Here is a 144,179-nt window from a genome sequence, read left to right as displayed (position 1 = left end):
TGGTATCTTTACAATATTTTTATTTATATTAATTAAATTATTTTTTTTTAACTTATTTAATATTTATTTTAGTTGTTGAGACTAAATAATTTATCTACTTGTACCATAGTATTAATGTATTGTGAATATTTGTTGCTTGCATATGTAGTTTAAGGACCTGAATTGGATAAATTTACTGTTATAGCACGTATTAGGTATCAGCTATTTTTAAATAGTAAATGTTATTATTCTTTATATGGCTACTGTTTAAATATTTATTTGTTTATAGTTATATCTTGCCATATTTAAAATATATATTTATTAAATTAATTATTTAAACCTACTTTATATTATAGATTTTTGATGCTAAATAGTTTATAACATGTAATACATATTATCGCAGAGATAACTTGAAGAACTTTTGTGAGTTTTCTAAAACAATTTAGGTTAAGAAGTGCCTAAAGTAATTATAAGCTACAAATAGCTGGGACTGCAACACTACAAATTTGTAAAATGCATAATGTTTAAACACGAAAGAGTTCCCACACGCGCTCGTTTTAGTGGTGCATGGGATGTATATTGTAAAACTTGCATGTTTACTGAATAAAGATTTTTTTTTAACTGTTGTATGAAGATTTGCGAACAGACGTTGTAGCAGTGACTGAGAAAGGTTTCAATAACAAAAACAATAACCGTTGTCATATTCCAATTTTTATACTGGCCAACACTTACTGCCGACAACTAACCAAAGGAGGAGGACTGGCTATTTTTGCGAGACAACACTTTTTTGACTCTCCCAGCGGAACTGAAGAAAACTTTTTCCAAATTCGAAGCCGTATTGACTGATCTGACCAATCGTAAACAGGATTATATCCTGATGGGGTACTTTAACAAAGTTGTGGTGGACACCCATGACTCATCCACAAAACGATTAGTCAACTTGTTGGGGTCGTTTAGTCTGGAATTAATAGTCAAACACCAACGCGGGTGACGGCAGCATTACAGACAGCAATTGATAACATAATTACTAACCTCCCAAGTGTCGCAGTGGATGTTGTCAACACAGCCATTTCCAACCACTATGGCCAAGAGGCTATTATTAGTGGAGGAAACATCAAAAGGGAGGCTAAAACGATAAGGTACACACGGTCTCTCTCCTTAACGCTTCTCTTTATAAAGAAAATGAGAATTTTCTCAGATCATTTCAGCCAACAGAGCAGCAGTGTGAATCTTTTTAAAATTGTTTGAACTATCATTTTAGTTTATGTGTCCACAAAAAACAATGAAAGTTTGCTCCAACTAAAACTAAAATCTTCTTCAGAAATACAAGAAACCCGTAAATGAAGAATTCAAATCTTTTCCGAAATTACAAAAACATTTAAAGAAAAGAGGTCCAAGCCGCCAAAGCTTATGATGCCTAAATTAATTATGTCGTCAAAAAATGTGTCAAAACTGTGTGGGGCATCATAAATAATAAAACTAATTTACAGAAACAAACCAGAGTCAAAGTTAGGGATACACTAGTGGATGCTGAGAGTGAGGTTTCGAATGAGTTTAATAGTTTTTCGCATCCGTTACTTGTGAGCAAGGTCCTTGTCCATTACCTCCTCAAGCAAATCCCATACGGAAGCAGAGTCCGGTTACCTCATTGGCACTGGCTCCTGTACTTGAGGGTGAACTCGAGAAAACAATCTAGCTGCTCCCAGCCAAAATATCAAACGATATTAATTTGATGACAATATAGATCATTAAAAAAATTCTTAAAGCATATAGTGAGACCATTAATCAAATTAATTAATCCGTCTTTTGAACAAAGAGTTTTTCCCTCGCTCCTTTAAATCGCGAAAGTAACGCCAATCTTTAAGGAAGACGATCGATTCTCCACAAATAATCATAGGCCTGTTTAAATTTTGCCGGTTCTTAGCAAAATATTCGAAAAATAGTTTTTGACCAGAATGCTTATACTTCTAAACAGATACAACCTGCTTTCTGAGAACCAATTGGGATTTAGAAAGCGTGAGTCGAGCATAAACATAGTAGTAAGTCTAGTGGACATGGTTGTAGAAGGGATGGAAGGTCGAAAATCCATATTGAGTGTGTTTCTCGACCTATCCAAAGCATTCGAATGTGTTGGCCACGCCAAACTGCTTGGCAAACTTAAATGTTATGGCATCAGAGGTGTACCACTGCAGTGGATTAGCTCAATCATAAGCCATAGAACACAAATTGTCCAGATCTGAAATACATTCTCTGAACCGATTCACCAAGATTTGGACTCCCTCAGGGATCAATACCCAGACCTATTCTTTTTCTAATCTATGTCAATGACATAGGGTCATCATTACTGCAGGGAAAACTTGTACAGTACGCTGATGACACACCACTCTGTTTTAGCAACAAAAAAAAAACAATCTTGGAACAAAAATCTTTTGTGGACTTTAACAATTGTGCTCAAAATTTTAATAACCTCAATCTCTCAGTATACTCTTCAAAATAAATTCCCGATTTTCGCATTGTGATCAGGAGGATCCAAAGACGAGTCAGTCGTCTTATTGGATGATACTATGATATATGAGGTGGATTTGTTTCCGTAATCCTTGGAATATTCCTAGATCGGGGATTGGCTGAATACTCATATTGATCATGTTTGCTCCAGACTGTCCTCGAGCATCTATGTCTTGAGGTCATTGGCCAAATACTGCCCAATTCGGGTTCTGAGGACGGCATATTACGGCTTGATTTACCCACACCTTACCTACGGGGCAGCGCAAATCGTCAGTTCTTAAGATTGCAATGTTCTTTTAAATATGGAAACGTGAGAAATTTGTATAATTGCACAAGTAAATTTCATAGGATCTTGCAATGGAGCCTTCAAAAAGTTACTATTGACTCTGTCTAGTCTGCACGTTTTAGAGAAAACCTTATTTGTACGTTAAAATGTGCCCTAATAAGGGGAAGAGACATATATGGATATGGACGAGGCAGAAACGCTTAGGCCCCCCATCCACTTACAGTTCTAACTGCAGTCCTGGACTGAGACAGTCCGGGACTGCAGTTAGAACTGTAAGTGGATGGGGAATCCGGCAGGCGAATCGTTGGACTGTCAACTGTCGCACGGTGCGACAGTTCAACGATCGGACTGCAGGCGGAACTGCTAGTTAGTGGAGGCTCCCGTGACAGGCCACAGTCGACAGTCCAAGCTGCGAGATATGCGCATGCGCTAGCTCAGCTGCTCCGTGTCGGCCTCATGCGTCATTGAGTGGTGAGCGTTTGGTGGTTGCGCATTGTTTTGTTTGTGACGCGGCAATCATGGCCAGTTGGTCGAAGGATAATCTTTTACAGTTTATAGAGGAGTTTAGGAAACATGAATGTGTATGGAAGGTTAAGTCAAAAGACTATCACAATAGGGAAAAGAAGGAAGCAGCCCACCGTAGTTTACTATTAGTAGTGAAAGGGTTTGACAGTACTGCAACAAAAAGCGATGTGTTGAAGAAGATAAACAATATCAGAAGTGCATTTCGTAAGGAACAAAGAAAGGTAACAGCCTCTCAACGTTCTGGCAGTGGTACAGACGATATATATGTACCAAAGCTGTGGTACTACAGAGAACTTTTGTTTCTTATTGACCAGGAAGAATGTCTAGGAGGGACTTCCAACTTAGGAGAAGGAAGAGTCAGTGAAGACGAGGTAAGAGAATTAAATTACTAGTTTTGCGGTTAAATAATGTATTCACAATGCTACAACTAACTTACAGTTTGTCATCGGAGGTATTTTGTTTTCAAATAATCATTATAAACTAAGAGATGTATCTGTCTTGCCATTCCACTTTTCCTTTGTTGCTAAAATAATGAACAAATTTATTTCTTACTTCTTTTGCACTAGCCATTGGGCGATCGGTTTGTCTTACTTGTAATGCCATGTGATCGCTGGTTCTTGGTCCAGGCTTAGACACACCAACTTCGTCGTCATCTAAATCCAACCAGTCTTTAGGTGAGTACCTTTGAGGGATTGTCCTACGCAAATAGTTGTGCAGGTAGCAGCACGCAACAACAACACTATTCACTTTCTTCAAGTCAATGAAGGTGATTGGTTTTTGTAGAACCTGAAATCTCTCAGCGAGAATCCCAAAAACACTTTCGACCATTCGGCGTGCTCTTGAGAGTCGGTAGTTATATACCTTTCTAGGTTTGTTTGCAACCCTATAGGAAAAGGGTTTTCATTATGACCTCAGTTAGGGGGAAGGCGTCATCTGCAATGAATACGTATGGAAGAGCTTCGCCGTCTACAATGCCCTCTTCAGGTAAATTGAGGCTTTTATCTGTTAGTTTCTTGTTGAAGTCTGTCTCTTTCAGAACTCCTCCATCAGATACCCGGCCATTAACACCAAAATGAAAATAAATTATTTCATAGTTTGCACTAGCAATGCAGAAAAGTACCTGACTATGGAAACCCTTATAGTTATAGAAGTAAGAACCACTTCCAGGTGGTGGTGTTATGGCTATATGCTTTCCATCCATGCTGCCTAGGCAGTTGGGGAAATTCCATTTTTTCCCCGTACTCCTGTGCAATTTGTTTCCACTCCTCGGCTGTATTCGGTACCTGAAAACAATTCATAAACTGTCAGCTGTCATATTTCAGACCAGCGTTTTGTACGGAACAAATTTTAATGAAATCAAACCCATCGAGAACCGTATCACCCCTCGTTTTCCGTTCGCCACCCCCTCTGTAATTTTTTCAATATAATATTTTGAGAAAGTAATAAATAAGTAGTTAAGAATGTACTGTGGTGATAACTGAATCATTATTGATATTGTGGTTCATTATTAAGTAATGACAGGGTGTCTACCGGGCACGGAAATAAAGGAAATCCGCGAAAAGTCACGGATTTTGACATTTTTTTCAAACATTTTTTTTTTACAGGAGATGCTGGAACGATTCACAAAAAGAACCATTAGATGCTGAGGAAAATGTACCAGCGCCCCAATCTCTACAGAATCCTCCTCAAGTTGCTCGAACCGCTTCCAATATTACCTCTGCAACACCTGAACCTAAAGATTCTTTTAAACGGCAAAAAAAATTGTCCCCGTGTGATCAAGTCTTGGTTAATATTGGACAACGACTGGCAACAACAAAAGAAGAAGATCACTACGACGCCTTTGGGAAGAACGTTGCTCAAAAGCTGAGATTGCTGAACAATGAGCAAAGGATTTATGCGCAGAAAATCATTAATGATGCCCTGTTTGAAGCAGAACTAGGTGGACTAACACGATTTGCTACAGTTAACCCAGGTATTCTTTACTCAAGTTCCACAACACCATCGGCAGCTAGTGTTACCCCAAGTTCAGGAGGTAGATCAACCTATGAACCAATGTATGATGATACAGCAATGTCTGGCTTCAGTGTCAACTATACAAATCTAAATTAAGTGTTCTATTATTAACAAGTAGGCTTAAACCTGTAAACTTTTCACAACCCAAGCTGTGCGGTTTTTTAGTAGGCCTACTCCAGTAGTTGAGTACATTGAGAGTTATATGTTGAACAAATTACATTTATTATTTTTTTTTTGTTTGTGGTGAAAATATTTTGCACTCAATTAAAATTACACTTTAATCTTTATTCATATGCGGTACTGTTGTGAGCTGCCATGTGTTTGTAATACTAGATTGCAATGTTATGTTTGACAGTGTCATAGTTTTTATAATTATTACTTTACTCATTTGTGGTTAAACATACACCATAGGTACGTATTACTTTTTATCTTTATACTTACATTAATTAAATTGATTTTTTACTTTTTCTTCCTTAGTTATAAAAAGTAAATGTGTTGTTTGTACAACGCAACAAATACAAGTATGGATAATATAATGTTTACAATAATTTTGTATGAGTTTCATTACCTTTTACTACTTTATAAAAATGGTTAAATGTTGTGTGCACACAGAAATGAACTCGTAATCGTTAGAGATACTGGAGTTGTAATTTAAAATTAGCAAAAAGTAGTGACATAATACAATGTGTAGGCTATGTACCTTAACAAATCCATAAGCAGATTAAAAATATTGTAATTTCTTAACAGTATGTTGGCATTCGAAAACAACAAAGACCTACTTTATTTCTTTTTCTAACTTTTATCTGGTTTCATATTTTGGATTTTTCAAAACTACTTGAAACACACATTAGGCTACTAACCTTGCAATAGTCATTCAAGGCCTTGACAATAGCTGAGCAGGTCTCTGGAATTATTCTTCCTAATGTTTGGGGGGAAATTCTCGTTGAAAACTTTAAATCTTCCATTGTTCTGCCAGTGCTTAGATACCGCAATGTCGCAGTCAGTTTTTCATGTGGTGTAATGGCTTCCCTCATTTTTGTATCTTGTTTGGTAATCAATGGTGTTACTATACGTAATAAATCAAAGTACGTTTTCTCGTCCATTCTTAAGTAGTTTTTCCAGTCTCTAGGATATGCTTCAAGCTCCCTAAGAAGGTGAACGTGGTTAAATCTCTTCCTCTGAAGCCATTCTTTTTTCCACATTTGATGCCTTCGTTTCTTGCGTTTTTTAATAGCTACCGCTATTACAGCGTATGCTGCCAAATCTTCAAACGTAGACATTGCACTTTAACTTCACATACGATAAGAACTTAGAATGCACTTTTCCTACAGCCACAAAACGAATAATATAACTAAAAATATAATAAATAATATAACGAATAATAACTACAAAGTACACACCTACGGCAAAACACCGGAAAGACTGACCACGACAACCACGCCACCGAACGGACTGCGGTCCGCGACTGCAGTCCGTACTGACGTGAACATTTTTCAACAGTCCACAGTCCACCGTTCACAGTTCTGACTGCAGTCAAGAACTGCAGTTCGAACTGTAAGTGGATGGGGGGCCTTACCGAGCTGACAGCACAGGTCGGGGATTTACAAACACTTACCCTCACAGACAGGGGTTCGTTTTATGAAGTTGTGGAATTCAATAAAGTATGCTCCAACGCCCAAGGCGTTAAAAACTCGTTAGAAACGCGTTTTAGCGTCCCAAGCATTTTATAGTGCTGACAAGTTTATCGCATACGACTGGGTGACCGTTCAATCACTAGTCTGACAACCAGTGGTGTAAGTGGGAATGTTGGCAGGAATGAGTGGAGTATGAGAGTATATAATGTATGTTTGAGTGGTGCTTTAATGTTGTGCGTCAAAACATTTTAAACTGACAATGCCATACATTTTGTAATGTATATGGCAATAAATAAAGTTGAATTTGAATTATCTTAAACTCGCCATTTTCCAAATTCAGAAGAAATTAAGGTATCAATTTACAAAATCGTGACCATGGAAAGGTATGTTAATTTTTTTTCCTGAAAACTACAATTTTTCCTGAAAACAATAGTGAAGAAAAAATTCGTCGGCAACGAAAATCAAAGGAGTTACGATTTTTTGAAATCCTCTGAAAACTCTGTTTTTGACAGTACCTCTGGCAATTTTACTGAAATGATGACGTTAAATCCTGTCAACGATGCCTGCCCGCTGCGCAGTGCTGCGCACTGCTTGCTCTTTTAGAAAAAAAATTAACTCGAGCTTGCAAAAGTCGAATCCCAGATCACGTGATGCCCCTGATCCTTAATCCTCCAAGTATTGTTCGACAAAATTTAGTCGGTTATTTTCCATCCTTAATGCAGTAATGGCCGAAAGGCATCAATATAATACAATGATATACTTTCCCCCAGTTTATATGCACCTGTGATAATAATACTTGGCTATAAATGCCCAACCCATGAAAAAAGTCCATTTTTCATGGTCACGGTATTGTAAATAAATACCGAAATTAATTACATGTACGTTTAAGTTCCTACAGCAAGTTTTGTTTCTTGTGTATACTGTTCAAACCATTCATGTATACCCAGGTAATTGTTATTGTATAGAATTTACCAATAATTAGAACACCTCTTAAAACGTATTGGCTTATAATAAAACGACTTTTTTTAGATATTTTTGGTGCGTCATTTACAACGGAGTCTTCCATATCCCTCAAACCCCAATGGCCTTCGTCCAAACGAAATTCCTGGCTGCGTCCTTGCAGGAAGCCATGCGGTTGTTAATTATCGCCGCAGATGAAAAATAAAATAATATTCAGATACAATCTCGCAGGATCGACTAAACTGTACTAGGTTGGCATCATACTGACATTTCAGATGTATGTTCCAAAGATACTTATACTCATACATAATACTTATATGTATATAGGTACTTATATATAATAGTGTTTATATCATTATTAGTATTACGTATACGATACTCTATGGAGACGATGAGTCATGAAGTTCAACGATAACAATGATTAGAATTTTCTTAACAATATTCGACAAGGCGAAAAGGCCCTACAAAGTAGATTGTTGGTCTCTGAAAGGGTGCGAAATGTTCAATGTTTCGTAAAATAAGGGCTTGGCTACTGTTTGGTTAATTACGGATATTGGTTCGCTGTAAAAACGACAAATACAAGTTTCCACATTGTATCTGCTAATAAGGTGTAATCTCTGTCATTCTGGTGAGTTAGAATCTATTAATCTATCAGATATACTCGCAAGGTCACGGTGTTATCAGCAATTATCACTGACGTAGGACACTTCGATGAGCGAGCATTTATTTATAGAACCGCTTCTAGGGTCAAACAAAAGGGTTAATTAAACGGTCCAGCAAATTCCAGTCCCTCTCTTTTGAGCCCAGGGATTGAAATCCGAACAGTTGTCCGGCCCTCGAACACCCTATCATTGCATTTTTACACTCGCAGAGGAAAATCAGTATTGCCCTATTCCGCTCTGATGGATGACTCTGAGAACTTTATTGTGTCATGTAATCATTGTTGGTTCTTAATGCGATAACGATTGTTTTGTTCTTGCTAAGGATTAGCTTATGAATATAATTTTAAAATACAGTTGAAATCCGCATCTTTCAGATTTGATCAAAATAAGCTATATAACTAACTCATTCACAACAATCGAAAACGATAACGTCGTTTCGTCGATGTTGCTTATGCTAATTTTCAAGGTTCATAAATCCACAGGTATTTCATTTTCAATCAACTTTCATAATAGGCAGTAAGCACACTTATTAATTGCCATGTTAGCTGATTTTAAACGTGTATAAATAAACAGTTTTGCCCCGAGCTCTGACAGCTTTAAGTTTTTATTTCTGATTAATGAAGGAACCCCCAACCAGGTTAATGGTAATCTTAGTGGCCCTTTATTTTTCTCCATTTTTCGTATTATTATTTTTATTTAGTACATATCTAATAATGGGTTTAAAAATTAAATTAGTTATACAGGTCAGCCTGGGTGAAAATGTACATTTTTCAAAGTATTAATTTCTTACTTGTTGTACATAACATTGTTTTATAATGTGTTCTTGAGAAGAATAAAGAATTTGTTTTCAAATTACTCAATGCACTCAATTGACTTGTTAAAAGTAAAAAGTGACATCAATTAATTAAATTAACGTAAACGCTTCAATTTGTTGATTAATGCCGCTCATCCTTACTCTTCTTGGACCTTGAAAGCCGACATTTGCTAATCTTAAGCAGTGAAATTCTTAAGCGGTCAGAAACTGTCACAAAAGTACAAGTGCCAAAGCCTGAACTTGTGGAATGAGCACGTACCTTCAAGGACGGACTGGGCGTGCTGTACGGATAGCTGTGCAAATGAATGTGCAAGAAATTCTGCGCTGTGCTCCGAATTATCGATACCTCGTGACACGAAATGATGACGAAGCGAGCGCTCAGCGAGTGACGCATAAGTTCAACGTCCGGAAGTTCGCAGGTATTCTGCCGCTGCTGCCACATTGAACGAGCAGATTGCGCAATCCTCGCAGGACACCAGGAAACCTGTCGGCGGCGTGTTCCAGGTGGACGAGTAGAAATCCAAATTACGCTATTATTAAAACTGAAAAGCTGAATTTAAGTCCGTGTATTTTTGGAAAAATTGGTAATTTTGAGGTACATTTCCAGGCATCAGTGTGTTGCCAAAGAAGCTGCGTAATGTTATGCGTTGCCATTAGAAACATACCTGATTTTGGTTTGCAAAAGCTATTTGTACCACACAAGAGATATATAACTCATCCAGTAACCTACTCATCATAAAATATCTGGTTCTGTTGAAAATTAGTGCAAAGGCATGGCTTACCCTATTGGTGCTTCTAAATAAAAATACCTTTTCAATTGTGTAATAAATGGATAAATCTGTGTAAACCCGCGAACTCTCTAGAATTGATGTCTCTGTAAGTATGTTGAATTGAGGCTTGAACGTTTGAACTCTCAAGCATAACTGCTTGCGTAAAAAGTGTTTTAAAGTCTTACATTCTAACCGTGGAACTCGAGAAGATTACAGAAATAAAAAACTGAATAGGAAATATCAGAAACTAATGCGACCTCGAAATACTCACTGGGAAATCGCCTGTGACTCAGTACTCCAGCCACTGGTATTAAATTATTAAACATTTTTATGTTAGCTTCCTTAAGTTAAACAATAATCTTAATGATGTGATTCGGCAATTAGAATCCCCGTTCTTCACTGTTCACGGTGACCATGTATGTCTTCATTGCATATGTTTCCCAAGAAATGGTTTGTGACAATGTCTCAAGTTTCCTGGTCTGTTGGGATAATACAGGATAGGATGAGAAAATTAGGGTCTCTTCAAATTACCATTGATTCAGGGAAATTTACGTACATCTCGTCGTATATACTGTGTGATATAACTGCTGGAGGAAATGTACATTTTGTTGCAGTGAGATAGAATTGGATGGGAATGGGAGGATATCTTCAAAATGTCATCATTGATTTAGGGAAAGTAGAGTACATCTATAATGCAGATTGTCATCATTGATTTAGGGAAATTAGAGTGCATCTATAAGACAGATTGTCATCATTGATTTAGGGAATTAGAGTACACCAATAAGACAGATTGTCATCATTGGTTTAGGGAAATTAGAGTACATCTATAATACAGATTGTTATGATCCCTGCTGGAGCCCACTTGCAGGTCTCTTCCATTATCCTTCATCGTCAATAAAATTATAGATAACATTTTAATCAGATTATCTTTAACTACGACATATGTCATTGTAAAATCGTACACGTAAATTTATGAGATACAATAAGTGGATGGGAGAGTTTTCTTAAAACCCTTGATGGCAATCTTGTAAAATATTCCACAGCTTCTCTAAATGCCGAACAATATTTTGGTGTCATTATTTGGTATCCATTTCAAAACATGGAGTTAAAGTTAAAAATGTCAAGAAATTTGAATATTCATTCATCCTCGTTGAAGGAAGCTAGTGTTGTGTCTAATCAGTTTGGCGGTTTCACATTCAGAGAATAATCGTTCTATTCCCACTGACCGGAAGACATGTGGGTTGAAAGTTCCAGAGTGACTGGTCATGCATTGATAGTGTTATCACACATGACACCGTCGCGTCATAACCCAGCTATCAGAATAGGAGACATTGGCCAGGGTGACTTTGTTTCGACGTTGAGAATTTTCTCACAAACATTTATTAGTAAGTTAGTAGACAGTTTATCAACTCTAATGATTTATTTTTCTTTTTAAATCTGGGGTTAGTTTAAGATCAGTTATTAAGATTCCATTTTAACTGCTAAAAGTAGCAACTAAGTGAAAACCTTACGGAGGATGATTTTTGGAGTGGGTGGTGCTACCTTAGTGTTAACGGTTTTTGCAAGCCTAAACCACGTGGAGATCCATCCCCTACCCGCGTTGACTGGTAGAAGTTGAACCAGAGCTATCCGCATCTTCCAAGGCGGCATGCCAGATTATCCACAATTCTTCCTGATCGGGTCTCGATAGGGGATGTCCCCAATCCTCCACCCTTACAGATCCCGAATTCCGGAGGCCTTGTAGGACTAAGTGCTGTTAGAGTATTCCTCAGGTTCTTGCCCTTCTAAGTGAACAAGAAAAACAAAAATCATCATCTGAGGCATAGGAGGAGCTGCACGAAGAAAGCCATGACAGACCTATACGTCTGCAAAAAAGTTATATATGTGTCACTTACATTCAGAAGGTAAGAGAATCACTATGGCTAGCTCTGTCTCAAAGTATCATGTCGAGCCAATGACGAATTCCCACCGCGCACAATCACTTCTTGGCTCAAGATATTTTGTCTCAGAGCACTGAGTTCGTGACGGATTTGAACCTAAAACCTCAACTCTTTGAGGGAACCACGACCTACGATCTCTGAGACAGGCATATGAACTTCACTTGGGACAGGGTCACCAGACGCTAATTCATAAAAGGAGGACTCATGGGCGAGAAAAAGGAAATTAAAGCAAAAAAGAGGACATAATAAATATTCTTATAAACTTAGCGAAAAACATTGAGTTACACATTACCAAAAACTCACATTACCAATTATTAATGTATTGCTTATAATGCAAATACAACATTAAAATTGTATTTCTTTAGCCATATAAATCGAAAAATAAAATTACTCCATATTATTAAAGTGTATATTGATGAATAATAGTATTGTTTGAGGCTATTATTTAGTATGTGACATAAGATTGAATGAATTAATTATTATTAGAATGTTTCTATTTAAACTTTATAACTAATTGAACCTCAATTTTTAGAGTGATATTGAAAATAAATGTTATGAAATAATTGGAATTAATTCTATGTTTTGATTTATTATATTATTAGTAAACTTTACTAACAGACATATCTCAGAAATTATTACTATAACAGAAATATATGTAGTGTATTATAACAAAATTAACCTATAATTCATAATAAATAGGAGATCAAGGGGTAGCAGCGTCAGTGCAGCTGATAGAAGCAACAGTGAGTCAGCGACAATACAGACAACACTCAACATACAATTATTGAATCTAACAGTTTACATTCCGTGGTATTACGTGTGCGCTGTAATAATTTTTCATAGCCTATTTTTGGAACTTTTTGCTACAGTAATATTTTTTAACATTTAAGCATTTGCCAAAAAGCCGACATTTTAGGTAATTTTCAAAAGCCTGGAGGATAAACATTAGAAAGGGGGACATTTCCCCCTAAATCCAGATATCTGGTTACCCTGGTTGGGGGAATAACTAACACCAGAGCTGTAGAAAGTGTGCTGAAACAGGTAAACCTCTTTTAAGGTGGGAGTCAATTGAGTTGATCTTACGTCTCAGGGATTTTCTACTACACCTTTTTATAGAGCAAAGTAACTTTGTACACACAGTAAATGGATCAAACTGTTCAATTTCGTAAGGTACATCGAGCTTCATCAATAAATCAATTACCCAGGAGTATCTGTACATCAGTTCCCTACTTGCTTACAGATTTTAAATTCAAACAAAGGCCCTGCTGTACTTGAAAGTAATAATAAAAATACCAATTCGTGTATTTACTCAATTTGTAAAAGATTGCTGTACGCAGCAATAAAGTAAAATACAGAATGTTGAAAAAGAACCTACAAATAAATTTGTGACTTTCCAAGATTAAAATATAACAAAAACATTACTTTGCTCAATAATAATCTACTAATAATGAATACTTACTGAAGAAATTATGTTTAAATGTTATGAAGTTTGAATGACGATTTCTGATGATTTCATATTTGGAAAGTACTAAGGTTAATCAGTAATGTTGAAGTTTATGTCGGTTATAAATCACTTAAAATTAGGTAATTACCTTAGTCGAGGGAGCAAGAAGCTTATATGTCGTCAAACGATGACACGTTTGGAATGTTTCTTTCAAGCAATTCCTTTATATTCGGAACTGCTTTGCCGTGAAGATGAAATTAAATTGGCATTAAGTAAATTAATCGACACGTGAACGCACAAGCACAGAGAAACAACACTGTAAATGCTTTGTCCGTGACACAAGTAACACAAAAGCTGTAGTTGAAGATAAGAGCACTGCACTGTATTTCGTAGGCTTGACAACTCCAACTGAACTAAGACAGGTTGTGGGCTAGAGTGACGCGACTTCCGGACCTGTGCTGTGTTATCGCTGCAAACATCTGTTCTGACTAGATCAGACCTGTGCGGTGTTATCGCTGCAACCATCTGTTCTGAGGAGGGTATTTTCATTTTCGAGAACAACACTGGAGATAAAGTCAGATTTACAGCAATGACTCAGTAAATTATTATTGCCATCACTCTTCATGTTGCATAAATTTCATATTTCCCCAAAATTGATAAAAATTGCCCTTTTGACCTCGATGTATTATTTCAAAAAGCTATTGGGTAGGGTACGATAAGCGGACCCGGTTTTTTATATCGAAGAATGTAATCATCGAAACCTAATATTCGCATCTCAAATCCTAGACTATCAATCGATATTAAAGTATCTGTAGTCCGCAACAACAAACATATGTTTTAAATTAAAATGTGAATTTAATATTAACAGTGATCAAACAAATTATTATAACCATAATTAGGAAAACTGAAGACGACCATATTTGCTCCTCTCACAGTTACATTTGTTTCTTTCCCACAAATTTCACATAATGGGTTTGTCGGTAAGAGTCCTACATGTTGAAGCCACGAAAAACATGTCTTATCATCTTTTAAAGCAATGTTGTGTAGTTTTCTAAAATTGACTGCCATTGTTAATAATCAAATGTTTCTTATGTAAAATTGAAATATTACCTTACGTGAAATATTTGAAACTGTTTACAACTGTTGATATAGATTATTTAAGTTAATTGTTCAAAATAATTAATTAGTATCGATTGATTATATCGATGGTTATGATTGAGTAATATCGTTTGCCAATTTCGATATAATAAACCGGGTTTGCTTACCGACCCTACCCAAACTATTTTACACCACTCATGATGTGTTTTTCAACAGACAAAACTAAACCTATATTTGTGTATTTTTTGTAGAGACGGAGGTCCCTGTATGCTTTTTTTATTTAACAGTTTGTCCTATGTGTTAGTGTTGTACGGGCAAGTTTTGAAGGGTAATAACTACCTTAATTATTTGTTTCGGCATTTTTTTCAGCTAATATTTTGTTACAAAAGCGATTGTGACACCAATATTCTACTTCTTTTTCTACTAAGAATTTTGTACGGATTGTATGTATTCATATGTATGGATAGTTTATTTGTTTATACATGTTTAATATGTTTCTTTAATCCTTGTTTTTCATTTGTTTGTAATTATGCAAGTAACACTTGGATTAGAAATGTATTTTACTATGTTAAGTTCCATGGCATAACTCACAGCCTCATTTAATAGCCTAAGTATGTAAGTGATTTTTTTTTAAATAAAGGCTTTTAATAGGTTTGGATAGTCCTATAAATTTAATAATGTCTTGAAAATCATCATATTTCGTCCATGTTGATTCCAAAAAGGTGATGTAATAGATTTTTGGTCGGGAATGTTTTAATTTTTAAAGCCCTTTAAGAAAACACCTTAAGGACAGAAAAGTATAAATTTTTTTATCACTCAACGAGGAATTATGCTCATTTAAAGTATGAAATTTAGACATAAGTTGTAGTTTTTGAGAGAAGCACGTTTCTAAATGACTAATTCTTTAAAGAAATTATACTTTTAAATCGAAGTTAATTAAGAGAATTCCATGTTTTAACAACAATTTTCTTAAGTATTCTCTTATAGAAAGAAAAAAACATGTACTGTAGTCATAATTCAAGTGCATACTGTCAAACTTCACATCCTTATTTTAAAAATTTTTTCTTAGGGCCGGATTATAAGATTCTCCTAAATTCTGCTTAACATTTTGTGGAATGAAAACATTTTTTTTTTTCAGAAAGGGCACCTTAGATGGCTCTAAAATGTTGTTCAGACATTAAAAAATTATTTTAACCAAATATTGATTCCACCACCTTAACGCTTGGATCTGGTGTATACTCCCGGGAACTTTTGAAGCGTTGTTACAGCGCCGTGAGGGTTAGCTGACGGGATTGGCGGTTTTGAAGGCTTTGGTCCAATGTTCTAATCTTATAAAGTGGACACAATAGTTATTGGCCGCTTACAGTTATTGGCACTAAAGCATTCTCAAATTGATGTAACAATGAGAATTTGAATTCTAATTTTCCTGCTCTCATAACAGCCGATTGTACAATTTTTTACCATATGCAAACCCCTGTACTGTTGTAATGATCTTTTTAATATTACAAATTTAGTCTGGTAAACAGCTGTCTTTTATCTATTTGGTTTCATATTTTCAAATTACATAAATCTAGTGACGATGAAGTAACAAAAGAGTTGTTTTTCGAGTACACTATTGAAAACCTGTTTCTAACAATAAAATGTATAAACAATACAACCAAGCCATCTACACATTTGTGTTATACAATACGAAAACGCTACTTTCAGTTAAAAACGCTCTTTAAATACTACGAAACCATTAAGAACTTTTAACATAAACTAGATCTTACAAACTTCAAACCCTTGTAATACACAACTTGCAATATTTCTTAGCATTGAGTGTGTGAGTGTACACAATGTTCTTCACAAACTTTTCTTCACAAACGTTCCAACTTTCTTCGAAAGACAAGTTTAGCTTAGGATATTTTCCTTCAATTCCTTTCAAAATTAAACTCAAGTATCTTGATTATTACATTTGCACTTCTGCAACAAACTTAAAGCTTGCTCTCTTGGATAAGGTTTACATATTAATACGAGTATTATAGTGCTAACATTTTACAAAATCGGACTTTAAATCCCTATCCAGTTTCTTACTTCGACGAAAGACACGTTTGGGTTCTCTGTACGCGCCTTAATAAACAGAAATCCTTAAAGCTTGTTCTGGTCCATAGCTCTCCTTGGGTACACTTAAAGCCTTTAACACTTCCATTGCGGCCTCCTCATTTTGACAACTTTCTTACACTTCTGCCCGTTTTATTGTTTTTATAAATAAGTATAATGTTTCAATCCATTATGACAAAACCACGGGACGAACATTTTTTCAAAGCTGAGTTCTTCCTCTTTTTACACAAATACTCATGCACAAATAATTTCATAATCATAATTTTAAAACATAAAAATATATAATGTTGTTTGTAAAAAATAAAAAGTTGACCATAAAAACATCATTATGTACCTGTCTATAACATAAATATATCTCTCATTATTAATTCCTGTACTCAGTATTTTAATTACTGTCACTATAGCTATAAATATTTACAATTGAAATCCACTTATGTTTTCCAAAATCCAAATTTATTGTGGGGCCCTAACCCAGTTGTTCCAGTGCCATCATCAAAATCTTCATCAGAAGCTGGAAATAAAGAAAAAACTGTAAAATTCCGTAATAAACCATTTATTTATAAAAACACAAGGATACAAGTTTCTAATACTTTTATGTTGATATTTGTTTTTTTTTTTTAGTAGGAAACAATTTCAACAAGTCCATCAGGTAGTAAAATCAGGATCATTATCTGTGTCATCTTGGAATAAATCACCACTTTCACTGTCACTTGAAAATCTGAATTACCACTCTACCACTTGATTGTCTTTAATAAGGTCACGATTTATTGTATTTACTCACAAAACAATCATTGTAAACTAAAGTAATAGCAAGAAATCAATAAAAATGCAGACGACGAATTAGCAGAACGACAACAAACGGCTGCCGCGACCGCGATGCGACGACGAGTTCGTAACAAACCACATGTTTCCGATATTTCAGGTTACTGCCAAAAACATTTCATAGATCCATAGAGTAAGAAATAAAAATATGGAAATAGCGAATGACTATCAATGCCAAAGTCTAAATACGTTTAAATACATTTTTATTACTGTAAAAGTTGGTGCCGTCAAAAGATGTTGTCGGCAGTTTCAAGATCCCATGTGCGACGTCAAATGACGTCGGCAGTGAAAATGTTAAAACCATCGTCAACGTAAAGCAAGGTACGGGCAGCATTTCATAATTGTTAACTCATAATAACTCCACAAAATCGATGTGCAGCTATCACTGCAATCTTGTATGATAGTTCCTCTAAAGCATCAAGAAGATTGAAAGACTTTTTCAGATATCAGTCTATCAAATATTTTTAGGATGTTTTTATCCAACAATGAGAGACGCTTTTGTTCTTTAAGCATTTCCTGCTGCTTTCTCTTCCTGCCAAGAACACAGTGTTCCTTGAAAGCTAGAAAATTGCGACATCTCCAGCACTTCCACTAATCTCCTGTTCTAAAGAGGTTCCGACTCCCTTTAAACATCAGAAATGAAACGTTGAGTAATATTTTTACACTATTTTAAGGAGACTCGTACAATTCTTAATATAGTCTTATATTTGCGTAATGTTTGTCATATTTCGCTTCCCTTAGCTCCTTATGTTTGAGTTTTTGTATTGAATTTCGCAAACCAATTACAGTTTGAATTACAGCATTGTAGTCGTGCATCAGTATTATTATAACTGCAAACCAATATAGTGACTTATTTTTAAAGGGGCGTTTCTACAAAAATGTTGATGCCGAATCAGACAAAAGCTAAAAAAGTAGCCAAATTCGTCAGAAAACATAACCAATAGTTCAAAATAGATCAATTAATTTAACTCGTTTTTGTTAGTATAAAATAAAAAAATATATGATAATATAATTTGAAATTAGGTATTCGATGAATGTAGTTCAATAAATATATAAATAAAATGGTATTGTTCAGGAATTGATATTACTTATGTATGTTTTATCATAAGGTAAATATTATTCTTTGTAAAACTTTTTACCAATACAGCACGATGAATGTATGCAACAATAGGAATTTTCTCAAAAATAAGTAATTTCTGCCGAACCCTATATATAAAAGGAGCGCCTATTTGAAAACAGACAATCTTCAACTTGAAGAGACAATCGTCAGCTGATAAGCGGATAAACAGGGCACTGACTATCTCTTCAGCTACTGATAAGGCCGTGGATATCAAAATAACATCGCTCAGTCCAGTAGTCTGGTCACAACTGTCGTTTGAACTGTAACGAGCGAAAATCGTTTGCCGGGAAAAAAGATCAGCGCATAGATTGAGCCGTGTGTTGTGGTTAAGTTTCCGGTTAAACTTGAAATAAAATCAGGTACCAAGTGTTTGAATATGTTGGATGAAATGTTTGGTGACATCACTATGTCGCGGGCGCATTTTTGAAGCGAAAAAAGTCAAGTGAAAGCCACGTTAATCTTTTTTTCGATATTAATGGCATTGTGGTGGTTGAAAGGGTTCCTGAGAGTCAGAAGGTGAATCAAGTGTACTACCTTGAGGCCTTGATTGTAGATCCTTCCCATCAGAAGGATCTACAATCAAGGCTTGAGGTTCCTAGAGGTCAAAGCTCAGAGAGCGAGGTAGGAAAAAACGTTCGGAACTGTAAAACTTGGAATGCAACACAGACAAGACAATGCACCAGCCCATTGCACCTTTTCCGTTTAGCAATGTTTAGCTGACGAGAAGATCCCAGTGTTGAAGCATCCAGCCTAACCTCCTCAGTTAGCACCACGTAACTTTCGACTGTTCCCTGAAGGGAACTTATTTTCAAACCGTTGAGGAGGTGAAACTGATTGCGGCACAAGTCTTGAAGGCGCTCTCAAGAGATGACTTCCAGCACTGCTTCAACCAGTGGACAATACGAATGCAGCGATGTATCGAAATATGAGGAGAGTACATTGAAAAGGATAAATAGAAGGTAAGTAAATCTTCACCAATTTCTCGATTTCAATTAGCCACGCCTCATACATACAAATACACTCAGTAGTAGATATATGCTTGGCTTTTCATTCTGAAAGTTAATTCTTTTATTCAAAACAGACTAATTTTGATGTAAGGTCTCATACTAGAGTATGATTTTTTATGGTTTCGATTTCAGAAACCATTTCGTTTTTAAACACACATACACACTATTCCCATTTCCCCTCTTAGTCTTTACGATCCCCATCGTCAAGGGTAGAAAGCTACATATGTCCGACTTTCGAGTGAGATCTATAGAAATTCCACCGAAAACTCTTTGTATACTATTCCACTCAATCTGTGGTTTAAATGGACACAACCTATTATAGCAAGCTCCATAGTAAGTGTATAGCCAAACGGTTCCACCCCTACCCATCAAAGTTGCCGTACACCCTCCCTTATAGATCGCTTTTGCAAGATTTTCATTTACAGCGCATAACTTTGTAAATATTCATTTTAGAAGTATAATTTTTAAGGTGCATTTTCCTCGTTAAGTTTGCTACTCATTTTGCTAGACTTGACTGTTTAAACGTATAATTACCTTTTTTCACGTGTTTATGGAACACACTGGTCAGTTAATGTATACAACCCGACCATACTACTACTGGTCTGAATCAGTCCAGGTTAAGTGTCAGAAAGGGCTTCTTAGTTCTAACTTCAGCTGATAAAGTAAAACACATTTTTTTACTTTTCCTAAAGCCCCAGTCTGTTCGATCAGCCAAATATTTGATAAGAAGTATTCAAGTGTCCTCATATGATCTCTGCTAAGCGACTTCCGTGAATGAGCAGAAGTTATCATTTCACACCAGAGTTTCTATGGCGGTGGATGTACTCAGAATTATAAGAATCGTCTTAGCTGTTGATCTGGCTGATGGTCCAGTATCCCACTTGTGGGAATTGGACGATTACAAGGGTTCAGCATTGTGGGTACAGCGCTCACCCAATCATCCTTTTCCTCTCATACTATTGTCAAATTCCACGTTTGTTTCCATATATGTTGCTGGATATATTTAGTAAACATTGATTCAAGCGGAAGGATAACGATTGTGGGGTGGGTGGCGGGGTAGCCACGCGTCACCATTTACACGCGATAGTTACCCCCATCCTTACCGGCCTTACAATGTTCATATTGTTGGGGATAAGGATATTATACGAGTTCAATAAATTGCAACACTATACAATATAAACAGTGTGTCTTTTGTGAATACACTTTGGCAGTGACGTAACTAAAGGGGGTGATGAGGGAGTTAAAACTCCCCTTTAAAAAAATCCGAAATATTAAAAAATATTCACATAACAGCCATCCACATTGTTTGAAACAATAGATAAATCTTTAAATTTGAAGTAAGGTCATATAATCTCATGGGCTTCTTGAAAAAAAAACACTCGATTCAAAACCGCGTCCCGCATTTTGTAAGATTTCAAGTATGATGATGTAGGAGGCGTTTTCGATCTTTGTTCTTAATTCATCGAGATGTTCGGGTTTATGTCATTCACTTTAGTTTTAAGAAACCTTCAAAAGAAAAAAAAATAGAGAGGTGAAAAGTTACGTGAACTTGCCGGAAACTCTACCATAGCAGCACGTCCGGAAACATTTTATCTAAGAATATTCAGACAAGCACATTGTCATGTGGTGGAGCACCGTCCTGTTGAATAGAGGTTCGTAAGCACCTTGTGTTTGACTTTAACATTTTTCAACAGACGCCATTTTGTTAATATTACAGAAAATAACACAAATATATTTTTTAATTTTCTTCTTGCCTATGTGCCAAATTTGATTTCTTTAGCTATACTAGTTTTAGAGATAATCATTTGTTAATCAAAAATATAAAATGGTGGCTAGCGGCAAAACAAAAAAAGAAATTTGAAAACAGTTGTTCTTCATTTTTAGCTTAGAATTACACATAAAATCTGAAATGCATAGCCAGCCAACCCTTGTGTTACACCCTGTATTTAATTGTTGTGATTGTTGCATATGGGCTTCGACATCCAGTGGTGGTTAACGATATTCAATTATTATTCTCGTCAATTTTCTGCAACATTTCCTCACAAAACTGAAGTTTTGGGTCAGAATCGTCTTCAGTTAATTCCTGATTCGGTTGTACCCTTGATTATGGATTCTTTTGAAGGATCCATAATCAAGGGTTGTACTTTGTATGGGCGGACCTTGTGACGCTTTTACACTTTATGTACAGTATCTTTGAAATTCCAACATCAAGCGCAGAGAGTCGTGTTTGTGCCACACTTTGCTAAAACTTTGCTGAATTTGAACCTTTTCTGTCGTGATGGCAGGGCGCTCTGGTCATGGAGCATCTTCGACAATGAAAGTTGTTGAGAATTTTTTAACTAAACGCCCGATGTAAGCCTTGTCTACTGGTCTTTCCGGATAGGCAGCATTGAATAAACGAACTGCTTCATGAACATTTCTGCCAGCTTCCTTATAAAACAATATCATCTCTATGTTATCCCCATTTCATCGAGCCATGTTTATTACATATAACTTCGACATCCAGTGGTGGTTAACTATATTCAATTATTATTCTCGTCAATCTTCTGCAACATTTCCTCACAAAACTGAAGTCTTGGGTCAGGATCGTCTTCAGTTAATTCCTGATTCGGTTGTACCCTTGATTATGGATCCTTCTGAAGGATTGTACTTTGTATGGGCGGACCTTGTGACGCTTTTACACATTATGTACAGTATCTTTGAATACCTTGTCTACTGGTCTTTCCGGGTAGGCAGCATTGAATAAACGAACTGCTTCATGAACATTTCTGCCAGTTTCATCATTAAACAATATCATCTCTATGTTATCCCCATTTGACCAAGCCATGTTCATTACATGTAAAATAACAATGAACGCAACACAGTTATTGGACTGAATGTGTCTCACATACTTGTTACTAACTGGTAATCAATAAGAGAACATGGAAAACCAGCGATTGGTATTCCCAGGACATCCTACTGCACTTCGCTCGGACAAACAAAACGTAATAAATGCTATGTTACTCATGGTTGTTGATGACGTCGATTCTTGTAATAACTTGTATTACGATTTGATGTCCTGAGTTCTCAAAGGAGAGTAAATGTTTATCTGCCTTACAAAAACTTTAAATGTAACTTCAATTGCGGTGGTTTTACAAAACAATTCAAACTATAATTATCCACCGAATTTGAAGAGTAACATTAGAGACCTCTCTACTTTGTGCCATTATTCTTATTTTTTAATACTTCAAAAATCAGGTTCTTGTTTTAAAATCAGGTTCACTTGCTATGGGTTCCTTTTTTAAAAATAATTTGACCTACCCCAAAGTACCCCATTTTTGTAGGTAGGAGGGGTGTCCAGATTTTCCATATCTGAAAAAAATCCTCAGTTTATTGCACGTTTATAAAACTCCTCAGGTATTATAAACGTGCCCCAAATTAAATCACTCTATCTCTAATTATGACTTTTAAGACAACCGGTATAGTAAGTTCAAAGTTGAAGGAAGGCTATAGTAAAATCAAAATAATTTGCGATTTTCGCAATTTTTGTATTTTTTATGTAGACAACTTTAAATGTTTTCTGTTTTGTTTGCACAGTCCATAATGTTGTTTAAATTACTTTATGACAGAACACCTGTTACCGCTTGGTTCTCGAAAGTCTTTTTTTATTGTATTTTAAGACATCCTAATTTTAAAACTAATCATTATTAAAAAGTTTAGAATTTTTCGTTTTTTATCGCCGCCACTTCTAAAACCCCACATGAAGAAAGAAGCTAGATGGATAAAAGTTGAATACCATGCTTTAATCTTACACTAATCCATTTGTTTTATGCAAGAACTTACACATCCTTACACACGCACACACACCCTCACACACAAACACGCACACACTACCACAAGTTCCGCGCTTCCTTTCATCTATTCTGTAACATAATGTACGATTGGCTTGACCAGCTCCGATTATTGTGACAGTAACTTATGTATACTGTCTCTTAGTTTTTGGATTAATTCTCTTTAGTTTTAATTATTACTATGATATAGTAGAATACCGCAAAAGTTTACATTTTTTACATATATATGCTGGACGTATACAATTTTTAGTTTATATTTTTATCACACTAAACAGTTTATTTATTTATTATTAATGTATGCTAACAATGTTCAAATAATGAAGTTTATTAGTGCTGCTGGACTGACTAAAGAACTCCAATCCTGCACACAGACGTGGAGTCTCTGCAGGATTCATTCCAATTTTATTTTTACAATTTTTGTAAGTCAAATGTTTATGTATTGTTTGGAAATAAATAAATGAAATAAAATGCTAAATTGAGGGAATCAACTCAATTATGTCCGGAAAATAATTACTAACGCGTAATCCAATTTGCTTTTAAATTTCTGATCCGCTGATGAGTTCTGATTTTTTTTTATCTTGTAATACACGGCCGGTTTTTGTTGGTGTTTTCTTTAGAGGTAAAACTTTTTGTTTGTTTGTTACTACCGGCCCTGGACACACGCGTAGGTCTGGCCCCCAACTGCGGACTGCACGTGGGGGGCTCCAGATCCGCCGGGCGCCGAGACGAGTGGCGCTGCATTGGACTACATTGTAGAAATCGCTAGTGCCTATTGATCCAGGTCGGAACGAGCGCGTGACTGTCATATGACTGTGACGTCAGTTGCTGAGTCACGCCAGGCTTGCCACTTCAAGGTACTGAATTCCCCCGCATTTCCCTCACAATTCCCGCACATTCCCCTGACACTCTACCTTACTAGTACTTCAGTACGACCTTGAGTTGTACTCCATAATAACAATGTGTAACGACTGTTTTGTTGCAGAATTATGTAATATGTCTCGTTTTAAGTGATTAGAAGTACGAATTGAGACGTGTTTCCTCGTAAAGTGCTAAAGTACAAGCAATTTTCTGTTTCTTTCACTGGAAAAAAGGTGATGTTCACGACTAAAAACTAATTTCTTATGAGGTTAAATATCATGATTGCCAACATAACTACTACGTGTAGAAAGTTTTCACTCGTATCCTCTATTACTATTTATTTATTCAATAAAGTTTTAGAATTTTTGCAATACACCGTACGTATTATAAATATGCATAGTATATCCATATATGTACTACCCAAATTTTTCTGTCAAGACTTAACAAACAAAGATTTTGTGAGAGTGGATAAGATCATGCCCCAACGAAAATAGTTTCTTTATAATCTCTTTCATGACTGCATTGTTTTTTTTTCTACCCAACGTTTGTGTTTTTAAGCACATAGATGTGGTACTAATCAGGGAGGTTAGAACTAATATACATTGTAGAGAACCAAAACCTAGTTTTTGAAATGGAGGAAGAGGTTTCCCCGAGAAAGGAATACATTGTCAACTGCAGGCTAGCAAATGGGTTAAAAATACCAGAATAAAATTTTCTCACTCCTAAATACTCCTAAAAAACCAACCGTCAGGCATATAAATAATAATCACTTCAGCGCCAGGCAACGAATAAAGAGACAGTCTGTTTTCCCTCTATTTATCTCATAGAGGTGGTCAGTTTAAAACATATGGCCTGTGAAAATGCAACTGGCTCTCTGTTTATAGACTATACAGCAGCTGCGGTTACAACCCTGACCACGGCTAATGCATGTAGTGTTGCCACATAAACCCACCTGCCCAGGGACGTAGCCAGCGAAGTGTCCAGACCCCCCCCCCCCAAATTTCAATCTTTTCAATTACTTTTTTAGTAAACTTTTATTATTATTTTAATAATTCAGTATTACTGACATGCACTGCGATATATCGTTCTCAACAAAGAAACGGGTCAAGAACTTTTTAAGGAACAAAACGGGACGTTACTCTCTGTCCACTACGTGAAAATATCTGTCTGGCCCCCACCACTAAATGTTTCCTGGCTACGTTCATACACCTGCCCATGCCATCCACAATTTTATGTTTTAGTCGCTGCAGGTAATACATCAAGCAACCACTGACAATAGACGAGTAAAATAAACGAAGTGCAGGCCTAGGCCGTAAAACTGTCTGGACCATTTCTTAGCAATTTCTTGAGAGAGCACTTTAGTTAGCTGGCGGCTAACTAAATCAGAGAATACAATTGTAATAAAATATGAAGTACCATCAACTGGGGTTACTTTACTCCAAGTTTAGCAGTTTATAATGAAAATTCTAGTTTTAAATTAGAAAAACATACAATAACATAGCAATTTCTATAATATGTTTGAAGATCTAATATTTTATGAGTTTTATTTCTTTATGTATAATATTATCACTTTACTGTTTATCTATCAGTTATATAAGTATATATATAAGTAAGCCAAATCATTGTAATGGGGTAAAGTAACACTGATAGGTGATAAAATGCTCCAAGCTAGTTATAAATAACTTAAAGGTTTTTTTTTGGAAATATCTTTTTTCTGTCTTTTGCTTCTTCTTTTGAGGTCTCTTACCTGATTTATCTGTCACTTCATTTAAACCTACCAAGTGCTCGAAACCGATGCTCTTCCCCGGAGCTACATCCATCTTCCTTTTCCTTCCCTTGTTACTTCTACCTGTAATTGGGGTAATTGTGTTTTTCTTTACTTGAGTCGTTTCGTAACAAGAGATTTTTGAAACTGTGAGAGAAAAAGAAATTTACACTGAGGACGGTGTATGTTAATTTAGAATTTTATCGTCTTAAGTACCCAGAATTAGAATATTCCGACCAACAAATAATTAATTATGTTTTTTTCCAAGTGCCAAATGTTTGAAAATATATATATTTTTTAAGGAGAAGTCGATCCACTTTTAAGCCTTAATCTGCCCGTCCTCATGGGCCACTGGCCTGTGCGAGGATCTTATCAAATAGAATAAGGGGGAGAGTAGATACAGTACAAGGTCGATGGTACTGATAAAAAGTGCAACAGTCACAGACAGGATTCGAACCTGCGCTATCTGTAACTCAGACCCTAAGGCCAACGACTTAGACCGCTCGGTCATCGGCACTCCCTCTATTATTGGAGAGATAGTGGTTTTAATTACTGATAAGAGGAAAGGATAGCTCGCCAGGTAAGTGATACCTGTAGTTCGATTATCTTCTGGAGGCAGGCCCAAAACAACGTTTTATATGTCAGGTTGTATGGCCTGGAAAAGGAATACCATTGTATGTCTATAACAGACCATCATACTTTACAGAAGTCCTCGGATAACGTGACAGTAGAGATACGGGGAATGTTCGTTGTCTCACCCAAAAAGGATAAAAAATCATAATGATTTGAGCATTTTAAATTTGAAGGTTATGTTTGTTGATTATGTTTTGTAAGTGTGATACTATGCTGTTATTTTATAAATACTATGTTAACAAAGTATAAGACAAGAGAAAATTAATTATGTTCTTTAACATAATCGTGCCTGTTCATTATTTCCCCAATCGTGTTCTCTTAGGAAAAGAAGCTTAAAAATTGCACCTAATTCTAAAAAGATTTTTGTACTGCTTCCGGAATGACATGATATTCAGGATGGGTAAGGTGATATTCAGGTAGGGGCCGCCTCCTGTCAATATCCACGAGGAAGACTTTAGGGCATTTATCTCGGTCATGTCTCCTATGAAGAATGTGAGCCTCTCCAGCAGGCAGAGGTGGCACGCCCTTATGGCTAGGCTATCCACAGTCCTTAACACTTAGGGAGCCCCACCAACTCCAACAGTCATCTCCCGCAGTAGACTAGACTTATCTATCTACCTTTGCATCCCAGAATCTCGAAATTTGCTGTTAGCGACGTGCTGCTCCTGGACATCCATAAGGTTGTCCAGATTTAAGTGACACATCGGTTTTTGCTGTGCCCAGTGATAGGTTGAACTGGAAGGTATAAGTCAGTCAGAACTGAACCCCCCCCCCCACCCCAGGAATAAAGAACTACTATTTACAGATAAACATATGTCTTATAATACATCACCATTGAGATACACAATGTAAGTTTTATACTGCAAAACTTATGGATTTCAAACGTATATTTGTATAACGCAGACTAAGCTCCACGTTAAAAGCGAAGCTTCAGATACGCTGATAGCAGCAAGCGATCCAGCTGAATCCACGGCAACAGCCTCAGACTTGCTGTTAGTCTTCCGGGTTTCTTTTCTTTGAGATTGAAAATGGATCGTCCTCACATTGCAGTACTTCGAAGGATGTTTTGGTATCTAAGTATAGTTGTTAGAGAATATTATAATAGCCTAATAGTACAGTCAATCTGTCACGAAAAAAGGCTGTTTTACAACAAAACGGACCACCCTAATTTTTTTTTGCATAAATCGTTAAAGTTGCCTTAGAAAAGCTTAAGTCCGAGTTTTTGAGAATGTACGGTTAAGGGTTTTTGAGAAAACTCAAAAAGTTTTTGGATTCGATTTATCTCGAGAACGGTACGTTGTAAGGAAATTTTGAAAATCACATAATTTCAAGGACATTATTATCTACAACTTTTGTCATTGGGTGGATGCGCTAAAATAAAAATTGCATGAAATAGATGGCGCCAAAGTCACCAAAAAACGGTTTTTTCACTTTTTCACCGCCCAACAATTTTTTTCGCTCGCACTTTTAAATGCAAAAGTTATTCATCATAAAAAAAACCTACAAAAAACATATAAACTTCTTTTACATGCGATCGATAGTTTTCGTGTTGTAGCGCGACAAAGAGCGATTTTCGTATCTAGCGTGACCGTTACAATAGGGGAGTTAGAAAACCGGTTCTCCCCAAAAGGTGTATATCCTGCACACCTGTTCGTGCCTGTACGTGCCAGTCGAAATGCGAGTTTTGAGCAGTTAACATTCTTTTCAGTGTCATTAATGTACCCAATAATTTCAACTTATAAAAGCATTTAAAATCACCAAAATTTATTGCACACTTACAAAAACGTACGGCTTTATATGCTTTCAAAATATGACTGGGCCTGTCCCATAAATTCGTCTTCAAATGCAGAACGTGTAAACAAGTAAGTATATACAAATAATAATAAAAGTCTCATTTAAAGAAATTATTATTAAAATATTTAATTTTCCAATGATTTTTGTTTTTCATGAGCATTTTTCATTACTACGGGACAATTCTAGTTGACTTTTACAATTATGACAATATTAAACATTATTTGCACTGAAACTTGAAAATATTTTTTTGCACAACAAAAAAGTGTATATGTTTTTTGTAGGTCTTTTTATGACGAATAACTTTCTCATTTGAAATTGTGAGCAAAAAAATTTTTTTCACAGTGAAAAAGTGAAAAAACCGTTTTTTGGTGACTTTGGCGCCATCTATTTCATGCAATTTTTATTTTAGCGCATCCACCCAATGACAAAAGTTGTAGATAATAATGTCCTTGAAATTATGTGATTTTCAAAATTTCCTTACAACGTACCGTTCTCGAGATAAATCGAATCCAAAAACTTTTTGAGTTTTCTCAAAAACCCTTAACCGTACATTCTCAAAAAACTCGGACTTAAGCTTTTCTAAGGCAACTTTAACGATTTATGCAAAAAAAATTAGGGTGGTCCGTTTTGTAGTAAATTCGATACAGATTGACTGTACTATAAATTTTCATATTTAAATGAAATACTTGAGTAATGTCTAATATGATATCACTAATATGATGCATAGGAAGTTGTCACCGAAGTTCTTGCAAAAAGGACTCTTGTGCCAGTGGGAATTTGGAAATTTATTTTCTGTAGCAGGTCTGGGCAATCGATGATTCCGTTAACCAGCTTGTACAAAAACGTCTTGGATGGAGCGTCTTGTTTCAAGTGAAGGTAAGTTAAGATAAGACGAAATCTCTTCAATAAGACTTCAATTTAATGGTTATAATCTCAAATATTGCATGCTCTGAAGGCTGGTGACAAATTTAAGAAGTTTGACTTTACTGTTCTTATTGCGTATGAAAATGAACTGAATTGAAATTTTATAAACCGCAATGTTTTTTGTGTTAAGTCTACCTTTCACTTATCTGGAAATGTGCATTGATCGTATATTGAAAATTTAAAGCCACGAATCAATACCAAGATTGAATGAGCTAGCCCAGCAGTCTGATCAAATTATGAGAGGAGATCAATGTTCCACTGGATGTCTCCAAGGCGATTCATGGTGCTCATGTCGAGCTCAGATAAACTGATGTAAGTACTCTTTATCCTATGTTAATCTCACTCTTGTGCTGTATATACATTTGTGAATAAATTGATCTAAAAGTGTGACATGACTTTGTGTACACACTGTATGTAGGACAATTAGTGAAATTTCCTATCAACTACAATTCGTACGTTCAAAAAGGCCAAACCTGCAGGACACACAGTTTTCACCATCAGTTCGAAAAAATCCGAAAACTTCCAGTCCACGTAGCTCCTGAACCATTAGAGATATAAAAAACTTTCAGAAGCAAAAATGTCTTATTTTGTAGAGTAGAATCTAAAAACAACATAAAATACAGGGTCCATAAAAGATTTTAAAGTTGGGCGCCATATTGGAAAAAATTATGAAAACTTCCAGTCCACGTAGCTCCTGAACCATTAGAGATATGGAAAAACTCTCAAGTACAAAAAGGTTTTATTTTTTAGAGTAGAATCTAAAAACAACATAAAATATAGGGTGTTCCATAAAAGATTTTAAAGTTGGCCACCATATTGGAAAATGGCGGCCATCTTCAAAACATTTGAAAGTGTATTCCTGAGTGAAACTTAAAATTGAGCAAGTTCCAAATTTAAAATGTGGTGCTAAGTCATGTAATTAAAAAGTTAGCTATTGGATCACTTTAAAAAACTCACCCTGTATAAATAATATAAATAAAATATATAAATAATAACAATATACAAAATAAGTAATTTAAAATGAAAATAAAATAAAGTGTGAAATAATTAGGAATATACTCTAAGCACAAAGGCCCGTTTGGGAAACACCTTCACACACAAAAAAGAAAAAGCCAAACGTCTACTCGGAACTGAAAGAAAGACAAAAGTTGCTCCACTATCATGAACTGACTTGTAGTATTTCAATAATTAAAGTAAAAATACAGTGTGTCCACAAAGTCATGTCACACTTTTAATTGTTTATAGCTACTCAATTATTGGTCGTAGGTCTATCTACGAAACAAGTGTAAATTAAACAGCTGTTTATAAAGTTTAATTTTTATTGGTGGAGTTACCTTTGTTGTCAGTAATTTGTGATTAGTGAAAAAGCATGATGGTAACTTTGCAAAGAAAATTGAGTGTGTTTTGTGGCTAGCAAAGTTTAATTCTGTGATTTCAGTGTGACGTAAGTATCGTCGAGTATTTCAAGAAAAGTCCTGTGACAAACGCCGCGTTTTTCGATGGGAAAAGAATTTTGAAGAAACAGGGTTATTGGCCTTATTAATAACCGGGTATTGGATGAAACGTGGACAGGTAGGTTAAAAAAGGAAAGGAAACAGCGGAGAAAATAAAAACATTTTTGTAAGAAATCCAAAATCATTTGTGCGGGAACGCAAACGTGAATTGAATGTCCCTAAGTCTACAGTGCTCAATGTTTTATTTATTTATTTTTTTATTTCCAACGGATCAACCATTACAAAAGCGCATAATAATAAGTTAGCAACAATGACTAACACAAAACTAAAAAATAAATAAGGTTTATGGATAGTTGCCTTGTAGTACTATATATTATGCCTGTATATATATTTTTAATAGTGTTTAGATGTTAATAAAGCGAGTTTATTTTTGTAAATACCATGTCATGTATGTAAAAATGTGTGTTAAATCAATTTCGTTTTGAATTTAATTGAATTTATTAAATTGAATTGATGCTAATAAATACTCATAAGTACGTACGTCACTCAAAAGTACAATGATATTACACTGTTGGTATTTAGGCTAATGTTTTTTGGAGTTTGGTTTAATGAATTAGTATTCCATTTAATATTTAAAACCCACATTTATTTTGACTGATGTTCAAAATCTTTAATATCAGTAGTACGCTGGGCGGATGCAGTGAAAGTAACACAATTGACTTCGACAGTGAAAAGTTTATTTCAGCTATTCAAGAAAAGACACAATCGAGGTGGTTTGTGTATCTGAGGTCGGGTTTGTGCATACAGATATGTCAGATATTGACTTCGACAGTGAAAAGTTTATTTCAGCTATTCAAGATAAGACACACTCTAGGTGGTTTGTGTATCTGAGGTCGAGTTTGTGTATACAGATATGTCAGATATTGACTTCGACAATGAAAAGTTTATTTCAGCTATTCAAAAAAAGACACACTCTAGGTGGTTTGTGTATCTGAGGTCGAGTTTGTGTATACAGATATGTCAGATATTGACTTCGACAATGAAAAGTTTATTTCAGCTATTCAAGATAAGACACACTCAAAGTGGTTTGTGTATCAGAGGTCGAGTTTGTGTATACAGATATGTCAGATATTGACTTCGACAGTGAAAAGTTTATTTCAGCTATTCAAAAAAAGACACACTCTAGGTGGTTTGTGTATCTGAGGTCGAGTTTGTGTATACAGATATGTCAGATATTGATTTCGACAGTGAAAAGTTTATTTCAGCTATTCAAAAAAAAGACACGCTCATGGTGGTTTGTGTAACTGAGGTAGAGTTTGTGTTATTGATATGTCAGATATTGACTTCGACAAAGAAAAGTTTATTTCAGCTATTCAAGAAGAGACACGCTAATGGTGGTTTGTGTAACTGAGGTAGAGTTTGTGTTATTGATATGTCAGATATTGACTTCGACAAAGAAAAGTTTATTTCAGCTATTCAAGATAAGGTGGTTTGTGTAACTGAGGTAGAGTTTGTGTTATTGATATGTCAGATATTGACTTTGACAGAGAAACGTTTATTTCAGCTATTCAAGAAAAGAACCACTCGATGTGGTTTGTGTATCTGAGGTCGAGTTTGTGTATACAGATATGTTAGATATTGACTTCGACAGTGAAAAGTTTATTTCAGCTATTCAAGAAAAGACACACTCAAAGTGGTTTGTGTATCAGAGGTCGAGTTTGTGTATACAGATATGTCAGATATTGATTTCGACAGTGAAAAGTTTATTTCAGCTATTCAAAAAAAGACACGCTCATGGTGGTTTGTGTAACTGAGGTAGAGTTTGTGTTATTGATATGTCAGATATTGACTTCGACAAAGAAAAGTTTATTTCAGCTATTCAAGAAGAGACACGCTAATGGTGGTTTGTATAGCTGAGGTCGAGTTTGTGTTATTGATATGTCAGATATTGACTTCGACAGTGAAAAGTTTATTTCAGCTATTCAAGAAAAGACACACTCTAGGTGGTTTGTGTATCTGAGGTCGAGTTTGTGTATACAGATATGTCAGATATTGACTTCGACAATGAAAAGTTTATTTCAGCTATTCAAGATAAGACACACTCAAAGTGGTTTGTGTATCAGAGGTCGAGTTTGTGTATACAGATATATCAGATATTGACTTCGACAGTGAAAAGTTTATTTCAGCTATTCAAAAAAAGACACACTCTAGGTGGTTTGTGTATCTGAGGTCGAGTTTGTGTATACAGATATGTCAGATATTGATTTCGACAGTGAAAAGTTTATTTCAGCTATTCAAAAAAAGACACGCTCATGGTGGTTTGTGTAACTGAGGTAGAGTTTGTGTTATTGATATGTCAGATATTGACTTCGACAAAGAAAAGTTTATTTCAGCTATTCAAGAAGAGACACGGTAATGGTGGTTTGTGTAACTGAGGTAGAGTTTGTGTTATTGATATGTCAGATATTGACTTCGACAAAGAAAAGTTTATTTCAGCTATTCAAGATAAGGTGGTTTGTGTAACTGAGGTAGAGTTTGTGTTATTGATATGTCAGATATTGACTTTGACAGAGAAACGTTTATTTCAGCTATTCAAGAAAAGAACCACTCGATGTGGTTTGTGTATCTGAGGTCGAGTTTGTGTATACAGATATGTTAGATATTGACTTCGACAGTGAAAAGTTTATTTCAGCTATTCAAGAAAAGACACACTCGATGTGGTTTGTATAGCTGAGGTCGAGTTTGTGTTATTGATATGTCAGATATTGACTTCGACAGTGAAAAGTTTATTTCAGCTATTCAAGAAAAGACACACTAGAAGTGTTTTGTAACATAATACAGGAAATGCTGAAAAAACAACACTCTGTTTGGAGGCACTGATTGCACCAATGCATGAAAAACTGAGAAAAAACTTTTAAATTACGAACACGTTTTTGCGTTGAGTCTAGTTCTTGTCAAAGATGTTTTTTTCATGGAACTGCCTCTTGTTTAAGTCAGTTTTTCTCGTTTTGGAATTGTATTGAGGTGTGCTTGTACAGTTGTAGTCATTACGCTGGAATCCACACAACGTGTTAAGAAACATCCTACCATTCCTACTTCGTACACGATTGTGCAAAATCTAACACGTTCTTCCAATTCCTGTAGCATAACCAACATTCATATTCAAAGCTTAATGAAATATTCATCATCGCCGGCTCAACACATCGCCTAACTCGGTAGTTATAGTAATTCAAGGTTCTGTTACTCGCTGAGCTGATTTCCAAGAAAATAGCAAATAATTCTGCGACACGTTGGGAAGGCGTCTCCGGTAAGTACAAAAGGAATGTTTGAGGATATTTTACACTATCCTTCAATAGATTAATACGGCTCCTGCAGTACTGGAGGACATCTTGATTTTAGTCCACATGAACATCGTCAAACCTCATATAATTTTGAGCCCTTTTGTTTATTTGTAGAATTACGGCAGGTGTCTCATTTTAAATGCGTGAACTCTTAATAAGCTTCATTTAAGGGGTTGGGTAACCTGGAATACAAAATGAACTCGAGAGATATGGCTGGAATAAGGGGAGGGAGGTACTAGCTGTGCTTCCTCTTTGTTATACATTCTACTTCTACAGCTGATGAGTTGAGCCTCATAATATATAAGCTGAGAGTTGTGTTTTTACTATCATCAATACATTACTAAGCAGTTCCTGAAATGGTTCAAAACTTACACATCTCTTTCTTAATTTTTCTAATTTTATTGAGTACCCATTTCATATGTTTTGTATATTTACCTGTTGACACATTTCTTCAGTACAATAAATATTAAACTACTACTCAAAGTCACAGAAAGCATTCTGAATATCAGTCATATGCATTATTTAGGGATATTCCCCCTTTTCATGTGTATACTTGGACAATTCATGGGTGTATGCATATATGGGAGTTCAGAAGACTCAAGCCCTCCCCTCAAGTTTGAAGAACAAACCCAGGAACTTTTTAAGGGGACTTTTACCGCCTATCTTAGTCCATATAAACTTAATGCAGGTTTCTAAAATAATGAGTCATGATAGAGCTTTGATTTTTTTGTATTTTAAAGCACACCTTTATATAGTTCATGACCAACAAAGATTACAATTTATTATCTTTTAGTATTAAAAAAACTAATTAAAAAAAATCACCTTTTTAAAACTAAAAAAATCACAAAAAATTTTTATTTCTAAGATAATACTTTTTATTTAGTAAAACCCTTTGGTCAGGATTAAAGTACAAAGTACAAGTGGTAAAAATTTGAGAGGTCTAAGTTCATAAATGGCTGAGAAAACTTGCATCTAAATAGAAAAAAAACCAACTTACGGGAATCGAAGAAAATGTCTTTAACTACAATAGTCTAGTAGTTTCCTGAGCTGTAGAATGGATTATCTGGGTCTTCACTTTGTGTAAACATGTCGTCAAGGCGTTTTCTTTTCAAAGCTCTCTTGTTCCTTATTTTCTTTTCTAGATCTTGAACTTTCTTGTCCGCTTCCTTCACTCGCACTATTTCTAGGCGCTGCATCGCTTTTACAAAATTTTTCCCTGGACGTAGGTTTAATGCTTCCAAAACTTGTAATTTACTAGAAAAGCCGTCATTAAAGCTACAAACTGCAGAGTAAACACCAAATTTAAGGGTAGGCAGAGTTACAAAAGTTCTTTTTGGTATTAGGGACCAAATGACACTATTCAATGACTCATTTTGGTTTTGAGTTTTCCCTTTCAAACAACGCTCCAACAGTTTGGTTTCTGAAAGATCTTTGAATATGGGTTTTATAAAACTCATAACACACTCAGGGATGTGAAAATGTTTATCATGGTCATACATTTCATTGGTCAGTAAACTCAGGTTATATTTACACCATGTCTCATTGTCTTTAGGGCATAGCTGATGAGTAGGTTTATCATTTGATGACATCGTGTGAAAGTACACTGCCCATATTGCTTTTCTCATCTCTTCAACACTCTGCACATTTCGCCTTATGGCGAGGCCATAATAGGTCTGCAGTTTTTGAATATTAGGCTCACTTATTACCTGCCCACCTAATCTCTTACCATCCTCAAGTTTTACTTTACCCGAGACAGATTTTAATTTTAAAAGCCGCTTTCCCATCCTTTTTTGTACATGTCCAATGCACTCTAATTTTTTAAATTGGACATCATCACCATACACTTTAGTCCCCTTGAACAGTATCAAAAGTTTTGGAGTCGCCGTCTCCCAAAAAGTTCACGTATCTTGCTTTGACTGATGTTCAGTTAGTGTCGAAAAATGACATGCAAGGGTTTCAATAATATTTTTTTTTTACCAACTTATAGTAATCATAGGAAAAAACAAATTACTGCAATGAAATCAGTACATTCCAAAGAAAAATAAGGAAAAATAAAAAAAAATTATTATTTTATTTATTATTTGGGTAACAGTCCCCTTAAGATAAAACACATTTATCATGCCTAAAAGCTCGACAATTTCCTGGGGGAAGATTCCAGAGCCCATATTTTCGAATTTTATTGTATACTTCCTACACCATCCATTCTGTCATCCTCCCGAAATAATTCCCTATATACGCTACTATTGACATTACTAGATGATAAATTGATGCATTTAGTTAAACATATTTTTATCATTGCCCGCTTCCTGTGACTCTTGTCACAACTCGCAGTATACATTGAACCTCCAAACCATACTCAGAGTCTCGCTTTATACAGTACAGATTTGGCCTAGTTTAACATTGAACCTCCAAACCATACTCAGAGTCTCGCTTTATACAGTACAGATTTGGCCTAGTTTAACATTGAACCTCCAAACCATACTCAGAGTCTCGCTTTATACAGTACAGATTTGGCCTAGTTTAACATTGAACCTCCAAACCATACTCAGAGTCTCGCTTTATACAGTACAGATTTGGCCTAGTTTAACATTGAACCTCCAAACCATACTCAGAGTCTCGCTTTATACAGTACAGATTTGGCCTAGTTTAACATTGAACCTCCAAACCATACTCAGAGTCTCGCTTTATACAGTACAGATTTGGCCTAGTTTAACATTGAACCTCCAAACCATACTCAGAGTCTCGCTTTATACAGTACAGATTTGGCCTAGTTTTAACATTGAACCTCCAAACCATACTCAGAGTCTCGCTTTATACAGTACAGATTTGGCCCAGTTTAACATTGAAACCTCTACACCATACTCAGAGTCTCATAGTTTACATTAACATTCTTCTTCTCATAGTTGGTTAATATCTTGGCAACGCAATTTTGGAACTATCTTATTTTGAAAAATATAAAATTTGAAATGTGACAAATTATTTGGAACCTTTTGTGCTTAACACGTTGGCATAACCTGTTTACGTTATTCATTTTCCTTTCGCAAGAAGTTAAAAATAAATATTGATTTTGAAAATCCACTTTGAAATCGACGTATTCAACACCGATATAGCAGCTCATAAATTATAGATAATAGTGTTAAAATACCATTGTGTGACGTATATTAACAAATGCAGTAAACAGTGATGAAGCTAGAATATATGACCGTCAAACTGTTTTTTTTTTTTTTTTTTTTTTTTTTTTGCAAATGATTTAGGTGCAAGTTGAATGTTAAGTGTAATGCCTGCAAATAAAATGTATAGAATCATTGTTAAAATATGAGCATACATGTTAGTGCAACAAAACTATAAAATCAAATTTGTAAAAATATTTAATAAGTAATAATATACGAAGTAGAGTTTGTTTCCAAAATCCCCTAGCTCGATAAGAGAAAAAGAGACGGACAATTTGTAAACGATAAACATGTACCGACTCCGTAATGCGTTACAACGGTATATTTAAATCTGAAGAGATTAAAAAAACTCGGCGACGAAGAAGCTCAAAATGAACACAGGCACACAACTGATGAGACCACATGATGAGACAATGAGAACACCACTTCATCTTGATTACATTTGTTTGTAGTCTAGGGGTCTCTGATGTCGAAACGATGTAGAGAGTTCATTCTTCATCGCCGACGGTTTTGGATCTAGTCAGATGGATTTTGATTACAGATTCCAGGAGTCAAATAGCTCAAGTTCACCTTCCTCTTAGTGCAACGTCTGGAATCTGATGTTGTTTACAGACTTGACTCCTGGAACCTAGAGCCTTGTTTATCTGAAGAGATCGAAAAACGTCGACGACGAAGAGGCTCAAAGTGTACAACCTACATAATTCAGAGACACCTACATTACAAAGTATAAAATATAGTGTAATACCGATGACTGTTTTATTTCGTAATCTAGATGTCTCTGATGTCGAAACGATATAAACTTCAGACGAACATGACTCCAGATTCCAGGAGTCAAGTTTGTAACAGCATCAGTTTCAGACGCTGGATTAAGAGGAAGGTGGACTGGAGCTAAACTCAACATTCATACTACATCAACACATCCCACCATGGTTACGTTGTGTGTAGATTCATCTTGTCGTTAATTAATGTTTAGGTGTCTGGCCAGAAACGTTTCGTGCAATAGGGGGTTTACAGGATAATGTATAATGCATTTTCTCTTAAACACATTTTTGCCAGTGTCTCATCTATCACATATATGAATATTTGTGCCCTAGTCTGGCGGAGCTTGGTGCACATATAATTAGAACAAACTCACCCCTTCAGTGGAATATTGGTAAATTATAGTCGGAATGTTCCAGTCTTGGGTGCCAGAATGTAAAAATGATAAGTTGAGCAGCATTCCGCATTATGCAGTGTTACTATATTTTATTTTGAAGTACCTATTTAAAACGTAGCTTTCACACATTATTCAATAAACAGTGGAAAGTAATAAATAACTTGATTGGCGGACCTTCAAAGAAATTAATTTTTGCTGTACAGATTTTATATTTTTAGATTTTATGAGAAGCTTTCTACTCGTAATAGACTTGACATTATTATGACTTTTATTAAGTTTGACAAGGGACAGTGATCTGCTTATTTGAATAAAATATCGAATAATTAAATTAATTATGAAGGTTTTGTCCGTATGAAAAGCTTTTATACGAAGTTCCGAGGGAATTTTTCATTTCGTTCCTATAATAATAAAAAAATACTACCTTCAATATTTAGATCTATTCTACAATTTATTTTAGTAACATTAGGCTTTCCTTATTTCCTCCATTTTACCAATTCTGGTCTTTAATTTTCACTTAACTTTATGCAAAACATTCGATTTTTATTCAGCCATGACATTGTTTCCGAAAAAGCTTTTCGCTCGCTTGTTGCGTGGGTTGAAATAAAATTTTGCTTCCAATGAAAATGTATCGCAAACGTTTATTTTCGAAACTGAAGTGTAGTTATACGTAACAGGTATCATAGAAAAACCAATTTCAGAAACTTCGTTTCACAAACAAAAATAATTACAGAAACTTACACAATTTGGTAATTTTAGATTATATTTATGAAAAATATATCTAGTATCAAAACCTTTGAATCCTCTTTTAAGCATATCGAGCATTACTCAAACTGACAAGTAACTGCCACGAAGACCGTAAATGTTCAGAGAAGAAACTATCATTAAAAGTGTAAAAAACTTTTATTAAGGGTTTGGCCATTTATTCAGTTGTGACGCGACAAACACAGTTACTGGGGATTTTCAAGTGGTAAACCAATAGGGGGTGGGAGGGAGGGAGGGAGATGTAGAGGGAGGGTGCGTAGGTTGTGGATAACAATTATATCTACAGAGTAACAATATTATATCTACCGTTTCAGCTATCACCTTTCCATACTAGAACTCAATTAATATGACACCGATATCAATTAGTAAGTAACTAATAATAATAATAAAAAATTATTTATTGCGTAGAACATAAAAACAATGTTATAGCAATCGTCACGTATATCGAGCTAAATTTTCCATTCGTTCTACCATCGAAGTCCCTTCCATACATACAATTTTTGCGTTCACTCTCTCTCACTCATTCGAATTGATCCACCACTTCCCCGGTCAGTCAGCCAATTGAGAGGTCTCCCAATTGTGTGCCATAAACTCGTCTATACTGTAGAACGCATGTGTAATCAATGTTGTTTTTAGACGAGCTTTGAATGCCTTCAGCATGGGGACACATTTAATCGAGTTCGGCAAGTTGTTGACAATTCGAACTCCTGCCTGAGAAGGCAAACGCTCGTGAGCTACCGTCCTGTGTCTTCCAGTTCGGTAGTCATCCCTGCCTCTAGTTGCATAAGAGTGTAAATCACTACCTCTTGTGTGTTCGCATTTGGATTTGAAAAAAGACACGTTTCCAAGACGTAGAGGCAAGGTAATGTCAACAATTTTAGATTTTTGAAAGCTGGCCTGCACGACTCTCTCCATTGCAGTTTTGCAATTGTTCGAACTGCTTTTTTTTGAAGGATGAAAATTCTGGAAAAGTTTGCAGTTGTGCAACCTCCCCACAATGCCAATCCGTAAGAAAGGTGTGGGTAGATCAGTCCATAATATGCCGTCATCAGTACCTGCGTTGGGCAGTATTCGGACAGTTTCCTCAAGACATAAATGCCTGAGGATAACTTTGAACAAACATAGTCTACATGACAATCCCAAGTCAAACCTCGATCTAGGTGTATTCCAAGGAATTTCATTGAGTACACTTCAGTGATTTCAGATTCGTCTAACATGACTGTAGGACTATAATCTGAATCTGTTTGTCGCAAACTAAATTGAATGAATTTTGATTTCAAAGGATTTGTTTTGAGATTGAGCTCATTGAAATGTTGAACTGCACTGTTGAGCTCAATGAACGTAATTTTTTCAAGTTCTTCTTGTGATTTTGAGTTGAGACAGAGAGTCGTGTCATCTGCGTACTGGACGAGTCGCACCGAGTCGCACCGGTTGTTGTACCGATGAACCAACATCATTTACGTAGATCAAGAAGAGTAAAGGGCTAAGTATGGAGCCCTGAGGAACACCATAGCTCAGACCCTCCTCTCCCGATTTGACGCCTGAAATGCCTACAAATTGTGTTCGATCACTGAGATACGATTTGAGCCACTTGAGCGACACTCCTCGCATCCCGTAATACTCCAGTTTGCGAATGAGGATTTGATGGTCGACACAGTCAAACGCTTTTGATAAGTCAAGGAAAATACTCAAAGTATCTCCTCGACCTTCAATTCCCTCTACTATCGCATCGACTAGACGCACGACTGCGTCTACCGTCGATCTACCACTTCGGAATCCGAACTGGTTTACAGACAGCAGATGGTGTTTGTCCAGAAAATTCACACAACGGGAAAGAAAGAGCTTCTCAAAGATTTTGCTGAAGACGGCAATATCGATATGGGGCGGTAATTTTGAGTTGAAAGAGGGTCACCCTTCTTAAAAATTGGAGTGACTTTAGCGATTTTGAGAGAGGAAGGAAACGCTCCCGAGTGAAAAGAGAGGTTGATAAGGTGTTCGAGCGGGCCCAATAAATGCTTAGAGCATTGCTTTAGGAGCCACGTTGACACATAATTTGAGTCATTAGACCGTTTTGATGGGAAGCCTCGTATCACTCTAGCAATTTCCTCCTCTGATACCGGGACCAGAGCCAATGAAGCTATTGGACTCGGCACTGACATGTGAACCGGCTGGCTATATGGAGGACGATGTCCTAGTTCAGCTCCAACCGAGGAAAAGAATTTATTGAACTCCTCAGCTACCCTTAAAGGATCATTGATGAGTTTATCTTTGATCTGTAGTTCAATCGGTTTATCAATTAATAAATTTTTATTGTTGATGAAGGCCCATGCAGTTTTTGATACGTTTTTCGACGTGAGCAACGCTTTGTTTACATCATAGGCTTTCGCAGCTTTGATGACTTTTCTATAAATTTGTATGTACTTTTGAAAAAATCTTTTGAACTTATCTTTTTATCTTTTATCTTTTATCTTTTTAACTAATCTTCGTTAACTGTGTGCTTGTTTATTTCCGAGAAAAATAGAAATTTTTCTCTAGAAACCAGGATACCTTTGGTAATCCATGTGCACTTTCGTTTCTTAGGTCTTTGTTTGGTTTTCCTTAGAGGACAGCTCACGTCTAGATGAAAATTGAATGTTTGTTCGAATTTTTGAAATTGCAACTCAAGAGGATCCCTAGAATTCAGAAAGTTCCAACTTTCTTTTGCCAGCTGAAAGTTGAGCAATGCTATGTTTGTGGGCCTTGTATCTCTGAATGTTTTCTCTGAGATGGGACCCCTTGGTGCCTCGTGACCATTGATGATGGCCTGTTGGCCATAGTGGTCTGAAATGGCTGTGTCGACCACCAAGACCTCAACGTCTGTCAAATCTGTGATGACGTTGTCAATCGCGGTCGCTGAGTTGGCCGTCACTCTTGGTGGAGAGTTAACCGACCAGTTCAGGCCAAACGACCCCAGCAAGTCAGCTAATCTCCTTGTCATGGGACTATCGACATCTAAGACGTCAATGTTGAAGTCTCCCATGACTATGAAACCGCGAGTTTTATTTGCAACGTCAGTCAAGATTTGATCGAATTTTGAAAAAAAAAACAATTCCTCGTTTCCGTTGGGAGACCTATATAGACCAATCACATCAATATGAGAGTGTTTGGTTTTGAGTTTTACACCTGTATGTTCACAGTGTTTGTCTGTAGGTTTGAAAAGAGTGAGAGGGGTAAAGGAGAGCTCATTTTTCAGAAATATTGCTACACCTCCTCCTTTGAAGGAGTTGCGGCAGTAAAAATTTGCCAATTGGTAATTTGGAATTTTAAAGTGTTCGATATTGTTGTTGTTAAAACCGTGTTCGGTCACAACTAACAAGTCTGGATTGAGCTCCTCGCACATGAGAGTAAGCTCATCCACCTTATTCGTAGCCATTTGTGCATTTTGATGCACAAATGACACTGTTTTAGAAATGTGTTTCTTTAAATTGGAATTTTTTATTTTATTTTTGTCAGTCAAATTTTTATGGGGATCAGAGGTGGAGCTTCTACTAAAAAAGACTGAGTGCTGGTTGTTTCTGCAATTGAATTGGGCTTAGATGTCCCAGCGACAACTTCAGCAAAGGTGATATGCGGCAGAGTGAGAGGAGTGGACGTTGATGGAGACGACGGTGAAGACGCTGGCCCCAAAAGTGTCAGAGAAGGCGTTGGAGATGAGGGTAATGGAGGGGACGTCGGTACCGGTGGTGGTGCTACCGGAGGAACCGCTCTGCTGGTGCACGGTTGAGGCGTAGGAGCGTTAGCTGACAGTCTGCTATCTGTGCAAACGGGGCGAGTTTTGGGCGTAGTCAAGCACCTCATCAACATCTCGGCCAGCAGTCTTTTGCCACGCATCGACAGGTGTAGACCATGTCTCGTGAAATACTTCCGGCTAATGGTGTCAAGACGAAGCACTTGGATGTCGTGTCTGGCAGCCAGTTCTTCAATAAAAGCATTCACGAGCATGGTCTCGTCATGGATGGGATTGTCAGGATCTTGCAGGTCGTGGCGATGTGGCATAGTGGCGACTACTAGTTGAGTGTCGGCCGGTCTGTTGGTGATGTACTGCTCCAAATGCTGGTAGATCGTGTGCTGGGCGCCGGTAGCCAGGTCGTTTGTTCCGGCAATCAGCACCTCGCAATGACGCCTAGGTCCAGGTGGAGACGCGGGCTGGTCCAGGCCGACAGTGCTCGCAGGTGGAGGTGTGAGCTGAGGCAGGCTGACAATGTGTAGTAGGCGGGCGCCGGGTTTGCAAACACCGGTGATCGAAGTAGAGGAGTCGACCAGTCCTCTTGTAAGACCTGCGATGTGCCGAGTGTGACTATCGCCTCTTATTAAAATAGATTGCAGGTTGAGAGTATGTTTTGCGAGCGGCAGCCGGTGCTTTTGAGCTTTATACTTTTTATTTTGTCTGCTGTTTGATGTCAAGCTGTAGTCGGTGTTTTTTGTATTTTTTGTTTGCAATAATTCAGATTTATTTTGAGTTGTTACTGGAGGAGATGTATCTGAATTGCTGCGAATCACAGTCAATGGTTGGCGAGACTGTTCAGCACACTTGCAGGACTTTAGTTGGAGCTTTAAACAATGGTTTTCTGCTTCCAAAACTTCCACTGCTCCTCTTAAACTACGCACCGATTCTTCCAATTCCATCCACGCTGCCCGCTGGTCTGTTAGGTCACACTGCGCAGACACGTCTGTGTATGTACGTGTTGCAATAGGTTCAGACGAGCTTTCGTTCACAGGAAGATCACACTGTATACTGCAGTCTTGAGTCGCTGGCCTATTTTCCTTATTATCGGAGATTGATGCGTCTGATACAAAGATTTGGTCAGTAAATTTTAGCAAGCGCATATCCGACTCGATGGCGTGGTCTAGAAGACCCCGCATTTCGTTATTTAAACGAGTTATTTCATTTTTTAATGTTGAGATTTCTTCCCGATGAGTCTTCTGCTTTGTGTGATGAAGTGGCTGGAGTATTGCTGGAATGGAGTGGCGAAGCGGGTGCGGGAGCAGGCGGAATATCAGTCGAGGATGCGGACTCGGGTGTGCTGGAAGATGTGGTCGTAAAAGGTGAAGATCCCGCAGGTCTTGGAGTCGTGACGAGGGGAAGACGTCTCTGTGTAGGTGGAGATGGTGTCAGGACCCTCATGGTTATTGGGTGTGGTCCACTATGAGTCTCATTAGCGGTGTAAATGATAGTTTTTTTATTATCAGTCCTAACATTCGCTTTACAGTTCCTTCCCAAACAGCGCCAGACGATGTCTCCACATTTAACCACGTAACTCTCCCGGTATTTATTCTGATTATATAATATCAAGTCTTTGCCATTTTTTACTGTTTCTAAAACAAAAGACATAATGTTCTGTGGGACCATGTACAGTTACTCGACCAAAACTAGCAAATGTGTCAAAGACAAAAGACTAGTAAATAAATAGGCTAATTAACAATTCACAGGAAAACAAATAATAAATAAACGAGCAGACAATAAATAAACGAGCAGAAAATAAATAAAACAGCGGATAATATATAAATAGACGAGCAGACAATAAATAAACTATGCACATAAAATAAATAAAATAGATTTTTTTTTATCACAGGCAGTGTAAAGATTTTAATAAAAAGTATATTGTTGACTAGAGTTCGAATAAAAAGTTGACGGTTAGAAGTGGATCCGATCCGGCGATCTCCAGGTCAGTGGGTAGGAGCGTTATCTATTGAGCCACGCCGGATGATAAGAACGGCGTTAGATATTTGTACAAGTAGTGCGGCGCTGGAAGTTTTGATAAACAAGGCAGGTGAGTAGAACGGTTTATTCATGTGTAATCTAACCATAAATTCAAGTATGTCGAAGCCGTTATTTACTCACGTTCTAGGTCGAATTAAGCCAAGTTAACTTTTTCAAAACACAATTTAGTCAATTCAATAAGTCAGTTCACTGTTAAAATAAATGTCTATAGATAAAATCCGGCCTAAAACTACATTTAATTCAGGAGCGTACCGTCGCACGTCAACATGTGTAGGACCAGGCCTACCAACCTCTAACTAATTAGAATAGCCTTAACTAATATGTTAACTGTATTTACGTGTTTGTTTACGTACTGATATATAAAGTTTGTATATAAATGATGGAAATACAAAATAAAGAGCTTATTTTAAAGCTATAATGATATTTGGAAATTTTCGCAGTTCTTGGATAGAATTTCCTTATAAATAGGTTGCCAGAGAGCAGTCGTCTGATAAATTGAATAAATGAAACATATCAAATAATGTACTTTTAACAAAACATGTTTGAGTCGCTTTAAAAGTACTAATTTTTAGACCAACCTTGTTTTTGGATAGAGGTCCAGATGTATTATCAATAAATAATAAATAAGCAACAACCATCTTTATTTTTAGCGTTGCTTAGTACAGCAGCTGTTCAGATCAACTCATATCATACATGTTAATTAACCACGATTAATATTAAACTATAACTGCAATCACTAAAACTAAATTAACAACGAGGAACGCTAAACTAATTAAACTTAATCTCACGAAAGAGTTGTTAACTACTAGTTTAAGTATTTTAAATATTAAAAATTTGGAATGATTCCTGCAGATTTCATCATTTAGACTTAAATTAATATATATAAAATTGCACAAAAACTAGACAATCCATGTGGTCCATATTTACTCTTAATTTCAGCCCTTAATATTATTAATTCAACCGTTAATTCGTCCAATCATTCATAATTTTTAACATGACGAAGTTTTTACTATTATATTAAGAATAATACAGGGTGGTTCACGAAGATACGCAGAAAATGTGGGGGAGCTTATTCTACATATAAAAATAATTTTAAAAAGTTAATATAAACATGGGTCCGGAAATGCTTCGTTAGCGAGTTACGGCTAGCGAAAGATTTCGCTCGGATTTCAGCTCACAATGTAGAACGAGGCCTTCCTGATATTCTGGTAAGGTAGATTAAGGGGCGAATTCAATCGATTTTTATTGTTTTTGCCCGATAAATTTAATAAAACAGGTCCCAGAAATGTAAGTTAAGTAGTTTTTGAGAAGTTATTAAAGTAATAAAAAGTAAAGCAGGCAAAGCTAGGGCTGAGAAGCCCTCTCTAACACAGCCTGGAGACCAATAAATGGCTTAAAGGTGACTTCCGAAACACCACCAATGGCCGGGCAGGCGGGCTGCTTGCAAGGACAGGATCGCTCAGCGGTCACTCATCCAAGCAGCAGCCACGCTCGGTGTTACTTGATCCGGTTATCTTGCGATAACCATTGTACCCGCTACACTACGCCATTGGCAATACTGTTTTAGAAAACCCGTATCAAATGTTAAAATTAAGTGATAATAACAATAACCTTATTATTTCACGGAGAAACAGATAAGAATGTTTAATAAACTTGTACAAAATTTTATTCTGAACAAAACTGTGTAAATGAAATACACAGAAAGTGAATAACGTATAAAGTGGGCTATACTTAATTTAAATATGATGAAAGTTAATATAATTTATTTTTGCCCTTGTTTTAATACAAATGTGGGCAGAGTCTGTCTGTCCGTTGGCCACACGCGAAGCTCATTTAACGCAATTAGTGCTGAACTTCCGGCCATCAACTAACCGGTCTAAATGGACACCACTCTTGGGAAAACTCAATATCGCGTAGTGCGTTGTTTGCCTTTATTAATAAAGAGGGTCAAGTTTAAAAGCAACTTTTAATTAACGAGTTTAATAGTTACAGAATCAAATTATGTTACTAATACTTTCATAATAATTTAATCCGTGGTCAGTTGCTCCATTTGTTTCTTTAGGCGAATTTGAAAGTAAACCTCCATATAAAACTAATAAATTAGTATGTTACTATGCTTATGCTGTGAAGGAATCAGGATTTTTCTGGACATTTGCCGTCGTTAAGTGATACGAAAAATCATTAACACTACGTTTCGAGATCTGACTTACGCGTGTAACAACGCTCTAGCATGATTTGTTTATTTTAACCTAGTTTGTAATTATGTGTTAGGTTAGTTGTGTACTTGAAGAAGAGATCAGATTGCAGATCTCGAAACGTGGTGTTACTGATTTTTTGTATCACTGGACGATGGCAAATGTCCGGAAAATCCTGTTTCCTTCACAACCCTTCCATCGTCAAAAACAAACTTCAACCAGAAAACTTAAATAAACCACTTTAGAACATAGAGATAATCTTATACAGCAGGTTCCTGTAATTGTAATTCATAAAAACTTTACCTTAATTAAAACGTAAAATTTTAATCAGGAAATCAATATTAATAAGTAGTGCCACCGTACTTTAGATTAAAAAATACATTTGTATTTTACGTTTGGGTATAACAGATTATATGTCTACCGTTACAAAGTGACAACTGACATTTAATATAATTCTTAATATATTAATAACACTAGAAATTGAAATTGTTTTAAATAAGAATAGTTGTGAAACAAGTTAGAAATATGTAGTCAGTGTAGAAATATTAAATTTAAGAATGTATTTGGAGAGTAAAAACATTATTCATCTATTCCAAAATAACATTTATTTTGTTATGCTTGGTTTTTTAAACTCAATACAATTTTCAGCGATAATCATCCATTCGGGTGAAAAATATCCGTTTTATTTTAGTTTTCATGACAAAATTAGATAACATTAATGTTGGTTTAAATAATTCATATATTAAATACAGAACATTGTTTGCATATGAAAATAAAAAATACAAAAAAATGAAGACAGAAAAATGTCCAGTACTGTGTTAACGATTTTATACGTTATGAGTTATCTGGTCTGTTTTGTTAACTCTATAGTTTTTCCTTCCAGGTTGATGTTCCAATTTCGATCTTCGTGAAGGTGTCGTATTAGAGTTTGAAACAGTAACTATTAGAATCTCTGCCAGTTGTAGTTGATTAGGGATTTTGATTCATAGCAATTACTGCCTATTAAATATAATCATTCAGTACAAAATTAAATAAATTATTTGCATTAGAGTTAGAGTAATCATACAGCGTAATAATCTATTAAAAATATAATTTTATTTGATTTTGTCATGTATTTTAACTGTACATAAAGGTTTCTGAATACTTAAGGTGACGGAATCAATTTTGGGGTTGTAAAAGTGTTTTTTTAAATTCACAGCTCTTTCAGATAATTCTCCTGAATACAGTCCACATTACATTGCATTCATTTTAAGTAGACAATTCGGGTAATTTTGTAATCAAACCAAATAAAAACGGCGGAAGACATGATGGTATCTCTTTTGATAAGTCCATGCAAAAATAAAAACTGCTTATTTTTTAATACGTTTTTTTTATTTTTAGTCTCCTTGTAAGCTTATACATTTCGCCCAACACTGTTCTAGCTTGTTGATCCCATCCGAATAATAGGATTTGCCCAAGTCTGCAAAATAGCCATTTGTTTCTGCTATCACCTCCTCGTTTGAATAAAATCTTCTTTGCGCCAGTCATTTCTTCATATTAGGGAACATAACTTTCATTATAAATAAAAGTCATGCCAATTCCTGACGTTATTAGTCATGGAGGTACATGTTATAAAAGCTTCCCCTTTTTATCTTTAGCCACTTTTATTTGGGCACGTTTATATTGAATTTAACGTTAAGCATTTGTTGGGAGTGCGGATGGCCGAGAGGTTTAAGACGTTGGACTTTGAGTCTGAGTTAGAGATAGCGCAGGTTCGAATCCTGTCTGTGACCGGTGCACATTTTATCAGTACCATCGATCTTGTACTGTATCTACTCTCTCCCTTAATCTGTTTGATAAGATCCTCGCACAGACGGGTGGCCCATGAGAACGCGCAGGATAAGGCTTAAAAAGGAAAAAAATTCCTTTAATTTAAAAAAGAAAAAAAGAATGCCCTACTTAGAATGCCTGCAATTAGACGTGGAACGATAAAAATTCTGCTTTTTCTGTATACAATTGAATGATCTTAAAGAGCTAAGAATTTAGTAAAACAAATATTTTCCGAACACAAAATATATTGCACTAATGATTGCGTGTATTTTTATCGGTGTAAATAATGAGAAATTCCAATTGGTTTAGTGGTGTAAAGTGAACCAGTAGCTTTACACCGAATAGCATTGAGATGGCCCTCGACCAGATACCTCCAGATAATTGATTGCCTGTATTGAGCTTGCTCCTGAGTGGGACTTTACTCCTCTGCGTTGGTTGCGGCTGTCTCGGTTATTACGTTAAGGCGCCGGGCACTGGCAATCCAATTACTACAGGCCTGCATGTCTCCTAAAAGGCATCGACTTCATAAAACAGTTTATGACACTTTTAAGTTTATAGGTTTATTTAGATTACTTTTGTGGCCAACAGACAGCACAGGTGCCACTATAAAACATAACATAAATTGAAATATAAAATTAAACTACTTAGTTGTTTTACACTAAATTTAATCTAGTTAATCTTACAAAACTGCTATATTTTTCTTGTAATTTGGGTAGTTCTGATTTTTTATATATGTAAACATGTATAACACGTTAAGAATTATCACGGTTGAAATCGGATGTTTGCACTAAAAGAGTTAAAAGTAAAAGTAGGAATTTTGAGCAATTATTCAGTCCCTCCCCCCGGCTCGAAAACACCAACGTCGTATTAGTATATTTAATTATACACTCCAAAGTACAAAACATACCCATTTTCAAAGCTATGACGGTTAAGATAGCACCTGCACTTAGTTGTGATACTTTTATACATTGGTCAGCTTATTTTAAACGTGCACACTTAATAACTATTCAAATTTAGATTACTTATAACAATTTTCAGCGCCAGGTGTCTAATTTACACTACATTCCATTGTACACTACATTCCATTTTACACTACAGTCCATTTTACACGGTCAATTTTACACTACATTCCATTTTACACTACATTCCATTTTACACTACAATCCATTTTACACTGCAGTCCGTTTTAAACTTTAGTCCATTTTACACGGTCCATTTTACACTACATTCCATTTTACACTGCAGTTCCATTTTACACTACAGTCCATTTTACACTACATTCCATTTTACACTACATTCCATTTTACACTACATTCCATTTTACACTACATTCCATTTTACACTACAGTCCATTTTACACTGCAGTCCATTTTACACGGTCCATTTTACACTACAGCCCATTTTACACTACAGTTCATTTTAAACTTTAGTCCATTTTACATAACAGTCCATTTTACATAATAGTCCATTTTACATCACAGTACATTTTACACTACAGTCAATTTTACATTACAGTCCATTTTAAACTTTAGTCCATTTTTCATAAAAGTTAATTTTAAACTCCAGTCCATTTTACATAACAGTCCATTTAACACCACAGTCCATTTTACATCACAGGCCATTTTACACTACTGTCCATTTTACCTTGCAGTCCATTTTACACTACAGTTGATTTTACACTACAGTCCATTTTACTCTACAGTCCATTTTACACTACAGCCCATTTTAATCTCCAGTCCATTTTACATCACAGTCCATTTTAAACTTTAGTCCATTTTACACAATAGTCCATTTATATCACAATCCAATTTACACTACAGTTCATTTCACACCACAGTCCATTTTACACTACAGTAAGTGTAAATATCGTCACTACGAACTTCATGTATGGCTGAGACTGTTGACAAAGACTAGTTTTAAATTTATCACATATTCATCTCTGTTTGGGTATATCTATCATATGATAGACAATACAAATTTATAGCGGAGAGGCATTTAATAAAAACATGTTTAATAGCAAAACAGAATATTTCAGTGTATTACTTTATCTAGAGCAAAAATATACTTACAGAGAGAAATGAACTATGAATAATGAATATTGTATTCATAACTTAGCTATGGTAGGAAGGGTTGAGTTTTGAGTCAAATCCGTGTTCGGATGGGATAATTTTTTAAAGGATTTCAAAATATTTTTAGAGACAGCTCATTAACATACTTTTCTTGGATACAAGAAAAAACACTTGGTAAGTTTTATCAAACACGTGTCATTAAGAAAACAATATTTCATTTCCTTAAGTAATAAATCATTAAGAACACGTGTTTCTGCGAAGTTATCAGTCACAATGTAAAACAATAACATTATCTTCGCTAGCTGTTTTCTTTGAGCTTGATTACATAACTTTGCAAAATTCACCCACCGATAATAAATGGTGGTGCAACAGATTTTGTTTGTGGAAAATAGTTTGTACGTTAAATTCTTAGCTCCACAGAAAAGACTATACACTTTTTCATCACTGTACGCGAAATTACAGGCATTTAAACTAACAAATGTAGGCATTTTGTAATCAAGCATTCTGAAAACAAAGAAAATTGCTGAAGATAAAAACTTGAACTGTGTATAGTACGAGTCCCGAGTTATGGCTTCCCTGGCACGTTTTTTCATACAAACTAATTTCGTGAAGAAAAATGTATTTAAAATAAGTAATTTTCTTAAGTAATATGTAATTTAAAAAGTTTAATTTCCTTAAATGTTGAAGATAGAGCTTGTATTGGGTTTTCTTAATTCGATAAATAAATTGAAAATCACAAGAAACCATATTGATAACTTGTTTGTATCGTGAGGCCTTTTGATAACAAGGCTATCTTCTTCAGAGACAACATGTGATCGAAACCGCACAACACAAAAAGTTATCAGTATTGGTTCTCGTTATTTTCAATTTAGTGGTTGAATTAATCTCTTTTAGCCATAAATAGAATTAATCCCCCCTTCTTCGCTGTCACGTACGGTCAGCATCGAACCTCCTTAACATGAATACAAACATGAATCAAATTATTGGCTCACAGAATCATTCGAATATGTGTTGTAGGAATTTCTCAGACTCTCTAATATTCTGGCCCCTCTCTTAACGTAGAGAGCGTTGGCGTTTCTAAAATAAGATATCCGATTGTTTATTAGGTAAATCCAAGCCCATAGCTTAGTATAGAAATTCTCCAAACAACAAAGCAAATCAGCAAAGCCCTTTGACAATCAAATGATTAAAATCTTATATTAACAAGCGGTTTTACCCAAAGCTTATTCATCAAGAGTAGCAGCATTCATAAAAACTTTGATTTATTATTATGTTCAATACTAATTAAAGAAATAATGTTTCATGTTCTGTTTACTTACTGGAAATATGCATATTTATTTTGTACAACTCATAATTCATCCAACTGTATTAAACAGACTGAGAATGGCAAATGTGGTGAATGAGTGCGTGGCTCTTGCGAGGGTGGCTGCTGCAAAGGCACTGATACACTCGCAATACATCTTGTTAGCACAGACTGAGAATGGCAAATGTGGTGAATGAGTGCGTGGCTCTTGCGGGGGTGGCTGCTGCAAAGGCACTGATGCACTCGTAATACATCTTGTTGGCACAAACTGAGAATGGCAAATGTGGTGAATGAGTGGGTGACTCTTGCGAGGGTGGCTCCTGCAAAGGCACTGATACACTCGTAATACATCTTGTTAGCACAGACTGAGAATGGCAAATGTGGTGAATGAGTGGGTGACTCTTGCGAGGGTGGCTCCTGCAACGACACTGATACACTCGCAATACATCTGATTAGCAGAGACTGAGAATGGCAAATGTGGTGAATGAGTGGGTGGCTCGATCGGGGGTGGCTGCTGCAAAGGCACTGATACACTCGTAATACATCTGATTAGCACAGACTGAGAATAGCTTACGTGGTGAATGAGTGGGTGACTCTTGCGAGGGTGGCTCCTGCAAAGACACCGATACACTCGCAATACATCTAATGAGCACAGACTGAGAATGGCAAATGTGGTGAATGAGTGGGTGGTTCTTGCGAGGGTGGCTCCTGCAAAGGCACTGATGCACTCGTAATACATCTTGTTAGCACAGACTGAGAATGGCAAATGTGGTGAATGAGTGCGTGGCTCTTGCGGGGGTGGCTGCTGCAAAGGCACTGATGCACTCGTAATACATCTTGTTGGCACAGACTGAGAATGGCAAATGTGGTGAATGAGTGGGTGACTCTTGCGAGGGTGGCTCCTGCAAAGACACTGATACACTCGCAATACATCTAATGAGCACAGACTGAGAATGGCAAATTTGGTGAATGAGTGGGTGGCTCTTGCGGGGGTGGCTCCTGCAACGACACTGATACACTCGCAATACATCTGATTAGCAGAGACTGAGAATGGCAAATGTGGTGAATGAGTGGGTGGCTCGGTCGGGAGTGGCTGGTGCAAAGGCACTGATACACTCGTAATACATCTGATGAGCACAGATTGAGAATGGCAAATGTGGTGAATGAGTGGGTGGCTCGATCGGGGGTGGCTGCTGCAAAGGCACTGATACACTCGTAATACATCTGATTAGCACAGACTGAGAATAGCTTACGTGGTGAATGAGTGGGTGACTCTTGCGAGGGTGGCTCCTGCAAAGACACTGATGTACTCAGAATCAGAAATAATTTATTTCGTTAATAACATAAAGTTACATGAAATAATTCATAGATAAAATAGTAGATAAATATAATAATAAATTAATTAAATTCAACAATCAAATAGTCAACATAGGTTATTTCACATGTTTGTGCAATCTGACAGGAATTGTCGAACAGAATACGGACATTTTTCAAGCAAAATATTTTTAAAGTTTTTTAGAAAACTTTCTGAGCTGGTTATGTATTTCAGGTGCCGAGGCAGCGCGTTATAGAGCCGTAGAGCTGAATAGTGCATGCCCTTTCAAAAATTGTCAATTTATGGATCGGGTAGACCATATTACCCCTGTGGCGAGTATTGTACTGATGATTAAAAGTGTTCTCTGCAAAAAGATGTGGGTTATTTTTGAAGAAAGTCAAAACTTCAAGTATATAGATACTTGGAAGAGTGAGGAGATTCAGTTGGTGAAAAAAAGGCTTACAGTGAGCACGATTACCCGCTGCAGACATAATGCGAACAATTATTTTTTGGAATCTAAATACCCTTAAAATTTCACTAGAAGATCCCTAAAATCTAATAGCGTATTTCAGTCTACTGTATACATAAGCATAGTAAATTTGAACGATAGTTTCTTTACCAACTGCAGGCATTAAAACTCGAAAAGCAAAGCTAATATTGAAGACAGCTTTGAGCATAGCGTATCTATATGTTTAGACCAGTTGAGCTTGTAATCAATGACAACACCAAAAAGAGAGGCAGCCTCTGATGGGTTGATACCATTTACGCTGAAACCCGCTATATCACGAAAAGTTGGTGAGAAAACCATGATTTTAGTTTTTTCTTCATTCAATAGGAGACCATTTGACTCAAACCACTTATTCAAGCTGACATACGACTGATTCATAATAATTTCGAGGCTGTGAATATCACGACAAGAAGATAGAACAGTTGTGTCATACGCATAGCAAACAATGTCTGATTTAATATTGGAAGGAAGGTCGTTTATATATATATATATATATATATATATATATATATATATATATATATATATAGAAAATAAAAAAGACCAAGTACGGAGCCTTGAGGTACTCCTGAGCTGGTCCTCAACCAACCTCTTTGAAGTTGTCCTTTTATTTGTTACAGAAACTGTCTGCTTTCTCTCAGAGAGATATGAGGAAAGGAGTGAGAGATATGAGGAAGAGTTTAAGCCATATCTTTCAAGTTTACCCAAAAGAACAGAATGGTTGACACAGTCGAAAGCCTTGGACAGATCACGGTATATCGTACCGACACACTGCGACCCATCCAAGGCTCCCAACACGGCACCAATGACATCATTGACAGCGCTAGAAGTTGAAAACCCTTTTCTGAAACTAAACTGAGATGCAGTCAAGAGAGTATTAGAGTCAAAGTAACATTGAAGTCTTGCCAGAATGATCATCTCAAACACCTTAGCAAAAGAAGAGAGCAGACTGATTGACCTGTAATTGGAAATCTCAGTTTTTTGGCCTTTTTTATGGATTGGGCGTAGGACAGACAGCTTTAGACTTTCTGGAAAAATTCCCTCAGAAAAAGATCGGTTAATTACGTGTACCAGAGGAAAAGCTATAAGATATGCGCACTTCTTAAGAACTTCAGATGTAACCCCATCCCACCCACTCGACTTCGTTTCCCAGCTTTGAAATCGAGCTTAGAACCTCAGCCATAGTGGTTGGTTCAAACAAAAAAAGAGAAGGTTTATCTAATTGTTGAAGAGCTGGGACATTTGCAACATACTCTAGAGCCGAATAAAAAGAAGCCAGCTGTGATAGTTGATTACCAGCTGAAACAAAATATTCGTTAAACTTTCTTTCTACATCAGTTAGGGTTCTGATAGCTACATCACCATCGGTGAGGATAATAGGGTTGTTTGAAGATTTTGAATTACCAAGCTCATCATTCACAACTTTCCAAGTTGCCCTACTCAGATTACTGCTTTTTTTAATGTAATCAATGTTGAAATTCTTTTTCGCCTGAAGTATTACCCTACGAAGAATAGATTTATACCTTCTAAAATAAGACAAGAAATCTGTGGAAAAATTGATCTTACTTACAACATAAAGCTCCCGTTTTCGCGCACAAGAGCTTCTTATTCATGTCGTTATCCAAGGCTTTTTCCCAGGACCTTCAAGATTTTTTGAGCGTTCAGGACAAGCATGGTTAAACAAACGAAGGAAGGTATTTAAAAATGACTTAAATGCCGTATTACAATCAGGAGCTTCAATGACATCCACCCAATTTTCATGCTGGATACAGAAATTAAGATTGTGAATGTTTTCATTATTTATCATTCGAAACTTCATTTCAATGATAAATACATCTCGTAATACATCTGATTAGCACAGACTGAGAATAGCTTATGTGGTGAATGAATGGGTGACTCTTGCGAGGGTGGCTCCTGCAACGACACTGATACACTCGCAATACATCTAATGAGCACAGACTGAGAATGGCAAATTTGGTGAATGAGTGGGTGGCTCTTGCGGGGGTGGCTCCTGCAACGACACTGATACACTCGCAACACTTCTAATGAGCACAGACTGAGAATAGCTTATGTGGTGAATGAGTGGGTGGTTCTTGCGGGGGTGGCTCCTGCAAAGGCACTGATACACTCGCAATACATCTGATTAGCACAGACTGAGAATGGCAAATGTGGTGAATGAGTGGGTGGCTCGATCGGGGGTGGCTGCTGCAAAGGCACTGATACACTCGTAATACATCTGATTAGCACAGACTGAGAATAGCTTACGTGGTGAATGAGTGGGTGGCTCGATCGGGGGTGGCTGCTGCAAAGGCACTGATACACTCGCAATACATCTGATTAGCACAGACTGAGAATGGCAAATGTGGTGAATGAGTGGGTGGCTCGATCGGGGGTGGCTGCTGCAAAGGCACTGATACACTCGTAATACATCTGATTAGCACAGACTGAGAATAGCTTATGTGGTGAATGAGTGGGTGGTTCTTGCGGGGGTGGCTCCTGCAAAGGCACTGATACACTCGCAATACATCTGATTAGCACAGACTGAGAATGGCAAATGTGGTGAATGAGTAGGTGGCTCGATCGGGGGTGGCTGCTGCAAAGGCACTGATACACTCGCAATACATCTGATTAGCACAGACTGAGAATGGCAAATGTGGTGAATGAGTGGGTGGCTCGATCGGGGGTGGCTGCTGCAAAGGCACTGATACACTCGTAATACATCTGATTAGCACAGACTGAGAATAGCTTATGTGGTGAATGAGTGGGTGGTTCTTGCGGGGGTGGCTCCTGCAAAGGCACTGATACACTCGCAATACATCTGATTAGCACAGACTGAGAATGGCAAATGTGGTGAATGAGTAGGTGGCTCGATCGGGGGTGGCTGCTGCAAAGGCACTGATACACTCGCAATACATCTGATTAGCACAGACTGAGAATGGCAAATGTGGTGAATGAGTGGGTGGCTCGATCGGGGGTGGCTGCTGCAAAGGCACTGATACACTCGCAATACATATGATTAGTATAGACTGAAATTGGCTTATGTGGTGAATGAGTGAGTGGCTCTTGCGGGGGTGGCTCCTGCAACGACACTGATACACTCGCAATATATCTGATGGGCACAGACTGAGACTGGTAAATGTGGTGAATGAGTGGGTGGCTCGATCTGGGGTGGTTGCTGCAAAGGCACTGACACTCGTAATACATCTGATTAGCACAGACTGACGTTCGTCACATTTACACACTTACACACATACCAATATACAGTATATATATATATATATATATATATATATATATATATATATATATATATATATATATATATATATATATATATATATATACACACACCAATAAATTTTTAAAAGTTATGTGCATGTCTTTCACCCAGAAATACAAATATAGTATTATACAAATAAAAGTGTACAAATTGAGAATTAATGTAACAATTTCTAACCTAACCCAGATTGATATACTATATGTCATGGAGAATTATCCTTCATATGTCTCATTAATTTACGGATTCCCTGAACAACATGTTGATCCAGAAGTCACAACTTCACATAATATTTCAATATATTCACAGGAAGATTGTTATCCACCAGCAGACAATCACCAAAACTACATCGAATCACCGACAAATTGGTTTAAATCTTTGAAAATATTCAATGAATCTTGTTGTTTAACTTAACATCTCTATATTATGTTTCATTTTAATTTCCCAATTCATGAAACTAACCCAATTACGTAATTCGACGGAAGACGCATCGAATAACTGACACTTCAAATTCTTTCAACATTTTTCGCCACATACCGTGATGACTAAAAAATTTAACTCTTTCAGTTATTTAAAACTCAAAACATATAATATTAAATTTTCGTATGCTGAACACATTTGCTTCAAAACATATGATCGTTCATAATACAAGATATATTTATAGTTATTGTCAAACAATTTTACTTGTACTGATATCTTGTTTGAGCTATTTATTTGCATTTCCAAAAGTTTTGGAAACTCGTATAATGTCTATCTAATTACCGTTCATAATTACTTGTATCATTACCGACCAATCCATGAAGTCTTAGAATCACACTTCCTTTAAATTATAATTATCGATGAGCCATCTGACTAAAATTGTTCAAAATTTTGAGTTATAGTCTTCTCTATTACCTTCCCAAACAGTAACTTTTAATAGTAATCCTTCTTTGAGGAAATGTGAGGAAAGTTTACAAACTAGGACTTTTTATTGGAGCTTCAATACACCATGGTTCGGTCTAACAGAAACAATTCTACGGCATCGCCTTCTCCTAGAACTACCAGATTCAACCAAACATATCATCCTCCTTGGATTTTACTATCCCGAAAAATCTCAGCCGTTCTTTAATCTTCGAGCTACTCTTTTCTACATCTTCACAAACTATGAGCACGTTCCTATATTAATATCCTTAATTTATCTCTTGTTTACAAATTATAACATTACTTCAGCTTTATTTAAATTTCACAATTAATTATTTTGTAAAAGCCCGATACCCACGATTCTGAGATTACATTCATATTCAATCATATAATTTTCATAATTTCTTTATAAATATTTATTGAAAAATTTAATTTCAATACATTATGTTCTCACGTGTAATTATTTCAAAAAGAGACCATCATATTTCAAGAAAATCATTTCAGGAATTCTATAAACAACGTGTATCATGATTTAACACCAAACTCGTAAATCTGGTATTTAACTTATACCACAGCCTGTCCATTGACACACCCATTGGTTAATAGAATACGGTCGCTCTTATATATTTTTCTTTTTTACAGAATGAATCGTTATATAAACTGTAAAATCGCAAAAAAAACTACCAGCCTCAGATTTCGAGTTCGCAAGATTTAGATAAATATATTACGAATTAAATCTGCAAATGAAGGTCGCCTCTATGATTTTACTTACTGTATTGTTTTGTTTTCTATTAGGACAAGAAGCTTAGAAAATGCATTTAGTCCTATAAGGACCTTTGCGCTGTTTCGGAGTAACAGGATATTTTGGATGGGTAAGGTCGGGGTAGGGGCCGCCTCCTATCGAGATTCATGAGGAAGAATTTAGGGCATTAATCTCAAGTCATATCGCCTCGGATGAAGGGGAAGCCAGATTTGAACCAGCCTCTCCAGTCAAAGCAGACACGGGGTGGCACACCCTTATGTCTAGGCTAGCAAGAACCTTTGACTCTTAATGAAGGAACCACACCAACTCCAACAGTAATCTCCCGCAGTAGGCTATAATAGATATCGAATTACCCTTGCACCCCAAAATCTCGACATTTGCGGTTAGTGATTTGCCGCTCCTGTACATCCACAAGGTTGCCTAGATTTAAGTGACACATCGGTTTTTACTATGTCCAGTGTGGACTCAACTGGAAAGGTATAAACCAGCCAGAAGTGAAGTAAAATTCTTAATACACCTTTAGGTCCGTATTCCTCCTTCTTATTTTCAGAAATATTATCTATGATGTAATTACGAGTATTATCTAATCTCAACACCTCCATTCGGATTTTTAAGAAATAAATTGACTAACAACACCACCGATGACTAACTTCCTTATTGTTACAGAAACAATACCAGATCAATATGGTTGCACGGTTGGGGGATTATGCAATCTGAGTCTAGATTTTATTCCATTGGAGTGAGATGATTCTTATCTTTACGATTTTGTAGGGCCCAATGGGTTAGTGTCATGGATGTTGAGGTCATAAATGAGTTTCGTGGGAAAATATTGTTCTAATTTTCTTTAAATAACTTCAGGTGTTCCCCAAAGCTCTGTTGTAGGCCATGTTTGTTCCTGTTAAACACGCATGTTCGGTAAAATACAATGATAACACCAATACCAGTGGTTTACTCGAACAAAGTCCACATAATCACTTGAGACCAGTGGCAAAGCCAGACTATATGTTTGCAGGTGTTAAATATCGAAGATGTTTAAGAAAGGGATATCCCTAGGAAAATTTTGGAATTTATTACTAAGAAGTGTAGTTTAAGACTAATTTTACTTTTGTAGCATTTGCATGCTTGAATAAATCATATAGGAAATAAATGTAAAATAAAAATGACCAAGTTTTCATAATTAATAAAATTTATGTTCTTAACGTATGAGTTACAAATGTTCCCTGACACCACTACAGTAGATCAAACGACCCAAACGGATTAAAAAATCTGTTCCATGTTTGGACGTAATGTGTGTTTATTCGTCTTTATAAGCGGTTTATTACTTTTATCAGAAGTCATGGTCAAGTAACTGTAACTTGTAGGTAGTTATAATTTATTCACTACCGGTAGTTTATTTATGTATTTAACCAATGGCAATGCCTTTTTAAATAATACAAATACATACAGGGAAACAACACATTTTTATCTTAAATAAAAGACTAGACAAAAATGCTAAACAAAAAACAGGAGATTCCTCACATTTATCAACCATTAATAAATCATTTGTAAAGAATCTAACAAATATTAGAGAAACGTTAATACACATACCCAATTCCACACATAATGTAGCTATGATGGGAAGAGTAGATCTAATGTGGATGTTGATTTTAGCTCCACTTACCTTCCTCTTAGTACAGCATCTGGAATCTGATGCTGTCACAGACTTGACTCCTGGAATCTGATGCTGTCACAGACTTGACTCTTGGAATCTGATGCTGTCACAGACTTGACTCCTAGAATTTGATGCTGTCACAGACGTGAATCCTGGAGTTCACCTGAAGAAATTCTAGGTAGGCGATGAAGAAGTTCAAAATTAATCTTTATATCATTACGTCTTCAGCACTAAAAGGAACGTGTATTGGAACTAAGTTTACTATTTAATTGAATTCAAAGGATGGAATTGAAAAAGTCAAATATTTTCAAATACGTGACTTTATTGTATGTTCTGAACTTTGTTTTGTTTTGTTTTTTTTTTGTACTAAACTAACTAGATGATACAATTCTTTTTGTTTTAAACTTAAAATTCATTCACACACCAAAAAAAACTAAGTATAGAGTCTGGATACCTTCCAAATTAAATGTTTTCTTGTATTAAAAATTCAACTACAAATCCTTCAGAAATACTACTCAATCTTCTTTACAAATCTAGGTCAAAGATTGTAACTACACATTAACTTTACTTTAGAGGGGTGTATATTAAAACTAAAAATTGCTAGAAAATTAAATACTTGTGAAATTGCAACAATTATTCAAATATAACAAAATTATAAAATTTTCCGAAATTCAAATTTTAAAAGGTTCAAAACTGTTATCTAAAAATCCAAGAACTAAAATATTCTTTAAATTAAAATTCCAAAAGTTAAAATTACTGCGAAGTATCCTGAAACCAAACAGTTATGTTAAACATTGACCAACATTAAAGAGGAAACTTCTTACTTTAATATCTAAAATTTTCAAAACTCTCAAATTCCCAGAAAAATATTTTAAATTTAAGTTACAATGCAAATAGTGAAATAAAATTATGGAATCAAACCGCGACTTGCAATTAATGACTGTTGCGCATGCGCGGAGCCCCATGTATAAGCAGTTTCTGAGAGATCTCCTCTTGGTGTCTCGATGTAGTTAAATTCGAATGTAAATGTTTTTAAATGAACTTCTGAAATGATTTTTGTATTCTAATTTTTTTTAATGATGAATAAGTGAGAAACACTCACCAATTGCCAATATATAGAACGCAAATTAACATTGTTGCCTTTGTCTTCTTTGGCAATGTGAGTTATTTTTATATCCTATCCAGGTTCTTCACGAAGATATGCTATTGCGGCGCAGTGAGGACTCAACTGTTAAACGTTAGGGTCACTTACACCTTATCAGCTGTAGACTATTTTTCGCCCCCCCCCCCTAGTGGAATTACAATTTGCATCGATTTTATCGACTCTAGGTTTATTGAATCGAGGGTGGATAAAAAAACTAAGCAAACTAATACTCCCGTTGCTCAATTTACATCTGCGACTGTTTTGTTATACGTGCTCAATTACATCTGCGGCTGTTTTGTTATACGTGCTCAATTGCATCTACGGCTGTTTTGTTATTCGTGCTCAATTACATCTGCAGCTGTTTTGTTGGATTGTAGGACTGTAGGTCCACGCCTAGTTTGACGAGGTTGGCTGACGTCACTTTTCTGCAGGGTAGGACAGTTAGTCCACACCGACACCTGTGGACTAACTGTCCTACTTTTCAAAACTGACCTGGCCGTGCATTAGTTTTTCTACCTGCACTTATTCTTTATTCTGGTCAGTGATGCTTCCACTACATTCGCACAGCGTACTGCTAAAGCAGCAAATATTAACAACAGTTTACTCAAGCTATCACATATGAAGTGGATTACTAATAGGGATTATATCTTAACGAATTCCATATAGCATTATATTTCTATCTGATTAATTTGGCATTGTCCTAATGAATCATAAACATCTACAGTAAGTTTGTATTAGTTATTCCTTATATTGGACCATCGTTTGTATAATACTGTATATACCAGTAGACACGTTACTTGTAGTACACGATAATTGACATTGATGGTTTTATTGTTTTATTAACATTGTTAATAGTTAAAAATAACCATTTAGTTTATATTTAATATATCATTTTTAAAGTTGTACCAAATTAAGTTAAATAGGTACGAAGACAAAATATTTTATTACCTTAAATAGTGGCTCTTGGCATATAATCCAAACAGTAAACAAAACATCTGCCTACACAGACATACTAACTTATTATACTACTATTTTATACTAACTATTATACATAATAGAGACCTTATGCCGCTAACGATACGTTGTAAATATCACTCAAACAGGAATTCGATGAACGGCTAAAAAATTTTGTCTAGTTTCATTCAAACTTCCAATTGCTATTCATCGCTATATCTCGCTGCGAAAAAATTTAACGTTATTTCAAATAGTGATCCCGGAGCGACAGGAGATAACATGTTTAATTACTAGCAGTTATAAGGACTTCGAACGCTCCAAATTCTTAAATTTATTCTTAAACCCTATTAGTTTTATTCCCCTTTAAAATAAATCGTTAACCGTTAAAAGTTTTAAAATTTGGTGTTTAGTTAATAAAAAAGCCCTAGTTAATATTGCTTTGTTTTCTCGAACAAGGTACATACAAACTTCTGAGAAGCCTACTTCTGTCAAAAGTCAAATAAACTATGCGTTTTATAACTATATAAAAGTTATATAGTACATTCCTTCGATGTCTGCATACAGTACTCATCATGCATACTCAATATTTACTAAAGTGTACAGTTAAAAGTAGACTTTTAATAAAACTTTTAGTTTTCTTATCTAAATATTTGTCTTACTTGTGCTCACCAGTGGTCGCAAACAAGTTTGAAATAAGAAGTGTTGTTATTATCAAGCTTACTCTATGCTTTCACGACTAAATGTAAGGTAATTTATGATTGTGCCACTATAAAACAATGTTTACACAGAACAATTGACTAATGTTAACAGGCTCTTATACTATTACATAAATGACTTGTTCTCTTTACCTGATTTTTCTGTGCATTCTTACGATATTTTAATCGTTGTTCTCCTAGTCGGAGCGAAAACGTATCCAATAAAGCAAAGACCACTATGATCGTTACAGACATTCTTAAGTTAGAAATGGCGTAATTAACCTGACTTTATTTTACGTATATAATTTAGTTTCATTCTTTTTGCAGCTGTCTTATGTAGTGTACTGAAAACTATTTAGCAGATATAGAGTTTAGATCTCGAAACATCCATTCAAGTGCTGCAGTGTGAGTACGACGATCCCTTGTCAACCCTTCGTCAAAAGAAACCCGTGAGTCGGACAGTGGGTCCCGTGTTCCTCAACTTCAAAAGTTATATTGTCTCGATGTGTGCTTTTCAATTTGGGGGTAAAAACTACACATGATGAAAAATTTCAATCAATGCAGATTTACGAATTTTAGAGATTTAATGTTCAAATTAGTTGGATAAAGTGCCTTTCAAGTTTTTTAAGTGCCTTTCGTCTTTATGTCTGAAAAGGTAGGGGAAAAATATTTTAGTAGTGTAAAATGAACTTTTGGTCCATTCACAATATATTATACCTCTTTTATTATTTATCAGAAACCTTATCACCCATTAAACAGTTGCAACAGTTAAAATTAATTATTAGCCCATTGTGACATTATGTGTTAAAATGTCCATTTGTGATCTCTGGGAAATGGAATGCGATACAATGCGTAGTCAAATCTTCTTCTAAAGACCTAGACTACGAATAAACATTTATTTTGAATGTACTGCTGAAAGTGGGAAATCGCTCAAAGCCAAAACTCAATTTCTTTGAGAATTTCAATTATAGTCGGAATTATGTTAGGCCGTTGAATTCTTAACCAATCCCCGTCATTATTTTGGTTCTGCCCAGTCACTAACATTACAACAGTAACATTTTAAAAACTTACAATTAATAACTTTTATAACATTTACATTATGACATTATCAGTCTATACTGACAATATTTCAATTATAATAGTTACATTTCTCTACAAAATGTAACAAAAAAAATAAACTACTTTCTATAAACTTTTAGACCTAATCGCACTTACTTCAGATCTCCCAGCGGCTCATTGTGAATTTGCCAAAAGAGTAAAACTCATTGGAAATCAAAAGGATCGAGGTCCAGTGCGAGTTGTGCTTAATAGGTTTCCCTTATTTGGTTTATTTATAATACAGTTGTTTTAAACCCAATAAGAGCTTAGACTATCTACAGCAGTAGAACAAGACTAGTAACTTATGTTTCAAAATATTCTTTTAATAACACTTTTAGGATAAAAGGAGTGCCGATGCCGCGAGGTCTTAGTCGTTGGACTTTGGGTCTAAATTAGAGATAGCGCAGGTTCAAATCCTGTCTGTGACCGTTGCACTTTTTATCAGTACCATCGACCTTGTACTGTATCGACTCTCCCCCTTATTCTGTTTGATAAGATCTTCGCACAGGCCAGTGGCCCATGAGGACGGGCAGAATAATGCTTAAAATTGGTTCGGCCTCTCAGTTTATTAAAAAAAGTCTTGAGAAATAGTGAAAATTAATTACTGTGTGTTGTTAGCGAAAGATTATAGCTGTAGGCTATCTAACGCATTGGTTCGTAACATTTATGTTACTAATTAGTACACTTAAAGCCAGTAATAAGTCAAAAATTAACTATCGAGCACAACGTAATAACAGTACCACCTCCTTTTAGATGCGTGGTAGCAGTATATACCTTCCGTAGCGGATTCCCGACAATTTAGAGTTATCTGCAATTAATTAAGCCTTGATAGACATGATTGGGTTATTTAAGATTTGGCTCTATCTATTAACTAACTAAACTATTAATTACTATTGCTGAAATATAATTCATCGCATACTTGTTCAACTGTTTAAGGTGATTTATTTGTGGCTTATTGACATTCTACTGTTCTTAATATACCTTTCTTCCAACATTTTGGGGGGTGGACACATCCTGATATCCCCCCCTTGACTACGCTACTGTTTGAGGCTTCATTATAGTAAGTAATGCGGAATCTTACTAAGTGGTTTAAAAACGGTCAGATAATTGTTCCATAGCACAGAAATTCGCATTGATGTTACCAATTTGCTTAATATATTAAAATGTTTTATTCTAATCCGTTCGTTTCTTAGAGTTGTACATAGATCCTACTTTTATTTGGAAAAAATTGAAATTGAACAGCCGTACATAAAATTGAAACCTGTTTTAAGATCCAGTACTTCGGATAATCACGTTAAACAATCTAAAATAATTATGTAACTGTAAAATTCTAGTTTTAAAAAAAGTCGGTTGATTTAATTTTTTACTATGAACCCACATTTTAATTTTAAAGGTACACCACTTTAGGTACATCGGCTTTCACGGACTTCTCTAAAACAGGTCTATCACTCGCAGCAAAATATACGGGATGTATATTTTTCTTTATGAACAAATGATTACTGGTATAATATGTTCAGACACCTTGCCTACTTCTACATAAAAACAAGACCCTGTGAGCTACGTGCAGAGCTGTAACATGAGGTCCTCCTGCGGAAGATGACAATCCCCTACAAATATGTCAAAGATATAGCGCATATATGACGTATATGACGTATGGCATATATGACGTCTGCAACAGCGTCTGATTTCAGTTCCTGCACTAAGAGGAAGATGACGATCCCTTGAAAATATGCCAAGAGGTAACGTAGCTATGGTGGGAAGGGTTGATTCAGACGTCTTCAACAGAGTCAGATTTCAAATGCTCACTAAGAGGAAGATTACAATCCCTTGCAAATACGCCGAGGTAACTTAGCTATGTTGGGAAGGGTTGATTCAGACGTCTTCAACAGAGTCAGATTTCACATGCTGCACTAAGAGGAAGATGAACTGAAGTTCCTACAATAACAAAATTCACTCAAAATTCACATACATAATGTGCTCAGTAGATTCCGCTTACTTTCATCAAAAATTATATCCATTTTCCTTGCTTTTTTCATATACCATTGCCCTGCAACGAGGCTTATTGGCCCACAGCCCATCTTTTCAGTTGCATGGTATCTGACACAATCTCACTTGCAAAGGAATAAAGGCGAGTCTTTCCTATTTATATGGAGAGCCACAACCAGACTATAACAGTTCCTGGGATTCTCCATGAAGGACATAGACACTATTGGATGCTATAAGAATAATATTAAATAGACGATGCCACAAATTATTCTTTATTAAAGGTAATGCCAAGGTTTCAAGAAATAAATTTACAAAAATTATGTTTGTACAATTCTGGTAAAAAGGTAACTCTCATAACTGTTGTAAAACTTTTGCAATACACATGTCATTATAATAATATATATATATATATATATATATATATCCGTAACAAAATAGTTGTTAGTTATATACATAAAATTAAGCCTGCAATTTACGGGGATATTTAGTTACGTTAGTAAAATTAAAGGGAAGCAAACAGTTTAGAAAATAGAATTCGTGCAGTTGACAACTTTGATGGAAGATTTTAGAAGACTTGGATATTTTTATTTCCAATAAACCTCTTACAATTATTATTTCTGCGATAAGGTGAAATTTAGGTCTAACAAAGAATATTTACGAAATGCTCTGTAGTGTGTTATTTTGATAGGGGTTTTAGCCTACTTCATATTTACTCCATACTGTGAATCTATGGGTTTTCAGTTGGCTGGGTTAGCCCTTCGTGCGGTCTAACAGGGGCAGATGATTTTGTCAGTAGGCTGGTAGTATTTCGTGCTGTCTAATGTAAGGACAGATGAAGAATGTATCAATGGTTACATGGTAGCAATAGGCATACGGTAAAGCAAATATTCTAAGTTTTCCTTGACAGTAGATCCCTTGGGGGCTCCGTGCCCTGGGCGGCCCCAAAATCCTCCCCAGGTCTCGAAGTGACGTTTGCTCTCTAATATGTCATCTGAGCGAGCTTCCTGAAAATAAAAAAAAACATACTTTTATATTAATAACAACATAGAGTCTGAAAAAAAACTACTTACTATTATTCTTAAGGATTTAGTGGGGGAGTGTGGGAATGATGTAAAGAGGTAAAGATTGGAACCGATAGCAATAATTTTGTAAATTCTAAAATTTTGGAAGCATTTCCACATTATACGACACTACTACATCGCAAATGTTCAGGTCTGGAATAGTTTTATTCATGTAATAGGCTTTGACAGTAATGTTATTTGCTTGTTACCCTGTGGAGCAGAATAATCGTATTAAATATACAACATGAAGGATAGAGAGGCCCAGGTTAGGGTTCTTATTGCATATTAATATACGATTAAAATACTTCTAATATGTGTATATTTAGCTGTTTTTAACGTTTAGATATTTATTAATGTTCTTCAAAACGTGAAACTTATTATATAAAATATAAATAATAATAATACTACGCAAGAACACTGAAGTTCACTTAAAACTTTTATTACCTGCATTTTCATTTCCTTATCGATGATCTGAGTTGAAAGCTCGTGGAGGTAGTTTCGTTCGTTTACTGCTGGTTTCCATATTGGTTTTCTGAGGACAAAAGTAATTATCATAAATAATGATCTTACATATATGTTAAGACTTTCTGTGTACTAAAAACGTAAAGTAGAAAGTGATCGATTACTTTTATGAGGAAATTCTGCAGACAAGGAGGCTTTGGAAAGTTTTTTTAGTACATGCTAATTAATTGATTAAGGTAAAACATATCGGCTGTTCGGTTTTTATTAATTATTATTATACTAGATTTTGCCATAAATTTTAAACAACTAGAAAATGATATAAATGAATGTGATGTTAGACCTGAGAATACAATCTCTTGTTGATTTTATGCGTAAATAATGGGGTCCTGGTCCTTTACGAGGCACTTCTTTTACGTTATTGTTATTGCTCCGAATTCCATAACAAAGAATGACAGGTTATCTTTAATAGTAAGATTAACTTTCAACGTTTTTCCCCCAGGTTCGGGTCATGTTTTTTTTATTTCAGTACACCGAAAATAGGAATGAAGAGCTATGAATGCTAATCTTTCCAGCGCTAGGTGCCTTAATTTTTCCAGGGTAAAGTTGGACAACACAATTAAGGGGGAAGTGTCATTGATTGAAAAAACAAAGGGCCCAAACTGGAGCTTTGGGGAACTCCTGAATTTGCGCTCTTAATTGGACAACTTAACACTCAGAATCTACTAAGTTGCACTATAAATGTTCTTTCTAAAAACAGAATTTCATTCAGCGAATGAAATCAAGAGACGGTACAAAAGCCGGAAGTTCATCCAAAATAGGGGATGGGGAGCTCGTCATACGCTCTTCGTGAGAGTCAAACTTCATGGTATCAAAGTGATCCTGCGATCAACTCCAGTATCAACCTAAACATTAAGTTAAATTTGCCGAGAGACGAAAGGTCCCCCATGAGTAGAGATAAGTTGCAACGTTCTCTGATACAGAGAACTATATTCTACCTTTTCGAATATCTAGGCATAGTTCTTATAACAGAAGATGGTATTCCAACGTTACAGGGATGGAAAGATATTCCCCATCATTAATCCCCAAAAACATAGAAGACAATATAAGAGCAGCAAAATTTTACGAAGAACAAATCGTATTTTAAATGGGTGAGCTTTCAGGATCACGCATGTAAGATTTCCCTGAACTTTTTATTTAGGCATGTTAGGGCCGTACGTTATGAAAGTCAAACAATGTTACACTTTCTACCCATATGTATTTAAATGGTATTCCCCTTCCAAAAGAATATACTTTTAAGATCCCTATCCATTTTATAAATATCGTACAAACCAATTTAAATCCACAAAGGAAGACAACGGAGTTATACCTAATATTTTTTTTCAAAGAGAAGCCGATCTCCTTTTATGCCTGATTCTGCCTGTCCTCATGGGCCACTGGCCTGTGCGAGGATCTTATCAAACAGAATAAGGGGGAGAGTGGATACAGTACAAGGTCGATGGTACTGATAAAAAGTGCAACGGTCACAGACAGGATTCGAATCTGCGCTATCTCTAACTCAGACTCAAAGTCCAACGTCTTAGACCACTCGGCCATCGGCACTCCCACATTGTTATTGCTTTAGCACCAGAGGAAAAATTACAGGAATAATTATGAATTATTCATAAGCAAAGTCTTACGTAGCACCTCCGCCGTTGGTGAGCCTTGTGACGTCAGTGCTGGACAGGTCCTTGCGCTTGTATCCAGCTCTGCGACGTGCAAGCAGTGGTACCAGTTCCACTCCACCGGTCATAACTTCCTGTGGAATAAGGTTAGTTATAAAAGAACTGGAAAAAATATTGTAAATGGTAAGGCAGAATCAGATTTCGGGATACAGGACGGAAAAAGGTCGAAGATAAGCTATAGGAGTGCGAAAATGATGGAACTAGAAATCCTATTGATCTATAAAACCCTTTTTTCATGAAAACACTAGTTTTACCTAATTCTTGCAGTCCTATCTCTTCCTCAGATGAATAACTGGCCTAACACATAATTACAATCTAAGTTAAAATAAGCAAATCATACTAGAGCGTTGTACAGGAATCGTGGTGCTATTTGTATCACTGAACGATGGTAAATGTCCGGAAACCCTGATTCCCTTCTTTAGGTTCCTCACTCAACCGATATTTGGTTACTGAAAAAACTCTTTCTGGATAGAAAGTGCAATGCATACATAAAATTTACCGTCGGTTTATTGGCCAATTTAAGATAAAAGAAAGACATATTGTTTCATTTTCTTACAAGCAGCTGTCTGGGCTTAAGATAAAGAGCCTTATAGAATCTTCCTTTTAACTTTGAACATTGAGCTCTCACACTGGATTATTGCTGCGCTCCAAATCTTAAACTGAATTCAGTAAAAACTCCAGGAATGTTACTTTATTAATTATAGAGATGAAGAGATACCGAGATGAGATCATTCGTATGGTAGGTCTTGTAACTCAGAGGATTTCGATCAGAGTAAATGGGGTGTACCCAGTGCCATGGATCTGCAGGACTGCCTTTCCTGCCCGATCTCTGACTCGAACGCTGATATCCTTCACTTGACTGAACTGGTTTTCTAATCGATAACGATAATGATGGAAGCATAAAATTAAATTTTATATCAAGACATTTGCTAGTTTTCTTCAAAAGTAACTGGACAGATCTGGTAAGTTTAGTGCAGTCATATGGGCAGACAGGCCGAGGACTAGGTCTACCATGTGAGGCAGGTTAGTGACAGAACAGCTGATTCGAATGTCTGCATTGTAGAATTACGATTGACACATGTACTTCCTGTCACATGTGTCCTGCCCACCCCCCTCTTACACCTAATTCCCTCGCTTAGTAGTTTTTTGTTCAGATCAGTTCAGTTGCTCAATGTCTGCCTTTTAGTGCGCAATAGAGGTCGAGACCTCTTGCTTATTCCAATCTGATATCTTATTCCGTAAGACATTTACCCCAATTTTGACCAACTATTTGCAGGTTTCATTTAGACATTTTTATTTTTATTTTTATTGGATATAAAATATAAGCCTCATTCAGACGTTCGAGTTAAAAATTTCCTCAGTAAAAGTTTGATTTTCTGGTATCTTACTTTTCTGTTATTGGTTGGTGTTGTGGAGTGATATACAAGATATTTAGAAATTAAAAGGATTTTTTACAATTTAAGATTAAAGGTTTCGTTATAAAATTCTTAATGTATGAGTGTGAGTTAAAACGGCTACACTCTGTTTAGTTTTTGGTGCATACAGATATAGGAATGAAACTCGGGACACCTTTCTAGAAAATAGAAGTTAACCTTTTAGTCACTGTTATAACTTTGCCCATTTCCCCAAAATGGTGATTGTGGGGGGAGGGCTCAAACTGTTTAAATGTAAAGATGGGCTTTTATATATGAAACACCCTGTATATATGAGATAGTAAAGACTTTTAAACAGTTTGTGATGTAATGTAATTTGTTTGATGTTAAAATGTTGAGCCTTGGAAGACACGTTTTTACTCAAATTCTTTGTAAGTATTAAAATTCAATCTAATTAGTTTTGTTGAAAGACGCGTAAGTAACTCATTTTAAGCTTATTTCATTTCTTGGAATAACTTTTGTTGAGGCAACTTTTATTTTGATTTGCCATTTAATTTTCAGACCAGATTTTGAATTATTTAGTTCAGTGGTATGTGGTAAGAACTAAAACCAAGATTATTAATCAATTAATTAACAACAATCCCTGCCACAGTTTCTTCGAGGAGTTTTTCCTCATTTCACCATCTGACGTGAATATCCTGGCACTTCAGGATTTACCCATACTTTCTTTTATAAGGATGCTATTTTCAAGACTTCAAGACGCTATGGTATCGTATATGTTTGTTGTATCCCTGTTGTTACCATGTCATAATCTTTTAACAATAAAATCTATACTTTTCGTCTTCATTGACTATTATCTTAAAGAAATTTACAAAATTGCAAACGAGCTCCATCTTGAAACTGTGTATCGAATGCAGTTGGTTAACCAACTCATTCCAGGAACGTATAAATTGTATTCCCATATTATGTGTGATTTGCATTAGTTTTTAAATCAGTTATCGTGATGACAAGTCCTCGTTATAATATTATATTACTCCGTATATCTTAAACACATGTCTAACACAGCGTTACTACAAAATGTAAACATTTCAGAAAATCATAAATATCACAAAGTATTTCATTTTCAAAAATTTTATTTCTTAGTACTTTTATTGGTAACTAATAAGACTCATTAGTCTTCTACGACAATCTGTAACTACTTTTACCTACATAAAAGTACAAGGAGATGCTTATTATTGAGTATTATTATTTTACTAGTTTATTATTATATTAACATCATATACCGCGGTATTTCTCAATTGATACAGCAATTTGTATTGCTCATAGTTAAAAGTAAGGCGTCAAGCACACGAATAGCGAAAATAGTGTACAGTGAATATTGTACAGTGCACGCATACTGTTGATTTGTGTATTGGTTATTTTGAATACTTGACATTATTTTCAGTTTTACGAGAAAACAGTGATGATGAAGTAACTAATATGAATTTATTTCAGGAAAATTCTTTCAGAAATTCTTATTTTATCAAATATTGAGCATCAAATATTTCAATATGGAATCTGTGACAGCGTCGGATTCTAGACGCTACGTTAATAGGCAGGGGAACTGGAGCTGAACTAACATTCTTATTGTATCGCTTAGTTTAACTTTAACTCAAGTTATCGACGGATTTAAAGTTATCGAGGCATAGTGTACATTGTGATTAATCTCAGTGTTGTTTATAACATATCGATTGTTGTTGGTAGTTAGTTATTTTCAAATCACCTAAAAAGAATTCCATTGTTGCTGGTGGTTATCTTCATACCACCCGAAAAGAATTTCATTGCTGTTGGTGGTTATCTTCATACCACCCGAAAAGAATTCCATTGTTGTTGGTGGTTATCTTCATACCACCCGAAAAGAATTCCATTGTTGGTGTTGGTTATCTTCATACCACCCGAAAAGAATTCCATTGTTGTTGGTGGTTATCTTCATACCACCCGAAAAGAATTCCATTGTTGTTGGTGGTTATCTTCATACCACCCGAAAAGAATTACATTGTTGTTGGTGGTTATATTCATACCACCAGAAAAGAATTCCATTGTTGTCGGTGGTTATCTTCATACCACTCGAAAAGAATTCCATTGTTGTCGGTGGTATCTTCATACCACCCGAAAAGAATTTCATTGTTGGTGGTGGTTATCTTCATACCACCCGAAAAGAATTCCATTGTTGTTGGTGGTTATCTTCATACCACCCGAAAAGAATTACATCGTTGTTGGTGGTTATCTTCATACCACCCGAAAAGAATTCCATTGTTGGTGGTGGTTATCTTCATACCACCAGAAAAGAATTCCATTGTTGTCGGTGGTTATCTTCATACCACCCGAAAAGAATTCCATTGTTGTCGGTGGTTATCTTCATACCACCCGAAAAGAATTCCATTGTTGTCGGTGGTTATCTTCATACCACCCGAAAAGAATTCCATTGTTGTCGGTGGTTATCTTCATACCACCCGAAAAGAATTCCATTGTTGTCGGTGGTTATCTTCATACCACCAGAAAAGAATTCCGTTGTTGTTGGTGGTTATCTTCATACCACCCGAAAAGAATTCCATTCTAATCCGCAATCACTTGGTATGAAATACTTTTTCAGATAGGCGTCGTGTCGAAACTTTTTCAGCTATTGTTAGTTCGCAATATTTGCAGCTTATGAGCCAAAATATGTTTTACCGTATATTTTACAAACTCTTCAATACGACTTCATATACCGGTTGGTTACCTCATCTAAAGAATTTCCAAGCCTTCCAAGTGCCTCTATCATATCTACATAAAAACAGATTTTGTCTAAAACCGGTGATATAGGATTGATAAATATTGAGAAGTATTGAGTATTTCACACCACATAACACCTCATACGTATGTTCGATTGCCGTATTCGTAAGATCATAAATTAAAATACAATTTGTATTTACAAGAAGGGGAGCCACATTACTATCAATTCCAATTCATCCAATTTATAATAAGTCCTTTACTGTCCAGGCTTGTCGCCTTTGGAACGCTCTCCCCGATAATATTATATGTATTGAGGACCGTGCACGCTTCGAGGCGGGGGTTTGGGGCTTGCTGCTGGGGGGCCTGTGGGGGTGACGGGTGGTGCTGCTTGTTGCGGTCATGAGGTTAATCGGTGTGTTAGAGTGATTGAATGTTTCTTGTTTCTTGCTCTTCATTTTGAATTATCTTGTATCCATGATAAAATGTAAGTTTTTCTTTTATATTTTAAGTATTCATTTAAATATACAGATTTTTGCTTTAAAATAATTTAATTTTGTATAGTTTAAGCATTTTTGTTTTTTATATTTAAAGAATAAGTTAATAATTTATCACAATTGTATTAAACTATTGTAAATCTACTGTATACAATATGAGGTTGAGTGGTAGAGAGGGCTTAGTAGCCCTAACTCCGCTTCATTAAAGGCATTTTTCATTCATTCATTTTTTTCATTCATTATTTGTAGTTGTAAATGCGTGAGGCAGACCACGCAATGTATAGCGGCTGGACCAAAATATTCTGAAAAAATAATTTTAACTCCCAAAAATACTCCAAAATGCCACTTTGGGATGGGGTAAACGTAATTGTTCAAAGATTTTCAAATGCAAAGGTAGTTCAAGCTATACCTTATTTTAAAGTTCTCTCTCTATTCAATGATCATTTTGAAAAAAAGAATTAATTCATTTCGTTTCTGGTATACAGGATGGTTTGTAAATGCTAGTGTGGTACCGAGCGCCCCGATGCTGATTCTTCCACACCAATGGTTTATATTTTTATTATAATTTTATTAATTTCGTACGAAATGTGTGAAAGTAAAATCATAAAAATTAAATTAAAATTTGCTTCGTTAGAGGCGAAGTTAGGAAAAAGTCCTAAGTTAAAGTGAAGTCCTCTCTTCCATTTAACCTGTAATTTTATTCATCTTTAACCCTTTAGCTGACGTCAGAACTCGCCATCAAGTAACCAAATAGTTGATACCAAATAAGGCTCCATCCATTTATGACTGGGTTGCGAGCACTTGAAGTTCACTAGATAAATAGTCCGGGTAAACTTTGGAGACAAAAATAAAACGCAGTTTACAAAGGTTTTATTCCATAACATAGTAAACTTAGTTAAGCTATTTCCTATAAATTCTTTTCAAGGACAGTGACTCTGATGAAAACTCATAATATTTTTATTTTCCAAATGAAAGCTCATTTGGAAAATCGTGGAAGATGGGTCGAGTTGCAATGACTGAGATGATCTTAATATTGTAGCAGTCAATTTTTACAACATACTCCTCTGTCGTTTTAACGTGGCTGATGCGTGTTATTTGTTGCGTCGGGAGAATTTTAAAATGTTTAGTGGTTGTACTAAGAAATTCAACCTCTAAGATCACACTGAATGGTCAATAAAAATCCAGTAATACAATTTGAAATTTATAGCCGGGATTAATAACTACAGGACCAAGTTAGTGATCCGCGACACTAAACTTCGACGTCTGGAAGAGGATAAATCGACTACTCACCTCAGGTGGGTGAATCTCCCTCCGCTTCAGAGAGTCTTGGGAGGGCGGTCCCATCAACATGGGATATTTGGGTGACTGATTCCGCCTCTCGTCTTGAACCACGTGTTGGTACTACTCCATTCTCTGGAATGCTGGTTCCCCTGTCCAGCCCTAGAGCGGTGTGGATTTCCCAAATAGAAACACAATTTTAGTACTTGGAATTGACTGTTCTTGTAAATGGGCGAGCCAGTAAGAAATTGTGACTATACTGACAAGATCATCCTACTGTGAAGGAAACAGGATTTTCCGGACATTTTCCATCGTTCAGTGAAACAAAATCAGTAACACTACGTTTCGAGATCTGCAACCTGATCTCTTCTTCAGGTAATAAATAAATAACCTAATACATAATTACAAACTAGGTTAAAATAATTATTGGGTATTAATAACGTATTAGCTTAGTTATTTACCTGAAGAAGCGATCAGATTGCAGATCTCGAAACGTAGTGTTACTGATTTTTTGTTTCACTGAACGATGGCAAATGTCCGGAAAATCCTGTTTTCTTCACAATCCTTCCATCGTCAAAAATGAACTTCAAATAAAGAATTGATTCATCCTATTGATGTACAGACTTGTGCTACGTGTGCAGCGACCAACACGTGTGTTGTTTACTAGCCTTGAAATGTATGTCAACCAGACACACAGTCGTATTTGGTAATTCCACGTTCACCATATTTTAAAGATATTCCACATTTATTTTCAATAAACTATTTTATCAATCGCATTTTGTGTCATCCGGGGCCATGAACCCAACTCCAACATAGTTTCATAATTTTTTTTCAAAAACTACGCATTTTATATAAAAATTCAGTTTATAGTTATAATCGATTTCAGATTAATTGTGGAGGGGGTTGGGGCCCAAGGTTGCAGTCATGGCCGCCACTACGGTGAGCAGGAAACGACACTGCTGCGACCTAGCGGTAAGTTTGCGTTACCAACGTTGTGATAACCTTAACTTACAAATACGATGCAATTTTCAATACGGACAGTTGCCATATCGTATTGGAATAGTCAGGCGTGTGTTTGCTTGGTTCAGCTGTTAGCTTGCTATAATCGCAGAACTGTATGCACTAGGCAAGGGCATTGTCTATAGTAATGACTAATTTAAGCATAATACAGGGTGGCGCATATGTCAGTTTCCCCATAAATTCGGATATTTTGTTTCGATAGGTCGGTAACAATGTTAAGTTAGCAGCAACACGGAGTAGTAAGTTCATTGTTGTCTGTTCCAGTGGCTATTGTAAAGTGACGCTCTTTGCAACTGTTATTTGTTTGTGAGTGTTTAAAAATGTTTACAACCCAACAGCGAGTTTACATCCTTCAGTTGTAGTGGAAGCATAATAAAAATACTGCTATAATAATTGAAGAATTTAGTGGTACATATCCAGGTGTCGCGATACCCACTCGACAGTATATGCGGAAGTTAAATAAGAAATTTGAAAACACAGAAAGCGTTTTGAATGCCCCGAAGTGTGGTCGTTCACGATCAGTTTGCAACGAAGACAACCTGCAGACAGTTGCTCAAGCTTTTGTAGCTAGTCCCGGTAAATCAACTCGTAAGGCATCTGCTGAACTAGAAATATCAAAAAGAAGAGTGCAAATAATATTAAAGCAATTAAATTTTAAGCCGTACCGTCCATCTTTACATCAAGCGTTTTACCAGGATGATTCCGATAAGCGATTGGAATTCTGTGAGACGATAATTATCCGCTCAGAGGCTGATCCAAATTTCTCACGATCAATTTTGTGGTGTGATGAGGCATGTTTCAAACTAAATGGACGCGTTAAACAGCATAGCTGCGTGTATTGATCGGATGTAAATCCTCATACCGTAATCCAAGCAGATCTCAATGTGTCTGGTGTTATGATATGGAGAGATATTTCAAGTACTGCACTGGTCCTTATTTTCTTCAAGGAAATGTTAACTCAGAAAGTTACTTACGATTGCTGCAAGAAGTAGTAGTTACAGAGCTCAGAACAATCCTGTTTTCAATATTAATTCGCTCATCTGGCAACAAGATGGTGCCCCAGCACATTTCGGTATCCAAGTTCGAGAATGTTTAAACAACACATTTAATGAATGGATTGGTCGCCGTGGTACAATCGATTGGCCTGCGCGCTCGCCAGACCTGACCCCATGTGATTTTTCACTGTGGGGTATTATAAAGGAGACTGTGTATGCTTCTAAACCGCAAAATCTTGACGAACTCAGAAACCTAATTAGAAATGCATTTGAACTTGTTAATAATAATAAACCTTTATTGCTAAAAAATTGTGATTCTGTTCTCAGTCGTTGTATGAAGTGTATACAAAATCAAGGTGGACATTTCGAACAACTGCTTTAACATTGTATGGTAATATGTAAGTAATTGCATAAAATGAATTTGTTTTCTTGCTTAAAAGTGTTTTATTCAATTAACCTATAACGCCTTTAAATGTCTCTTCTGGGGAAACTGACATATGCGCCACCCTGTATATGGCCAACAAAATATTAAAAATTGAATCATCGGCAAAGACACATTGAAAAAGTTGTACAATATTGATTCCAGTTTTTTTTTTGTTTATAAGAATGATTATTTTCAATTTCAGATAAACTGTAACCTGCATGATTTCAGAACTTGTAGAGGAAACCCGAGGAAATATGCCAACTTAAACTCCAGTAATACGAATGTGTATTCTTGAATGTTTAGTAAACACGAATACAATACTTAATTAATCGTTACTTCGTACTTCATGCTCTTACACGCAACGTCTAAAATAAGACCTTAAAAGTACTTTAATGCAAATATATAAGTTAATTGAAACGTCAAAGAGAAAGAAAGTATTAAACTACAATCATCTAAATATAATCTAATATTAAATAAAGCAAGCAAGGGTTTATTAAAGACTAAGTTGTTATTAAATATTTCAACAAGAGTAGAAAAATAACACCATTATTAAAAACAGAACCTTCACCACCTGATTTCCTTATGTTTACACAATTTATGATATTAATACAGCCTATTGGGAGATAACTTGATGAAAAACGTAAGAAAGTATACGTAATGCTTTTTATTAATTTTGTTGCTATAATATTCATAAAAATACTCAACTCCTAGTTTGTGCGGAATTTAAAAATATAATTTATTCTTGTCTGTAATATAAATTTAAACACCAGTGATATTTCTATTACATACTAACCCACAGTGGTTTATTACTTTTTAAATATTTCATCTTTTAAAACTGAAGCATTTGTTTTACCTCTTAAATCTCACATTATTGTTGTATTTTTGTTCCCTTTTATTAATTTAGCTACCAAGTATATGCTTTAGATTTTAAATTTAAAGTATTAGTATTGTGGATGAAGTGTTTCTTGAAGTTCTTAATTTTGCCTTAAAGCTACACTCAGGCTATTGAACTTGCCGTAGTACTCCTTCCTATTTTTTTGTAAATTTTTAGTTTTTTAATTTTTATTATTTGTTCAAATTAGTGTAATAATTCACAGTGTGTGCCGAAACTGCAAAGGAATAAAACTCCGTTCGAGTAAATCTGCAGTGATCCCTCTTATAACAGGATATAATCAAGTATCGTGTTATTTGCCTTGCCATATAAATTTCGTAACGCTCAAATTGCTTGCAATTTATTACCTATAAATTAATAAGTACAGTAATGTATCACCCTACCACAATTTATGAATGACGGTAAATGAAAAAAACCAACGGGTAAAACGAGAATGTATCAGTTTTGTGTCCAGAAAGGGGCGTGATAATTCGTTAACGTTAGTCTTAGTAAAATTAGGTTTATTATAACACGTTTTAGGAGATTTTGAGCTTCAATTTGATTAATTACGTGATATTATAAGGAAAAATTATAAGTAACTTTATACGGCAACGACGAGGTACCCTTACACGGTTAGGTTAAGGGTAGCGTTACACGGCGAGATTAGATGTAATTTTACAAGGGTTGTCAGAGATAGCTTTACATGGTAAAATTGAGGTAGTATTGCACAGCGAGTTTAAGGTTAACGTCACAAGGAGAGTTAGAGATAACTTTATACAGTACAATTGAAGGAACCTTTTAACAGCGAGTTTAAGGTTAACGTTACAAGGAGAGTTAGAGATAACTTTATACAGTACAATTGAAGGAACCTTTTAACAGCGAGTTTAAGGTTAACGTTACAAGGAGAGTTAGAGATAACTTTATACAGTACAATTGAAGGAACCTTTTAACAGCGAGTTTAAGGTTAACGTTACAAGGAGAGTTAGAGATAACTTTATACAGTACAATTGAAGGAACCTTTTAACAGCGAGTTTAAGGTTAACGTCACAAGGAGAGTTAGAGATAACTTTATACAGTACAATTGAAGGAACCTTTTAACAACGAGTTTAAGGTTAACGTCACAAGGAGAGTTAGAGATAACTTTATACAGTACAATTGAAGGAACCTTTTAACAGCGAGTTTAAGGTTAACGTCACAAGGAGAGTTAGAGATAACTTTATACAGTACAATTGAAGGAACCTTTTAACAACGAGTTTAAGGTTAACGTCACAAGGAGAGTTAGAGATAACTTTATACAGTACAATTGAAGGAACCTTTTAACAACGAGTTTAAGGTTAACGTCACAAGGAGAGTTAGAGATAACTTTATACAGTACAATTGAAGGAACCTTTTAACAACGAGTTTAAGGTTAACGTCACAAGGAGAGTTAGAGATAACTTTATACTGTAAAATTGGATGTATCATCGCACAGCGAGTTTAAGGGCAACTTTACACGACGAGATTAGATGTAATTTTACGCGGATTGCCAGAGATAACTTTATACAGTACAATTGAAGGAACCTTTTTAAAGTGAGTTTAAAGGTTAACTTCACAAGGAGAGTTAGAGATAACTTTACACGGTAAAATTGGATGTAGTATTACATCATGTAGCGAGGTTAAGGACAACTTTACACGACGAGATTAGATGTAATTTTACGCGGATTGTCAGAGATAACTTTACACAGTACAATTGGATGTAGCATTACATCATGTAGCGAGGTTAAGGGTAACTTCATAAAGGGAGTTAAAGATAACTTTAAACAGTAAAATTGGATGTAGCATTACATCATGTAGCGAGGTTAAGGGCAACTTTAGTCTGCGAGATTATAAACAACTTGATACTGTAAAGTTAGAAGTATCCCTACACAGAGAGGTTAAATATAAATTTACACGATAATGATAGAAGTAACTGAACACGCTAAAGTTAAAGTTACCTCAAAGACAGCTAGGTTCAGAGCAACTTCAAACGGCGAGATTTTGAGATATCATTACATGATTATATAGAAGATATAAAAGACACATATAGAATATATATGGTGTAGCCCTGTGTTAGAAATAGATTTATAGCTGAACGGCTTCATTCGTACGGCAAGCAGCCCGCCTGCCCGACCGTTGGTGTTGGTTCGGAAGTCACCTTCAAGCCGTTGGTCCCTCAGGTGTGTTAAAGGCTACTTTACTTTACTTTATCTACAAATTGAGTGGCTGAATGCTGACTAGAGAGATCAATATTTAACACCACCAAGAGTTGTGGCTACGATATGAGAGAAATCATTTGCAGTTTTAAAGAACACAGTCTATTTTTCTCAAATTGAGAAAGGAATCTTCTTAAAAATTATTATCAGCGTCAGTTATGCTAATGATCCACTCCTTTTATTAAATTTGGTTCACTTAAAGTCAACAATTAGTCGTATAAATAATATATACACCATCACCAGCCAAAGAGGCAAATGGATTGAAGTAGGAATTTTCAGTATTGATCTGAACCATTTTCACATTAAGATACCGCCATTGTATGGGAATGGAAACGTGGTTACACAAATGTGACAATCAAAGGTGTGGAGGGAAAATCTTATTGTAGAAGGTCTAGAAGTTGCCGAAGTGTATGAAGAGCTTAGGGTCCTGCGTTTTCACCTCTATATATTGTAATAGGCCTTTATGTTGTTTTACAGATTCCTGCAGATTTACTGCGAATCAACAGTAGATTCGGTTATAGATTGACTTTCGGGGTTTAATTATAGTACGAGATACTGTAAGGATACCAAAAATCGATAATGTAAGGGAAATACCGATCTGAGAGTTGATTAGGGATCGGATAGGTGTCAAAGTTTACGAGAGCTCCAAAAATCGACAGTGTAAATGAAGTACCAATCTGAGAGTTGACTAAGGATCGAAGGCGTGTCGAAGTGTGTGAGAGCTCCAAAAAATCGATAGTGTAAATGAAGTACCAATCTGAGAGTTGACTAAGGATCGAAGGCGTGTCGAAGTGTGTGAGAGCTCCAAAAATCGATAGTGTAAATGAAGTACCAATCTGAGAGTTGACTAAGGATCGGAGGCGTGTGGAAGTGTGTGAGAACTCAAAATATCTGTGTTTAAAAAATTAAATTTGGTCAAATTTCCGCATTCTTTAAGTGGCCTTTGGACATTTTCTATAAAGATATACTTTTCTGATAATGTGAAGTTTCTAATAGTTTTAATGCATTGTATCTTTTCATTTTTTTGTAAATCCTCTACCACCACTTTTTAATTACAATGACTGAACCATATAAATAAATAAGCATGTATAAATAAATAAGCCTGTCACAAGCAATCAGAACATGCCTTCAAACACGAGTTAAAACCTTTGAAGCCATTGCAAAATTCGAAAATTACTAGGCATTGTTCTGTTATAAATATGATTTGTATACTTTGTAACATTTCTATCTTGTTTGCATTTTGTTTTGAGCAAAGTATACGAACATGATCAAAAACAAAAATTTAAAACTGAGTTTATTAACAAAAACCATATGATTCCTGAAAGTCACAAAACATACTGTATAAGGCAACTATGTGATTAGGTAGCTCGGAAATTTTTAATTCTTTAAATATACAAAACTATGTTTTAAAGCCCAGCCCTATCACACATCTGCAGTATAGGAGGAACAATCGTGTAACTTGAACAGTAATAGTCACTGGGGTACAGTGAAGTCAGAGAACATTATTTGGCCAATACAAGTAAGGATTAAGGAATGTAAAGCGATCTGAGAGGGATATTATAGAGATTCGTTCAACATGTATTCCATATAAATGCATATGTTAAGGTTGACGGTTCAAAATGTTCAAATGGTTAAGAAACTGAAATTTCAAGACAATACTGATACAACAATTATTTAAATCGAGTATGTATACTACCCAAATAAAAGTGTTTTTTTTCAATTTCTTCAAATGTATACACTAGTAGATTATTGATAATGAATTGATCAATAGAAATTTGAGTTTATTTTCTCAGCGGGCACCCATTGTAATGACGAATTAAAAAAAAATATGCTAACTAGAATACAGTAATGGGAGATAGAAATGGAACAGGATTTTTCCGGACATTTGCCATCGTTCAGTGATACAAAAATCAGCAGCACTACGTTTTGAGGTCTGCAATCTGTTCCCTTCTTAACTTTTAACTCATAATTACAAACTAGCTTAAAATAGACAGATCATACCAGAGCATTGTGACACGCGTAAGTCATCAATTACAACCACCATGTTGTGTGTCAACTTCACTAACTCTAAAACATGCACTTAATAAAAAACTAAACACAACACTAATTATTAAAACTGAACTGCAGAAAACAGGTCACAATAGGTTTGCACTCACCCACTAACCACCTATCTGAAGAACCGCCAGTTATTTACCTGAAGAAGAGATCAGATTGCAGATCTCGAAACGTAGTGTTGCTGTTTTATTTTTGTGTAACTGAACGATGGCAAAGTCCGGAAAAATCCTGTTCCTTCACAATCCTTCCATCGTAATAAACAAACTTCAATAAAGAAGGAGAAATTTTGATGTTGAGTCTGATAAGAGCCTGATGATTTAAGAAAGATGTTTCTAAGAAAGGAGCTGATTTTTTTGTTTGTTTAGATTTTGAGTTGACGAACCCCTGTGCTGTTCTGCAGTATTCAGACATAGATGACATGAACTAGAAGGCTGTTTACGTTGTCCTTAATCAATTTTTATTTATTATTTTTACTGATGTAATACACCGAATTTATCGTCTTTTCAGATATAATTTTCCATTATTACAATTGTATACATCATTTGTTAAAGCCAAAATTATGGTAAAGCGATATGATACAACCTACAGGTGTGGATGTTTTGTATTTCCTGCAGAAGAGCGCATAAGGAAAGCGTAGATCTGCCTTTTGTAACAAGTCGAAAGAAAGCGTGAAAACTATTGGGTGTTCGTGTTTGATCTGGTGTCTGATATGGATCATATATGGAAAGGTATACATCGTCATCGTTTCGTGGGAAATGTTGCTAAGAATTGTGTACCGTGTATATTGGAAGATTCAATAACCAACAATTCGTTATATCACGTAACCTTTGCTTCGTACTTCTTATGTCTGTACGAGGACTGAGAGATGGTCGTATGTATCCTTTTCTACAAATCTTTCTATCAGAATTCGAAAGCTATTTTTTTGTAAATTTACCTTTTCAGAAAATTTTAAGGAAACGCTTAATTCTAAAAGATTTTTAGATTGTACATGAATTCCTCTCCGACAATATGTATTAAAGAGTGGCTGATAGAGTTGAAACTGCTTCACGTCTTAATGTTATGCCCGATATACTATGATGGCTTATAACTATAATGTATCTGTATATAGTAGTAGGCTATTTAAAACCGACCTACGGCGATGCACTTGTGTATTTTATACAATAAAATAATAATTAAATTTCACCTGGTTTATGGTTTGATATCATTGATTCGTTCATTAAGCTTCTCTGAAAATGGATTATTTTTGTATTTATTTATTTACATAATTGTCACAGACGCACAATGATTTTTGCAAAGACTCGCCAATCATTACAAATTGTATACTAAACTAATTAAACTCAATTTCTAATACACCAATACACTGCAAATTGTACATTTTTTTTCCTATAGCAAGTCGGATGCCTCAAAGTCCTGACGGAGAAGCCAAGGACTCAGCCACACTGTAGAAACAGTGAGATAGTAGATAGTAGAAAGTATTTTGTATTTTGGAAGCGATTTTTCTTTCCTTATTGAAAGTGGCATATGATTGTAAATGTGTATACATGTATAAAGCGGTGACCTTTCCAGAAATCTTGTAATTGTAAATAGGATACTGGAGCAATTGAGAGTTTCTTGTGAAATGAGAGTGATGGTGGTTGTTATAAATTGTTGTGTGTGCTTTGACGTAAAGAAGACTCTGAAGAATGAAAAGAGAAGGTGATGAAGTATTTGAAAATCTCTAAAGTGCTTCCTGCATGGGTCACGAAAAGGAGCCGAGTTGATCAGTCTTACCATTTTCTTTAGGATAAAAACATTTTTCAGAGGAAGGGGAATTTCCCTAGAAGATGGTTCCATACAATATACGAGAATGAGCATAGGCAAAGTAAACCTGATTGAGAGTGTGTTTGTCAACAACACGTGAAAGAGTGAGAAAGGCAAAGAACGCTTTACTAAGTTTTGTCAGTAACTCATTTATGTGGTGGTGCCAAGTTAGACATGAGTCTATTTTGATTCCTAGAATTTTGTTACTGGTACTTAGTTAAAATCTGTTAGGAAAACTAGGAATCACTATGGGAAAAAAATCGGTAGTTTAATATTAAAATTGAGAGAAATTGAGTCTTTTCTGGATTAAGCTTTAAACCCATTTGCTGAAAACCATTCCTTCATTAAATTTAAGTTCTCCACCAATGTCTCAACAAATTGATCTTTGTTTTTTATCTGAGGCAACTACTGATGTGTGATCAGCTAATAGGGCCATTTTTATGTTATTGACATCAGACATATCATTGAAATAGATTAAAAAGAGGAGGAGGGACCAAGTATCGAGCCTTGTGGCACACCAGCAAGTAACTTTCGGAACCCACTTCTTGTCTCAGAATTCAATACTACACACTGCTCACGATCAAACAGATAGGTTTTAAACCACATAAAAGATATAAAAGACACATATAGAAAATATATGGTGTAGCCCTGTGTTAGAAATAGATTTATAGCTGAACGGCTTCATTCGTACGGCAAGCAGCCCGCCTGCCCGACCGTTGGTGTTGGTTCGGAAGTTACCTTCAATCCGTTGGTCCTCAGGTGTGTTAAAGGCTACTTTACTTTACTTTATCTACAAATTGAGTGGCTGAATGCTGACTAGAGAGATCAATATTTAACACCACCAAGAGTTGTGGCTACGATATGAGAGAAATCATTTGCAGTTTAAAGAACACAGTCTATTTTTTTTCAAATTGAGAAAGGAATCTTCTTAAAAATTATTATCAGCGTCAGTTATGCTAATGATCCACTCCTTTTATTAAATTTGGTTCACTTAAAGTCAACAATTAGTCGTGTAAATAATAGATACACCATCACCAGCCAAAGAGGCAAATGGATTGAAGTAGGAATTTTCAGTATTGATCTGAACCATTATCACATTAAGATACCGCCATTGTATGGGAATGGAAACGTGGTTACACAAATGTGACAATCAAAGGTGTGGAGGGGAAATCTTATTGTAGAAGGTCTAGAAGTTGCCGAAGTGTATGAAGAGCTTAGGGTCCTGCGTTTTCACCTCTATATATTGTAATAGGCTTTTATGTTGTTTACAGATTCCTGCAGATTTACTGCGAATCAACAGTAGATTCGGTATAGATTGACTTTCGGGGTTTAATTATAGTACGAGATACTGTAAGGATACCAAAAATCGATAATGTAAGGGAAATACCGATCTGAGAGTTGATTAGGGATCGGATAGGTGTCAAAGTTTACGAGAGCTCCAAAAATCGATAATGTAAATGAAGTACCAATCTCAGAGTTGACTAAGGATTGGAGGCGTGTCGAAGTGTGTGAGAGCTCCAAAAAATCGATAGTGTAAATGAAGTACCAATCTGAGAGTTGACTAAGGATCGGAGGCGTGTGGAAGTGTGTGAGAACTCAAAATATCTGTGTTTAAAAAATAATTTGGTCAATTTCCGCATTCTTTAAGTGGCCTTTGGACATTTTCTATAAAGATATACTTTCTGATGATGTGAAGTTTCTAATAGTTTTAATGCATTGTATCTTTTCATTTTTTGTACATCCACTACCACCACTTTTTATTACAATGACTGAACCATATAAATAAATAAGCATGAATAAATAAATAAGCCTGTCACAAGCAATCAGAACATGCCTTCAAACACGAGTTAAAACCTTTGAAGCCATTGCAAAATTCGTAAAATTACTAGGCATTGTTCTGTTATAAATATGATTTGTATACTTTGTAACATTTCTATCTTGTTTGCATTTTGTTTTTGAGCAAAGTATACGAACATAATCCAAAACAAAATATAAAACTGAGTTTATTATCACAAAACCGTATGATTCCTGAAAGTCACAAAACATACTGTATAAGTGTTAAATTACTAAACTTATAAAAATAAGAAATAAACTGTAATCTGCCATAACATTGAATTGTATTTTCAGAACCACATTTTTAAAACATAAACAAAAAAACATCTGATGGATTAATTATAAAAGGCAAAATTAAATCAATCATATGTATCAATTCTCCCCCCCTAAACTTCACATTTCAATAGCTGGTCAACATGCCTCCTCCAAAACACTTCCATCGTCCATTTTAACTTTGTACAGTAGCGAACTTCCCTTTTTCCATAATTGTTCCAAAACTCCACTTGTATCTTGAGTTGGTGTAATCTCGAGCCTGTACTCTGTCTCCCACTTGAAATTGTCTGTGTACGATTCGTGTAACTTCTTGTGCATTTTTGCTATCTGGTAGTAATAGGCTCAAGTGAATTCGAACACTTCTTCCAAACATTAAGTTGTATGAGTTTGAGCCAGTTGTGTTTTGGAGATTGTCGAAGTTGCATCAAAAGCCTATATAATTTTAGCTCAATCTTTCCCCCCCTCATCTTCCATTGCCCTCAGTGATTTTTTTACTGTTTGGATATAACGCTCAGCTTGTCCATTAGACAAGGATGGACGAAGGATGTAGTTTTGTGTACAACACCATTAGCAGATAAGAACTGGCGAAATATTGTAGATGTAAATTGGCTTCCATTGTCTGAAACTAAGACCAAAGGAAGGCCGAAATGTAGAAAACATTTTTTCTTAGCTCCTTCATACACTATTCTGCTGACGTGTTTTTAGTAGGGATTACTTCAACCCACTTGGTAAAGGCGTCCACAACATGAAAATACCACTGACCTTGTATCGGGGCCAGCAAAATCTATGTGTAATCTCTCCCATGGTCCCTTGAGGACCATGGATCCTCGGTCATCCAGCCATGGATGATTCGGTCCTTTTGCAGGTTGATTTTGTTTTAGTCGACATTGTTTACATGTACGTACCATTTGCTCAATATCTCTGTCAATACTTTTCCACGTGCAAAAACTTCTAGCAAGGATTTTCATCTTCTCCATGCCTAGATGTCCAACATGTAGTTCATTTAACACTGAGTGTTGTAAAGCTTCTGGAATCATTATCCTGTAGCCCTTGAATATGCAACCATTTTGTAGTGTTAGTTCGTTGTCGTGGAAACCAAAAGGTTCGACCGTCTCTCCTGTTTCAAGGGCATGTAGTACTGGTTGTAAATATTTATCTTGAGCAGTTGTTCTGGATATAAGCATACTGTCAATCTGCAATTGAAATCAAGTTGATTAAGTTGAAAAAGGCTGCAATCGTCCACAAAGTTTGTAGTGCTATGTTCAGTAGGAAAAACGAGACAAAAAGTCAACGTTGGCATGGTCAGAGGTTCTTCTATATTCAATTGAGTAGTCAAAACCTGATAAAAAGTGTGCATAATTGAACAGTCTTGTAGCAGATATTGTTGGAAGGGTTTTGGTGGAACTGAATATTGACACTAACGGTTTATGGTCAGTCACTAAAATGAACTTTCGCCCGTAGCAGTAAGGGAAAAATTTTCTTGAGTCCCCAGTAAATACCTGTTGCTTCCTTATCAATTTGACTGTATTTTTGTTCACATTTGTCAAAGTGCGTGAGGCAAAACTAATTGGCCTCTCACTTCCATCGCTGTATCGATGTGAAAGACAGGCTCCAAGGCCCACTGGAGACGCATCGGTTTGCAAGCACTAATGGGAGTTCTGGATTGTAGTGGACAAGTACATTGTTACTGGTTATTTCCGACTTAACCTTCTGAAAAGCCTTCTTCACATTTTGAAGTCCACATATAACGGTTGCCTTTCTTCAGTAAATTATTGAGTGGGTGGAGGATTGTTGCTAAAATCTTTGATGAACTTGTTGTAATAGTTTGCCAGACCGAGAAATGTTCTAAGTTCACTTATGTTTTCCGGTCTTTTGCTGTTCATGATAGACAAGACTTTGTCTTTGGTTTTGTGAAGTCCTTGAGCATCAATGACATGCCCAAGATATTGGATACTCGTTTGAAAAAACTTGCATTTATCTCGGTTCATCTTTAAGTTATTGTTTCTTAATCGTTCTAGAACGTTACGTAATCTAGCCAATAATTCTTCAGCTGTTTTACCCTGAACGATAATATCGTCAAAGAAAACATTGTACACCAGAAAGTCCCTGCAAGGTTTTGTCCATGAATTGTTGCCAGAGAGATGGTGCTACCTTCACCCCAAACATCAAACGATTTACTTTGTACATACCTTTATGGGTGCTGAGTGTCTGCATGTGTGCACTTTCTTCGTCCATTTTCATGTGGAGGTAAGCATTAGAAATATACAAGGTACAAAATAATTTTCCTCCGTTCATTTGAGAGAAGATTTCTTCAATCCTGGGTAATGGATGGTTTTCGTCTTTGATCACTTTGTTTAAAGTCACTTTATAGTCAGCACAAATCCGTGTTTGACCGTTCGGCTTGACAACAGGTACGATGGGTGTTCCCCAGTCTGAATGATCTACTTTTTGTTATGATTCCACATTCTTCTAGTCTCGTAAGTTCATTTTCTACTTTACTTCTTAGGGAAAACGGTACTTGTCTTGGTTTTACAAATATTGGCGTCCGCGCCATCAGTAAGTCTAAAATGTCCCAGATATTCAGGTATAACACCAATTTTTCCATCAAATAAGTCACTAAATTCACTTAACAAGCTTCCTAGATTTGAAGTCCTGACTCGTTGGAAGACTTTTAACCTCACCCCAATCTAATTTAACTTCTCTCAACCAGTCCCTTCCGAATATGGCGTCAACGTTTTGATCAATTAGGTAAAGTTTTCCAACAAACTTCTGAGTCTTGTACGTGCTTTTAACAAATGTTACTCCTTTCGGTTTTATGGTTTCTCCTGTATAAGTTCGAAGTTCAATGTTAGTAGAAAATATTTTCTGTGGGATGGCAAGCTTTTTAAACTCGTTGTAAGACATTGTACTAAGAGCTGCACCAGTGTCTAATTCCATGGTAATGTCCTGCCTTCGATGTTGATGTTTAACCATAAATTTGTCATTATTTCTGTCACTAATTACATTAATCTCATATTCATTCTCACTATTCAAGTCACTTTTTGCTTTCAGTTTGATGTTGTCCAGGTTTCATTTGTAATTGAGATTTACTTTGCAAACAAACACTAGCTATGTGTCCAACTTTTCCACATTTTCGACAAGTTGCATCTATGAATCTGCAGCTATTAGCACGATGGGAGGTGAACCACAACGATAGCATTTTCCTTTGAGCTTTTCAATGGCTGAATTTGTTGAACGTGGACTAAGTAGAGGTTTTGGCCGAGGTGAGACTCTCTTAGATGTGTTTTTCTTCATTTGAATGTCTTTGCTGAACCTGATTTAATTCAATGTGTTCAGTACGTGTTCGGCTAACAGTCATACTTTCTGCTTTGGCAAGCTCTATAGCCGAAGCTATGTTCACAATGTCCTGATAGGTGTGTTTTCTCTGCGGTCTTGGAGTAATTTTAGTCCGAATATCTATGTCTTTCAATCCACGTAATAAACTGTAACTTGAGAAATAAGTCTGCAACTGATTTACTGCAACCACAATTGAAGTTACAGTTAATTGTCATCTTCTTGAGAGCCACCGAGAACTCACTAACTGATTCATGTTCTTGTTGAGTCCGTGAAATAAATTTATGCTGCAAGGCCCACTGGCTTGGTTGCGGGTCGATAAAATCCTTGAGAAGCTGTACTAACTCGTCGTAATCTTTATCTAACGGGTCGTTGGGAGCACAAATATCGTACAGTTTGTTGGTGCAGTTGGGGAGTGAGAGCATGTAGCAATGTGTAAACTTTAGTTTTATCATCAGCTCTTTGATTCTTTAGTTGTAAAAACACTTCTAATCTTCTCACAAAATTTGAAATGGTTTTCATCAGGGTGGTAGGGATTGAAATTTATATTCCCTGAAGTGTAGTTTGAAACCGTACAAACAGCTTCACTTGGAGATGAAGTAGATGTAAATGTTTGTGTCTTTGAGATTGTGTACCATTTCTTGTAATTTTGTTGTAAGGTATAAATACTCATCCTCCACATTACATCTGTATTCTATTTCATGTTCTAAATAGTTTTCATCTGTCAAACAATCAATGCCATTCTGAACCTGCTTGTAACGTTCCCAGTATTCAGTCACAGCCTTGATTTTTATATTTAGTTCGGTTAATGTAGGGTTACCTTCAGCAAGTCTTTTTGCCCTTTGAAAATTGGCCCTTAATAATAGATCGAGCTTTTTTAGTTTTTGTAACTCTTCTTCTTCTTTAGTCATTTCTCCTTCTTTTTACCTCGTCGCCACTGTTAAATTACTAAACTTATAAAAATAAGAAATAAACTGTAATCTGCCATAACATTGAATTGTATTTTCAGAACCACATTTTTAAAACATAAACAAAAAAAAACATCTGATTGGATTAATTATAAAAGGCAAAATTAAATCAATCATATATATCAATAAGGCAACTATGTGATTAGTAGCTGGGAAATTTTTAATTCTTTAAATATACAAAACTATGTTTAAAGCCCAGCCCTATCACACATCTGCAGTATAAGAGGAACAATCGTGTGACAGTTACAGTATTAGTAATTGAGTCACTGGGGTACAGTGAAGTCAGAGAACATTATTTGGCCAATACAAGTAAGGATTAAGGAATGTAAAGCGATCTGAGAGGGATATTATAGAGATTCGTTCAACATGTATTCCATATAATGCATATGTTAAAGGTTGACGGTTCAAAATGTTACTAGGCACGTACGATTAAGAAACTGAAATTTCAAGAAAATACTGATAGAACAATTATTAAATCGAGTATATATACTACCCAAATAAAAGTGTTTTTCAATTTCTTCAAATGTATACACTAGTAGATTATTGATAATGAATTGATCAATAGAAATTTGAGTTTATTTTCTCAGCGGGCACCCATTGTAATGACGAATTCAAAAAAAAATTATGCTAACTAGAATATAGTAATGGGAGATAGAAATGGAACAGGATTTTTCTGGACATTTGCCATCGTTCAGTGATACAAAAATCAGCAGCACTACGTTTCGAGGTCTGCAATCTGTTCTCTTCTTAACTTTAACTCATAATTACAAACTAGCTTAAAATAGACAGATCATACCAGAGCATTGTGACACGCGTAAGTCATCAATTACAACCACCATGTTGTGTGTCAACTTCACTAACTCTAAAACATGCACTTAATAAAAAACTAAACACAACACTAATTATTAAAACTGAACTGCAGAAAACAGGTCACAATAGGTCTGCACTCACCGACTAACACCCTATCTGAAGAACCGCCAGTTATTTACCTGAAGAAGAGATCAGATTGCAGATCTCGAAACGTAGTGTTGCTGTTTTATTTTTGTGTAACTGAACGATGGCAAAGTCCGGAAAAATCCTGTTTCCTTCACAATCCTTCCATCGTCAAGTAAAATCTTCAAACAAACAAAGAGATTTAAATGTTGATGTTGAGTCTGATAAGAGCCTGATGATTTAAGAAAGATGTTTCTAAGAAAGGAGCTGATTTTTTGTTTGTTTAGATTTTGAGTTGACGAACCCCTGTGCTGTTCTGCAGTATTCAGACATAGATGACATGAACTAGAAGGCTGTTTACGTTGTCCTTAATCAATTTTTATTTATTATTTTTACTGATGTAATACACCGAATTTATCGTCTTTTCAGATATAATTTTCCATTATTACAATTGTATACATCATTTGTTAAAGCCAAAATTATGGTAAAGCGATATGATACAACCTACAGGGTGGATGTTTTGTATTTCCTGCAGAAGAGCGCATAAGGAAAGCGTAGATCTGCCTTTGTAACAAGTCGAAAGAAAGCGTGAAACTATTGGGTGTTTCGTGTTTGATCTGGAGTCTGATATGGATCATATATGGAAAGGTATACATCGTCATCGTTTCGTGGGAAATGTTGCTAAGAATTGTGTACCGTGTATATTGGAAGATTCAATAACCAACAATTCGTTATATCACGTAACCTTTGCTTCGTACTTCTTATGTCTGTACGAGGACTGAGAGATGGTCGTAGGTATCCTTTTCTACAAATCTTTCTATCAGAATTTGAAAGCTATTTTTTGTAAATTGACCTTTTCAGAAAATTTTAAGGAAACACTTAATTCTAAAAGATTTTTAGATTGTACATGAATTCCTCTCCGACAATATGTATTAAAGAGTGGCTGATAGAGTTTAAACTGCTTCACGTCTTAATGTTATGCCCGATATACTATGATGGCTTATAACTATAATGTACTCTGTATATAGTAGTAGGCTATTTAAACCGACTACGGCGATGCACTTGTGTATTTTATACAATAAAATAATAATTAAATTTCACCTGGTTTATGGTTTGATATCATTGATTCGTTCATTGGGCTGCTCTGAAAAATGGATTATTTTGTATTTATTTATTTACATAATTGTCACAGACGCACAATGATTTTGCAAAGACTCGCCAATCATTACAAATTGTATACTAAACTAATTAAACTCAATTTCTAATACACCAATACACTGCAAATTGTACATTTTTTTTCTTATAGCAAGTCGGATGCCTCAAAGTCCTGACGGAGAAGCCAAGGACTCAGCCACACTGTAGAAACAGTGAGATAGTGGATAGTCTTTTGAAAGTATTTTGTATCTTGGAAGCGATTTTTCTTTCCTTATTGAAAGTGGCATATGATTGTAAATGTGTATACATGTATAAAGCGGTGACCTTTCCAGAAATCTTGTATTGTAAATAGGATACTGGAGCAATTGAGAGTTTCTTGTGAAATGAGAGTGATGGTGGTTGTTATAAATTTTTTTGTGTGCTTTGACGTAAAGAAGACTCTGAAGAATGAAAAGAGAAGGTGATGAAGTATTTGAAAATCTCTAAAGTGCTTCCTGCATGGGTCACGAAAAGGAGCCGAGTTGATCAGTCTTACCATTTTCTTTAGGATAAAAACATTTTTCAGAGGAAGGGGAATTTCCCTAGAAGATGGTTCCATACAATATATGAGAATGAGCATAGGCAAAGTAAACCTGATTGAGAGTGTGTTTGTCAACAACACGTGAAAGAGTGAGAAAGGCAAAGAACGCTTTACTAAGTTTTGTCAGTAACTCATTTATGTGGTGGTGCCAAGTTAGACATGAGTCTATTTTGATTCCTAGAAATTTTGTTGCTGGTACTTAGTTGAAATCTGTTAGGAAAACTAGGAATCACTATGGGAGAAAAAAATCGGTAGTTAATATGAAAATGGAGAAATTGAGTCTTTTCTGGATTAAGCTTTAACCCATTTGCTGAAAACCATTCCTTCATTAAATTTAAGTTCTCCACCAATGTCTCAACCAGTTGATCTTTGTTTTTATCTGAGGCAACTACTGATGTGTGATCAGCTAATAGGGCCATTTTTATGTTATTGACATCAGACATATCATTGAAATAGATTAAAAAGAGGAGGGGACCAAGTATCGAGCCTTGTGGCACACCAGCAGTAACTTTTCGGAACCCACTTCTTGTCTCAGAATTCAATACTACACACTGCTCACGATCAAACAGATAGGTTTTAAACCACCCCAAGGCCACCACCCCAATTCCGTAACGCTCAAGCTTCCCGACCAGAATATCAAGATTGACACAATCGAACGCCTTGAAGAAGTCGCAGAAAACACCAATGGTGTATCGCGACCCGTCCACTGCACCCGACACATTCTCCAAGAACTCAAATGATTCCGAACAGTGTTTTCCTTTATATCCTTAACAGTTTTCAGTGAGAGCAGGACATCAAGCGCGTCCTCAGCATCCTGCTCTCTCACCACAGGCAGGTGTGACCTTCCTCAACATTACTGTGAAGTTTTCATAAACATTTACGTGTGAAAGTCAAAGAAGGTGTGAAATGTGAGACAGTACTCTCTTATCAACCGGTATATGGTTTCTATTGGTATAGCCTACTCATATGTAAATACCTTACGTATGCGAAGGCGCAGTTTTGATAAGAAATAAGTTATTATGTGCTGATTACAATACAAAGCAACACATTATTTGCCCGGGGGGGGGGGTGTAAACATTACTATCAGACTAGCAAATTTTTTTTATATGTTTCGCTTTGTACAATCCATGAATTTTTCCAAACGGTGACCGCCAAATGTGAACGACTACTCAAAAAGAATATTTCGATTGACAAAAAGTGTTTGACAGAGTCAATTTGAAATTTTCTATTTCGTGGGGTTTTCACAGGATCCATGTTGGGACATTTTGAGGCCACCTTTTTCTTACCAATTTTGTTTCTAATGCCCTTTTAGTTTATTAATTATTTATTACACATCTTTGTTTAGACGAATAAAAATCAAATTTGTGGAAACAGGTACTAATTTTCCTCCTAAATTTTGATCTCCCACATTGCTTAATTTTTTATCATACTCATATATGAGTCCTTAAACGTGTTCTGGTTTGAAATCTTTTTGAATTATTTTAACAATTATTTTTTATTACTCATTAAAATACATGTTCTACAATTTGAGATGCATCAGTATATAGATCCGCAGGAAACCTTTTTTATATTAGGGACTTTTTGAATAGAATTATAAGTAACCGAACGAATATAAAATGTTATAGAATATGCATCACATATTATATTTCATACACCACTCTCCCATGTTGTGCAATTTGTAATGTATTATCTTGTGGAGGTCCACATGCACATTTTTATTTGAACGAAACTTTCTTTGAGTAATACACAGTTAAATGAAAACATATGCCCAAACTAATTAGTAGAAATATATTATTTCACGCGATTTGAATTTGTCTGTACTATATGGGTCTGTAGAAGTGTGTTTTAATTTGTAAATTACTTTTAATCATTCCGTTATAAGTAAATATTTATAATTTATAGAAGAATAAGTTCAATTTATATATATTTATATATATATATATATATATATATATATTTTTCTCCTTACGGTCTAATTTGATGATTGAAATTATATGATGTATGTTACAAAACGAGTTCTTAAAATTTCGGAATTCTAAACATTTTATGTAAAGTTTTAGGAAAACAACGAGAAAGTAAAACAATTAAACTACACCAAAATTACTAAATACGTTAATCCTTTATTTGAGTCAGTTACAAATAAAGTAGCTATGGCGGGAAGGGTTGATCAAATGTGAATGTTGAGCTTAGCTTCAATTCGCCTTCCTCTTAGTGCAACGTCTGGAATTTGACGTAGTCGCAGACTTGACTCCTGGAACCTGGAGTTGTGTTCGTCTGAAGAGATCTAAAAGATTAACTGATCAGGCATTAAGAATATCTTTTCACACGAAGTATACTATATTATGTAGTCTATGTGTCTCTGATGTCTAAAAGATGCAAAGAGTTCGTTTTGAGCTTCTTCGTCACCGACTTTTCTTGATTCCAGGAGTCAAGTCTGTGATAACGACAGATTCCAGACGCTAGACTAAGAGACAGGTCAACTGGAGCTGAAGTCTACATTCGCATTTAATCAATCCTTTCCACCATAGCTACGACTTCTACTTTAAAAGTAATTCTTCTCGAATTGTCTTTCAGCATCTCATTGGCCATGCATTCTTTTAGAATACCCTTGACGCTGACTTGTTATTCTATATGATAAACTGGTCATCATCATATCGGATAAACTAATTTCTAGAATTATATTTAATCTCCCACAAAATATAATATCTACAACTAATTAATTATCTCACCACAACAACACAGTACGGTAATTAAGTTTTCTAAAGATATCATGAATCAGGACGAATCATTCAGTGTTCTAATTTCTTAATTTAGTTTAAAATTAAAATTATTGAATTTGTAGGAATTTCGATATTCCTTTTACTTATTTACTTTTATTCCACACTGTATTAGCTAAATTTTAGTGTAGAAATACGATAACTGTGCTCGTCTCCACCTTTTTAATGCACATAATATAACATTGTATTCACTGCAATTAATGTATTTCGGTGAAAAACATAGATTTAATTTAATTCTTTTCACATTGAGTAATAAATAATTAGAATCACGCTCGATCCCGAAATGAATTAATTTCATACATTGTAGTTTTAAACAGGACTGTGTAGATATACTGAAGCGACGTAGTATTCCAACAGAACATTGTGCGTATCTCACACGTGTTTCTGATGTGGAGGTTACATCAATTCATCTTCACTATTACTTAATAAATGAAATAAATTAGATGAATTAAAATTAATAAAAATTTTCAATGACAAAATAAAATGTAATAATAAAATAAAAATTGAATAATAATTAATAAAAATTAAATTATAATAAAATAATAATAATAATAATAATATTGAAAACATAAAAAATTATAATAAAATAAATAATAATAAAAATTACAAAATAAAAATATTTTATTATTATATTAATTAGTAATAAAATATAAAACTCAATAGACATTAGACAGATGAATTAAAATTAATAATAATTTCAAATTAAAAAATTAAAATTAAATAGTAAATAAAAAAGTAAAATAACAAAATAATAACAAGGTACAAATGATAATGAAATGAAAAATAAAAAGTAATAATAAAAATACTAACAAAACTATAATAAAATAAATAATAATACTATCATAACATAAAAATATCTCATTATTAAATTACATAGTAATAAAAATAATAAAATTCAATAAACATTAAACACGATGAAATTATTAAACATTTAGTGGCAGGGTTATAAGCACAACAGCAAAAGTAAGAAATAAGCCAATTGAATGTAATATGAGCTAGCCTGGCTTGCGTGCCTCGCAAACTTAACTATAATTATAGCTGTCGTGCACCCGCCCTGTTCTGTTCTTATTTGCTCGTTAAATAGTTGACATCATCCTGGAAACGGATAATTTATTACTAACAAAGTTTCAGATATTAGACTCCTTTCCGGAATGTGTCTTGGTCTTTACATTGATTTTGTAATTTAAAGTCGATGCCAACTTTAAGCAAATATATTATATTATTATTTATTAAAATAATAAATAATATCGTTAAGAAAAATAATAATCATATCATTGTTTGGTTGCTTTTTATTAGTTTATTTTTATTTATTTACCTAGTATATTATTTGATTTTTCGGTACAAAAATATATATAAAAAATTGGCAAAACTATAGTAAATTTTATTTTTAAGAAATAATTAGTTATTTATACGTGTAAAAATAGTTGCAGAAGGTGAATTACTATAAATAAACAACTCTGAAAATGAAATTTATAGTAACGTACATACTTAGAAATTGCCTTCTGTTTTTTAATGCAATGACTGCCATGTAAGTCAAATATTTCCAATATATTCTGTACACTATTGTCATATATTTATCAGAACTTAAATAAATATCGCAAAGAACATAAAAAATGAAAAAAATAAGTCCTCTTTTTAGGATTTGATGTAATATTTAACGAAAAAGTACCCGTTATAAATGTTATATTTTAGAAGTAGTTACAAATTTACCAATTTACCACATTTAAATTAAATTGAGTTTAAATAAAAAATATAGTTTCGTATAAAATCAATGTGGTATTAAATAAAGGAAATGAAGGCAATGAAACTAATTTTATTTTATTAAACTGTTTATTTATTTATTTTTTAACAACAGCTGTTCCAGTAACGTAATTGTAAAATTACAGATGTTCTTAAAGAAAGTAGTCATACAGTGTATTTGTAGTTCTGCCTCCATGGGAAAGCGCACTGACTTTGCCGTTAAAAATAATAAATTAAAAATTACATTAATTATTTAATATTAAAATGTGTTTTAAATATTAAATTTCCAAAATCAAATTACACAATATTGAGTTTTTAATCAACAAACCTTTTCATACTAGCAACTTTTTTCACTGATAACTAGTTCAAAATTAATAAATAAATATCTCGTGTTTAATTTAACTTCTTTTCCATGACAGGCTAATTAAAATGCCGTGGCAAGTGTTTAATTTTACAGTTTTACACTGGATTCGGCTATTAACTCATTTCTAAGTCTCAAAAACTATTAATTAGTGCGATGAAAGTTTTAGTTGTTATTTTATGCAAATATTATGTCCATCTATCATACAGCAATATATAAAATCTACAAACTAATCTAAAAGTGCGATTTATTATTTGATGTAGTTGTGAAGTGACAGAACAGGGCGGGGTGTTAGACGGAAGCGGAAGCAGCTTGGCCGTGGCCGGGCTTACGGTCTGGTACCAGGGAGTGGAGAAAATTAAGCCCGATAGATCGGGGCTCCCGCCATTGGGATCCCCCGGGTCCAGGCCTGCCCCACGGGGCCTGCGTCGACAACTACAACACACATTTCTGCAGTCTCAGCCACAGTGCAGACTCAATGGTTTCACACAAGCTAACGCATTTTATATTTTTTTGGAATGTTTTGTATAAAAGATATTGGTTCACAATATTAGTATGTTCTGTACAATACCCTATTACAGCTTATTTACAACAATCCAATCAATTCTTGAAAAGCAGCAACCCCACGGGGCTTGCGTCATCAACTACAACACACAGTTCTGCAGTCTCAGCCACAGTGCAGACTCAATGGTTTCACACAAGCTAACGCATTTTATATTTTTTGAAATGTTTTGTATAAAAGATATCGGTTCAAAATTAGTATGTTCTGTACAATACCCTATTACAGTTTATTTACAACAATCCAATCAATTCTTGAAAAGCAGCAACCCCACGGGGCTTGCGTCATCAACTACAACACACAGTTCTGCAGTCTCAGCCACAGTGCAGACTCAATGGTTTCACACAAGCTAACGCATTTTATATTTTTTGAAATGTTTTGTATAAAAGATATCGGTTCAAAATTAGTAAGTTCTGTACAATACCCTATTACAGCTTACTTACACAATCCAATCAAACATTGAAAACCATCTCGACATACAAAGTTTTGCTATGATAATATTGAGACACTAATTGTGGTACTCGTTTTTGTATCGTCATTTCCGGTGCGGTATTTTGCTGGAGCCAGAGAACCAAAAACGTATAAATTTAGAGGGATAATAGATACTTGTAAATATCGCATATGCAGAACTGCCTATTGGTGGAGTATGGCACTTTGAAACATTGTAAGTCGTGTTAGCATTGATTTGTGAATTGCTCTCATGTAAATTTTCGTACCAATGTAGAACAACCAAATAGTTCATTCATCTTTATGTTCAAAAGAAAATAATTCGAACTCTGGCAATTTTTTTGTCGGTGTTTGGTTACATAACCTGGATGGAATATATAAATAGAAAGGTCCCATGCGATGAGAGCGGCCTGGGCGAAATCTTCAGTGGCGTCCTTGAAATGCCCTTTTAACTTACCTCCAGTTAAGCTGGCTGCAATAAAACAACCTTGACCTTTTCTTTCTAAGAATAATGTTAATCCTCATGCACTTTTACTCCCTTATTTTTGATTGTAAAGTTGTGGAATATGATGATGTCTCATTTGGAAGACTTTATAAATACGCATCCGAACGCTTTATCTGTGTAAAGGATAACAGGATTTTAGTCATTTGCCATCGTTATAGGTTATAAATGGTATGACACAACGTTTCGAGGATTGGAATTTATCCTCTTCGTCACTTGGGTGGACTATTAATATATACTAAAATAACGAAGAGAAAGAAGTAAAGAAGGGAAAGAAAAGGGTTAAAACATACCCAAAACCGCCTGAAGTCCAGTCCAGGCGTTGTCACTGCACAGGATGCAAGTCCCGAGCACAAATCACAAGTACGAGGATAACAATCACACATCACATAAGTACAGGCTACAGTGGGATACTAACAGGAATGGCGATGTCGGCTCTTTCATCGGCACCCTTTTTGAACCCATTTCTTTCCCTTCTTTACTTCTTTCTGCTCGTTATTTTTGTATGTATTAATAACTCCCCCACTTGATGAAGAGGATAGATTCCTCGAAACGAAGTGTTATACCTTTTATAACATATGACGATGGCAAATGTCTGAAATCGTGTTATTCTTTCAAAACTTCCATCGTCAATCACACACGTTCAACAATGAATTTCGTGTATAGTTTGTACTTTTTTAGTATTCAAATGATGACGTACGAGTTCGGGAATCTTTTCTGAACAACCTAAAAATACATATATACATAATGTTTTGCTTATTGACTGATTCAGTGAATGGCGATTAATTCATCGATTCACTTTATATAAACGGCGATTCCTGTTACTATAAAAAATATTGCAATCTGGAATACCGCCATACTACATTCACAGCTGGTCTCTAATCTTTTCTTCAGGAGTGCTCTACCACAAGCTTAAGGTAGTGCAAATGATCTTGGGTTTGGAAAATACAATGTGTCCACAAAGTCATGTTACACTTTTACATCAATGTATTCTATACATCACAAGAATGAGATTAACATAGGATTAAAGAGCACTTTTAAAGAGTTTTACATCAGTTTATCTGAGCTCGACACGAGCACCATGAATCGCCCTGGAGACATCCAAGCGAACTGATCGTCTCTATACTTTGATCCGGACTTATGGCGATGCACATTTCCAGACAAGTGGAATGTAGCCTCAACACTAAAAACAACTCGGTTTATAACATGTCGATCCAGTCCATTTTAATACAGAACAGTAAATTCATAGCTTTTTTTAATTTTTCATCTGGATTCAAAGCATCCAACAGGTAAGGTTGTAACTATTAACTTTGAGTATTTTCTTCAAAACTTTATGGACTAAGGGACATTCAAGTCACGTCCACGTTGGCGCTCAGACTTTTTTCTTACAAAACTGTTTTGAATGTTTTCGACGGTTTTATCTCTTGTTTATACCCTACCTGTCTGCGTTTTGTTCAATAAATTGCCTCTGTTTCCTTAAACTTCTTATCCCATCAATACACGCTGCGTCTGTCAGAGGGGTTTTCATGAAACACTCGACGATAACTCCCGCTGCACTGAAATCACAGTATAAAACTTTGCTAGCGCAATATACACTTAACTATTCTTTACAGAGTTACCATTACGGCTGTTTTCGTAAAAATGTTAGCCACAGATGAGAACAGTGGGTAACTCAGCTAATTAAAATAAAACTTTATAAACAACTGTCTAATTTATACCTGTTTCATAGAGCTTCGATCAATAATAGAGTAGCTATAATCGACTAAAAGTGTGACATGACTTTGTGGATACACTGTGCGTTTTCGTGTTAAATCCCTATTTCTTTTAGATAACTCCCTGAATACAGAAAAACTAGAAACATTTATTTTATCACTCCACGTAAAATTACTAATGTTATATAAAATAAAAAACGTTGACAATTTTATAATCAGGCCGAAAAAATGGCTGAAGATAAAAATGTAAACTTTTCACAGTATGTAGATAACTTAAAGTTTCAAGGCGTGATATGATTTGTATTCATTTATAATTTAAGGAAATCATAATTTTTATCAAATATAATATCTGAAAATGATATGATTTAAATTGTTTCCCTTAATAGTATTAATTTCTATAAATAAAATACATGTAAAGACGTGAAGGTATAATTCACGTATATACAAAAACAATTTTACATTTTTATCATACCTGCTTTAAACGCCTGTAATTTCACGTGCAGTGCTCAAAAAGCTTTCCCTGGTTTTCTGTAATTATGTCGATGATTTATTGAGAGCTACATTGATTTTTTGGTAGTAACCTAACCTTATGGTAACCTAACGGTAGTAACCTAAGTAACCTAACGGTTGATTGCAACTTGTCCTTTGACGGTCATATCGACAAGGTATCTAAAAAGTTGAGCACGGCTATTTTTCTTCTTCATAGACTTAAATTTTTCAATAACACATCTATTCTGCTTACTGCTAACTTTTGTTGTTTTTATCCGCACTTGGCTTATGGCCTCCCTATTAGGGGATATAGTGTGGAGGAACCAGTCGCCTCTAAAAACTTAATAAGAGAGCCTTTCGAGTTGTTTTTGGATTGCAAGGAAGACAGTCATGCAGAGGTACTTTTCAAAGGAATAATATTTTTAAATTTCCTCCCTTGTACATATTTAGCAGTATAATTAACATCCTCAATTTTTCCCCAATAAAACCTCTCACTTTACTACAAGAAATGTTTTTGCCCTACAGGTCCCAGCCCATAAAATCTTGTTTTGCGCGTCAATGCTTATTTTCATGCATTAAATTGTTCAATAAGCTGCGACATTCCGTGTAAGTAATAGTAAATATTGACAAATTCAAAATCAAAACAAAAGGAATGCTAGTTAAAAAAAGAGTATTATATTGTAAATGACTTTTTAGAAGACAATCTCTAAGTTAAGTTTATATTAAGTAAATATTATAAAGTTAACTGTATAATGTTCTAGCTCTAGACCTTATGGTATTAATTGTCATACTCTTGCCATACATGTACTTATTTTTACGACAGTAAAGCATTTTGATTTGAAGTTATCTTAAAGACCTGTACATTTAAGATTTGAAACATTTTCTAAAACACAAAATCAATTGCACGGCTTTAAGATGGTTATTCTGGTACACAATATACAATATCTAATGCAACTATATCGCCAGCAGATCTTTGGCAACATAACATTTATTGGGTTTCAATTTTTAAAACAGACCTTCTTTAAAGTGGTTCAGTCTCAATTCGTAAGGGTAATTAAAAAAATTCTTTTTCTAGACCCTTTAAATTTTCCCCCTTTTCTTGAAAGACAAGAGAAATAGAAAACTTTGAGTATTCCACGAGGATATTTAGGCACTTAAAGTTATATTTGGGGAAATCATATAAAAACTGTTAAATATAAAGGCGTGAGTTTTTGCAGTATATACATGAAAATAATTGTTTTTATTCATAAAAAGTAATTTATTAAAGTAAAATTGTGTTTAAAAAAACATACTTTCCTTAAGTAATAAATTATTAACATATGATAGATACCCAGAAGCTATAGCTAATAATCAAACTATAAAACCCACATTTTTGTCGTTACCGTTGCTATTTGGACCTTGTTACAAAATTACCCAGATTTCTTGTTATACATGCCTATAATTCCTTATGTAGTGTTCACAAAAGTTTTCTATTTTTATCTCTTCAGGTAGTTGTCTATAAGAGCTGTGGCTTTGAATTGTAAAAGATAACCTAACCGAAAACCCTTTGAACCATCTTTAGCGTTCCAGAAATGTTTGTCATTACTAATGAAGTCTGATTTAAGTCCTAGATTTTTATATTAAAAATGTGATATAATTATTTATAAATAATAAAAATAAAAGTTGTGTATATAATTTAGACGTTTTCTACATCAACTCTTAAAAATGGAATAGAGCAACCTCATTTTTAACTAAAAAATAATAAAATGTATCAAAACAAAAATATGTACTTTAAACGTGTGCAAAATATATCTGATAAGAATATCATCGCATTTTTCACCTTTAAAAATATTTAAAAGGTAATAAAAACAATTTTATAAAGAATGGTATATCTGATGTAAAGGAATATGAGTACAAACGAATACCTCACAGTTTCTGATCGAAGAAAATATACGACTATGAATATTTCACCCATATTCCTGACATATTTACGATTCTGCATGTTACACCCGAAGTTACAAAAACAGGCATGTCCTCGGCTTGGTATATTGTAACTATAGATGTATGTGATATTGTTATCGTAACTCTGGTGTAAATAACTAATGCGATCCTAACATTTACCGATTTGGTAACTTTATTTCGATATCAATTTTAATTCGTTGCTTCCAAAATAATCCAACCGCTATTTTGAATCCGCATTAATTTCGAAACATATTTAACTGCAATTATGTAGTTTCTACGTCTTTTTGAGTATAGAATTTGCTCTTTAGTATATTCCCAGTCAAGCCTCCTGCAATTGGAAGCGTTAAATTAGAAATAAATAGATGTAGCCACATACACACAGTTGAATAAAATGTATCAAACAATACATTTAAAACTAAATACACACACAAGCAGCTGCGGAATTTAGAAATCATACTAAAAATCCCTAATAAGTTCAATTATTTTAATCAATATAATCGAGTAATCACTAATATTTAAGTGATTCTTCTAGTGAAAACTTCTGGGCCTTCTAGAATTATTTAAATAAAAAAAGATACTTACAAAATTCACTTCATTTTAACTATATACAAGGTAAAATTAACTTTGTTTTAGGATTGTTTTATCATATTGAACCACGCTGAAATGAAATAAGTGAAGCATTAGGACAAATTGTATCTACTTATCACTTTTATTATAGCTTAAATCTTAGTTTTCAGTACCTATGACAAACTCTGGTAACAAACCGCTAACCCAAAATATAAACATGTTGATCATTTCCATTTACCCCAATTCGAAAGTAAGGCATTTTTGTACAGAAATACTAATCGGTGTTGAATTTTAAAAACATATAGCTTTACCGTAGATAACTTCATTAATAGTTTGTAATAAATAAAGACTGTACCAAAGATCCATTTACAGTCAGTTCATTTAAAAATAGTTATAACGCTAAAAGTACGGTGTTATTACAGTGAATGTAAGACGTGTGGGGGTCATTCTTCATCCTCTACAGATAGTTCAACAACTACTTAAATACTCTTCTATGTAACAGTTTGTGTAACTGTGTATGCTATTTCGTTTATGAATGTCAATTTTGAATTATCAAAAAAAATTATTCCACACACGAGTGATGATGCACATGGCAACATTTTACTATGTATCAATTCCCTTTAACTGTATTATAACAACATTCATCTAAAAATAGTAATACCATAAAGCTAATGGTTGCTCCTACTGTGTGTACTACATGAAATTAAGAACATTACACAAAATACTTTTTGAAACTCAGTATATTTCACCATCACTGAACATGCCAACAAGAAAATTGTTTTTGTCCAAAAACATGCATTTTTGTCTGCAATTCGTTAGATAAATTCTGTTATAATTTGTTAATGTCCAAAATACTATATTTAAGTGAATTTGTACATATATGTATATGTATACCTGTAGGTCACATAGTAAATAATATTCAGGTGTAGTCGGTGACTCAAAAACAGCTTTTTATTTGTATAAAAAATTTGATGATTAGTTTTACGAATTTTAAGTTGTTGACGAGTGCGGTGCAGCCAACGCCTACAATACACGAAATACCACAAGCAATACACCCGTGCGTTCCTGGGTCAGCTAGGTGTATTTCCCGGCTCGCCAGCATTACATAGATTTCCCGCTCGCATATATGAAATAGATTCATAATGTTTGATTTAGTACACACGGGAAGAACTTTATATAATTTATAAGTTATATATGTCGATCTTCGTTATTTACTCACCGACATGTTCCAGAGGTCTTTACTCTCTTGCCGCTGCTCAGCCAACTGTCGCCGCTTCTCCGCCACTAGTCGGTCTGCAACACGCACACCCCGTCACATTACCTTCTTCCTCCCCCATCTTTATTGATATTGACAAAAAGGGTTCTACCATAGCACTACGCGCTCTCTCTCTCTCTCTCTCTCTCTCTCTCTCTCTCTCTCTCTCTCTCTCTCCTCTCTCTCTCTCTCTCTCTCTCTCTCTCTCTCTCTCTCTCTCTCTCTCTCTCTCTCTCTCTCCTCTCTCTCTCTCTCTCTCTCTCTCTCTCTCTCTCTCTCTCTCTCTCTCTCTCTCTCCTCTCTCTCTCTCTCTCTCTCTCTCTCTCTCTCCTCTCTCTCTCTCTCTCTCTCCTCTCCTCTCTCTCTCTCTCTCTTCTCTCTCTCTCTCTCTCTCTCTCTCTCTCTCTCTCTCTCTCTCTCTCTCTCTCTCTCTCTCTCTCCTCTCTCTCTCTCTCTCTCTCTCTCTCTCTCTCTCTCTCTCTCTCTCTCTCTCTCTCTCTCTCTCTCTCTCTCTCTCTCTCTCTCTCCTCTCTCTCCTCTCTCTCTCTCTCTCTCTCTCTCCCTCTCTCCTCCCTCTCCCTCTCCCTCTCTCTCCCTCTCTCCCTCTCCCTCTCTCTCTAGGTCATTTAAACATTTCTGAGATGACAGATAAAATGTGTGAAAAACACATTCGTCGCACGTTTTTATACTGTTTTAGGCTACATTTCATTGCACTCGGTCCTATATCAGGATAGGTCAGGTTTGGCTAGGGACTGCCTCTTTTCCAGCCCTCATGTTGCACCTGCCATGACCGCTTGTGGACTAGTGAGCGCTACTCAGTCATGTTACCATGTAAGAAGGGAAGGTCTACTTTGGCCTCGGCCTCTTACAGTCAAAGAGGACAGGGGAATGGACTTCCTCGCTTTTAGGTTACAAAATACTTTGGTACTGAGGGAGACCCACGTACTCACATATCCATTAACAATCATCCCCCGCGATAAAGCTATCGGTTTACATCAATACCGTACCTCGACATTACCGTTAGTGATGTACCGCTACTGGATATCTATTGGGATTCCGAAGTGCAATTGGCCATGGTTTTAGCCGTACCCAGTAAGCATTCTTCTAGCAGGTATACACCATCCATAATAGAAATCTCCTAGGTGGGGTGATGAATAAATGAATGCACAATTTCTTTATTTGTACTTGAGTACTGAAGCGAAATTAGGGCCACATGGCCCTTTCTTACATTTAACCTCATAAAAGCAAGTACTAAATAAATTCCAGTCAAAATATGTACAATCTGGCAGATGTTTTCAAATCCTTTACAATTAAAATAAAAACAAAAAATAGTATTACTTTGCAAAATACCATACATTACATAAGAAAAAAAATATAAATACCCATTCACTCATTATTTTATTCCGCCCGCTTACGCCCATGTCCACGCCATCGGCCACGGCAGCCGCGGTCATCCGAACCAAGAAGCGGTTTTCAAAGCTGAATCGAATCGTGCCCGGCTTTCCAGTTCTTTAATGCCGCCTGGAAAGGAATTCTAAGCTCTTCATGCAGTAATAATGAAGTATTTATTAAATATTCTATGACATGGAACCCCCAACATAGACGACGACCCAGTGGGAGTATTTTTTGCTCTTCCATTATTACGAATAAATTCAAAATAGTTATCGGCCTGTCTCGATTTTGCCTGTAATAAGCAAAATATTCGCAAAGCTTTTTTTATTACGAATGCTTCAGTTTCTGAACAAATACAATCAGCTCTCAAATGAACAATTTGGATTCAGAAAGGGCAAATCAACGATAGACGCAATTGTGAGTCTTGTTGAGACGATTGTAGAGGGGCTAGAGGGTCGAAATCACACGTTAAGTTTGTTTCTCGATCTATCTAAAGCATTCGATTGTGTGGACCATCTTACGCTGCTTGACAAATTGGGGTCCCATGGCATTTGAGGCGTGCCGCTCTTGTGGCTTAGTTCATTTTTAAGCCACATATCTCAAGTTGTCCAAATTTCAAACCATGTTTTTAATTCAATGAAAATTATTTATGGAGTCCCTCAAGGATCAATTCTCAGCCCTATTCTGTTCCTGCTCTATGTCAATGACATAGAATCATCACTACCACACGGAAGAATCGTGCAGTATACGGATGATACGACGCTATGTTTTAATGAAACAACAAAATCAGTTTTAGAACAAAACACCTTTGTTGCAGTAAACAGTTGTGTGCAACATTTTCATAGCCTCAATCTAAAAACAAATTCTTCAAAATCCAATGTTATAAATTTTTCTTTGCGCTCGACAGACTGCGAATATGGCCCGGCCATCTTGTTGGATGAGGCCATATTAGAAGAGGTCTGTTCCTCGAAATTCCTTGGAATTTACCTTGATCAAGGAATTTTCATATCGATTACTTTGCTCCAAATTAGCCTCAGGCATTTATGTGCTGAGGTCTCTAGCTAAATACTGCCCTATTCAGGTTATGATGACGGCTTATTATGGCTTGATCTATCCACATCTCACCTATGGACTAGTGCTGTGGGGTGCATGTGCAAGTAACCAATTTGTAAGAGCGATACGTATCATTGCTAAATTAAAATTAAGAGAGTCGTGCAGGCCAGTTTTCAAAAGATTGCAACTGTTGACTCTGCCAGGTCTCTACATTTTAGAAACAACGTCATATTGTATGCTTAAATGCACCTTGACCAACGGACGGGATGTTCACTCGTACGAGACAAGAGGCAGAGGAAACTACCGAACCAGGAGACACAGGACGGTAGTTCATGAACGTTTGCCCTCACAGGCAGGAGTTCATCTTATCAACAGCTTGCCAGATGAAATTAAAAATTCACCTACGCATAAAAAATTTAAAACTCGTTTGAAACGCTGTTTAGTGTCCAACGCTTTTTATAGCGTGAACGAGTTTATGGCATATAACTGGGAGACCGCACAATCAGAAGACTTGCTCTCGAATTGAGGTGGGTAAAAAATTGGCGATGAACGGAGCAGAGTGAGTTTCAAAATGTATGTATGAATGAGAGTTCGATGTAGCATGTGTGTCAAAATTATTAGATACTTGACGTTTACTATACAAATGTACTATTTGTCTCCGCAATAAATACTTGACTATTGACTATAGTTTTGTCAAGATATTGTGGAAAATGGTACGCATGGCCCCACCGTCAAAATTTACTTCGTAATTTTTTATACAAAATTTACTTCATACAAACTGAGCCAGTGTATCAAATTTCGCACGCCTGACAAATTGAAATATCACCAATATTGAAAAATCAGTACAATCAGTGTCTTATTGATTTTAAAATGGACTCGGCCCCTAATGATAAAAATTAAAGGTGTTGCTGTGAATCATTGTGATATACGTGGCGCTGAATGCTTTGCTATTATTTTTAAACACTGAAAAAGCTAGATAATACATTTTAGGCCCAAAAGTAATAGGAGCGGAGAGGTTATCTTGGTTCATAATATTCCTGTCCTGGAATCCAAATTTTTATGTTTTTCAGGACTTTACATGGATTTTAACTCAGATTAGTCGAATCATATATTAATGTGTATAAAAAACTAACTGCCTGTATTTTTAGTTCATTGATATAATATCTGTCCATATTTTTAAGTGGAAACCCCCTTGGGCTAGTTTATTATGGATATTTTGTTACTATTTTAACACATGGGCTGATCTTTTGGAGAAGAACCTCATTTAACTCAGATGGGAGAGTTTTTAAATTAAAAGCAAAACTGTTGGAGTGATGTGTGACTGGGTAATCATGGCAGTAAAATTGTAGAAAATGTTCACTAAAGAAAACCTTTTGTCTTTACATTAAAAAACAATCTAAAGCAATCTGTCCCAAAATATGAAAACAGATACAGAGATACACTCATTATCCGCACCACCAAACCAATACCTTCAAAAGGTCCATGCCATATTTTGGTCCCTAAATATTCAATGCTCTTCCACGTAGTTTGACAACCTGCCAATGGCGTAGTGTAGCGGGTACAACTATTATCGCGCGATAACCGTATCAAGGAACGCCGAGCGTGGCTGCTGCTTGGATGGGTAACCGCTGAGCGATCCTGTCCTTGCAAGCAGCCCACCTGCCCGGCCATTGCTGTTGGCTCGGAAGTCACCTTTAAGCGGTTGGTCCCCAGGTTAAGTGTTAGAGAGGGCTCTTAGTCTTAACCTCGCATAGTAAAATAAGACATTTTCACTTTACTTTACTACCTCTTCAACTAGGCTAATTTTATTAAAGAACGAAACTCCTAAATCTGTGTAACTTATTACTCATTTTTTGTATAATGGACGTTATTTTAACAATTAATGTTTTAGATAATTGCATTTCATTCATTCAATTTATATAACAACTATGTAATGATTAAGTTCTACACATGTAAGTGTTTTCGAACAATAAAAATTTGATTTTATTTGAACTAACATTTACTGAAAAAAACAGGATTTTTTCCGGACATTTGCCATCGTTCACACTGTGTTACTGATTTTTTGTAACACTGAACGATGGCTAATGTCCGGAAAATCCTGTTTCCTTCACAATCCTTCCATCGTCAAAAACAAACTTCTAACAGTCACTGACCGAGCTGCTGCTTGTACTGAATCTGTTCCTGGTAGGGTCTGCGGTAGCGCACGTGGTTCTCGATGGATCGCCTCAGAGGCTCGTGGAACTGGTAACGCAGCAGGGGGTCGCTCCGGCGGAACACGGGTGGCTTCGGGCCAAACCTGGGCAGCGTAGCCTCCAACCCCTGCAACACCGCTCGGTTACTTCCCTTGGTAACCGGCTGGCACTCTTGGCTTAGGCAGCAAAACATAGAGTAGGTAAAGAGTGAACCCATCGAAGGCTTATGGTCTATGTTACAATCAATAATAACAATACTTTATTTTAGTGAATCGAGAATTTAACAAGAAAATAATAACAGCAAACAGAAATGAAATTAATGATGACCTACCTTGCCATGTACCTTTCAAAATAAAAACCTCATAAAATCTAAATTATTTTTGACTGTACGAAAACAAACTAACAACATGTTTCACTTGTCTTTGATTTATTAGTTACGGTTAGAAGAGGAAATAGAGGATAGAAGAATTTCAGACAATAGTCAAAGTTATGTGTTACGAGGACAGAACAGGATAACGTTCTATTCTTGTAATACATAACTATGGTAAATGCCCGAAATCCTGCCATCCTTAAAATATGTTGCAATGTAAATAGTTATCAATATGTTATATTTAAGAAATATATATAAATTCCAAGGCTACGTAAACTTGAATGGAGATTCCGATTATGTACTATAAAAGCAATTAAAGGGCCTCCAGGATTATCTTTATAATTAACAATTGACTGAAACCATTTCCAGTAAGCACCCATCTATATTACTGAAGGCAGGATTTTGTGAGGAGTTTGAAACCTGTTTGTTCACCTTATGGCAACATATTAGTGTATGAATAAGGATTGAAAGTATGGTTGTAACTGACGCTAGTATACTGTGCTGAAATCTTGGAGAGTATCATTACCTCCTTATATAACACTTTGGATGAAGAGCAGTTACGAGAGGAACATGATATGGTGCAAATATCTGAATCAAGCGGACATTCCTACCGTATCAGTTGACGCTGTCCAGTCCGCCATGACGAAGGTAAAAACTAGCTCGACCTGCCGGATTGATGGTATTCTCCGTATCATCGCTCGGCCTGTGGAGTTTATGGTATTACTCCGTATCATCACCCGGCCTGTGGAGTTGATGGAATTACTCCGTATCATCACCCGGCCTATGGAGTTGATGGAATTACTCCGTATCATCACCCGGCCTGTGGAGTTGATGGTATTACTCCGTATCATCACCCGGCCAGTGGAGTTGATGTATTACTCCGTATCATCACCCGGCCTGTGGAGTTGACGGTATTACTCCGTATCATCACCGGCCAGTGGAGTTGATGGTATTACTCCGTATCATCACCCGGCCTGTGGAGTTGATGGTATTACTCCGTATCATCACCCGGCCTGTGGAGTTGATGGTAATCCTCCGTATCATCGCTCGGCATGTGGGGTAGAAGGATATAGTATTCCTGGATATCATCGCTCAGCCTGCGATTTTCGCATGTGGTATTTATTGTAAAGGTATATTCAATTTATATTTTTATACTTTTATCTACTTAAAAGTATAAAATTATTTAATCAACTTTGAGTTCTATTTATCAATATACTTACACTGCCTTTATAAATCGTAGTATTTCTTTCATTATCCATAACTTATTTTTATTATATTTCAAATTTCCGTTAACTGGCTTGTAAGAATTAACTTTTATATTTATTACGTATTGGCTATCAAGATGATAATAAGGTATACATTTTTCCCTAAATTTTTATCGAACCATTAATTTGGGTTTCCCTAATTTTTTTTCTGGTTCACATCATTCCTAAACATTGTTAACACAATTAAATGCTTATGAAGGTGAAATGGACGGAGCAGTAAGTGGCTGGCTATAACATGACCAATCAACGACCAATGTGACAAGACACTGATTAATATGTCTTTTTTATCACATGATTGCCGGTTTTTTTTAATAATTGCATATTATACTCTTTGTTGAAGCTATTTTCTACCTTGAATACTTGTATGGCTTCTCATATTATCCCCGGAAATTACTATGGAAGTGTTGCAAAAAAAATTGCAAGTTTAGTTTTGTGACTGTTCCGCCCCACCAAATTTTCTTGTTTTGATGTTTCTTACCCCCTAAGTTTATGAACTAAGAAGAATTATTGTTGGAAGTGAATATCTCGGTGAGCAGAGAATAAGAGTGAATGTTCTTCATTGGTTTTGTTATTTCTTATCAATTATTTCGTATAACCGTATAAAACTTTTTTCATATGCTCAAACAATGTTTTAAATATCGTTATTGTTAACAGTGTTAGCGTTAAATTTTAAACATGTAAATTCATTTTAATAGAATCAGGAGTTACAATGAGGAGATCCATCTTGTAAAAGGTCGATGGTACTGATAAAAAGTGTTACAGCCACAGACAGGATTTGATCCTGCGCTATCTCTAACTCAGATTGTCCGACGTGTTAGACTGGTCGGCGATCGGCTCGGTAGACGTTGTGGTAGATGGATTCGTATAAAATTGTTGTATTATTTAACTTTCACAACCACGGCTACAAAGGTGCAATGGCGGAGAAATAATAAACTTTCGAAACATGTCACCACAAGACAACAGGTTTATTGGGTTTTTTGACGATAGGCTATAAGCCTATATTTTAGTCATAGCATGTTCAACATTTTAACCACGATCTATATCAATTAATGAATAGGTTTTAACAATATTGATTTACTCAAAATTTAATTGTACTCCCTGCCTTTTAAATCTATTTCTGACAACGAAACAAAACGTAGAAGATCATAAATATAACCTACTCACTAGGCTGTAATTTGCTCATAGTGCTGGTCGATTACTCTTGGCACTCTACTCTCTTTACACGCTTCAAATTCTAACCACAAAAATTTGGTTAAGTTTTTGTCTTTAACTCAAGCTCGATGAAAAGACAATTTTTATGTCATAATGAGGTATCTGCTCGGCGGCTATTTTCCCACTGTAATTGATGTGGCAAGAAAGGAAAATATTTGCGCGACGATACTCAATTTGCCGTTACTCTGTCACTGTTACAGTTTATAGTTAACTGCACAATTTTTAAACTTTGCTGTAAAAAAGCTTAGTTTACTTTGCGCGTTACTTAACTTTAGTCAATTGCATTCATGCAGGAGAGATATATTAATTGGCAAATGGAATGCGATTTTTGCTGGAAGTATAATCTAGGCTATATCCTCTGTTACTCTTTAGAAGGTTTAATCTTGATAAAAGTTCATGAAAGTTGTAGTCTTAAAAGTGGTAAATATGTCGAAGTAGAAGTAGACGATCGCTAAGATCGTCTTAAACACGAGTCTTAATATTACAGCAAGCATCATGTCTAGCGGACATTCTGTGCTTTATTTGTTCTACTTTGCCTAAGAAGGCGATAGTGTGTTAGCGTACCTTCTTCGTCTCGAGTTGCGTTAGTGTGAGCGGCTTCCTGCGGACCTCCTGGTTGGGGGCTCCGCCGCCGGGACGGCCCCAGGGATGGTAGCTGGCCAGCATCGTCTGCAACTGAGTGAGACTGAGGTAGAGAGCGAATCTCGGTGCTACGCCCTTCAGGCTATTGTCTACAGGCACACCGTGACTAAGTGCCTAGCACACATCATTGCTTCCGGCACTCACGTCTTTGCGGTGCGGATACGGTATTACTATAATTGTATCCTACCACCAACGCGACACCCATCAGTAGCAGTAATATCTGCATCAATCAGTAGCAGGAGTAAGATCTGTAGCAATCAGTAACAGCAGTAAGATCGATAGCAATCAGTAGCAGCAGTAAGATCGGTAACAATCAGTAGCAGCAGTAACATCTGTAGCAATCAGTAACAGCAGTAAGATCGGTAGCAATCAGTAACAACAGTAAGATCTGTAGCGATCAGTAACAGCAGTAAGATCAATAGCAATCAGTAGCAGCAGTAAGATCTGTAGCAATCAGTAGCAGCAGTAAGATCTGTAGCAATCAGTAACAGCAGTAAGATCAATAGCAATCAGTAACAGCAGTAAGATCTGTAGCAATCAGTAGCAGGAGTAAGATCTGTAGCAATCAGTAGCAGCAGTAAGATCGGTAACAATCAGTAGCAGCAGTAACATCTGTTGCAATCAGTAACAGCAGTAAGATCGGTAGCAATCAGTAGCAGCAGTAACATCTGTAGCAATCAGTAACAGCAGTAAGATCAATAGCAATCAGTAGCAGCAGTAAGATCGGTAACAATCAGTAGCAGCAGTAACATCTGTAGCAATCAGTAACAGCAGTAAGATCAATAGCAATCAGTAGCAGCAGTAAGATCGGTAACAATCAGTAGCAGCAGTAAGATCTGTAGCAATCAGTAACAGCAGTAAGATCGGTAGCAATCAGTAACAACAGCAAGATCTGTAGCAATCAGTAGCAGCAGTAAGATCGGTAACAATCAGTAGCAGCAGTAAGATCTGTAGCAATCAGTAACAGCAGTAAGATCGGTAGCAATCAGTAACAACAGCAAGATCTGTAGCAATCAGTAGCAGCAATAAGATCTGGAGCAATCAGTAACAGCAGTAAGATCAATAGCAATCAGTAGCAGCAGTAAGATCTGTAGCAATCAGTAACAGCAGTAAGATCGGTAGCAATCAGTAACAACAGCAAGATCGGTAACAATCAGTAGCAGCAGTAAGATCTGTAGCAATCAGTAACAACAGTAAGATCAATAGCAATCAGTAGCAGCAGTAAGATCTGTAGCAATCAGTAACAACAGTAAGATCAATAGCAATCAGTAGCAGCAGTAAGATCGGTAACAATCAGTAGCAGCAGTAAGACCTGTAGCAATCAGTAGCAGCAATAAGATCTGGAACAATCAGTAACAACAGTAAGATCAATAGCAATCAGTAGCAGCAGTAAGATCGGTAACAATCAGTAGCAGCAGTAAGATCGGTAACAATCAGTAGCAGCAGTAAGACCTGTAGCAATCAGTAACAGCAATAAGAGCTGTAGCAATCAGTAACAACAGTAAGATCTGTAGCAATCAGTAGCAGCAGTAAGATCTGTAGCAATCAGTAACAGCAATAAGAGCTGTAGCAATCAGTAACAACAGTAAGATCTGTAGCAATCAGTAGCAGCAATAAGATCTGGAGCAATCAGCGTGTAATTGTGCAATCAGCGTGTATTAGTATTGTATTGTATTAGTCGATGCGCTCATTTTATCATCGATAAATTACACGTAAGATGACGGCATGGAACTCCACCCTGTTAGTTCAATTGAACAGTTTTGTCTGTGAATGTTCGCAAATTATGCGGTAGCGGAACTAAATAATCTAGTCCGTCATCTTTGTCCTAAGATTCGATTTTCGACGCGGTGATTGGAGAAAGGTGTACCGGTGTTGTTTCAGTACTTGTTGAATCTGTCACTTCACGTGCTGTAGCACTTCCGACAAATGTTGTATAGGAAGGTCCAGCGACTGTGCTGTATTCTGTTATATCTAGGTTTCCTCCGTATAAAACCGATCCACGAAAGCTATAGAGGTGCCTAGCTTTAATAATGGGTCAAGATGAGTGGTGAATACTAGCGTACGTGAATATGGAGAATGTGATATCTTCACTGTTCAGAACTGTTCGAAGCCCGATATAAGTTTTATATCTCACACCGCTTCTCCTCCGAAAAGGTTAATACGATATACAGGGTGTAACAAAAAGGTTGGGCTGGCTGTATATTTTAAAATTCTATTTATGATTCTAAGCTAAAAATTAAGAATAACTTGTTTCCAATTTCTACTTTGTTTGTCTGACTGTATTTTTATCAATGAATTATTATCTCTAAAACTAGTAAAGCTAAAGAAACCAAATTTGGTACAAAGGTTTGTAGAGGAACATTGTGTTATTTTCATTAATATTAATAAAATGGTGTTTGTTGAAAAATGTTTGCTACTTACAGTTTGTGCAAGTGTATCTTTAAAGTGGTGGTGCTCGCTTATGCCTTGAAAGATTTCGTTGAAACTAGCACCGTTGTAATTGTAAAAAGTTTCCAAATAGTTGGTATCTAGTACATTTGTTATAACTATATTGGGGATTTGGTTTTTCGACTTTAAAATTCTCAAGAGACACCATATTATTAATATTAGAGAAAATACAATTTTTTTAAATTTCCCTCTTACCTATGTGCCAAATTTGGTTTCTTTAGCTTTACTAGTCTTAGGGATAATAATTTGTTAATTAAAATACAAAATAGTGGATAGCGTCTAAACGAAGTGGAATTTGGGCAAAAGTTATTCTTCATCTTTAGTTTAGAAAATCACATATAAAATCTGAAAATGCATAGCCAGCATAACCTTTTTTTGTTACACCCTACACATGTCTGGATTTCTGGATTGTGGTCAAAATTCTGAAAAGATCAGTTATAAATACAAAGAGAGACTTGTACGTGAAGAGAACATTTTGGCTATTGTTGTTCACTGTAATTTACATGTTCCAAAGTCCATATGATCCTTAAATTTGACATCCACGGTGTACGAGTATAGCTGGGTTGGGCTGGATCATTGAGCGTAGTTTAGCTCCATCAAGAATCCCTCCGACAGTTTCGTGTTGGCCAACATAAATCTATGTTCTACGCCTAAATCTCGAATTGTGGTAGATGTAACATGTACGATATACCCATTAAAGTAAAGGTAAGATAAGTTGAAAGCTTAATAAATAAGATCATTAAAAGCTCGACTTAGAACAGTCATTTATCTAGCTACTCTGCGGCGTGTGTTACCAACGCTGTAGCTCTCACATTATAACTTTTAAGCCAGCCAGACAGTCATACATCTAGATACTTTACGGCGAGTGTTACCACCACTGTAGCTCTCACATTATAACTATCAAGCCAGTCAGACAGTCATACATCTAGATACTTTACGGCGTGTGTTACCACCGCTGTAGCTCTTACACTATAACTATCAAGCCAGCCAGACAGTCATACATCTAGATACTTTACGGCGAGTGTTACCACCACTGTAGCTCTCACATTATAACTATCAAGCCAGTCAGACAGTCATACATCTAGATACTTTACGGCGTGTATTACCACCGCTGTAGCTCTCACATTATAACTATCAAGCCAGCCAGACAGTCATACATCTAGATACTTTACGGCGTGTGTTACCACCGCTGTAGCTCTTACACTATAACTATCAAGCCAGCCAGACAGTCATACATCTAGATACTTTACGGCGAGTGTTACCACCGCTGTAGCTCTTACACTATAACTATCAAGCCAGCCAGACAGTCATACATCTAGATACTTTACGGCGTGTGTTACCACCGCTGTAGCTCTTACACTATAACTATCAAGCCAGCCAGAAAGTCATACATCTAGATACTTTACGGCGAGTGTTACCACCGCTGTAGCTCTTACACTATAACTATCAAGCCAGCCAGACAGTCATACATCTAGATACTTTACGGCGTGTGTTACCACCGCTGTAGCTCTTACACTATAACTATCAAGCCAGCCAGAAAGTCATACATCTAGATACTTTACGGCGAGTGTTACCACCACTGTAGCTCTCACATTATAACTATCAAGCCAGTCAGACAGTCATACATCTAGATACTTTACGGCGTGTATTACCACCGCTGTAGCTCTCACATTATAACTATCAAGCCAGCCAGACAGTCATACATCTACATACTTTACGGCGTGTGTTACCACCGCTGTAGCTCTTACACTATAACTATCAAGCCAGCCAGACAGTCATGCATCTAGATACTTTACGGCGTGTGTTACCACCGCTGTAGCTCTCACATTATAAGAGCTACAGCGGTGGTAACACACGCCGTAAAGTATCTAGATGTATGACTGTCTGGCTGGCTTGATAGTTATAATGTGAGAGCTACAGCGGTGGTAACACACGACGCAGAGTAGCTAGATATATTATGACTGTCTGGCTGGCTTGATAGTTATAGTGTGACAGCTACGGCCGGGGGCTCCGGTGGGTCCTACACCGATAACGTCATCACCAATATCGGGTCCGCGGATTACTCTGTTCGGATCAAACACTAATCCCAAATTGTATTTGTTCACGTTTGGTCTGTAGTAAGCAGAGATAATTTGGTTTCTTCATACATTTAGCAAGCGAATACTAGGTTAAGTGTTCGTTTTTAATTTATTGAATATTGACCGGTCATAGTTTTAAGCTTGGCACCAGCTGATGAATAGATTTTTTTAATTCCATGATACATTCTTGATCACATTTCAATATTTATAATAAAGAAGAAAATTTCAACAAAACGGAAAATCAGGCTGACCTTTCTACAGCTTTCCTCATATTGTTGTAATAGGACACTTATAAAAGTTAAGAGCTTAGTTTCTCAAACAATAATTTTCTACAAATTGGAATTTATAATGTGCATATTTCTTTGATTTGAAATATAGAAAATCTGTAAAGTAATGGAGGACTTCTCCTGATAAGGACGTAAACAAGGCGAGGGGTAAGACCCTTGCATGGCTTTGTTTGAATCAGAGTATTTAATTAATCTTCCTTTCAGTCATGTGTTGTAAATACAGTACGTAGTTCCATGATGAGGTGATATTACCAAAGGACAGTCTAAGACACCAGTTCCAAATCTTTTTATGGCACCTGCTATGAGTATGAGTCTTACCTAGGTTGTGAAATGCCTACAGAGCAATAATTATGGCTTGTTTCCAGGGGTTTTGTCATAATATATTCACATTTGTTTCCAATTGACAATTCTTTTCATTTCTTCCATTTCCAAAAATGTTATTCCTTCTGTTTCTGTGTCTCCTATATCCCCCGAGATTTATTCGATATATCAACTTGTGATAAGATATTTTAAACCTATACGTTTATAGAGAGATATTGTAGTTAAAAAATTTGGCTGTTAATTCAAAGAATGAGCTAATAAATTTGTGAATTTAAGATAAATCCATCTATGATAAATTTTCTTAAATACACATATAATCTCAGCATTCTATGATAATAGTCTGTTTCATTATTTTTGTGACCTTGGAAGAGCTCTTGACTCTTTGTTAAGTTCACTTTGATAAGTTGGAGGCATACGATATCAGAGGCACTCCCTTATAAAACGTTTAACTTCCATCTTTCCCAGGCCAACACTAGGTAGAAGGAGTCAGAAGACAGGTCACTTCATACAGACTAATTAGGAAAACAGCTGCGGGTATTGTAGAGTGCCGGTAAATTGCCCGGGCCAGTCCCGGGTAGACGGAGGGTCAGGAAACAGGTCACTTCATACAGAGTGTAATTATGAAAACATCTGCTGACGTCACAGAGTGCCGGTGAATGGCCCGGGCTAGTCTCAGGTAGACGGAACGCCAAGAGACAGGTCACTCCATACAGACAGTAATTAGGAAAACGCCTGCTGAGGTCACAGAGTGCCGGTGAATAGCCCGGGCCAGTCCCAGGTAGACGGAGGGTAAGGAAACAGGTCACTCCATACATACTGTAATTAGGAAAACATCTGCTGACGTCACAGAGTGCCGGTGAATTGCCCGGGCCAGTCCCAGGTAGACGGAGGGTCAGGAGACAGGTCACTCCATGCAGACTGTAATTAGGAAAACATCTGCTGACGTCACAGAGTGCCGGTGAATTACCCGGGCCAGTCCCAGGAAGACGAAGGGTAAGGAAACAGGTCACTTTAGACTGACTGTAATTAGTTAAACATCTGCTGACGTCACAGAGTGCCGGTGAATGGCCTGGGCCAGTCCCAGGAAGACGAAGGGTCAGGAGACAGGTCACTCCATACAGACTGTAATTAGGAAAACATCTGCTGACGTCACAGATTGCCGGTGAATTGCCCGGGCCAGTCCCAGGAAAACGAAGGGTCAGGAGACAGGTCACTCCATACTTACTGTAATTAGGAAAACATCTGCTGACGTCACAGAGTGCCGGTGAATTGCCCGGGCCAGTCCCAGGTAGACGGAGGGTCAGGAGACAGGTCACTCCATACAGACTGTAATTAGGAAAACATCTACTGACGTCACAGAGTGCCGGTGAATTGCCCGGGCCAGTCCCAGGAAGACGAAGGGTATGGAAACAGCTCACTTTAGAGAGACTTTAATTAGGAAAACATCTGCTGACGTCACAGAGTGGCGGTGAATTGCCCGGGCCAGTCCCAGGTAGACGGAGGGTCAGGAGACAGGTCACTCCATACAGAGTGTAATTATGAAAACATCTGCTGACGTCACAGAGTGCCGGTGAATAGCCCGGGCTAGTCCCAGGTAGACGGAGGGTCAGGAGACAGGTCAATCCATACATACTGTAATTAGCAAAACATCTGCTGACGTCACAGAGTGCCGGTGAATAGTCCGGGCCAGTCCCAGGAAGACGAAGGGTCAGGAGACAGGTCACTCCATACATACTGTAATTAGGAAAACATCTGCTGACGTCACAGAGTGCCGGTGAATAGCCCGGGCCACCCCCAGGAAGACGAAGGGTCAGGAGACAGGTAACTCCATACAGACTGTAATTAGGAAAACATCTGCTGACGTCACAGTGTGCCGGTGAATTACCCGGGCCAGTCCCAGGAAGACGAAGGGTAAGGAAACAGGTCACTTTAGACTGACTGTAATTAGTTAAACATTTGCTGACGTCGCAGAGTGCCGGTGAATGGCCCGGGCCAGTCCCAGGAAGACGAAGGGTAAGGGAACAGGTCACTTTAGACTGACTGTAATTAGTTAAACATCTGCTGACGTCACAGAGTGCCGGTGAATGGCCTGGGCCAGTCCCAGGAAGACGAAGGGTCAGGAGACAGGTCACTCCATACAGACTGTAATTAGGAAAACATCTGCTGACGTCACAGAGTGCCGGTGAATGGCCTGGGCCAGTCCCAGGAAGACGAAGGGTCAGGAGACAGGTCACTCCATACAGAGTGTAATTATGAAAGCATCTGCTGACGTCACAGAGTGCCGGTGAATAGCCCGGGCATGTCCCAGGTAGACGGAGGGTCAGGAGACAGGTCACTCCATACATACTGTAATTAGGAAAACATCTGCTGACGTCACAGAGTGCCGGTGAATAGCCCGGGCCAGTCCCAAGAAGACGAAGGGTCAGGAGACAGGTCACTCCATACAGACTGTAATTAGGAAAACATCTGCTGACGTCACGGTGTGCCGGTGAATTACCCGGGCCAGTCCCAGGAAGACGAAGGGTAAGGGAACAGGTCACTTTAGACTGACTGTAATTAGTTAAACATCTGCTGACGTCACAGAGTGCCGGTGAATGGCCCGGGCCAGTCCCAGGTAGACGGAGGGTCAGAAGACAGGTCACTCCATATAGACTGTAATTAGGAAAACATCTGCTGACGTCACAGAGTGCCGGTGAATAGCCCGGGCCAGTCCCAGGTAGACGGAGGGTAAGGAAACAGGTCACTTTAGACTTACTGTAATTAGTTAAACATCTGCTGACGTCACAGAGTGCCGGTGAATGGCCCGGGCCAGTCCCAGGTAGACGGAGGTTCAGGAAGACTGGTTACATCATACAGACTGTCATACTCTCGTGATAATTTCAATTGTGTATATAAAAATTCACATTTTGTACACTATATTATAGCGTTGCTATTTAATCAATATAGGAAAAATCGAGCTATCAACCCTTTAATTAAACAAATAATTTAAATGAAAATAGACAATTTCTCGTGCAGAGTGAGTTTTCTCCAGGTTTAATAAACGCATTGGTTAGTATCATTTTAATGTAGTACTTATATTGATTTGCTTTTCAGATGTGTCCTAATGAATATTTTGATTATGTGCCAGGCATTGTGTACGTACCATGGCTAATGTCATTAATGTTAATTGTTATTCTCTCAATTATATAATTTCAGACGCGGATGATAACTAGTCAGTTTAGGCTAAGTGATTGAAATTGAGTGTCTTACGTTTAACCCTGATCATCGAACTGAAATTGGTTGTGTCTTACAGTACGTTTAATCGGGATCATCGAACTTAAACTGTTTGTGTCTTACGTTTAAGCGGGATCGTCGAACTGAAGTTGGTTGTGTCTTACAGTACGTTTAATCGGGATCATCGAACTGAAATTGTTTGTGTCTTACGTTTAAGCGGGATCATCGAACTGGAATTGTGTGTATCTTACGTTTAAGCGGGATCATCGAACTGAAATTGGTTGTGTCTTACGTTTAAGCAGGATCATCGAACTGAAATTGGTTGTGTCTTACGTTTAAGCGGGATCATCGAACTGGAATTGTGTGTATCTTACGTTTAAGCGGGATCATCGAACTGAAATTGGTTGTGTCTTACGTTTAAGCAGGATCATCGAACTGAAATTGGTTGTGTCTTACGTTTAAGCGGGATCATCGAACTGGAATTGTGTGTATCTTACGTTTAAGCGGGATCATCGAACTGAAATTGGTTGTGTCTTACGTTTAAGCAGGATCATCGAACTGAAATTGGTTGTGTCTTACGTTTAAGCGGGATCATCGAACTGAAATTGGTTGTGTCTCAATCGAACCATACGAACCAAAATTATCAAAACATTTAGTAATAAAATATTACTTTAGATGCCTTTAAAGAATATTGGTACTGAATCTAGTAATCAGCAGACGCTCTATTATAAAACACGAGAAAAGTCTTTCTCAAATTTTCATGATCTGATTTGGGTACTGAAAGATTACCTATTCACCTTATGTGTTGCAAGTGATAATCATGTTTTATTATTATTTTAACAGCTGGATACTACGCCAGACGAACGCTTGTGGTATGCCAACGAGAGTCATTATACCCAAACGGGATTTATTAGATTATCTAATTTTAATTTCATTATTGCTCTAAATCATCATTTTTTAGTTCAACATTCTTAACAAGATTTTATTACTCCGGAATACCCAGTGGATGATTCCGTGACAAAAAAAGAATATATTTTACAATAAAATCCGCGCGGCCAAAAATCAACATCAAAAATCCAAAAACATGTTCTATATAGCCGATTGTTTACGAAGCAAGTAGAACACATTTTTCGTTTCCTTATAAACTGCACGAGTACTGTAGTTTCAGTTGTAACTTTACCTCTGAACGCTACGTCTTTCTTGGTTTTCAGAGTGATCAAACTCCAATTAAAACTTATTCCAAGGTTCATTTTTGTTCTACGTTAATTACAATCATGGACGAACAAAGTGAAGGTAAGAGCACTACTTTTGAGGTAGTTATTTTTTAATGTGTAGATTTTTCGTATTTTCATTGTTAAGGTGTTCTTACAGTACAAAAATGATCAAATTCGTACACGCTACATTGTTCTCGATCAATCACTCATTCATTATTCACTTCATGATAATGTAAGCATGGCAGATGCACTGAGAAACCTTTAGGGTTAATCTTAATTAAGAGAATGTTCCTTTTGCCGATTCAGTTAGTAAATATAAAGAACTTTCCTACTTCGTAAGCGATCGTCACTGCTAGAAACCCCGTTAATAAAGATGGGTTAAAGTTTTAGTAACGTGTTAGTAAAGGTAACCAAATCCTTCATGGTTCAAACAACAAGTCGACTTGTTGTAATATAACCAAGTCAAATAGAGCCAAAATGTTAATTAGTAATAACCGATTTTGCAGTTTTACTTAATTCATCTACTCTCTCATCGCGTAACAGTCCACAAATCGCTGCACAGTGGATACAATATTTCATCTCATAACGTCAAAGCTTTAACTAAGCCAGGTGGTTAGTCTGACTAAATCAGCGTAATAATCTCTTTGATGCTCGATGGGTAATAGGTTTTATTTACACGGTTCCTTTGATTGTAAATACATAAATACAGGTACGAGGAAACTGTAAATGTCCTTTGACGTTTGGATTTGAAGTTCAATAAAAATGTATTAAGTATATCCTTTGACGTTTTATATGTGAAGTTCAATAAAAGTTTATTGAGCAATTTGGTTTGTATTTATATTGTAAAGACATTCAATAGTCTGTTATTGATCACACCGCTTTTTAACATGAAAAATGGAAAATCGGGACATTTTATATACCTAACGATGTATATAATTTCTTAACACCAGTTTTTGACATTGAGTTCCAACAAACGGCTGATCAACGTTCTCTTTATTAGTGTTTTTATCTCGTGTTTAGACAAAGGCTTTTAGGACCGAAACTAAAGCATGCCTTGTGCATTGAACAAACTAAGATTACCACAGTAACAAACCTAAAACATAATCTAAAAGAAACACCAAAGGACCCAGATCGTACAAACAAATCTTCTTAATGTATACACAGTACAAATTCACCAAAGAACCTGTACCATCTGGAGTATTTCACAGTAGTAGAGGCCCATGCTTTGATATTGACATTCGCGTTCAATGCCTCGACCACGCCTTCCCTAAAGGTCAATTGGATGAATTTTTGACATTCAACATCACCAAAGAAGATGTTGAAATTTTACCGTTTGCCATTAGAAGATGAGACAAATTTACTGTTTATGGAGTCTATATGGTGTGTGAGAATTTGAGCAAACCCTTTATTTTCAGTATTCGAATTGCCTATATTTCCTTCAATAACCCATATTCAACATTAGTAATGAACTACCAAAGAAATGTCTAAAAGCAAGAACAGCTGGGTACGCCCACTTGTGACCTTGGACTCAAGAACGAGTTTACTGATAATGTGATGTTGATAACAATACCGCTGTCTATTTATGATAAGGAATTCGTATTGTTCTACTGCACCTATACTAGTGTTCTGGAATTGGCAGAGTTAGAGAAGTTGTATGAATGTAAATATGATGGAGTGGGTGTTTGATGAGATTATTGTATTACAAAATGAGTTCTGCATTGAATAGAAAGAGGTTTATGATTTGTAATTAATCAAACAGATGTTAATGTTGAGTTTAGCTCCAGTTCACCTTCCTCTTGGTGCAGCGTCTGGAATCTGTTTCTGCCACAGACTCGACTCCTGGAATCTGGAGTCATGTTCGTCTGAAGAGATCGAAAAAGTCGGTGATAAAAATTAACTCTTTACGTTGTTTCGACATCAGAGACACCTAGACTACAAAATATAGTGTAATCTAGGTGAAGAGGTAATCTTACTGTCTCATCAGGTGCGCAATTGAATGCACCATGATGTTTTAAACACGATCTCTAGGTATGGTGGAGCAACCGAGTTTTATTCACATGACGTAGCTATGGTAGAGAGGATTGACTCAATGTGAATGTTGAATCAGCTCTTTCCACCATACTTACGTTGATTAAAATGTTGTTATATGTTTGTACCTTATTATTAGTGATAATTAGTATAGATATATGTTTGATCATTACTACAGGTAATGAAATACGAAATACATATTGTGTTGTATATTATATAGCAACTTGGAGAATTTTGAAGAGCCTTAAAAGATTTATCATTTCAATAGCATCTACTGCGTTCTGAAACGATGAGGGATGCACAGAATTATCGATGCGGAAAAGGAGTATTAACATCTTTAGTAATCATTCAGACACTTTTACAGTACAGCATTAATCAATGATTGCCTTATTACTTACGAAGCACTTCACCGAGCGCAATGCCTATTTATGAAACAGCGTTTGGATTTTTAGTTATGGCATAGCCTATGTTGAGAAGGGTTGATTCAATGTGAATGTTGATTCAATTTGTGAAATTGCCTGATGGTGGAATCATTGATTCTGAAAGGCCTCGCAAGAATAAAATTGATATTGGAAAATGTGTATTCATTTATCAGTGATATTAAATTAAACTTTTTTCATTGCTCCAAGATTCTTCATTTCCATTTTAGTTATAAATAGTGATGTCTCTCCGGACACAGTTGCTCTAATGGAAAGCTGAGGAGGGAATATGACAAAGCCAATGATCGCGACGAGGTGTGAAACGAAAAACCTGATATTTTCCAATTCATAAAAGAACAACCAGACTCATAGTTATCAACGCTGAATTGCGTATTAAGTAGTAAGAATTCCATAAGTACACGCAGGCTCCATTTAAATTTGGCATAAGGTGCCAAACCCTTCCAAATGGATCATTTAACTCCTGTTTTGTGTTGCGGAAGTTAATCCAAGAAGGTTCTGCTCAATGTGGATTATCAACATTTTGTGTCTGGAATACCTACTCCATACGTCGTATGTACAGTACGAGATGATTCGTCTGTAGACGAAAAATGTATTAGGGCTACAGTTGATTTTTCAAGATAATGAATATGCATTCCAATGAAAACAAAACAGCTTTTCTCTTAAATATTAAAATCATCTTTAAACCACAGGGATGAATTCAAAGTGTGGTATGATTTGAAGGTTTAGTGAATTTACCACTTCAGCCAGCCATGTGGAATGATGTGATGCCCTATAATTTGGAAAGGATAAATTGTTACCATTAACTCATGCAAACCAGATACCAGATCCTGGTTTTCTATGAACTTAGACAACTGTTGAATGCCCAATTTCTCCACTATTTTCTAACATTGCAGCCAAAATCGACGTTGGCCTAACTCGGGTCGAACTATGCTCATCCTCTAGGGGGGCTTAGAAAATCTACTGGACACAATGATTTGTTTCCCAATTAGTGAATACCTTAATAGCATTTGGGCTAACTGCTTTTATCGTCTCAATCCCTATTTCATCAGTGCCCATCGCTCTGGAGGTCATTTCATTCATGGCCATCTTCACTTGTTCTTCAGACACCTCAATAATGTAAATTCTGCATTGAGAACAAGCTGTTTGTTTAATTTATAAAAATGTTCTAACTTTTTCTGAGTTTCTTAAAATGATACCATATCAGCAAAATATTTATTTATTTTATTTACTTTCAAAACAGAAGGTACGTAATCATTGTCCTTGCTTCCCACTTACCTTATGCCCCCGCATTTTCCTATCTATTTTATACTTACTCAAAACGCTATCTACATACTTATGACACTTCTAAATTTTCGACTATTACACATTTATCTGGTCCATTTTACCGAAATAAAAAAAAGAATCGTTATTTCAATCTCTATCATTGAACACTCCCTTTTTCCGTTATCGCTGTTGCTAGTTGGTGTTTAGTCTATTTTAACGAAATCAAATAAGATAGAATCGTTATCTCAATCTCTATCATTAAGGGCTCCCTTTTTCCCGTTATCGCTGTTGCTAGTTGGAGTATGGTCTATTTTAACGAAATAAAACAAGATACAATCGGTATCTCAATCTCGATCATTGAACGCTCCCTTTTTCCCGTTATCGCTGTTGCTAGTTGGAGTATGGTCTATTTTAACGAAATAAAACAAGATACAATCGGTATCTCAATCTCGATCATTGAACGCTCCCTTTTTCCCGTTATCGCTGTTGCTAGTTGGAGTCTGGTCCATTTTACTGAAATGAAATAAGATAGAATAGTTATCTCAATCTCGATCATTGAACGCTCCCTTTTTCCCGTTATCGCTGTTGCTAGTTGGAGTCTTGTCCATTTTAACGAAATCAAATAAGATAGAATCGTTATCTCAATCTCTATCATTAAGGGCTCCCTTTTTCCCGTTATCGCTGTTATTAGTTGGAGTCTTGTCCATTTTAACGAAATCAAATAAGATAGAATCGTTACCTCAATCTCTATCATTAAGGGCTCCCTTTTTCCCGTTATCGCTGTTGCTAGTTGGAGTCTGGTCTATTTTAACTAAATCAAATAAGGAAGGATCGTTATCTCAAACTCTATCAGTAAACGCTCCCTTTTTCCCGTTATCGCTGTTGCTAGTAAGTAAAAATAATATTACTTACGTGTTTATAAATTGTGAGGAACCACGTACAAATTAACGCGTCAATTATGGTTGTATCCCATATTTACTTTTGCAACTACTATTAAAACACACGAGACCTAATGTTTCAAACCAATAAAAAAATACCACACACGTTTATATTTTGAAATACATATTTTAAAATCTCAATACCAAAAAGGTTTTATCCCAGGCACAATAAGTCCCAAAACTCAACATTCTTACATATCAAGATAGGTAGAGTTTTATACTTAAAAACCTTTTGGAAAACAAAATAGGTTACTATTAAATGTTTTACTACGTCAAGTGCAGTGAAATACTAGTTTATAAATTGGTTTATAAATATAATTTTCTATCCATACAAGCTTTTCCGTAAAGCTATCTTTAAAATTCTGTCATCGAAATCTAAAAATAAGCATAGAATACATTACGAAAAATATTATTCACCCATAGTTCATTTGAAAGAAATAAATCAAAGACACTTTGGCAGTTATAAACACTTGTGTATTTCCGAAGAAACGAATCAAAGTAGTCCCTTATCTCTTATCACTTTCAGATAATAATAGTTAACTTTCTTTTGATTTCTCAAATAGCAATATTGTTATAAGAAAGTGCAGTACCTTTGTACATAAGAATAACAACATATATATTTCTAGCTTTTCATGCTTTAATTCGGTTAAAACCCTCATTTTTCAAATATTGTTATTGTTAGTATGGAGTTTTAGTACGTAAGGTTTCTGTGAGTTTGCAGTCTACCGTGTGTTTTTTTTTTTTTTTTTTTTTTTTTTTTTTTTTTTTTTTTTTTTTTTTTTTTTTTTTTTTTTTACTTTTTCTTGGCAGCAGATTGTGAATTTAAATAAGCTGTAATTTTCTAGCTCAAGTTTAATCTGTTTTCTATAATTATGGTTTAATTGAAATGTGCATGTTGAGTTTAGTTCCGGTTCACCTTTCTCTTAGTGCAGTGTCTCGAATCTGCGCTGTCACAGACTTGACTCCTGGACTCTTGAGTCATGTTTGTCTGAAGAGATCGGTGATGAAATAGCTCAAAATGAACTCTTTACGTTGTTTCGACATCAGAGACACCCACACTACAAAATATAGTATACTCTAGGTGAAAAGGTATTCTCATTGTCTCATCGGATGCTCATCGGAGATACGATCTATGAGCACGGTGGAGCTTCCATGTCTTATACATATAACGTAGCTATGGTGGGGAGGATTGAATCAATGTGAATGTTGAATCAACCCTTCCCACCATAGCTACGTAGATTAAAATGTTGTTATATGTTGATACCTTTTTATTAGTGATAATTAGTATAGATATATGTTTGATCATTACTACAGGTCATGAAATACGATGGAAATCTTGTGTTGTATATTATATAGCAACTTGGAGTATTTTAAAGAGCCTTAAAAGACCTATCATTTCAGATAGCACCTACTGCGTTCTGAAATGATGAGAAATGCACGTTATCTTTGACAAATTTAACACAGAATTACCGATACGGAAAAGGAGTATTAAAATTCTGTAGTAATCATTCAGACACTTTTACAGTACACCATTAATCAATGACCCCTAATTTGCCTTATTACTTACGAAGCTACGTTGATTATATATGTTTATAACTGTTATTAATGAAAATTAGTATAGAGACCTTGTATCAATAAATACAGCAATTATTCAAATAGAGAGTTTGAAGTTATGTTGCCTAATCTCATATTATTGTAATGAATGTTCTGAGTACTATGTTTATTTTAAACTACTACGTTATATGTGGATCAACTGATTTTAGGTCAATGACGGAATTTTGTATGACCAGTACTGTTTACATCTGACACACCCTCGCAATTAGTACTTATACAAATGCTATATTCTAATAAAGAAGCATTTTATGTGATTGTGATATTAGCCGTATGTGTCCAGACCTACAACTGATGTTGGTCTTAATTCATAGCAACATCAAGAGCGGATACGTTATTATTTGGGGAATCTCAGGGCCAGATTTCTTGTCAGAGTTCACCTGGATACTCTATCCTGGATCCTAATAGAAATAAACTGCTTGCAAGATCTGACACGGATGTAAAAGTCTTGATGTTTCGGCTGCAGCGCAACTCGTACCACAAAAAATTACTACAATACCACGCGATGGCGGGAATACTGAAAGATAATAAGCTTCATCTCTACCACAATGCCATTTCATCAGCATTTTAACTACGGCGAAGGCTTTTTTCACAGAACTAGCTTGTGTGCTGGGGGCACGAAGGAAATCCAAATTTTTCAAATTCTGTGTGGTGTGATGAATTAATATTCCGTAATAGAAGATAAGTAAAGCCGCGTTTACACTAAAAGCTGGCACCATGTTGGCAACAAAAGCTGGCCTTTTCTGTAAGCATTTATTTTTTATTCTGAGCTCATTACATTTATTTGATTCTTTCAACACATTGGTTACTAGGAGTTAGGTTTAATTAGTTCAAAACTTTTTGATTTAGTTCAACAATTTTATAATATTCTTCTCATTGTAAGTCACAATAGCCTTATAAATACCGAGGGGTTCTAGGGTATCTTTTAGCATAATGGTGGTTTTTGGCAGCCTAGACCAGATTGCACTGTTCAAATATTTGCAGGCATTTTGGGTGCCCCTATGTAAACATCTTTTCAGAAGCTCTGAACTGGATAGATTGATCTCTTCCATGACGATACGTGAGAAGTGCAGGACTGATCTCTTCTGTGACGAAACCTGAGAAGTTCGGGGTTTTATCTCTGCAATGACGATAACTGAGACGTACAGGGTTTGGTCTTTTCCAAGACGATACCTGAGAAGTACAGGGTTTGGTCTCTTCCATGACGATACCCGAGAAGTACAGAGTTTCATCTCTTCGAAGACGATACCTGAGAAGTACAGGGTTTGTTCTCTTCCATGACGATATCTGAGAAGTACAGGGTTTCATATCGTCCATGACGTTACCTGAGAAGTTCAGGGTTTGATCTCTTCCATGACGGTAGGTGAGATGTGCAGGGTTTGATCTCTTACATGACGATACGTCAGAAGTGCAGGGTTTGTTCTCTTCCATGACGGTAGGTGAGATGTGCAGGGTTTGATCTCTTACATGACGATACGTCAGAAGTGCAGGGTTTGATCATATATTCCATGATGTTCATTGGTCTTGTTATATTTACACCGCTCCTAGGCGCTAAAATTTCTTATGCATACATTCACCAAATGTGTCACAACTATTCAGGTTTTTGTCCGATTCAAGTGAAAATATTATGGTAATGAAACAATTAATAAAAATTGCTAAACGCAAAAAATTGAAAATTTTAAAGGGACGATTCTGATCTAAACCCGATTAAAAGTATATAAACCCATTCGTTTTGTATGTAGTTTTATTTTTACCTAGAAAGAGACACTTCTTGGAACACCTCCTCTCAGTCAATTATCACAGTATTTTCTAACTTTCTCTCAACACGAGTACATCTCAATGTGGATGCAAAGGACTATCCCTTAATACCTTTGTAAATAAGTTTAAGTTTTCAAATTTATTCATATCTTTGTGTTTTTATATATTGGGAACATGTAGCGGTAAGTTAAATGAATACCATAGTCCGTCACATAAAGACTGTCGGATTCGGATCGCGGACAAAAATTGTTCTGTTCTCATTTTTACAACACTTTTGAGGGCCAAACCAACTTTGTATGTATGTATATAAAAACGTACCAGATAACTCTTACCTTTCTCTGTTCCTCTCGTTTATCGAAGGCCTCTTGAAGTTTTTTCCGCTTCCAAAGATCTGTTCCTTCTTTGATCATCACTCTCTCCTTCTCCTTCCGCCTCCGGTCTCCCGACACAGAGTCTCTGGCTAGCATCCCCCGCTATAAACGTTTTGGATTTGGATTATCTAGTCAGTACTGCAGAGAACATGCCAACAAAAGTTTGTAAGTTTAAAAACAGTAATTATATACATGAAATTCAGTATTTTTCTAATTCAGCGCTGCTGGATGCGTCATTTTTCAGAACTAGTTTCAATACATGCACAAATCATGTCCTTTACCTATGCATATATGATAAACATTTCATTGAGCCTACATGTCTAACGGTCGATTATTTTGGACCCGGTTTTCAGTTTATTCATCGGACGTATCTGAATCTAATCAAAATATAAGTGAGTATTTTTTCTAAAGTTTTTAACCCTATAGCCCTTATGAAATGTCTACAATATCTATACTGTTACAAAAAATTTAATGGTATCTGTCTGTGTGTTACTCCATCAATATTTCTAGCCCTATAGTTCCTATAAAAATGTCTATAATATCTATACTGTTACATAAAAATCTAACGGTGTCTGTCTGTGTATCTGTGTGTGTTACTTAATCAATGTTTCTAGGCCTATAGTTCCTATACAAATATCTACAATATCTATACTGTTACATAAAAATCTAACGGTGTCTGTCTGTGTATCTGTGTGTGTTACTCAATCAATGTTTCTAGGCCTATAGTTCCTATAAAATATCTACAATATCTATAATGTTACATAACAGTCTAATGGTGTATGTCTGTGTATTTGTGTGTGTTACTCAATCGTGTGAAAAATACCCGACTAATTGTGCTGAACTTTTACATAGACATTCTTAGGGTCCCTGGTCAACACACAGTCCTCTTCTTATTTCGAAAATATATGCGAACTACGCCCCACTGGCCTTTAAAATGCCAGCTTGGTATCTAAAATTTCATCACAAGAAACAAATATTATGAATTGGAAAAGCTTGTTAAATGTAATCAACTGTTTTGTGTAAACATTGTTTTATATCAGCACTACTATATGTTTAAATAATTTAACCGCAATTTTCAATTTGTTTAGATTTATAATCTTGAAAGCATAGAGTAACCTTCGTATCAACAACACATTTCTACCTTTTCTGCAACCACTGTTAAGCACAGAGTAAAAAAATATCCAGTCAAGAAAATATATTGTATAAATACTACATTGCTGTACATTGTAGTAAATATTAAGTATGCAACTCTTGGCCAGTACTGTAATGCAGATATCAAAGATAAAATTACTATCTAACCTTTACTATGAATTTAAACTATTAAAAAGTTCATCTTAGTTTTTTCTTTTGACAGAAAGACCTAATAGGCTTTCTCATACCTGTATATATATATATATATATATATATATATATATATATATATATATATATATATATATATTATTGATCGGAGAAATAAAGCAAAATCAATTTGTCGTAAAACTACTAAGACGGGAGTAAATTAAAAGGGCCATAAATACACACTTTTTGATATATTTTCTTGATCGTGGCAACAAGGCAACCTCAACATAGGTGTAGGACATATAATTCACTCGAATCAGAAATGCTCATACACATGCAAAGTCTATGAAACTGCGTGTGGAGCCGCGGGTAACTGCTAGTTATCTCATAAAATGGCATTCTTGACGTAATTTTTAGCTCACATAATACTAAACCCTTTTTGGAATAATGCATGTGTACGATCCAGATGTTGGATAATTTGTTGAATGGCAGTAATTTTTTTCCGCGTCACCCAACCATCCACTTTCTTGCTGCTCTTTTAGTAACATGATTTCTATCACCGATGGTATACGAAAGGTTCTACGTTTCAGTAGTTGCAATTTTAACATTTAAACCAATGCCACATTATTACAAAGACCAAAGACAGCTTCGCTTTTTTTAAATACATATTGTTTTGTTAACAATTGAAAAATATATTATTGGATATTGAATTTATTCTACCCTTTTTTGGATTTTTTAGAATACTGATATTAATCTTGTGTTTAGCAAATGAAAATCAAATTATTTACAATACGTGTTATTCTAACCATAAACCGTGAAATTCGTTAGTTTACTTCCATTTTGGAAAATTAACAAATGTATTTATTACTTCTATAGCCTAACAGTTCAGATTTTTGCTCAAATTAATATTATTGCTATACACAATAATAATAATGCTTAACCAAAAATAGGAATTCTAAATATACATGTTACTGTTTTATCACTTGAATTACAAATATATTAATTTTTGATGATACGAGGTACGTACATGTTATTTAATTTTAAGGAGACTATTTTGACGGTAAAAAAGTAATAATGTAATTCCTTACGGTGGAAAACTACAATATCTTTAAGCAACTGGAATTAAATATTTTAATTGTTATGTCCACACTGTTCTGCCCGTAATTTTTGGATTTTGACGAGGCATAGATACGGTCATTTTTAGCCGAAAAGAAATGTTCAGTAATAGGCTACTTCTTTATTTTCAATTGTGCTGAATACGTATATTAAAATAATACCTATATATGCATACTTTAAACACAGTAATGTTCAGCCTAACAACTCATTTATTTAAACACTTGCTGTTTTGTTACCTTTAACTAATTACATTTGATCCAAAACATTTTGAATTTTCATAATTTGCGTGGACTGTAGGCTATTTTCAATGTTGAAGGAAACGTTTTAGCTTTCTTGTAATACTGTTATCATTTTCTGGGCTCAAACTGAGTTTGTAAAAACAGTGTTGCACAACTCTTAGTCACGAAAACGTAAAATCCAAAATTTGTAACTTTTACTCTTTGGATGAGCTGTACAAGTTTTTAAAAGGACATATTAAAGCACGGTTGCATTTCCGCATGAAACCGAGTTGTTAACACCTTCAAGCATTTTTTAATTTAATTTTGGCCAATACGTGACATCGGTTTCAGCAATTTCATTTATTTATTTTGCCATTCCCTCGACCATCCATAAACGTAAATTCCTAGACATTAAGCGTAAATAGCACAATATTCGGAATGCGTTTTGAAAAGCCGAATGACCATCGAAGCGTCAAAAAGGAAGCAGACGTTACAATCCTCGTTAATCGGATTTTAAAATTGCGTAAATTGCGAGTGGTACGTGTGCAACGATCACACAATTTCCAGCAAATTCGTTGCACTTACGTGACTCGGGCGCCACACACGCGTCAGCTGCGGAGTGCACTGCGTGTGTTAACTGAAGCTACCTGTTGGGAGTGCACTCTACTACGCCTAATTGTAATGGGTGGGAGGGGGAATCGTGGTCGGTCACGGAACCGGGGACAGGGGCGAGCTGCCGACAAGTGCCACAGGTGAAGGAGACGGACTCACCTGCACAGGCGACGGACGGTAGTTGAAGGACCGCCTCGTGTATGAGAGGGGTCGGGAAGACGACCGCCGCGAGATATTCCGCCACGGCCACCTACAGTAGATGTTAGATCGATAGCAGCCTCGATATGGATCTGGAGATACAGGAGGCCATGAGTCACAGTGGCGTTCGTGACCGAGACACATTTCACTTCTACCAATGAAAGACGGATTTATGATTAACATGACAGGCCCGGGCTAGGACGGACGATACAGGAGTCACGAACCACGTATACCCGTCGCGACATTAAATAAATTGCCTTCCGTGAGTTTTTAAGTGGGTAACATTTTACGACTCAAGTTTGGCGGTAGTAAGTTATCCGCGACATTCATATCCAAAACATTGCGCGCTTAACGAGTTAAGAAGCTTAGCGTCCAACGCTGGATGTTCGAAAAATAAGTCCCTAGTTTTGGGCATTCCAAAAGTTACAGATCGATTTGGCCCCCACTCATTAAGAAAAGCACTGTGGCCATATACATAAAGATTTCTCTACCATGCAAATAAAACGCTTAAAACATCACATTTCATACATGATTGGACTGAATGTTACGCAAGCTGGTAGTTGTAATAAAGAAGCCACACTGGTCACTGATTGGTTTAATTATTGAGATCCACCCCTCCACTCCCGTTTATAAGCGAATATGCATTACTGGCTCTGCCAGTTTCGAATTAACATCTGTTGACCAACGATGGTTCCTAATAGCGAGGTTGAAGATTTGTATTTTGTTAGAAATGTTTTTTTTTACACGATTTGAACTGGAAAACAGACGATAGTCATAATTTTAAAATGTTTTGAACAAATACTGTGACAACCTCGATTGATTTGGTTCGCTCTCAAAAACAATCGCATTATTAGAGTTCCATCGCTTGACAAATGTATTCCTCAATAATTCCTTATAATTGACCAAATCACTACATTCAATGTTGTCCAAGGTAATTTATAGTTTCCAGTGACACATTGAAGAGCATAGGCATCTGAGCATGTTGAACTCATTTGGAATGGGGTCCAAAGATGGGTTCCTTCGATCCACCATCTCTGACCTTGGAAAAGTTTGATGGACTATAGCACTTTACAGGTCGATGAAAACGAAATGAAATGAAAAAATTCTTTATTGGACACAAAGAAAAGAGATTATCCAGGAGATTATTCTAGATTCGACAAGCAGAGACTGTGAATGATTGACTGTAAATAGAAGGTCTATGAACAGGAATAGACAACAAAGAGGCTCCAAGTCAAGTATTCCAATTGCTTGTTTCAGAAGTAAAAGAAAAGCGTTCAGAGAAATAAGAAGGAGAATAATCGTTATACAAAATAGAACGTAACATGTAGTGTGGAATTGACAGAGTAGACTCAATGTTAGCAGATGTAACTGATTGATGAACAGGTTTAAACTCGTTTTGCTCAATTTATGTTCAGTTTGTGGACGCTCAAAGCAGCTGCATCCCAAGAAAACTATACATGACAAGATGGTCAGAAACCTTGGATATACAGTGCTGAACCAATTGCCTTGCCTCAGTAGCTGTCACTCATGTAAAGCAGAGATACCACTGAATGCACAGTGGTTACATCAAAGAGCATGATGTGTGAGATACAGTGCCTACAGCTTTATCTGATGCTGTTGGAACCAGACAGACTTAAGGTGGAGCAATTGGCCAACACCGAAGAAAGATCATGTAGGCTCAATATGGTCTATTAAAGAGGCCAATGACACTAAAGTAGCAGTTGCAGTTCCTGTGTTTAGTGATTTGCATGCTGCAAAAGTGGCTAAGCACAAAGATAATTGAAAAAGGTTGTCTTAGAAGTACAGTATCAAGGCCAGTAACATTGTCTTCTCATGCTGTGCAATTTGCACATGGTTGATCTTCTGAGAGAGTTCATCGTCCTCTGAGAGATCATCACCACTCTGGCGCAGAGTTATTAATAAGATTGCATTTAATCTCTTGTTGCTGCATAAGGAAATCAGAACAAGAGGTCTCTGAAGCATCCAGTAATATTTCTAGGTGGAACAGAATGATCATTAAAACAGCAGCACCAGATACTTAGGCCACCCATTCCACAGATGAAAAGTGGGTAAATTAAATGGGTTTGGCACTGTGGAAACAAGCACCCTACTATTTTATTCTTCCTTCTCCATGAAAAAGAGTTCTTTTAAGCCCACAATTCTCCCCTCATTACTCGCAGCCTGTAGAATAGAATGTAAGAGCATCCCTGGCATTATGCTTCAAGGATTCATTAACCTTATTTTTGCCAATGTCCACCTCACTCAAATATAATAAACCAAATTTTCTGACATGATCCCTAACTCCTACTTCAACAGGATAGTATTGACAAGAGAAGCCCATCTGAATATAGAGGCTAGAGCATTTCGTAATTGTTGACTTTATTTATAAAAATGCTGCTTTGTAATATTAGTCCGCTATGAGACTGTTAATTTAAACATTAGTATCAAACACAGTGTCAGGTAATTAATATACATGTAGATCAGAACGGAAAGGAATGTTGGTCAATTATGGTGGATACTAATAATGATGGCTCCTTGCATTAATCTGTGTTTTGCTATTATGGCAATGGAAAAAGAATCCTTTTACCTATACTGCATCCGATTTATACTTGAAATAGAGGAGGTTAAAAAGCTATTTGTGAATCTTCGTATATTACTTGGTATGATCCTATATGAAAATAGTTCATCAAATAGGAGTGAGAGAGGTATGAAATAAAGTATAAATGATTGTATCTGTGTTGTGATCTACACTTTTCGAAAGGTTTAACCCAGTCACACATTGCAGTTCCCAAAGTTACATTTGGACCAGTAATAATATCTATAACAGTTTTTACATTTTAAAAGTGTTTGTTCCTGAGTCTTTAGTTTCATATTTTGACTCACTTAAGTTTGCCTTATGTGTTTCAACCAGGTGGAATTAATCCATAAACTAACCCAAGTTATATTGTACAACGTACAGTACTTTACAAATTACAGTGTAATTAAGGTTTATTGTATTTATATATGAATTACTTTAAATTTAACATCATGGCTGATTTTAATGAAAAGTAGAAAATACTTGAAGTAAATACTACATAGTATAACATTTTCTCTTAGTGAAGCGAATAAGGAGGTACTTGGCTGGGTACAAATTACTTAGGCCTATCAAGATTTTTAGAAAAATATAATAGTATAGAATATTTTATTTTGGCATATTTATTACAGTATTAACGTATTTAGTAGATTTGATTCACTGACGTTCATTGGGTTCGCTGATCTGCTGTTTCTGCCTGCTGAACAACTACAATGTTGTCCAGTGATGATGATGCTGAATTTAATTTTGAGAGGAATGTTGTGAATCGGGTACTTTTCGTGTATCTTTTTGGACAAATCTAATAGATCCAATGGAAAGTCAAAAATTCCAGTTTTGATTGTTTAAAGAAAACGGAATGGGGATTTATTTCTCATCAATATTTTCAAATTATAGGGAAACTACAAATCCGGCACAACTATTTTTATTTTTAATAGCATGAGGACGAAAGTTAAGAAAAACTCGATAAGAATATTATCAGTAACAAAAGGAACTTGGGAAAAAGATTTTCTAGCGTTACTTCATCACGAAGAATCATGTTTTTAGGACAGTACCAAGAAGTCTTAATGTGTACGAAGATAATAATAATAACGTCTTTATTTGAAGCAATTTTCAACATTACATTGTTGTTTTTCAAAATAACTCAAGTCATACATTTTTAATCAAGGCACATACAACTCTATATCATCATCCGAGAAATGCAAAATTAAACTAATCTAACCTCTAATACATCAAACAGCTATTTAGGGGTGAAACACTCCTCCTCCAAAGCCAGTCTGAGATTGTCCTTAAACGAGGAATATCCATAAGCCTTTAGACTGTGAGGGACACTGTTGTATATCTGGAGGCCAAAGTATCGAAATCCATTCCTCCCCATCTCCAGCCTGATGAAGTTGAACCAAGATGAAGTTGAAAAATCTGTCTCTTCACATAGCTTAGACCAAGTGGGTGAAATACAAAGACCTATTTCTGAAAATACAGAAAGCCAAAGACATTTGTGAGGAAATGGACTAAGAGATTAATTCAGTACGAATCAGACAACACAAAGGAAATGTCTACTCAACAAATTAAGCATGCTGTGTTGTTACAGCAAATACAATTACAACAAATTCAAATTGAAAAAGAAAAGTATTTGCTGCTAAATGTACAGATGCAGCAACAGGTACACATGGCCTTTTTCAATTCGAGAATGTTGTAAATTAAATAAAAATACAAACCATAATCCTCTTCCTCACGCTAAAAAATCAATAATACAAACAATAGACCACAACAATTACTGCAATATACAAGTTATGAGCTACAAGCATTCCTTTACGCTTTTCCTCATATTCGTGAATCGTGCCCGCTACCCGACCACTCTACACTGATTCTGATGAACTGTTTCCTGGTGTTACAAATTAATTGCACATTGATACTAGGGAATCCTTTTCAGCATACGTGTTCATCGCCAAAGAGTCTAGGTTTCATATTATTTGTTACACGCGTGCAATCCAAATCACTGATAACAGGATCACGGATGTTTAAAACGTATCTGCTATAACAGCAGAGCTTCAATAATTCTGCTTAGGTACTAAGTTTGGAAATTTCCTCTGCTACAAAAGCGGTCCACTACGAAATGAAAAGTTTTACAGGGAATGGAACATTAAATTCCAAAATCTTCAGTTACCCGAATTTTAAATCTTGAATTGGCAACGGCACACATACGGGTATATCACAATAAAGCAGACCAAAACAACATTTTTTTTATTTTTGAACAATTCAGTGCCAAATGACTATTAGATCATTAATAATTATTCCTATAGCCTACCCTTTTTCGAATTTTGCTAAAATTATTAGTAAAATAATCAATATAGGAGAAAAATTAATATTGTATATTAAAATAATATATTAATAAAATACATAGGTGTCTGATTTATTTCAAATGTACTGTTTTAATCACTAAAGTAAATTAACTCTATAAAAATACAAATATTAGCTTATTACAAATCATAAATTATATAACAAAAAAACATTTATGAATGAAAGTAAACAAAATCATAAACTAAATGCAAAAGTAAAGAACATTTATCGTTAAATTCACTATACATTTATCAACTATCAAAACATTTGAATTTACGCCTCTTAGAAAAAACACACAATTTTATAATATCTAAGTTTAACACACACACACACACACACACACACACACACACACACACACACACACACACACACACACACACACACACACACACACACACACACACACACACACACACACACACACACACACACACACACACAAACACACATAAAAAATCAAAACTTTAGATCTACCATTTTGCGATCTTATATTTAATGGCAAACTGGTGTACAGCCTAGGACACAAACAGAAACTCTTAGCAAAATAGGAATTTGCCGGTTTGGACATAAATACATCATCTAACATATTATATTCATAATAAACAAAAATGACAATACAATAATATTAATATACAGTTATAACTATGAATTCAAGGTCCGAAAGGAAGTGGAAGTAGTACTTAATACTAACAGTCATTACCGTCACTTTCGCTAATTTCATCAGTACTCGTGGTCGCTGAACACACGTACTCGTGTGCTTTTAGAAACGCCAGAATTTCTGGTGAGAACGGTTTCCGCTTCTTTTTTTATCAGCATACTGCTGCTGCAACTGAGGTAGACGTCTGAAGTGAGAAGGAGGCGATTCATCACATCTTGGATGATGCTTGCCGCGGCATGCAAAAGAATCTTCATTATTCTTCTAGGTGCAATAGCTCCTTCACGTCGCTATCAAGAAAGACAATTCATACCACAAAAAATCACTACTGTCATTCCCAAAGCGTAATAGTTATTTACCACTGATCTGTCACTGCTCATGGTAGACATTTTGCTAGCGAACTTCCATAAACATTGCCATGTTGCTGTTTGGCACAAAAGCAAAGTCTGCTCTGTACCTCAATCCATAGAAATTAATAAAATGCTTCAATAAATTTGCCAATGACGTAGTGTAGTGGGTACGGCTGTTATCGCAAGATAACCGGATCAAGCAACGTCGAGCGTGGCAGCTGCTTGGATAGATGACCGCTGAGCGATCTTGTCCTTCCAAGCAGCTCGCCTGCCCGGCTATCGGTGGTGGTTTGGAAGTCACCTTTAAACTGTTAGTCCCCAGGTTAAGTGTTAGAGAGGGCTTCTTAGCCCTAACTTCCCCTGGTAAAATAAGGCATCTTTACTTTACATTTAAATGAAGAAAATACTACAGGATTCGAAAAAAAGGAGGACATTCTTCCCCATAGTATTACCTTCATTTTTATTCACTCGAAACGAAGATTATTCTTAAAAATCGCCAAAAAATAATGTTTTACTTTTGATTCGCACCACCATCACCGACTCTATTTTCAATTGAAAGTGGATTTTGCCATAATAAATATTTTTAACATGTTAAACTAATCAGTAAAGAAGAAACCGTAATGCACAATGATTTAATATTTGCTTGTTCGGCAAATTTTGGGGAATGTGTAAGAACAACAAGCATAAATATACATGCAGAGTTATTGAAAATCATAGAACGACTCATTAATGTTGTTCAATGGTTAAGTTACAAATTCTGTATATCAGTACGTGACATAAAACGCTACATTTTTTTACCATTGGCCATCCTTCACTTCCTTACATAGACGTTCCGTGAAGAGTAAGGAGAAGATCATAAATGAAAAATTCAATCAACCCTGTAGAGAATATTAGCCATTTAAAGTGTTTGAACATCGATTCTAAATATATATTATAATTTTATATGTCTATGTCGTTTTTCAAATGAAAATTAGATAAGAGCTCTACGGGTAAAAAGTTACTTCTCAATCCAACCTCATTAAAAGTATAAGTATAATTCTGTAACTATATTATGAAGTAGAAATATATGTAGCCTATTTATTTCATCCATGTTATGAGACAAATTTCCGATTTTGAAGAGCAGGAAAGGTAATCTGATTCTAGGAAGAATGTTGTACTGTAATCTATAATAAAACTGGGATTAATGAAGTTTTCTTAGTAATGTCATACCACTCGAGAGATTATTCACCAGCTGATATAACTTCTAAGAACTGTTTATAGGTTTGTTTATTTTTAACAGTGGTGTATATCGCTTTCAATGTACGGGAGTCTGCCCATCCTAGGAAGTGAAATAATGCTCAGTTTAACAGACTTAAGTCTGGATGTCCTCCCTAAAAAAGTTTATGAACCTAAGTCCTTAAAAATTAACTTTAAGAGCTTAAGTATTAACTTAGATTGTTTTTTTGTACTAAAATTCTGATTACATTATCAATGTTATAACACGTTTGTAAGAGTTAAAAATTGTACTGTATAAAATAAGTACAAATATAAAATAAAATTCCCAATATAGGGAGGTGTGGAATGTTGTCAAAATAAGGACCCTAGAATCATGTTTTTAAATTAAAAATCTTATTTTATGTTACAACGGTACTCGTATAATCATTTCTAATCTACCTAAATTTTCATCTCTACATAAGACGAATTAATCAAATGAGCATTTCAATCTACAAATATCAATGTAAAATCCCAGTTTTTGCTGGTCGTTTCATTTTATAGAAAACAATGTTATTAACTTAAGTTGCTTTGTGCAGAAGATTTTTGACACTCTATCTTTAATTGGGATTATTTGGAAAATTTCCACTTAACTTAAAAACAGTGTAAACTAAGATTTGACAGCTGTTCATAAAACAAATAGTGTCAACAGCTGTTTTGAGCAGTTGTACTAACTCATGAAAACCAGATCTACATGGCTGTGAAGTTTGTATACACTATAATGACTTAAATTAT

General features: G+C 35.9%; 1 protein-coding gene and 1 pseudogene across 1 annotated transcript; both read right to left on the bottom strand.

The window, feature by feature from the left end:
• Positions 1-4,437: 4,437 nt before the first annotated feature.
• On the bottom strand, positions 4,438-6,886 carry LOC124369669. Its single transcript, XM_046827720.1, has 2 exons — positions 6,169-6,886; positions 4,438-4,578 (listed from the first exon to the last, which is right to left on the bottom strand). Exons 1-2 carry the CDS (start codon positions 6,586-6,588, stop codon positions 4,438-4,440), a joined length of 561 nt encoding a protein of 186 aa, XP_046683676.1. The 5' UTR covers positions 6,589-6,886.
• A 60,159-nt stretch (positions 6,887-67,045) lies between these two features.
• Positions 67,046-132,947, bottom strand: LOC124370007 (annotated as a pseudogene).
• Positions 132,948-144,179: the final 11,232 nt, after the last annotated feature.

This window comes from Homalodisca vitripennis, chromosome X, assembly GCF_021130785.1.
Source record: "Homalodisca vitripennis isolate AUS2020 chromosome X, UT_GWSS_2.1, whole genome shotgun sequence".
NCBI lineage: Eukaryota > Metazoa > Arthropoda > Insecta > Hemiptera > Cicadellidae > Homalodisca > Homalodisca vitripennis.
This window is presented reverse-complemented; position numbering and strand designations above follow the sequence as displayed.

Coding starts and splice junctions, on each gene's coding strand:
- LOC124369669 (XM_046827720.1), bottom strand. CDS start 6,588: ATGTCTACGTTTGAAGATTTGGCAGCATACGCTGTAATAGCGGTAGCT. Junction 4,579..6,168: donor CCTTGAATGACTATTGCAAG/GTTAGTAGCCTA, acceptor AATTGTTTTCAG/GTACCGAATACAGCCGAGGA.